General features: G+C 39.1%; 2 protein-coding genes across 2 annotated transcripts; both read left to right on the top strand.

Annotated features, from left to right (window-relative positions):
• The first annotated feature begins 65,926 nt into the window (after nucleotides 1–65,926).
• LOC110574269 (junction plakoglobin-like) lies at nucleotides 65,927–68,502 on the top strand. The gene is given in 2 exon segments (XM_044920032.1): nucleotides 65,927–67,781; nucleotides 67,783–68,502. Coding segments are annotated over 2 exon segments (2,232 nt in total). The 5' UTR covers nucleotides 65,927–66,024; the 3' UTR covers nucleotides 68,258–68,502.
• An 18,670-nt stretch (nucleotides 68,503–87,172) lies between these two features.
• Nucleotides 87,173–140,857, top strand: STARD3NL (STARD3 N-terminal like). Its single transcript, XM_021682920.1, has 9 exons — nucleotides 87,173–87,330; nucleotides 119,256–119,523; nucleotides 123,949–124,026; nucleotides 126,688–126,765; nucleotides 129,086–129,139; nucleotides 129,253–129,370; nucleotides 129,577–129,672; nucleotides 138,875–138,950; nucleotides 140,120–140,857. The coding sequence occupies exons 2-8, from the start codon at nucleotides 119,299–119,301 to the stop codon at nucleotides 138,931–138,933; spliced, it is 708 nt and encodes a 235-aa protein (XP_021538595.1). The 5' UTR covers nucleotides 87,173–87,330; nucleotides 119,256–119,298; the 3' UTR covers nucleotides 138,934–138,950; nucleotides 140,120–140,857.
• Nucleotides 140,858–144,179: the final 3,322 nt, after the last annotated feature.

The following is a 144,179-nucleotide window of genomic DNA, read 5'->3' as shown; positions in this document are numbered from 1 at the left end:
GAAGAGGAATCTATGATAGCAATATTGGACTAATCATCTGTCCAGTTTTCACTCCCCAACTTAATGACAAGCTGTACGGCTACCATCAGTATGGAGGAATGAGAAGGGCATGATTATACCTCAGCACAAGCCCCATCACCTGGAGTTAACAATCAGGGTCTGGAAATAATGTCATTCCCTACAAGTGTCATCTAGCATCATTATTAGGAGTTTATATGTTTAGTAATGACAAGGCATCTTCTATCCACGAGATGATATAAGCATATATGCAGTCACCTCTAGGGTGACAAAGCTTGTGGGGGATTGAGCAGGACAGGCCTAAGCCGGGGCTATCATACTTGGGCAAGTTTTTTATGTCTGAGGAAACTCATGTTCTTCAAATATGATGGTACATTCAAGCTTGTTAAAAGGATTTGGAATAATAAATATGTGATATGTGTGAGGGTGTGAGTATCTCAGCTTCAGTCAGAGACTGACACATATATGTGGTTGTTCCTGATGAGTCTGTGGGGTAAGACCACAAGAAACCCATTGCAACAGGACCATAGTACCTTAAAAAAAGATTCTTAAAGAAAGATCCAAGAATATTAAGCATAATCCAGTAAGGCAGCCTTAGATACTACATTTTCAAAATCACTTAGAATCATTGAGATATGGTTTTACCTAGCTCACACATTGGACTCATATCTAAGAACCTCATTGAGATCAGGAGAGAAAAATTAAAAAAAAAACAACACTGTATTCACTGTGTGCACTGTATCCACCAGTTGAGTACAGTACAGATAAGATGCAGACTATTTGTGAGTGTACCAGAGGCACTCAGGATTCTCCAAATTACCTGTCAGAGAATTTGGATAGTACTAGGATTTGTGTTAGAGAGACAAGAATATTAGTCAGTGAAATGTGGGTTATCACTGCTTAATCTTATCTAATTTTCACCCATTGGCTAAAAACCTAGAGTAAATTTTACTATATGTAAAATACATATAACATAATACCTTGAACATAGTTCATGGTATTAATATATCATTTCCCATTAATTAATATTTGTTTCATAGATTAAGAGTATTTAACTCTGCTATGGAACACAAGAAAAACAAATGGGATGTATAAAGCTTGAAAGCCATGATAAGTATATAGATAATAAATAAGTTAGTAGGTTTCAGACATAGGAGAGACTCATAAAATGTGCTAAATATAGATAATAAGTAATCGAATTGCTTTTATAACCCAAGAAGTACACATAAAATGCATAGCTGCTCATTAGGCTAATTGGTGAACTATAGCTGTGACCAGTATTTGTCCTTGTATCTTTTTGCTAGAGCAACTGTATGTATGGTTAACTTTGTGTACCTCCCATCTGCTTAGCCCCCTTGCTCAACCTTAATTCTGGTCCTCTGGTTTGAGCACTTGTTTTCTTTCTTCTTCTTTTTTTTTTTTTTTCAAGATTTTATTTATTTATTTGACAAAGAGAGAGAGCGCACAAGCAGGGGAGCAGCAGGCACAGGAAGAGGGAGAAGCAGGCTTCCTGCTGAGCAGGGAGCCTGATGTGGGGCTCCATCCCAGGACCCTGGGATCATGACCTGAGCCAAAGGCAGATGCTTAACCGACTGAGCCACCCAGGCGCCCCTGAGTACATGTTTTCAATTTGAGAGAATAAATAGCTAGGAGAAGAATTGTGAAATCATGTATTTATTCTATGTTTAACTTTTTCAAGAAACACCAAACTGCTTTCCAGTGATTGCACCATTTTTAACCCTATCAACAATGTACAAGTGTTCCATTTTCTCTAGCTTCTTGACAACACTTATTTTCTCTTTTCTTAATTACTGTCATCCTAGTGGGTGTGAAGAGGTATTTCATTGTGGTTTTTCACTTGCATTTCCCTAATAACTAATGATGTAGAATACTTTTTTATGTGCTTTTTGGCCATTTGTGTATCTTTTCTGAAGAAATGTCATTTTAAGTCATTTGCATATTTTTATTTTTTATTATTATGTTATGTTAATCACCATACTTTACATCATTAGTTTTTGATGTACTGATCCATGATTCATTGTTTGCGTATAACACCCAGTGCTCCATGCAGAACGTGCCCTCCTTAATACCCATCACCAGGCTAACCCATCCTTCCACCCCCCCTCCCCTCTAGAACCCTCAGTTTGTTTTTCAGAGTCCATAGTCTCTCATGGTTCATCTTGCATATTTTTAAAATTGGGTTGCTAATATTTTTGTTGTTGAGATGTAGGAGTTCTTTATATACTCTGGATACTAGAGCCTTATCAGATATATGATTTGTAAATATTTTCTTCTATTCTGTAAGTTGTCTTTTTACTTTCTTAATGATGTTCTTTGGTGCACAAAAGTTTTTAATTTTCTTAAGGTCCAATTTACCTATTTTTTTCTTCTGTTGTGTATGTTATTAGTGTCATCTGCAAGGATCCACTGCCAAAGCCAAGGTGCTTTTTTTTGTTCTTCTGTACTTTTTTTAAATTAAGTTTTTAATTTTAATTCTAGTATAGTTAACATACAGCATTATATTAGTTTCAGGTGTACAATATAGTGATTCAACAATTCCATACATTATTCAGTGCTCATCATGATAAGTGTAACTCTTAATGCCCTTCATCTATTTCACCCATCTGCCACCCCCCCTTCCCTGTAAAAGGCTAGTTTTAGTTAAGAGGCTGTTTTTTGGTTTATCTCTTTTTTTTCTTTATTCATTTGTTTTGTTTCTTAAATTCCACATGAGTGAGATCATATGGTATCTTTCTCTGACTGACTTGTTTGGCATGATATTCTCTCTAGCTCCATCTATGTTGTAAATGGCAAGATTTCATTCTTTATTATGGTTGAATAGTATTCCATTTACACACACACACACGTGTGTGTGTGTGTGTCTGATGTAGTGTGTATAATATATATAATAAATATATAACATATATATTTTTATCTTTATCCATTCATCTATTGATGGACACTTGGACTGTTTCCATGATTTTGGTATTTAAATAAAGCTGCAATAAACATAGGGGTGCATGTGTCCCTTTGAATTAGTGTTTTTGTATTTTTTGTGTAAATATCCAGTAGAGTGATTACTGGATCATGGGGTAGTTCCATTTTTAACTTTTTGAGGAACCTCCATACTGCTTTCCACAGTGGCTGTACCAGTTTACATTCCCACCAACATTGCACAAGGGTTCCTTTTTCTCCACATCCTCTCCAACATTTGTTGTTTCTTGTGTGTTTTACTTTAGCCATTCTGACAAGGTGTGAGGTGATATCTCATGTGGTTTTGATTTTAATTTCCTTGATGATGAGTGATGTTGAGCACCATTTCATGTGTCTGTTGGCCATCTGGATGTCTTCTTTGGAGAAATGTCTGCTCACATCTTCTGCTCATTTTTAAATTGGATTATTTGTTTTTTGGATGTTGAGTTACAGTTCTTTACATATTTTGGATACTAACCCTTTCACAGAGATGTCATTTGCAAATATCTTCTCCCATTCAGTAGGCTGTCTTTTAGTTTTGCTGATGATTCCTTTGTTGTGCAGAAGCTGTTTATTTTGATGTACTCCCAATAGTTTAGTCTTGCTTTTATTTCCCTTGCCTCAAGAGATATATCTAGAAAAAAGTTGCTGCATCGATGTTGGAGAAATTATTGTCTGTGCTCTCTTCAAGGATTTCTATAGTTTCAGGTCTCACATATAGGTACTTAATCCATTTTGAATTTATCTTTGTGTATGGTGTAAAAAAGTGGTCCAGTTTCATTCTTTTGCATGTAGATGTCCAGTTATCTCAACACCATTTGGTGAAAAGGCTGTCTTTTTTCCCTTTGCATATTCTTGCCTCCTTTGTCAAAGATTATATTTGACCAGGGGGTGGAGCAAGATGGCAGAGGAGTAGGAGACCTGGATTTCTTCTGGTCTCAGGAATTCAGTTAGATAGGGATCAAACCATTCTGAACACCTACAAACTCAACAGGAGATCAAAGAAAAGAATAGCAACAACTCTCTGAACAGAAAAGTGACCACTTTCTGGAAGGTAGGATGTGTGGAGAAATGAACCCGAGGCGATATTCGGGAGGATAGATGGTGGGGGAGGGGGCCTCCCTTGGCCATTTCTGGCAAGTGATAGAGCCATGGAGCACAAAATCGGAACTTTTAGAAGTCTGGTCCGCTGAGGGACGTCACTCCGGTGGCTAAGTGGGGGGTGGAACCTTCGCGGGACAGTGTGGTCTCAGGACCCTCAGGGTCACAGAAAGCCCAGGGGTGCCTGAGTGCGGCAGAGCTCCCAGGTATCAGAGAGGGGAAGCTGGCTGCAGAGACAGAGCTGAGGCGCGGGCTCTCAGCTCGGGGTTGCCATAAACCGTGATCTGCGGCACAGTCAGGCCACTGCTCCTCCAGCAGGGACCGAACAAGCGGCAGATCCGGGGAGACTCCCCTTCCTCCCCCGGGAGGAGCAGCGCAGGAGGGCACCGCAGGGATCTGCTGGGTTTGGAGACTCCACACGGGGTCGGGTGCCAGAGATAGAAACGCTCATCATAGGCCGGGTGAGCACGGAGTGCGGCCGGAGACCGGGAGACGGGAGTGACTGACTGCTTTTCTCTGGGGGCGCACTGAGGAGTGGGGCCCAGAGTTCTTGGCTTCTCCAGGACAGAGATTGGGAGGCCACCATTTTCACTCTCCGCCTCCAAAGCTGTCGGGAAAGCTTGCAGGGAACAAAAGCTCTGGAGACCAAACCCAAGCAGATTACTTAGGCCGGACCAGGCAAGGGCGGGGCAATTCTGCCTCTGGCAAAGACATTTGGGAACCACGGCAACAGGCCCCTCCCCCAGAATATCAGCGAGAACAGCCAGCCAAGACCAAGTTTACCGATCAGTGAGTATGGCAGAACTCCAGCGCTAGGGGAATACTGCACATAGAATCCATGGCTTTTTTACCATGATTCCTTAGTCTTTCAAAGTTAATTTTTTTTAACTGTCTTTTTTTTTTTTACTTTTTCTTTTTCCCTTTTTCAACCAACATCTTATCAATCCCTTTTTTAAAAAACATTCTTATTTTTCATTTTTAGAGTCATATTCTATCCCTTCATAGTAGTTACCCGTATTTTTGGCATACATATATAAGTTGTTCTCTTTTTAAAATTTTGAGATAGTTTCCTCTAACAGATCAAAATATACCCTAAATCTCTAGTATATGATATTTTTCTACTCTCCTGCCTGAGCACATTCTCTCCCTTTATTTTCTTTCTTTTTTTTTGAAATCCTCTTCTTTCTTTTTTCAAAGAACTTCTTATCAATTCCTTTTATAAAATTTTTTATAATTTTCATCTTTACAGTCATATTCCATCCCTTCATCATATCAACCCTTATTTTTGTACATATATAAGTTTTTCTTTCTTTAAAATTTTGGGAGGCACTTTCTTCTAACAGACCAAAATACACCCAAAATCTAGTGTGTGGCACTGATCTATGTACCAGCCTGATCATATTTGATCATATTCTGTTTTTGTTTTGTTTTGTTCTGTTTTTCTTTGTTTTTATCTTTATCTTTTTCTTTTCCTTTTTTTTCTTTTTCTTTTTTCTCTTTTCCATTTTTTCCCCCACTGCTTCAGGTCTTTTCTGATTTGTTTAGAGTATATTTTCTGGGGACGTTGTTACCCTGTTAGCATTTTGTTCTCTCATTAGTCTATTCTCATCTAGACAAATGACAAGACGGAAAAAATCACCTCAACAAAAAGAACAAGAGGTAGTACCATCTGCCAGGGACCTACTCAATACGGACATTAGTACGATGTCTGATCTAGAGTTCAGAATCATCACTTTAAAGATACTAACTGGGCTTGAAAAAAGCATGGAAGTTATTAGAGAAACCCTCTCTGGAGAAATAAAAGAACTAAAATCTAACCAAGTCGAAATGAAAAAGGCTATTAATGAGGTGGAATCAAAAATGGGGGTGCTAACTGCTAGGATAAATGAGGCAGAAGAGAGAATCAATGAGATAGAAGACCAAATGATAGAAAATAAAGAAGCTGAGAAAAAGAGAGATAAACAGCTACTGGATCACGAGGGCAGAATTCGAGAGATAAGCGATACCATAAGACGAAACAACATTAGAATAATTGGGATCCCAGAAGAAGAAGAAAGAGAGAGAGGGGCAGAAGGTATAATGGACCAAATTATAGCAGAAAACTTCCCTAATTTGGGGAAGGAAACAGGCATCAAAATCCAGAAAGCACAGAGAACCCCTCTCAAAATCAATAAAAATAGGTCAACACCCCGACATCTAATAGTAAAACTTACGAGTCTCATAGACAAAGAGAAAATCCTGAAAGCAGCTCGGGAGAAGAGATATGTAACCTACAATGGTAGAAACATTAGATTGGCAACAGACCTATCCACAGAGACCTGGCAGGCCAGAAAGGACTGGCAGGATCTATTCAGAGCACTAAATGAGAAAAATATGCAGCCAAGAATATTATATCCAGCTAGGCTGTCATTGAAAATTGAAGGAGAGATAAAAAGCTTCCAGGACAAACAAAAACTAAAGGAATTTGCAAACACGAAACCAGCCCTACAAGAAATCTTGAAAGGGGTCCTCTAAGCAAAGTGAGAGCCTAAAAGCAACATAGACCAGAAAGGAACACAGACAATATATGGTAACAGTCACCTTACAGGCAATACAATGGCACTAAATTCCTATCTTTCAATAGTTACCCTGAATGTAAATGGGCTAAATGCCCCAATCAAAAGACACAGGCTATCGGATTGGATTAAAAAACAAGACCCATCGATATGCTGTCTGCAAGAGACTCATTTTAGACCCAAAGACAGCCCCAGATTGAAAGTGAGGGGGGAGGGAAACCATTTACCATGCTAATGGACACCAAAATAAAGCTAGGGTGGCAATCCTTATATCAGACAAATTAGATTTTAAACCAAAGACTATAATAAGAGATGAGGAAGGACACTATATCCTACTTAAAGGGTCTATCCAACAAGAAGAGCTAACAATTGTAAATATCTATGCCCTTAACATGGGAGCAGCCAATTATATAAGGCAATTAATAACAAAAGCAAAGAAACACACCAACAACAATACAATAATAGTGGGGGACTTTAACACCCCCCTCACTGAAATGGACAGATCATCTAAGCAAAAGATTAACAAGGAAATAAAGACTTAATGGCACACGGGACCAAATGGACTTCACAGACATATCCAGAACATTCCATCCCAAAGCAACAGAATACACGTTCTTCTCCAGTGCCCAAGGAACATTCTCCAGAATCGATCACATCCTAGGTCACAAATCAGGTCTCAACTGGTACCAAAAGATTGGGATCATTCCCTGCCTATTTTCAGACCACAGTGCTTTGAAACTAGAACTCAATCACAAGAGGAAAGTTGGAAAGAACTCAAATACATGGAGGCTAAAGAGCATCCTACTGAAGAATGAATGGGTCAACCAGGAAATTAAAGAAGAATTAAAAAAATTCATGGAAACCAATGAAGAAAAAAACACAACTGTTCAAAATCTTTGGGATGCAGCAAAGGCAGTCCTAAGAGGAAAGTATATAGCAATACAAGCCTTTCTCAAGAAACAAGAAAGATCTCAAGTACACAACCTAACCCTACACCTAAAGGAGCTGGAGAAAGAACAGCAAATAAAGCCTAAACCGAGCAGGAGAAGAGAAATAATAAAGATCAGAGCAGAAATCAATGAAATAGAAACTAAAAGACCAGTAGAACAGATCAACGAAACTAGGAGCTGGTTCTTTGAAAGAATTCACAAGATTGATAAACCCCTGGCCAGACTTATCAAAAAGAAAAGAGAAATGACCCAAATCAATAAAATCATGAATGAAAGAGATCACAACCAACACCAAAGAAATACAAACAATTATAAGAACATATTATGAGCAACTCTATGCCAGCAAATTAGATAACCTGGAAGAAATGGATACATTTCTAGAGATGTATCAACTACCAAAACTGAACCAGGAAGAATTAGAAAACCTGAACAGACCTATAACCACTAAGGAAATGGAAGCAGTCATCAAAAATCTCCCAAAAAACAAAAGCCCAGGGCCAGATGGCTTCCCAGGGGAATTCTACCAAACGTTTCAAGAAGAATTAATACCCATTCTTCTGAAACTGTTTCAAAAAATAGAAATGGAAGGAAAACTTCCAAACTCGTTTTATGAGGCCACCATTACCTTGATCCCCAAATCAGACAAAGACCCCATCAAAAAGGAGAACTACAGACCAATATCCCTGATGAACATGGATGCAAAAATTCTCACCAAAATACTAGCCAGTAGGATCCAACAGTACATTAAAAGGATTATTCACCACGACCAAGTGGGACTTATCCCTGGGCTGCAAGGTTGGTTCAATATCCACAAATCAATCAACGTGGTACAATATATTAACAAAAGAAAGAACAAGAATCATATGATCCTCTCAATAGATGCAGAAAAAGCATTTGACAAAGTACAGCATCCTTTCTTGGTCAAAACTCTTCAGAGTATAGGGATAGAGGGTACATACTTCAATATCATAAAAGCCATCTATGAAAAACCTACAGCGAATATCATTCTCAATGGGGAAAAACTGAGAGCTTTCCCCTAAGGTCAGGAATGCGGCAGGGATGTCCACTATCACCACTGCTATTCAACATAGTATTGGAAGTCCTAGCCACAGCAATCAGACAACAAAAAGAAATAAAAGGCATCCAAATCGGCAAAGAATTCAAACTCTCAGTCTTTGCAGATGATATGATACTTTATGTGGAAAACCCAAAAGACTCCACCCCAAAACTGCTAAAACTCATACAGGTATTCAGTAAAGTGGCAGGATATAAAATCAATGCACAGAAATCAGTGGCATCCCTATACATCAACAACAAGACAGAAGAAAGGGATATTAAGGAGTCGATCCCATTTCCAATTGCACCCAAAACCATAAGATACCTAGGAATAAATCTAACCAAAGAGGCAAAGGATCTGTACTTAGAAAACTATAAAATACTCATGAAAGAAATTGACGAAGACACAAAGAAATGGAAAAACGTTCCATGCTCATGGATTGGAAGAACAAATATTGTGAAGATGTCAATGCTACCTAGAGCAATCTACACATTCAATGCAATCCCCATCAAAATACCATCCACTTTTTTCAAAGAAATGGAACAAATCATCCTAAAATTTGTATGGAACCAGAAAAGACCCTGAATAGCCAGAGGAATGTTGAAAAAGAAAAGGAAAGCTGGAGGCATCACAATTCCGGACTTCCAGCTCTATTACAAAGCTGTCATCATCAAGAAAGTATGGTACTGGCACAAAAACAGACACATAGATCAATGGAACAGAATAGAGAGCCCAGAAATGGACCCACAACTCTATGGTCAACTAATCTTTGACAAAGCAGGAAAGAAGCAATGGAAAAAGACAGTCTCTTCAACAAATGGTGTTGGGAAAACTGGACAGCCACATGCAGAAGAATGAAACTGGACCATTTCCTTACACCACACACAAAAATAGACTCCAAATGGTTGAAAGATCTAAATGTGAGACAGGAGTCCATCAAAATCCTAAAGGAGAACACAGGCAGCAACCTCTTTGACCTCAGCCGCAGCAACTTCTTCCTAGAAACATCACCAAAGGCAAGGGAAGCAAGGGCAAAAATGAACTATTGGGACTTCATCAAGATAAAAAGCTTTTGCACAGCAAAAGAAACAGTCAACAAAACCAAAAGACAACCGACAGAATGGGAGAAGATATTTGCAAATCACATATCAGATAAAGGGCTAGTATCCAAAATCTATAAAGAACTGATCAAACTCAACACCCAAAGAACAAAGAATCCAATCAAGAAATGGGCAGAAGACATGAACAGACATTTCTCCAAAGAAGACATCCAAATGGCCAACAGACACATGAAAAAGTGCTCAACATCGCTCGGCATCAGGGAAATCCAAATCAAAACCTCAATGAGATACCACCTCACACCAGTCAGAATGGCTAAAATTAACAAGTCAGGAAATGACAGATGCTGGTGAGGATGGGGAGAAAGGGGAACCCTCCTACACTGTTGGTGGGAATGCAAGCTGGTGCAGCCACTCTGGAAAACAGTATGGAGGTTCCTCAAAAAGTTGAAAATAGAGCTACGCTATGACCCAGCAATTGCACTACTCGGTATTTACCCCAAAGATACAAATGTAGGGATCCGAAGGGGTACGTGCACCCCGATGTTTATAGCAGCAATGTCCACAATAGCCAAACTGTGGAAAGAGCCAAGATGTCCATCGACAGATGAATGGCTAAAGAAGAAGTGGTATATATATACAATGGAATATTATGCAGCCATCAAAAGGAATGAGATCTTGCCATTTGCAACGATGTGGATGGAACTGGAGGGTATTATGCTGAGCGAAATAAGTCTATCAGAGAAAGACATGTATCATATGACCTCACTGATATGAGGAATTCTTAATTGCAGGAAACAAACTGAGGGTTGTTGGGTTGGGGGGTGGGGTTGGAGGTTTGGGGTGACTGGGTGATAGACACTGGGGAGGGTATGTGCTCTGGTAAGCGCTGTGAATTGTGCAAGACTGTTGAATCTCAGATCTGTACCTCTTAAAAAAATAATGCAATATATGTTAAGAAAAAAAAAAAGAAGAAGATAGCAGGAGGGGAAGAATGAAGGGCGGAAATCGGAAGGGGAGACGAACCATGAGAGACGATGGACTCTGAAAAACAAACTGAGGGTTCTAGAGGGGAGGGGGGCAGGAGGATGGGTCAGCCTGGTGATGGGTATTAAAGAGGGCACGTTCTGCATGGAGCACTGGGTGTTATGCACAAACAATGAATCATGGAACACTCCATCAAAAACTAATGATGTAATATATGGTGATTAACATAACAATAAAAAAATTTAAAAAAAGATTATATTTGACCATATAAATGTGAGTTTATTTTTGGGCTTTTCATTCTATTCCATTGATCTATGTGCCTATTTTTGTGCTTATACCGTACTGTTTTGATTATTACAGCTTTGTGTTTTAACTTGAAATCTAGAATTGTGATACTTCTAGCTTTGCTCTTTTTCAAGTTGTTTTGGCTAGCCAAATCTGAGGTGTTTTTTTTTTTTTTAAGATTTTTATTTATTTATTTGACAGAGAGAGAGACAGTGAGAGAGGGAACACAACAGGAGGAGTGGGAGAGGGAGAAGCAGGCTTCCCACGGAGTGGGGAGCCTGATGTGGGTCTCAATCCCAGGATCCTGGGATCATGATCTGAGCCAAAGGCAGACACTTAACAACTCAGCTACCCAGGTGCCCCTAAATCCAAGGTTTTGAATAAAGATTTACTCTTAAGTTTTCTCTTAAGAATTTTACAGTTTTAGCACTTATATTTACTACTTATATATTTAGGTTGTTTTATCACTTATATTTGGATTGTTTTCTGTACTCTAAATTCTGTTCCACTGGTCTATATGTCCATATTTATGCCAGTAACGCAGTCTTGATTATTGTAGCTTTGTAGTAGATTTTGAAATTATGAAGTATGACCCTTAATATTCTTCTTTTCCAATACTGTCTTGACTTTTGAGGGCCTCTTGAAATTACACAGGAATTTGAAGATCAGCTTTCCCATTTCTGAAAAAAAAAAAAAGATTATTGAAATTTTGATAGGCATTGTATTGTATTTATAGCTTGTGGTATTGTTGTCATCTTGTGCCCTTGTCACAGTGAGAAATTACCCTTCTATTCCTAGTTTTCTAAGTGTTTTTCTTTCTTTTTATCATGAAAAGGTGTTGAATTATGTCAAATACTTTTCCTGCATTGATTGAGATGATCATATAATCTTTCTCTTTGTTATATTAATGTAATATATATTACACTGGTTGATTTTCCTATATTGAAATACCTTTGCATTCCTGGGATAAATCCCACTTGGTCTTTTTCAATATGCTATTGGATTCAGTTCATTAGTCAGTATATTTGGGGAACTATATTTGATTTTGGCATCTATATTCATAAGAATCATTGGTCTGCAGTTTCTATTTTGTTAATATCTTTGGCTTTGGTATTAGAATAATGTTGGCCTCATAGAACAAGTTAGGAAATATTCCTTTCTCTTCTAGTTTTTGGAACAGTTTGAGAAGAACTGGTGTTAATTCTTTAAATGTTTTGTAGAATTCATCAGTGAAGCCATCTAATACTATGCTTTTCTTTTTTGGAAAGTCTGATTACTCATTCAATCTCTTGTTATTGGTAGGTTCATATTTTCTATTTCTTTCCTCTTGAGTCAGTTTTTGTAATTGTACATTTCTATCCATTATTCCGGTCCATTATTGAAAGTGGGATGTGGAGTCTCCAACTAATATTGTAGAATTATTTCTGCCTTAAATTCTGCTCTTTTGTTTTACATATTTTGAGGCTCTATTGTTTAATGCATATATGTTCATAGTTATGATGTCTTCTTGATGATTTGACCTTTATCTTACTAGATAATATCCTTATTTGTCACTTGCAACAATTTTTGACTTTAAAGTCTATTTAGTCTGATATTAGCATAGCCATCCAGCTTTCTTTTGGGTTCTATTTGTATGGAACATAGTTATCTCAAGCACAAGAGATGATTTTTTTCAATCCTTTTTGCCAATCTTTTTTAATTGATTGGTTTAATCTATTTACACTTAAAGTGATTCCAGATAAAGACTTACTTTTGCCATTTTGCTATTTGTGTTCTATAAGTCTCATATCTTTTTTGTGACTCAAATCCTCCAACAGTGCCTTTTTTCATCCTAATTTTTTTAGTGTAACCTTTGATTCTCTCCTCATTTCCTCTTTTTGCATATTTTTTAGTACATGGTTACCTTGGAGATTACAACTAACATCTAGAAGCAAGTCACTACAACATATATTTAAGATAAATCCCTCCTTTTGGAAATATTGTTCTTTTTTGGCTTTCATGACACATTGCCTTTGGATCCATTTACTTTCATTCTTCTAAGGCAATTATTTCTTAACTGGACATCTCATTCATAGTAATACATTATCAATTAGGAATTAAGTTAGACATTAAAAGAGATCTGTCTCCAATGACTTAAATGCACAAGGGTTTACATCTATATTTTTCTTATGTAATGAGAAGTCTAACAAGGATTGAAAATGTTTGCTGGCATGATTCAGTGATTCAAAGATATCAGAATCAAAGGTTCTGCTCTTTCGGTCTTTCCCTCATGGTCCAAGAGGGTTCCTATAGTTCCAGTCATAATATATTTATTCCACAAAAGGAAAAGGAGAAAAAGGCTAATTAAAAATTATTCTAAATACCTGAATTAGCCCTCTTAAAGAAATTTCATAAGTTACACCCAATAGCTTCCTTTACAGATCATTTGTCATCCATATCTATAAGAGAGATTTGGAAATGTAGTTTTTCTTTTAATTGAGAACATTGCCACCCCTAAAAATCCAGGATTTCTGTTGCTAAAAAACAAGGGGGAGAATGGATATCAGCAAGGCAACTGGTTTATAATTATTTGTTAACATTTATATGACAGGTATTATGTGCCACATGTTGTTCTAAATGCCTTATATATATCAGCCCATTTAGTCAGCACAGCAATCCTGGAGGATAAGTTCTTTTATTATCTCCATTGTACAGATGAGAAAACTGATTCAACAACAGGATGGTAACTTTCTTAATGCCTCAGACTTAAATATTAGAGCCAGAATTACAACCTGGTTATTCTCCAGATCTCATTTTTTAAGCCCCTCTGCTATATTGTTCTGCATTAAAGAGAAAGTGAATTCAAAATGTATACACACATATTTTTTCCTTTTCCTTTCATAATCATCTGTTAATGTTTAGATGCCACCTAAGTTCAATATGATTAAAACTAGCCTTTATAGCTGGTTCCTTAACTGGCTTCCTACATCTGCAGCTTCCATTGCTATTTTCTTTTATTATCAAGGATTGCTGCTCATAATGCCTGCAAGCAACAGAAAACCCATTTTAATGGAAAAATGTGCAGGAAGTTGTGGTTCATTAGTTCTTCATTGGCTCTCTCATTTACAGTTTATCTCTAATGTCTATCCTAGTTTTTGATCACTGCAATGGCTTCCCACTGGGTACCCTCACCTCCATAATACATACAGATTAATTGGTGAGCAGTGGGAAGACATTGAATGCCAGTCTGAAAGTGAAAGTCTTCAACTTTCTTAACATATTTTGCAAATCCATCACATGAAATGTCTCTTTATGTCCAGTCAAAATTCCTTGGGTTGAAATTTAATGTTCTCAACTAGGCTCAATATCTTTACAACTTTATTTTCATGTACTGCTCTATCTCCAATATGTCTCTATCTCTAATATGTTCACAGTCACCTAACCATTCCTAGCAAAAGCAAAAAGGTAGAAAGGAGTAATACATCCTCCTCTGACAACTTCCCCTTCTTACCAAGTTATTTACTGACCCTCCCAGGTCTTACCACTTCAGTTCATGGCAAAATAAATAACTGTGACAGAAATAACTAGAGATATTTGCAAATGTCTTATCAGATAAAGGGCTAGTATCTAAAAATCTATAAAGAACTTAATAAACGCAACACCCAAAGAACAAATAATCCAATCAAGAAATGGGCAGAAAGGGTGCCTGGATGGCTCAGTTGGTTAAGCATCTGCCTTCAGTTCAGGTCATGATCTCTGGGTCCTGGGATCAAGTACCATGTTGGGCTCCCTGCTCAGCAGGGAGTCTGCTTCTCCCTCTCCCTCTGCCCCTCCACCCTGCTCATGTTCTGTCTCTCTCTCTCTCTCTCTCTCAAATAAATAAAATCTTTAAAAGAAAAAAAAAAGAAATGGGCAGAAGACATGAGCAGACATTTCTCCAAAGAAGACATACATATGGCCAACAGACACATGAAAAAATGCTCAATATCACTCGGCATCAGGGAAATACAAATCAAAACCACAATGAGTACCTCCTCTACTGATCAGAATGGCTAAAATTAACAAGTCAGGAAATGACAGCTGTTGCTGAGGATGCAGAGAAAGGGAAACTCTCTTATGCTGTTGGTGGGAATGCAAGCTGGTGCAGCCACTCTGGAAAACAGTATGGAGGTTCCTCAAAAAGCTGAAAAAAGAGCTACCCTACAACCCAGCGATTGCACTACTAGGTATTTACCCCAAAGATACAAATGTAGTGATCTGAAGGGGCACCTGTACCCCAATGTTTATAGCAGCAATGATAGCCAAACTATGGAAAGAGTTCAGATGTCCATCTACAGATGAATGGATAAAGAAGATATACCACATCTTCTATACACACACACACAATGGGATACTATTCAGCCATTAAAAATGAAATCTTGCCATTTGCAATGACGTGGCTAGAACTAGAGGGTGTTATGCTAAGCGAAATAAGTCGATCAGAGAAAGACAATTATCATATGATCTGAGTCATGTGTGGAATTTAAGAAACAAAAAAGAGGATCACAGGGGAAGAGAGGGAAAAATAAAACAAGGTGGAATCAGAGAGGGAGACAAACCGTAAGAGACTCTTAATCATAAGAAACAAACAGGGTTGCTGGAGGGGAGGGGTGGGGTATGGGGTAACTGCGTGATGGACATTAAGGAGGGCATGTGATGTATTGAGCACTGGGTATTATATAAGACTGATGAATCACTGAACTCTATCTCTGAAACTAATAATATACTATATGTTAATTAATTGAATTTAAATTAAAAGAAAGAAAAAACTAGAAAATCAGAAAACAGTCATTTGATGCTTTTGAAAAAGTTTTTAACAATGAAAAGTAAAATGAATTTTTTCACAATAAGGGAGCTTTTACTTTCTCTATATCCTAAAAAATACCAGTTTCATTAAGTACTACATGTATAGATATTGTTTAAATTTAAAACAATCTGTTTCAATTGTCTACTGCTGCATATGATTACTTATTTGCTTATAATTCTGTAACTTGAGCAGCACTTGGCAGTGACAGCTCTTCTTGGTGCCATGTAATTTTGATAAGGGCAGCTCAGCTAAGGCTTAACTCACATGATTTCAACTGCCTGGAAGGGCCTGGGCTGGCCATCCCTCTTTTTCTTTTTTCTCTTTCTTTTCTTTTCTTTCCTTTCCTTTTTTTTTTTTTTTTTTAAGATTTTATTTATTTTTTTGACAGAGAGACATAGCGAGAGCAGGAACACAAGCAGGGGGAGTGGGAGAGGGAGAAGCAGGCTTCCCGCAGAGCAGGGAGCCCGATGTGGGACTCGATCCCAGGACCCTGGGATCATGACCTGAGCTGAAGGCAGACGCTTAACGACTGAGCCACCCAGGCGCCCCTCTTTTCTTTCCTTTTCTTTCTTTTTTATTTTTAGAGAGAGTGTGTGCATGTGCCCTTAGAGGGGGAAGGGCAAAGGGAGAGGGAGAGAGAATCTTAAGCAGGCTCCACGCTCCACATAGAGCCTGATGCAGGTCTCAATCTCACAATCCTGAGATCATGACCTGTGTGAAACCATGAGTTGGGCACTTAACCGACTGAGCCACCCAAGCACCCTATCCCTCTTTTTCTCTGTTTATAATCTCTTTTCCTCCAATGCCTCTCTCTTTTCATGTGGTTTCTCTTTCTTGCAGTGTATTTGACTTTTTTCTTAATATCATAGCTGGCATCCAAGAATGTAAAAACGAATGCTGCAAAGCTTCTTAAGACCTATGCCCATAAAATCATACCAAAGAATTTCTGCCACATTTGGCTGATCAAAGCAAGGCAAAGAGCCAACCTAAATTCAAGGGAAAAAAGAGGCTCCTCTTTTACCGGGATGGGAGTAATCACTGATAGCGTACTTTACAGACAATCTACCACACAAGGTTTTGCTCTTGTTTTACCTCAGTAAGATGTAACAAAAGTGTTTCCCAATAAAAGAATGGTGTGAAAACCATCATCATTGTTTTTTTTTCTATAGCTTCATAGCAGTTTGACTACAAATGTACATCCCACTCTGTGTTTCTTAAAATTCCAAATATGTGAAATTTTAGTGAACAATAAATCAGGTATAAAGGATTCCTTCATGAGTTATGGTTTGAACATGCCCCTAAAATTATGTGTCCAAGCCCTAACCCCAGAATCCATGTAAGTGACCTTTTTCGGAAAAAGAGTCTTTGTAAATGTAATTAGGTAAAGGATGAGGTTATCCTGGATTAACTGGATGAGGTGGGCCCTAAATCTAATGACAAGTGTACTTGTAAGAAGAGAAGACTCGGGAACACAAGGAGGAGAATGCCATGTGAAGACAGAAGCAGAGATTGGAGTTATGTTTCTACAAGCCGAGGAATGCCTGGAGCCTCCAGAAGCTAATGAGACTCGCAAGGATTCACCCTTAAAGCCTTGAGAGGTAGGATGGCCCTGCTGACAATAATATTGATTTCAGACTTTTGGCCTTCATAACTGTGAGAGAATAAATTTACATTGTTTTAAGCCAACCAGTTTGTGGTAATTTGTTATGGCAACCCTAAGAAACTACTACATAGTTCTTTATCAAACTCTTACTGAAAATACTTTACAATATACTATTTTAAAAATTTCCACTTCTAGTTCATGTGATTTCAGATGATCTTCACATTGCAGAAAAGAATGAAAGGCTGAAAAAAGTTTCGTTTACTTCAAACTTAATAAGAGCTCTCTTAACAAAATTTAAACATTAATTCCTGAATTGTGCAGATTTCCCTCATTGGTTCTGTATCTATAGATATAGCGTCTAAATTATCTCATCATTTATATTGGCTGGATGCTTACACTGATCCATCCAGACCCTCAAAACACCTTTCTCTGACCCATACAGCATCTCTGTGGTCTCTAATATTTATGGCAAGAAATTAAAAGTAAAATATTTAATCATTATCATGGCTTATTTCAGTGGCTCTCAAAGAATGGCCTCTTACCAGCAGCAGCAGCAGCATCACTTGGGAACTTGTTGGAAATGCAACTTCTTGAATCCCTACCCCTGCCCTACTGGGCCAAAAACACAGCAATTTGCTTTTGAATAAGCCTTCAAGGCAATTCTAATACCACTAATATTTGAAACTGCTGGGGATTCTGCTACTTGCTAAGTATGCCTATTATTCCAATTATGCTTTCTGGAACTGGGGAAATAACCAGAGGATGAATTCCGGGACCTACTTGGACCCACTATGAGAGAGACTTGAGCTCAAACTCCATTGATCATCTTGATCTCCACAAGCCCCTGCTCTCACTGGTGGACCACAGTGACATTCTGAATCTCCTTGAATTGATATCAGTTCTAGAGGCAGTGTCCAGTAATCTTACAAAAATCTAATTATTTCCTTTTTTTTCAATGCAGTTAACCCAGTACATGATGTCCTATCAGGGTCGTATCCCTGCGCTGGCTGACTGAGCTCTCAGCAGTGGCTGAAGCCAGGTCAGCCTTGGTAAGTGGAAGTCAATGTCGCTTCCAGGGATTGTAGACTTCAAATTTTGAGTTATTACCATCTAGTAACTAATAAAAATTTTAATTTGTTTCTATCTGAACATAGGTTTCTCCCAATTGATACCTTCTTCAGATTTCCTTCCCTTTTTAACCTGCCTCATGCAGCAAGTGTTTTTACTAAGATGGCTGCTGTCCAACATCTGGATCTGAAAGGAAACTACAAAAATCCATCAAAACACATTTGCCTGATTCCTGTGGGTTTCTGGGTGGGGAACGAGTTTAAACTCTCTGTGAACCTAATGAGGATAAAATAAGCAAGGACAGAAGAATGAAACATTAGGTTGGGACTGCAGAAAACCAACGGAAAAACCGTTAGGCTGTGTCTGTCTATGACAGCCATACTGCTGGGTCCAAAGGAACTGGTGTGCTCCACATCCTATCTTGCACTGCAAATACAGGTATTCATAATGTCATAAACATCCTGTAAGCATCATTGAAATCTTTCTCTTTGCCTCTTTGGATGGAAAGAGCAACATAATTAACAGATCCGATCCCATTCACGGGGTGAGTCTACAAAAATAAACTCTCTCTCTCCCTCTCAATCCGTACTCACGATTTAAGGAATGAGGCATGGGGCAGAATTTAACAGCAGAATTTAACAGAAGCTAGACTTAGAAGTGATGCATAGAAGTGTGATGAATTTACCAAAAAAGTTCCAGAATCTACTACCAATTATGAGAATTATGGAATTTTGTTATTCTTTCCACACTAGATTTTCAGTCTAGTTGCTCTGCTTCTAAGAACTTGTATATAGGAATCATATATCTGAAGAAATGGGAGATTGGAAATAGAGAAATTCATTTCTAAGCACTTGGTAAAATATTTATCTAGTCCCTTCCAAAGGTTAAAAGTTAATTGATGTTTTGTAATATGTGATAATAAGCTCCAAGTCCACAGCAAAGAAACTCTTCATATTTTTTATGTCATCTCTTTATGCAGCAATTTTATGAATCACATTTCATTGAAACTATGATGCTATCAATTATAAAATGCATCATTGTTTTATACACCATTAGAAAGAAAAGTGTTGCCAATTATATCATAGGTTTTTAATTTTACATTCATTGAAAGAGCTCTTTTGGACATATTTAGACCTAGATTTCTATCATATATAACTCTCATGCTTACATCGTAAGAAAAATGTTACCAAAATAAGTTGCTTACCATTCCTAAAGCTTCTTCCCCTACAGAGTCCAACTCTTCTGAATTAGAGGTGTTGATGCCCATGTTTTCTTCTGTACCATCTTGGGGGCATCAGGAGATTGCTGCTACATCACATACTAAGAACAGGGTCTACTCTTGGGTCCAGGCTTTTCTACCAGACTACTGACATCTGCTTTTCAAGCATTAGATGCTGACATTAAAAAGTCTACCAGAAGGAATCAGTGGAAGGTTTTCAAACAATTAGGGCTCACATTATTTTTTAAATGAGCAATTAATATTTGTTGGCAAAGGTGTTCAGAGCTGCAGCTGTTTAGTCATGCCATCAGACATAGCAACAAAGTCATTGTACTTATTATTGAGATTTTTCCTTTTGCTTTCCCAGTGCATGTCCACAAAATTAAATAAAAAGTAGCATGCTTGATCAGTAAGGGAGGACCTCTAACCCATCAATTTCATACTTGATAGGTACCCCACTTCACTGTCCCACCCACAAACCCTAGAGGAGTCTCTTTCTGGTCAGAGAAATACCTTTCTTGTTTCATGTTCCTTTGAGGGAGGGATTCTATTCTGTCTGTTTTTTTCTCTCCTTCCACCCGGCTTTTGACTAGTAGTGTATTTGTATAACTGACATGACCAGGTGAATTGCTATGCCCAAGTTCACCCATGCGTAGGCAATGACAATGATTTCCCAGCTGCATCCTGGTCCTCAGTAAATATAAGTGATAAGATGTCATCGGCTAGGTGGCTGACATAGCTCAGGGCTACCAATTTTAGATATTAAATGTCAAAATGTGGGGAAAAGTGTGACTTCTAGAATATGTGAAAAAAAGTAATTGCTTGATTTTAGATTTTCTCAAGGGCAGTGATCACGACTTATGCACCTCTGTATCTCTGGCACCTAATGGTGATGTGTATATTATTCAGAGATCAGTGATTATGTTTGTTGAATGAATAAAGTGTTCACCCATGGCCAGCAAAACGCTGATAATGCATATCAACAAAGCATGAACCCTGCTTTTGCTTTCCTAATGATAGAAAATAACAAGTATTTAAGTCAGATTTTTCCTTAAATAAGAATATTTCTTTCCTATAGCAGTCATGTATTAAAAGTAGAGCTTTTTTTTTTTTTAAAGATTTTATTTATTTGGCAGAGAAAGACACAGCGAGAGAGGGAATACAAGCAGGGGGAGTGGAAGAGAGAGAAGCAGACTCCCCACTGAGCAGGGAGCCTGATGTGGGGCTCGATCCCAGGACCCTGGGATCATGACCTGAGCTGAAGGCAGACGCTTAACGACTGAGCCACCCAGGTGCCCCTTAAAAGTAGAGCTTTATATGTGTCATAAATACTATCCTCAAAATAAGTGGTGAAAGCACCATTATGAGAAGGAGCCCCTTCTTATTACAGTGTCCCTCCGGCACTCTCCTGACAAGGCCTAACACCGTCCAGCTGGCAAGGAGAAATGTTTATAGGGTCCAGCCCAGTATCACAAAGCAGGGCAAGTGGGAGTAGATTTGGAGCTGGCATAGCATAAAATTATATTTTATTAACATATAAAAACAATCTGGCTAAATATAATTTGTCAAAACATCTCATATATCCTGTGAACTTTCAAGCAAGTTGGAAAGAGGCAAATTTCTGCAGATGTCTTGTCACTGTTAATATGGGAAGAAAATCCACGTATAACAATGTACTTTTGCAAAACTATTAGCCACAATGATGGCTCTCCAGGTCTCTTATGTGGACATTCAATAGTTCCTTATACTTTCATTCGTAGCGAATCGGTCATCTTTATATTCAAATAAACCAATATTTGTCACTGAGTGTAGGGAGAAGTAGTTAAAGTTGACCAAAACTTCCTGCCTCAAATCATTTATCTCATTATTCAACCTTCTGTGAGATTTTAACTTATTCAAATTGCTATTTTTGAAGGAAACATTCTCAATTAGTGTAATCATTCAGGATGAAGTAAGAAGGTAAAACTACACCAGTGATTACTGTGGGCAGGGCAATTTTAACATAAAAACATAGTAACAGGGGATTAACTACGAAGATGAACAAAGAGAACTCTAAGAAATAAGCAGTGTAAGGAACAGCCACCACTCTTGGGCTATGGGAAACAACTCAAGAAAGAAACAAACTCAAAAGAGCATCCCACCCCGCCCCCAGGTACTGACTAGATTTGCCAAGAAGCCACCCACTGGGGTTCAGCACACCATTGATAGAGAAGCTGCCCAAGTCCAGGAGGTGTCCTTGATGAGGAGGCCACCCTCAGCAGCTATACCTCTGGATCAAGAAGGAAACCATCAGTATGAGAAGAAGCCCCTTACAGAAGGACCCCAGAAGGGCTAGGAGAAATGTTTACAGGGCGCAGCCCCAGTATCACCAGGCAGGTCAAGAAGGATGGATTTGGAACTGAAAGACAATAAATTGACAACTGGCATAATTAGCTTGCTTTTTTGTTCTTCTACACATGTTACAAAAAATCTAACTTTAGAGCCATTCAATACCCAGTACATAAGGACTGGTGGAGAAGGGGAGAAATTACAGCTTTATAGATCATGGTTACTGCAAATCTATAGTATCTAATTTCACCTGGGCCTTAGTTGTCCAGCAATGCGGTCATGTTCATGACCATCCCATCTCTTCCCCATTCCCTGAAAATAGCCATTTTAAAATTATTTCCTCGTGTCTCTACTCTTCAGCCTTGCCCATTGTTTTTAATAAATGATTTTGTTGCTTATTTTAAAGAGAATTAAAGAAACTTCAGAAAAAAACTCACTCATCTTTGTATGCTTACTATAAACAGGTGCATCTATTGGAAACCTTGCTCCTACCCTCCTGTCATAGAGAAACAAGTGTATTCTTCCTTTATAATGCTTTTTCTACCACCTAATTCTCTAGACCCACCCCCTCCCATACCTCTATGCACTAGGTTTTATCAGTTTTATTCTTGTTTACTTTCCCTTTACTGAAGTATTTCTAAAATTGTGGTCTTTCCAATCCACACCTCACATTCACCTGGCATAGTTAGTTAAAAACAGATTCCAGTGCTCCACCTCAAACTCACTAAATCAGCAACTCTATGAGGCAGAACTCAGAAATCTCTTTTATCTGAGTGTCCTTGGCAATATATTTGCACATGCTAAATTTTGAGAACCAGTGCTATACTATGGTTTTCTTTTTTTGTTTGCATGCATGCTTACTACTTCTCACTCATTAAAAATACCCCCCGGCTCTTCCCTCCCCTGATTTTAATTTTTTCTTTCGCTTCCCTTTCACAACAAAGTTCCTTTAAAAGTACTGTTCATAGTGGCTTGCAGAGTAGACTAAGAATCATTGTCCAGCCTTCACTTCTGAGATGCTAGAAATATCCTCCCAGGTCATCATGACATTTTTGTGATAAATTCAAAAGATTTTCTTTCAACTGTTCTGTAACTAGATTTCTGCAGTGTTTGACACTGATCTTTCCTTTACATTGGCCTTTATTTTTATTTTCTTAATTTCTTCCTACTTCTTTATCTTATGCCTTTATCCTATGCCTAAGCTCTGACTTATCTGCATATCTCTTAAATATTGATAGATCTATGGTTCTGCATCTGACAGTTTCCTTCTCTTCCTACACACTTCCTAAGTAACCTCTTGATTACGTTGATTATCTGTATCTACCACTTACATAATAATGTCAGCCAAGATCTCTTTCCTAAACTTCATATCCCTGTTAAATTCAACAAAATCCTGGATAGCTTTACCTAGATGTTCCATTCTAAACTCAGTGAGTTTCAGTTTTAGGCCTGGCTTTCTTCATTCAAGCCCCAATGTTTCTTCCTCCACCTTTGTGAATAATACTATAATCCCTCCAGATGTTAGAGCAATCATGAATTCTTTCCTCTCCCTCAGCTCAAGTCCAATAGTCACACAAGCTATGAAATAGCTCTCCTTTAACTAATTTTTTTTGCATTGCCACAATTTTATTTTGGACTACATCATGTGTGTTATGCAGAAGCCTACTGCATTTTTTGGCCCCCCACAAGCTTGCTCCTCTTCTAATATATTTTCCAGGGGCGCCTGGGTGGCTCAGTCGTTAAGCGTCTGCCTTCGGCTCAGGTCATGATCCCAGGGTCCTGGGATCGAGCCCTGCATCGGGCTCCCTGCTCCACGGGAAGCCTGCTTCTCCCTCTCCCACTCCCCCTGCTTGTGTTCCCTCTCTCGCCATGTCTCTCTCTGTCAAATAAATAAAATAAAATAAAATAAAAATATATTCTCTCCACATTGTCAACTGTTTTTTCAAAATATCAAATGTGATTATGTCACATCCCTGCTTAAAAACTGTTTCCATATACTGTACCAACAAGAAATACAAGATAAAATTTTGCAAAACATACAATTTGAAATATAATTAAAAATATCAAATACCTAAAAATAAATAGTCTGAATGATATGTAGTATCTCTATAGAGACAAATATTATTTAGAGAAAAACAGATAAGACCTAACGAAATGGAAGTATATGGATAGGAAAGTTCAATACTTTATAAACTTGTCATCTCTCCCAGAATCAATCCATACATTCATACAAACCCAATCAATACCCCAGGGTTGTTCTGTAAAATTTTACAAGCTGTTTCTAAAATTTATGAAAATGCAAAGATTCAAAACTAGTCAAAACAGTCTTAAAAAACATGTTGAGATAATTTTTTCTACTTTTATTCAAAACTTGTAAAACTAGAACAAGACAGTGGAATGTTAGTTGAAGAACAGATAGGTACACAAATATTGTTTGGTAAATAAAACCATTTTCACTCTCATCATTGATATTGATAAGTTCTGCCTATCTCTTCTTTTTTTCTTGATTACTCTTGCCAAAGCATATCAACTTTGTTAGTCTTTTTAAAGAACATACTTTTGGTTTATTTATTTCCTATTTTCTAGTTTACATTTATTTTTTAATTAATTAAAAGTGAGTTTAATTTGTTGTTCATTTTGTATATTCTTGAAATAGATACTTAGATAGCTTGTTGTCAGCCTTCTTTTCTAATTTATATATTTAAAGCTAAATATTTTCCTCTAAACTCAGCTTTATCTATATTTCACAAATTTTGTTATTTTCATTAACATTTAGTTCCAAATACTGTCCAGTCTCCTTCTGATTTCTTCTTTTACTCAAGATTATTTAGAAATATGTTATTAAATTTCTAAATATTTGGGTAACTATATATTCTATAGTGACCTTTTATTATTGATTCCTAGAGTACCTAAAGTGTGGTAAGGGAACATCCTCTGAATGATTTAAATCCTTTGTAATTTGTTGGAAATTGTTTTATGGCCCAGCACATGACCAATTTTGGCAATTGTTCCAAATGCCCTGAAAAGAATGTGCATACTGTCATTGCTGGGTGCAGTTTTCTGCATATGTCAATTAGTCATTATGGTTAATCATGTTTTCAGATATTTATATGCTCACTAATTTTTTTAAGGTTGGTCTATCAGCTACTGAGAGAGGCATGTTTAAGTTCACCACTTGTACCTATGAATTTGTCTTTTCTCCTTTAAATTATGCCAATTTTTGTTCGAAAGTGATTAGGTACCAGATACATACAAATTTTGAAGTGCTTTCTTTCTGGTAGATTTACACGTTTAGCAAAATCAACTGTCTCTTGTTGACTCTATAATATTTTTGGCCCTAAAGTCCACTTTATCTGATATTAGTAGAGCTATATACATAGAATACCTTTTTCTAACCTGCTGCAATCTTTTTATATCCTTTCATTTAAAACTTGTATCTTTTAAGTAGCATATAGTTTTGTGTTGTTTTCTTATTCAATCTGAAAATCTGTTTTTTAATTTGAATATTTAGTACATTCATAATGCAATTATTGATAATATTGCTTTTATATCTACCAACTATTTGTTTTCTATTTATGCAATTTGTTTTATGTTCCACTGATCAAGTATTTTATTATTCTAATTTTCCCTCTATTAACTTGTAAGATATGTAAATACATGAATATATGTATATATTTTATGTAGCTTGCTATATCTAAATATATTTACATATATATAATTATACATTTACAAAAAGATAGGTACAATTACATTATATATTTATATCTATATATCTCTATTTATCTATATATATAGTATATATATGTATATGTACATACAGTTACCCTAGAAATTACAATATGCATCCTTCAAAACCTTAACTTATTATCATCTAATACTTTTTACTCTACTTAACAATGAGAAAAGTTATGACTTTTTAAACTTCTTTTAACACCCTCTGACATTTTGTTATTACACATTTAATTCTCTATATGTAAAAATCCCAAAATATTACTATTTAATTTTTATTATAAATATTATTTTATATTTATACATGCATTTTCCAATACCAGTCATATTTTCCTTCTCGCATTTTTGGTTTTTTGTCAGGGATCATTATTTCTGTCTGAAGAATCCCCTAGTGTTTACTGTAATATTTACTGATGGTAAATCCTGCTTTTGTCCATTTGAAAACTCTTTATTTCATTTGCAATTATTTTTTTTTTCCTTTGGTAGGTACATTTTAAATTTTTTTAAAGTATATTTTCATTTAGTAGGAATTTCTACAACAGTTTCTTTCATCATTAAATATGTCATTACATTGTCTTCTGGCTTCCATCATTTCTGTTAAGGAATCAGCTGTCCATCATATTGTTACTGTTTAAAAAGTAATGTATCTTTTTTCTTTGCCTACTCCTGATAGTTTCATTTTCAGCAGTTTGACTCTGATGTGTCAAAGTGTGGCTCTCACTGTATTTACCTTGCTTGGACTTTATACACTTCTTGAATATATTACTTACTACCTTTGGTCAGATTTATAAAATTCTTGAAAGATTATCTTTTGAAATATAACTTCTTCCCTATCCTTTATTTTTCCCTCCTGGATCTCCAATTTTTCATATGATAGACCTTCACCGAAACATCTTTTAAGAGATGTGTTTCCAGGAGAAGTAAATGCAACCTAAAGGAAGAACTTCAAAGCAAGAATCAGTGGTAAATAAAGGAACTGACAAACATTGGAGTAAATATAAAGAAGAATTTATTATATAGAATATTATTATAATTATTATTTATAACCTATTTGAAGAGTATAAAAATAAGTCAAAATTAAAATAAGGAAATGTTAGATCTGGAGAATGTGGCATTTAAGTGTTCTAAGAATTTGTGCTTTTCGAGTGAGGGATAAAAATATTGATTAACATTCAACCTTTCAAAGTAACATGTGTGTGTTTAAAATGTAAGACTGTTTAAGAAGAGAAATATAACAAAAGCTTTAAAAGTATTATTGGGTTGTTAAATAAGACAATCTACTAAAAGCTTGGAAGGAGGGAAAAATGGTGCACAGAGTAAAAACAGATAAAAAAATCACAAAATAAGATGGCAAAAATAAATGATGAATATGCCAGTTTAATTGAATTTGACAGTTAAATAAAAACTAAGGTTGGATTAAGTAAAATGAAGCAACATTTTATTTAAAAGAGACACATTTAAAATATGAGTATGCAGAAAGATTATATGTAAATGGATGGTGAAATATATACCACGCATTCAGTAATCAAAAAACATTCTACTGCAGGAGTCAGAAAAATTTTTCTGTAAAGAGACAGATAAGAAATATTTTTGGCTGTATGTCACAACTACTGAACTTTGTGATTGTAGTAAGAAAGCAATCATAGACATTATGTAAACAAATAAGCATACATATGTTCTAATAAAACTTTATTTACAAAAACATGTGGCAGGCCATATTTGGCCCAAGGGCTATAGTTTGCTGACCTTTGGTCTATTGAAAGGTCATCATCATGGGCCTCATAGATATATGAAGGAATATTTTAAGATACAAAGAAATAAATGAAAATATCATGGTTTTATAAGAAAAATCAATCTCAGAAGCTGGAATAGGCATTCAGTAAAAATAGGGAAAGGGAACTGGACAAAAATGGTAGATAGCCTGAGTTTTTACTCCCTTACCCATCATTAACCCATCATTTCTTTCCTTTTCCCTCACTCCCACCTCATACAAGTTCTAGACAAAGTAAAAATTTGGACAAAGGCGTAATCTAGTGATTTCAGATAGCAGAGTTTATAAGGATAGAATCCCCAAAAAGCAGAGGATGGAATATAAGTGATCTTAGAGTTAACAGTTCTGGGGCAGCGCTTATGCAGCCACTTTCATATCACAGCTTGTGATAAAAGAGGTTCCCGAAACTAACTGACTCACTAACATTCATGGATAATTATTTAGGAAAAGATTAGAGGACACCAATACCATTTATACTGAGCATTATAATAATAAACTATAAACAGCACGTAAGTTACTTACGGCCTCTTAATCATAATTCTCACCACTAGGTGGCACTCATCCAAAGCTGTATTTACCCAGGAAGATGACTTGGAGGTTGCAAACTGACATGGCCTGACTCTGGCCCACAAATATGTTTTGACTGGCCCAGGATGTTTTCAAAAATTTGTATTACTGGTCTATGTTTAAGATGAGAGAATTCCACATTCTAAAACTATGTCTCTTGCTTCTCCACCTGCCAACAGCCAGCTCTCTACCAGGTGCTTGCAGAATAGACTAAGAATCATGAGGTCTGCTTATTTTTCTCATCTTGTCTGCTTTAATCATTTATAGTCCTATCTGGCCCCTATAGCTGTTTAACTGTGTGATCTTTACATTACAGTTGCACTAGAAAGTCTCAAGCAATGGCTGTTAACTCAACAAAACAAAGCAAAACCTAAGAAAAATATAATTTAATACTGAAATGTATTTCAGAAATATAGATGTAAAGTTAAAAGAGAAGAAATAAGAGAAGAAATAAGGGCACCTGGGTGACTCAGTCAGTTAAGCGTCTGCCTTTGGCTCAGGTCATGATCCCAGGGTCCTGGGATCGAGTCCCACATCAGGCTCCCTACTCTGCAGGGGGCCTGCTTCTCCCTCTCCCTCTGCCTGCCACTTTGACTACTTGTGCTCTCTCTCTCTCTCTGTCAAATAAATGAAATCTTAAAAAAAAAAGAGAAGAAATAAGACAGAAATTAAGATCTGGTTACTACCTTATGGAATAAATATTGAATTAATGAAAGTAAAGGAAGCTTAGAGCAAGGTAAGCAGCAAAACAGCATAAAAAGGTAAAAAAAAAAAAGAATAGCATCCAGCAAATGTCAGTTGACTGGGTCCAGTACTCAGTTAAGCACTTGATGTAGATTCATGCATTAAATTCTCAAAATCATTCTGTGAGGTGTGTTGTTTCCTTTCCACTCTACAGATAAGAAAGGTGTAGCCCAGAGTTACATAACATCTCCAAAGTCAAACACAGTAAGTGGCAGAAGTGCGTTTAAGTCCAGTAAGTCTGAGGCAAAGCCCAAGCTCTTAGCTTCTACTCTAAGGCCCTTGCTGTAGAGAAATTATGTGGTAATTTGTTTGGCATGTAGTTTGGTTTGTTTTGCCATTCACACTGAATCTTGGTGAGCCCTAAAACTGGTTATCCTGATTTTCTCTGTTGAGTGAGGAGATAATTCCTGAAGGCAGACAGTAGATGAGTGCTCCTCTGTCTTCTCCATTTTGAAGGAGGGAGGTGAAGGCTCCCTTTCAGATAGCGCCATGGTCCATTTGGATACAATCATTCTTTTCCTTCTCTTTCAGGGTTCTCCTTCCTGTGAGACCTCCAAAACTCCCAGGGACGCTTACCCATGCTGAAAGAACCAGAAAACCTGCTCCCTCAGTGGCAGAGGCCATTCTTTTTACAGTTGCTGCCACACGGTGTCGCTATTGAAACGCAGGGAACACAGCCACCCAGGTAGGGTCCCTGCTGCCCCAGGTTGTTGCTGAGTCCCAGGCAGGTGCTGTGGCTGGTGACCACTGCAAAGAAAAGCCCAGAATTACCACTCTACCCTCCTACCTTCTTTACCAACCCCGATTGTCAAAGAACTTACTCTCCATCTTTGTCCCAATGACCATCCCTTTTTTTATCCAAGGAAGAACAACATTCCTTTATGGCAACACCTGACCTTGTTACAAAAGCATGGTCCATTTGGATTCAGTGACCTTAATGCCTGTAAATCTTTCTATTGTTCATAGAATTACTCTGCATGGATTAAATCACCTTGGTTTCCGAGATTGGATGTGGACTGACCATGTGAAGCATCCTCAGCAGTTCAGTGCCAAGTGGATGATCCCCAAATCCCTTCTTGGTAAAAAATAACTGATGTGATTATTATTTACCATCTAAGAGCTAGGGGAGCATGCAATGGAACAACAAATAATATTTAAATAATGTTTCCATGGGGCACCTGGGTGGCTCAGTCGTTAAGTGTCTGCCTTCGGCTCAGGTCATGATCCCAGGGTCCTGGGATCGAGCCCCACATCGTGCTCCCTGCTCGGCGGGAAGCCTGCTTCTCCCTCTCCCATTCCCCCTGCTTGTGTTCCCTCTCTTGCTGTGTCTCTCTCTGTCAAATAAATAAATAAAATCTTTAAAAATAAATGAATAAATAAATAAATAAATAAATAAATAAAGTTTCCAGTTCAGTAAAATATTTTTCTCTTATAATCCCACTGTATGCCAATGTTCTTTCTCATGAAAATATTTCTTTAAGTACAGATATGAGATAAAGAGTAAATATGAAGAAAATGCTGAGCATGGGTTTGAGGATCATCAAATGATTAGACCAGAAATGATCTTGGTAAATTGTCCATTTTGTTCTGGACCTATAGTAATATAGACATATATTCAACTCTCAACTAATCTGAACAGAGAGAAATTCACAAATAACCCAAAGTCACAGTTGACATAAACCATGCACCATCTTCTACTGCTTCCCAGCTCCCTTCTACTGACCTAGAAGCTGCCTATCCCCAAGGTTTGGCTCAAATTTTCCTAAAGCCACCATCTCTGCTCTGGTCATCAGGGGAAAGGAGAGGGAACTCTAGTGAACAGCAATGGCAACAAGTAATAAATAACTATTGCCTAAATTTTGAGTCCTGCTTCTTTATTCCCTCTATCCCATTGTAACTGAGAAGTACTTGTATCCTAATTTCTAAGATCCCCCAGGAAGTAGAACTGCATATCCCCTCTTGTCAATCAGTTCTAGAGGTAATTAGCCAAGGAAATAATTTTTTAAAAATTAGTACATTGATTAATTTCCTTAGGAATTAAGAAAAATAATTTCCTGACAGGTCATATTTCTTTAAGATGGAGGGTATTAAATAACTAGTACTTTTTACATCAGTGATACAACTCCTCCTAAAGCAAAAAGGAAAGTTTAGAATTCTAGAAAGGTCTTATAGACCATGAAATTCAAACTTTGACTTTTTCACTTACAGATAAGGAAACTCATTGCAATCACCATTAATTTTCTCATCTGTTGAATGAAGGGCTCCAAATGATTTGACCTCAATTACAGGGTTAGTTACTAGGGTGGAAAAAAAGCTAAAATTCCTATCTAAGGCACTTTCTATTACCACACGCTGCATTAGAACTAATCAGTCATTGTCTTCTAAAACTACTTTCCCCCCTGAAGTCAATGATATTCCACATTAGAATTCCAGAATACAGCTTTTAGAACATTTGGCTGGAGCTGAGAAGGAAAGTTGCTGGCATTGTGGCTATTCTTTTGTGGTTTACAGGCAATCCAAACAACAGTTGTGTGCTGTTATATTTCAGTTCTCAAAGACTGGTGGGATCCCATGTTATGGTATGCTTAAAATAAAAACAGAGACCTCCTTTCTGAGGCTGTGGGATGACAAGCAGTTTTGTGCCACTTCATCAGAACTTGGGTCTTTTGACCAGGGCGTTTATTACCAAGTGCAGTAAAGCACAACACAACCACAAGAGAAACATTAGAGCTCTCTCTCCCTTGTGAATTAGTCTGAGAAGATTTTCCTTCAGAAATCACTGTCTGCACCAGTACTCACCATGCCCTGAACTCTGTCTCACTGAATTAATATCCCATAGGCTTCTGCAAAGAAGAAACCCCACTGCGTTGAGAATCTTGGAAATACACATTGGATAGCCTCTTCCATTGAATGTCCACCCTTCTTTGGAATGCAAACTATTATCAAGTTATCTTTAGGGGTGAGAGTTTGGTTGGCAGATTTAGTCCCAGTGAATTTGAAGTGTGGGACAAGATCTGTAAAGGAAGATCTCCTTTGGCGACTAGGAAAAAATTGAGCAAGTATAATATTTTGGAGTTAGAAAAACTGAAATAAAGGAATTTACTGTATGTGGAGTTAACTCATATATGCACAGAAGGCTTCTGAAAATCTGTCACCAGCTTTCCAATCAGTTCCTGTCTCACCCTATTGGTTTAGCTTCATGATGCCCTACTTCGCATCTCTGTTCTTTTTCTGTGATCCTGAGATGGTTAAGGACTGAGAAGGATTTCAATTTGCCTTTTTTTTTTTAATTTATTTATTTGAGAGAGAGAGAATGAGAGACAGCATGAGAGGGAGGAGGGTCAGAGGGAGAAGCAGACTCCCTGCTGAGCAGGGAGCCCGATGCGGGACTCGATCCTGGGACTCCAGGATCATGACCTGAGCCGAAGGCAGTCGCTTAACCAACTGAGCCACCCAGGCGCCCCTTGCCTTTTTTATTTTTAATCTTTATTTTTCCCTTATTCTTAAAAAAAAAAGAACGTTGCACTTGGCTAGAACTTCTATTACATAGTTGCCTGAGGCTGGGTTGGAGCTGGAAAGTTGCAAAATAAATCAAAGCAAGCTGTGCTCTTGTGTTTCTAAATTATTAAACATTTACATTTGACTGGTCAAACAGTATCTTTTTTCTAAATGTATACACCCTTGATTGAGCGGCAGAGTTTGGTGTCAGTAATTTGGAGGATACCTTATTTTAGGCCCAATTCAGCTAAACTTTGCTGATGGGATAGGAAATTTAAGTACAAGGGTGGACTTTTAAAAAAACTTATACCCATAGAGTTTATAAACACTCTAAACCAGCAAAGCAAAGAAAATGATGTGTTTATGATGCTAATTACTGAACTTTACCAGCTCAGTCCAAGATATATTAAAAAGTTGTTTAGACTGGCAATGTACCTTGTCCCATTGTTAAGCTTTAGCCTTATTTTCCCCAGAAAGGTCAGAGCAACAACCCTGAAGAAAGAGGCCAGAAAATCTGAATAATGTTATAAAGTGATCCAAGAATAAAAGAATGCTTAAGGTAATTTTTACTCTTTCGGGATCCTAGGGTCATATGCTTTTTAGGTTGAAAAAAGTTCATGAAGCTTTCAAAGATGACAGATCTATAACCAAAAGAGAAATGGAGTATAGTGTACTCTAGTTCATATGTGAATTGTAGGTGATAATATTTAAGGGTACAATGGAAAACCAAGGTAAATGCTAATAATCTGCTCTGGAAAAGAAATCATTTAGATTAGCTACTTCCTTGCTGCCATTTTCCAAAAACTTTTTTTGGTGAATATTCTACAATTTGCATACTTTGCAGATTGGGAAATACAGTGGTTATCCACAATAGTTAATGAGAACAACCCAAGATTTCCATTTTTTCCATAGTGTTTCAAAACCTCTAGGCTAAGTCATCCTCTCTTTGACGTATCTTTAAACATTACACCTAGTATCAGATTATTCCATCACATAGCATTTTGTTAAAATATACTGAAACAAGTATATAATATATTTCCTGTGGTACAATATTCCCACCTTGCAGATGTTCCCACTAGAGACCACTCATAATCACATTATGTCTGACTAGTGATTGAGGGAATGTCTAATAGATTAACTTTCCCATTCTCCTGCATAGTCAGCTCTTCCCAGGCTCCCATTAATGGTTGCTTTTAACCAGATTTCTCTTGAATGATAAGATAAAAGGGGCAGGAATCAGAAAATTTGTAAATCGATAACCCACTGTGCTGCTTTTCCCCCAGTATTGATCTGGGGCATTGATGAAGAGATAGTTACATGGGATAGAAGTAATTCTTTGGGTCTTCATCTTCTGTCCTGAAGCCCCAAAACCAGTCTGTCCAATTCTGGCCTGAAGAATGTGTTCAGGCCTTAGAAATCATAGATTCCAATATCCCACACGCTTACCACCACCTCCTGACCTTCTTCTTCTCAGAGGATCTCCTTGTCTTTAACCCCCAAGACCTCCCCCTCATCAGTTCCTCATCTCGCCTCACCCTACTGTGTAGCTTTCCAACATGCCCTGAACCTCATGATTGATCTTCTCTACCTTCTTACCAGCCCCTCAGCTTACCTACAATCTATCCTCCTGCTACCCACTCTTCATACTACCTGACCCTTAGATAAAAGACAAGGAATAATCCAATTTTTCTCCTACTCTATCTAGAGGACTGAGACCTAAATTGAACAACACTGCAAACTGATAAAACCAGACTTCTAGGCTCTGATTTCACAAGCCACTGGTGCCTCCTATCTGCACTTCTAGCTAATGTAAGTTTTCCCTTCTGATCCATGCAATGACTCTTCTCAGCGTAAACCATGACTTTTCTTTTGCCATTAAATTCACAAGCTATCTTCTTGTCCTCACACATCTTCTCAATGTTACCTTCTACTCAGAGTATCCTCAAAGCTTTCAGGGTTTGAGTGCTTTTTAATTTTTTTCTCATTCTGAATTTTCCATCCTAGCTACAAATTTATTTACTACCAATCCATTTTTACCTTCTTTCCTCTGGTCTAAGTTCTCCCTACTCAGGTGACGGTCAATCACCCAGCCCTTGACCTCATGCACTTCCTTTAATTATCCACTGTCTCTCTTATATGTTTGATCTCTTCTGTTCTACCTGCTCCTTTACCAACCCTCCTCCCCCAAAAAAGAACCATAATTAGTGATCCACAGATCCTGAGTTCAAGGGTGAGATGTGCAATGTATTTGCCATCCAGATCTTCTGAAATCTGGCTCCTACTCTCAGCACTCCATTGAAGTTGCTCTTGTTGGGGTCCATAATAACATTGTCAGCAAATTTAATAGTCATTTTTAGTTTCTATCTTACTGGATCCCTCTATTTTATATAATACTGTTAATGTTATTCTTTTTAAAATGTGTTTATGCCCTTGTTCTCCAAGACACACTACTTTCTTATTTCTATCCCCATTTCTATGATTGAATCTCTTTCTTTCACATGTTCTTTAATTTTGGATTCTTTTCTCAGTTCTCTGCCATAATCATAGACAAAAAGTATGTAAAATTAACTCGTCTTCCATCATTTTAAACTATCATCTGTATGCTTTTGACTTCCAAATCTATATTTCCAACTCAACTTCCTCCCCCTTCTTGAGATTTTCAGTAGCTGGCTGGACCCAATCATTAATTTTTGAGAAAACCTAAATCCAGCATTTTCTAAAAGTAATCTCTTCCCACAATACTCTTTCCTGAAGCACTTTTCCATAACCCAATATGCACTGGCTATACAAGAGGTCACCCTAACTCAAGCTTAAAATCTGGTGTATCTTTTAGCTCCCTACCCCCTCACTTTTTATACCACACTCTTAACTTAGTCATGGATTGTATCTTAAATATTCTGGTACTGGATCTTCTTCAGCCACACTTCTATTGCTAGGCATCAGGCTGCTATCATAACCCACTTGGATTCGCAAAAGATGCTTACATACTCTCTCTGTTACTCGTTTTGTCCCTTCATTTTCATTTTCCACAAAGTTTCCAATCACTCTTCTTAGATGAAGACTGATCACGTCATTTTCATGTTTAATACCGTTCAGTGACTGCCTACAGAATGCTTAGGCAACTTACTGTGGTACTTCCTCATGATCTAACTCTTGCCTACCTCTTCAGCTATGAATGTCAGAAACCCCTACCTCAAACTTGCTACTGCAGCGACATGCAAGGGATGGTATTTTGAACACTCTTAAAACTGTTTCTCTCTTTGTTGCTTTCACTCACATGATATCTTTTTCCTTTTTTTTTTTATGGAAGCTTTATAAGGAGTATATCCAGTAGAAATTGTATTGTGAAAGATTTCCATAAACAGCGGGAGTTAGAGGTAAATATCCTCTGATAATCTTTTACCCTTTTGTCCTCCAGGATTCAATTACATACCTCCCCTCTATTATTCTTTTTCTGTAAAATGAAGCTATTCAGCAGAAGTTTATCCAACATTTTGTGAGAATAATTTCCCCTAGTGGATATATATATATATATATATATATATATAGACACATAATTTCAGCATACACTGAATCTAATAATGATTGAGAAGTTATAATCCTCTTCTGAGATGTCTGCTAAAATCCAGATCCTTCAGTATTCGTGGGAGAAAAGAAATTATGACAGACAGCCCAAGACAGATGTCCCTGCTATAGGTGAAGACAGCATGTGTTACTAGTTCCTTCCTTATCCCCTAATGCTGGCCCACTTTCTCACTGCCATGTCATGAATTTTAACAGTATTGGACAGATCCTGAAATAAGGACGTAATGCCAAAAATATGACAATTAGAAGAGAGTTTTGGGTATTGTTTGTAAAATCTTGGTCTAAAATGTATTCCTTTGAATCAGATTTAAGTGCTGTGAGGAACTGTTGTCACTTGAGGCTCATTTGGATAGGTTATTATCTTTGTAAAGGCAGGTAACAGCAAGCAGGACCCGTCTTTGCTTCTATTAAGCTTCTCTTATGTCTCATAGGAACCCTAACTGTGGAAGGAGTCTCTCTAACATCTTTTGCCTGAAATTTCCTACCTCATTCCCCCTATCAGATGCCACTTGTGCCTGCCTTACACCTTCCTAGCCTCACCCCTGATTTCAGCCATGTTATGACAAACAACTCTGTGAACATTTTGTCTCATGACATACTAACATGACTAACACCTCTGGTGTGCATGCTCCCTGCTCAGGCCTTCTCATTGTTGCAGCACAGGACATCAAAGACTGCTCTGAATGAATACATTTGCAGCCCAAAAGCTCAGGAGTATTAGCAACCTGTTGAGGAACCCTCAACCAATGGGGGTCAGGAAGTGATAGATAACAAATATTCTATCTGAGAGGCATCTACACACTCCTTAGGGATCCAGCCCCAGCAACTCATGGAGATGATTTATGACATTTGAGCACACAGCAGTAGTACCTGTGCCTGACAAAAAAGAGTGATCAGGACTTTTATTAAGAATCAGGTTGGTGCCGTGTTGGCAAAACAAGAATGGTGGGAAAAACCACATAAAAGAAAACTAGCTATTAGCCACGCCATCTGCCAGCACATTGCATCCCTTCCTTATAATCAAAAGAGGAAGACTGCAGTAAAACATGTTATGTCCATAGAAATGCAACTAAAGATAAGCACACAACCAGTAATCACAATATATCTGTGGGAAAACTACTATGTAATAGAATTAATAAAGCAAACCAAATTAAACTTTAGAAAATGTATAAATGGAGCCAGCTTCCCCCCCAGAGAGGTTCAGGAAGATTTTATATCCATCAAATATTCAAATAGAGATCTACACAATTAAAAACTGATTAGTTTAAAAGAATACTCTAGAGATTGGATAAACAGAAAAATGAACAAAGCTAAAAGACAAATTAGTGAGCTAAAAATCAAGCTAAGGAATTCTCTCTAAATGAATTCCAAAGGAATCAACTGACAGAAATCATGGAAGAAAGGATAAGAGACATAGCATGTACATCTCTAGAAGTTTCAGAGGCAGTTGCAGAGGAAGACAGCACAGAGAACAAAGGGAGGGGATGGTACATAAAATAAATTTAAAAAAAATAAAAGAAGAAAATGTGTGAGAACTGAAAAGCTTAGTGTAAGATTGAATGAGACTGCTTAAGTGCCAAGCAGAGTAGATTAAAAATAAATCAAATAGAAAGCTCCAACTTCCATACACACAGAAGTAAAATATCAAAGCATCAAGGAAAAACTCTAAAATGTAGAAGAGAAGAAAATATAAAATACCTAGTTATAAAATAGTAAGTATTAATTTTCCTAGATGATAAAAGGATTGTGGCTCCTAGAGATTGTCCTTATTCTTTAGAGAAGTATGCTGAATAATTAAAGGTGAAATCCCATGATAGCTGCAACTTACTTTCAAATGGTTAAGCAAAAGAGCATACACACATGTAGAGAGGGGATACCAAACAAATGTGGCTAAATGCTCATGTAGGTGGAAAGTACATGGGTATTCCCTATACTATTCTTTCAACTTTCCTATTTGTTTGAACAGTTTCTTACTATAAAGTTGGGGGAAAGTTCTCAAGATCTTGTTGACTGTCAATTAACCAAAAATTACCTATAAACAACCAGGTGTCAGATTGAAATCAGACATCTTACTAGTAACACTCAATACAAGAGGATAATGGAATGGTATCTTCTAAGTTCTGAGAAAAAATATCTTTTGACTTTCCCAGCCAGCCAATCTATTATTCAAATATGAAGGCAAACTACATTCCAATAATATTAAAATTAATGAATGCAAGATGAAGTCAAATTAAGTATTAAATATATGGAGTCAGTAAACTATTCAACTAATCTCCCTCCTAAAAATCCCCTAAAAATAGGGCGCCTGGGTGGCTTAGTTGGTTAAGCGACTGCCTTCGGCTCAGGTCATGATCCTGGAGTCCTGGGATCGAGTCCCGCATCGGGCTCCCAGCTCAGCGGGGAGTCTGCTTCTCCCTCTGACCCTCCCCCCTCTCGTGTGCTCTCTCTCTCTCATTCTCTCTCTCAAATAAATAAATAAAATCTTTAAAAAAAATAAAAAAATAAAATAAATAAAAATAAAAATCCCCTAAAAATAATATTAAAGAGAAAAAAACTGGGAAATACAAAGAAAACATGGGGAAGGGGACAGCAACAGAGGAGGAATTTCCAATCAATTTCTAGAAAACAACATATATGGATTTAATGATCCTGAGGAAGCTATGATCACAAAGCCGGATAGTACATGCAGAGTGACAGCTCACTTGCTAGGACTGGGAGGGGCTTAGAACTAGGAGAATCAAAGTACAGAGGAAAGTGATAAGAAGTCAAGGCAAAATTGAATTTCTGTAGACACTACAATAGTTATATACAGTTAACTCCTCCACCCTCCTTCCTGTGCTATACATTGAGCTAAGCTCCTCCCATTTCCCCACCTTAGGCAAGAGATTGGCAATTTTTTCTTTGCAGAACTTAGTAGTCCTTGGGATATACCTTTACCAATGGTTTTTGTAGAACAAGAAAAACAGCCAATGAGCGAGCAGTCATCAAGCTAAACCACACATGGCTTTCGATTGGCTTTTCAGAGTCTCACTATGAAATATTCATGGGAATGAAATTTTATGAGGCATTTAAGAAAGTGTTCCCATATGAAAGAAAGATAGCACAATAGGGGAAAAAAACAACCTTGGAGTTTTTTAAAGACTTTCTTCAAACTGTTATCTTTATTTAATATCCTCAGAGCAATCAGAGAAGATAGTCTATAAAAGAAGAGAATGGTATACAAAATGAACAACTGGAGAACAAAAAGGGCTCTTAGAACTATTTAAAGGACAATCCAAGGATTGAAAGGTAAAAATTAGGAAAATTTCTCGAAAAGCATGACCCAAACTCAGTGATGAGTGGGAAAATGTGATAAAAAAGACAATCAATTCAAGAGGCCTAATATCTTATTAATAACAAGTTCATAAAAAGAGGAAAATGAAAGGGATACAATTTTTTAAAAGATTTTGTTTATTTATTTGCCAGAGAGAGAGAGAGTGCATGAGAGGGAACACAAGCAGGGGGAGCGTCAGGCAGAGGGAGAAGCAGGCTCCCCGCTGAGCAGGGAGCCCCATGTGGGACTTGATCCCAGGATCCTGAGATCATGACCTGAGCCGAAGGCAGACACTTAACCGGCTGAGCCACCCAGGTGTCCCAGAAGGGATAAAATTTTAACACAGTAATGCAATCAAATTTCCTGAAGAAATTTTCCCAAATCAAAATGGCCCACAAAGTATCTAGCATGACAGGTGGCCATTTACTTAATATTTTATATTCAATTAATATGTTAGGAGATATAAAGGAAAATATTAAGTAAATTTCTTAAAACTTATAAGTAAATTTGAATCACTTTAACAAATGTACCTTCTAAAATTGAGAATTATAGTATTTTAGTTTTTGAACATCAAAAATTTTCAGAAAACTAATCTTTCATAGTTAACAAACTAAAACCTCTAGGCCAAATCCAATTTGCAGTCATTTTCATACAGCCTGGAGCTAAGAAGGGTTTTTACATTTTAATTTTTTTTTAATTTTTTACTTTTTTTTAAAGATTTTATTTATTTATTTGACAGAGAGAGACACAGCAAGAGAGGGAACACAAGCAGGGGAATGGGAGAAGGAGAAGCAGGCTTCCCACGGAGCAGGGAGCCTGATGCGGGGCTTGATCCCAGGACCCTGGGATCATGACCTGAGCCGAAGGCAGACGCCTAACGACAGCCACCCAGGTGCCCCGGGCTTTTACATTTTTAAACAGAAACAAAACAAAATAACGAAGAATATATGACAGAAACCATATGTGGCCCACAAAACCTAAAATATTTGCTACCTTGGTTTGCTAACCACCTATACTAAGCATAATAATGAAAGTTATATGCTGTCCCTCCAGTATGCTAGTCCTCTTCCAGAACATGAAAGAGATTCTAAGAAACTGAGAAATAGGGGTATCTTAAATTCATGGGATGTCTAAACAGCTTCTGGCAAGTGGTACCTTACACCACAGGGAGTCCCAGTACAAAGGATTTGGTGCTGGGTTTGTTAGTTACATGAGAAACCACCTGGGTTGTCAAATGTCCAGGAGCAGTGTAGGGGCCAGTGAGGACTAGAGAGAACATATTTGAACTAAAGACATTCACATTAAAAACACAAAAAATGTGCTGTGCCGACCAATCAATAGATCCTATTTGTATAAATTAGTGTGATTTGTACTAAAGTCATTGTTGTATGGATAAACGTCATGTTCTAGAATTTCTGCTGCTTCTGTAACTTTATTTTATAATTTTCATAGATAGCTAAGATCAAAATTTTTACTTATACTGAGGCAACCTCCTCTTCTCACATATTTGTGAATTTCTTGGCTTAATATAGTTCTGGTCAAAGATTTTCATGAGACGTGGTAGAAAAAAAATCTTAATGCAAAAGGAAATGTGGCTTTGGGCTGAAGCTAAAATGACCTAATGCAATAGACCAACTTCCCAGATGACCCCCAATAATCCCTGCCTCCTGGTAGTCATACTCTGTATACTGCCCTCTCCTGGAATGAGGGCTGGACCTCTGACTTGTGTCTAGTGAGTAGAATACCTTTATAGATTAGGTTTCTAAAATGACTTCTGTCTTACTAGCAGACTCTCTTGCTGGCTTTAACAACATGTCTGAGAAGCCCACATGACTAGGAAGTGGGCAACCTTTGGCCAACAGCCAGCAGTGAACTAAGGCCTTTAGTACAATAGCCAGTGGGGAATTGAACCCCACTGGCAAACACCAAAATAGCCTAAAGTGGGCCTGCCTGGATGAATGCGGAGATGGCTGCAGGCAACACTGTGGTTATAGCCTCGTGAAAATCCCTGAGCCAGAGGACCCAGCTAATCTAGACCCAGATTCCTCCTGACCAATAGAGACTGTACATTGTTTTAAGCCTCTAAGTTTTGGTATGATTTGTTACACAGCAATAGATGGCTAATACACATTATGACAGGAAGAAAATGTTTTCCATGTTGTTCCAGGGTCAGTTTGTGGTTCTGCCAGCATCTTAAGACAGTAAATATTCTACAGTACTTATGAGGGGCCATGCCGACACCAAGTAAATTCTGCATCCAGACATTTCTTCCTCTTTGACTTATCCATTTTTCTTACTACTATAACCCACATATCTAAGATTAAAAAAAATAAGAGTCATCTCTAGTCTCAGTAGAAATTCATTTGTTTTTTTGAGAAATGAATTAGTACTTTGCCAGATCCCCTTACCAAATAACAGATCCTGTGATAACTAGAAACATTTATTTTAGAATACTTTGTTACTCTTTAAATAAATAAGTAGATAGTATTATCAAGTAATATTCATTCAAAACATTTTAATATTGAAAAATATTCAGTAATTTTTATTTTTCCAATCACATATTTGAGAGCTTAATAAGAAACATCTGAGAGATAATATTATTTTATTCTTTTCTTCTGTTTTAGAAGATGAAAGCCCACAGTACAAGACTTTTCACATGTTTTTGCTTTTTGGATCACATTTATGTCAGTTTCATATCCTTTAAAATGATAACTTATTTAATGAGATCAAAGTTGATTAAAATTTTTATTTAATGATATGATTCTGCAATTTGCCGCAAAATAATGTGTGTGGTGGAGGGAGAAAAAGAATGGCTCAGGGACTACATTAGAAAACACTAGCCATGAGTTGATGGTTGTTGAAGCTGCTGGTGGATACATTATACTATTCTCTCTACTTTTCTACACATTTGTAATTTTCCATATGTGTGACAAACTTCTATATAAATATTTCATCTTTCCCAAGGATCCTACTGTAGTATTACGTGAAATTTTTTTCTATAAAGCCACATGCTGCTTTCAAGTTTCTTTGCTACATCAACCAGCAACACAAACATGTTCAACATTTTCTATTTCCAACAGGACTGCTCATTTTGAAGGAGACATGCTGTAGAGACAGTTTTAATAATAACAACTTTTAATAATGACTAAATTTTATTGGTGACTACCAATGGAATAGACATTATGCTATGTGCTTTACATGAATTATTTCACTCAAGTCCACACAAGGATAATTTTATCCCTGGGGTGAGAGGTTACTAGGAACTTATCTGCGTAATTTACCTGAATAAGTTACTAGTAAAATGTATACATGAGAAACTCATCTCACAAGTGGAGTATAAGTCAGAATTTCTATGAAAGCCAGTATACATTTTAAAGCACTGTATGCTACCTTGTGGCATTATTTTCTCCGATTGTAATGCTTCTCTACAAAGTTCTTTGATGTCCTACCAAGTTTGGTATCTTTTGTTTAAATACTTGATAAATTGTGTATCAAAATACTTCCTGACACAGATTCTGGTAGACATTTATAATTTATCTTTGAAGGGCAAAGAACATAAATGAGTCAGTAACTATTTTTCACTGAGATCCTGCTTAGGATTGTATTAGAAAATTATAAAGCTGAATAGTTTGATTTAACACTGGTTAAAATTATAGTCAACACAAGAGACCACTGATTTCAAAATAGTTAAAAAGAAAAATCTGAAACAATAAGAAGACAGTTGATATTAGGATCTGTAGAATTCAAAGCAGTGGGCAAGGTATTGAGAGAAGCTGGAAAATATTTAAGGCCCATTATTCTGTATTCTGACATAAAATTTTGACTTTGCTTTTCCAAGAAATTTTCCTATGGTTTGCTTCTGCATAACAAAAGACCAGAAGACAAAGATGTTTGTTTTTGTGGGACACTGTATTGTCATTGTTTGTTTGCTATGTTTAAACGTACTCATTACCCTTGTGGACTTCAACCCACTGCCTGTGATGTCACTGATGTTGCTGTAATCAACACAACCGCCAATACAAAAGCAGTGTAGATTCTCTAGGAGTTAAAATAAGCATTGGTAAGCTTTTTCTTTCTTGCAAACATTATGGCAGATTTGTTTTTAAAATACAATATAAGTTCTCCAACTTTCATCTCCATTTAGTTACTGAGTTAGCTGTTCTAATAAATTATCTGGGTTTGGATATTGGCCCACCTTATACTCTAGGGCCTTGGGAAAGCCTCTTTGCTTTTCCCAGTCTGCTTCTCAATCAGTAAAATGGAAATCCAGGCCTTGATTTGAAGATAGTTATATGGCATATGGCATAAGAATCATAGTAAGTGCTCAAAAAAAGATCATTTCCTCCCTTCATATAATTTTCCTTTTTTATTTCTATAGAAATTTTTCTTTTAAACAAATAATAACAGTGTTTCATAAGGAATTACTTAGAATTCTCATTTAGTTAAAAGATGCTGGTTAGGCAATTCAATATGATTATATTCTTATTACAGAAGATGACACAGAGGGGAAACTTTATGGGTATGAATCTGATAAATCATCATCCTCAAACTTAGAAAAGATTTAACATATCAACTAGACATTCCTTACTTAAAAATTGTGTTTAGTCAATGGGATAGTTATTTCTAAATACACGTTATATTATTTGTAAGTTGAGTGCTCTATTATTTTTTTTCTCAGAAATATTTCCCTATATCTGCTCAATGTTTCCAAATTTTTCTGATCATGAGCTCTCCTAAATTAAAAACCAATGTTCAGATCCCTGCCCCTGGAGAGGCTGATACATTGGGGCTAGGGCAGAAATCTGTACATTCAACTATTGCCCCAGGTGGTTCTTCTGCTCAGGCAAAGATAGGAAAGAGTGCATCAGTTGATCTTCCCATTTTGCTGACTGGGGGAAAGTGTGTATGTGCAAGCCAAGCACTAAAATTACATTTTTCCAAGTCATAGCATACTTAAACTCAATCACTGATTTCTCAGAGTTAACAGTGGGTTAGCAGCCTGCAGGGCTGAAAACTGAATCACAGAGAAGATTGAGAAGGTGATTTTGCCTCAGAGTCTTTTGGAGCCAGGGTTAGATTTCAGAGTTAATATATATGTTTTCCAAGCAATTCCCCTCCGCAGTCCTTTCTTGATGGCACACTGAGGATCTCTCTTCCTTCCTTCCCACCCTCATTTTCTCCTTCCATCTTTCCTTCCATCCCTCTACCCATCTATCCAGCAAACACCAAAGTAGAAATAAAGACTAAAGAAGCTGTCTTAGTCTGTCTAGGCTGCTCTAACAAAATACCATAGACTGGGTGGTTTATAAACAACAGAAATGTATTTTTTACAGCTGTGGAGGCCAGGAAGTCCGAGATCGAGTCTCCAGGAGATGTGACTCTGCTGAGGGCCTGCTTCCTGACAGACAGCTGTCTTCTCATTGTATCCTCACATGACAGAAGGGGCGAGGGAGATCCTGGAGTCTCCTTCGTAAGGGGACTACTCCCATCCAGGAGGGCTCCACCCTCATGGTGTCAGACCCTCCCAAAGCCTTTACCATCACATTGGGCATTAGGTTTCAATATGAATTTGGGGGGGACACAAATGAAATTCAGTCTGTACCAGAAGCTTTTGGCTTCAGTGTCACAGTAAGGCTGAGAGATATGGTTGCCAAGATCAGATCAACATAGAAGGAAGAGAGAGGAAGAGAGATAACAAAAGGGGATGGGGAAGGAGTGTCAGGCTGAGGGAAACAGAATATATACTCTGTCAAGTCATTTTGTTCCTCCCCTCCATTCAATAACACATGTATGCACCAATTATCAGTCTGATTGCCCTTTATAGTAACATTTGTGTGTAAATGCCATATTTGTGTCTTGCTAAAATGCTAGAAAGCCCTAAAAGACATGGCATCCTCCATCACTGTATCTGCGGAGCTACTCAGTAGATGAACTGGCGCATAAAAGACGGTCTCATGTTTTTGCAAACTTTAAAGGGCTACACAAAGTGGTTCACATCATTAAATGTGAAATAAAAATGTTAATGATTATCTCTGCCTACCTGGCTTCCAACTTCCACAATCCCCTCTCTCCCCCAGACCCCAATATTATGGCACTAGAATAAATTCTAACCTTGGCCACAATGCCTTCTCTCTTTTGCTAATAGTCTGCTTTGGCAGTAAGTGATCCTTGATCTCACTTTGGTTCTGACCTTTTGTCCTAATTCTTATGATTGGACTTCTGTCTTATTCTTTGTTCTCTAGAACATTTCTAGGTAACTTGACCACTACTTCTCCAGTACCTCTAGGACTGGCTTAGTCTTTGTTACAGGTTGAGCTGTGGTCCCCTATAAAGATATGTTGAAGTCATAACCCCACAAACCTCAAATATGTCACCTCCAAATGTGACCTTATTTGGAAATAGGGTTGTTGCAGATATAATTAGTTAAGAGGAGGTATTACTGGAGTAGGATGGGCCCCTAATCCAAAATGATTAGTGCCCTGATAAGGAAAGAAAGATGCCTGAAGACAGATACCTAAGGAGAGCCCATGTGATGACAGAGGCTGGGACTGGAGTGACACAGTTGTGAGCTAAGGAACACCAAGTATTGTGGCAGCCACTGGAAGCTATGAAAAGGGAAAGGATATTCCCTAAAGCTGGGAGAGTGAGCAAGGTCCTGCTGACACTTTGATTTCAGATTCCTAACCTCCAGAACTGTGACATCATATATTTCTATTGTTTTAGGCCACTCAGTTTGTGGTACTTGGTTGGGGAGCCCTAAGAAACTAATGCAGTCTTGCTGCTAGTTTCTTTGTAGACATTACAGACAAGTGCTGAGCATCTTGTGTAGCAATCGCTATGCCTACCCCATGCATATACATCAGAACACCCATATAACTAAGGAAATCTGGGTGAGAAATCTATATTTGTAGGAGTACTCCTTAGATATCTGCTGGTCAAAATATCTTTTCTTCAATTTCCACAATGATTCTGTTCTTCAAGTATGTCACAAATTCCATGGGGGGTTGGTCCAATTCTAAGTCCCATAAAATATTAAAATAATGTCTCACCATGTATCAACACATGTTTTCTTTTTCCTTGCTAATCTTTATTAGTAGACTTAAAGTTAGAAGAGCAGGAAGAAAGCACACAAGAAAAAAACAAACAAACAAATAAAAAGGATCGCCTACATGAAAGGAAGCCTAGTTAGCCAAAGATGGATTTATTTGTAATTCAATAATAGCTCTGTCTGTCCTTTAACTTTTTGAAATGTGATATGCAACATTTTCATGAATAAATGTGATTTCAAAAAAAAAAAAGAGAAAGAAACACTGCATCCCTTTCTTTGAGAGACTGGAAATTATTGTATTTTATATGCAGGGAAAATGATAACTGTTGCACAGATGTGAAAATCACAATGCATTTTTTTTTATAGTAAATCGAATGTTCCTAGTGAAGTTGATAAATTGATGGCTCAGCACATCTGGGGACTTGTTTACTCTGGTCTGCAATTGTCCTTGCCACAAAGGCTAAATTTTGCTTTCTCATGGTTTGCAGGATATAAGAACATAAAATAGATTTTGTTACTCGTGGGTCACAGAAATCCCCTCCTTCTTGTATATAACTATAAAACCCTTAGGACTAGGCTAATGTGGAATACACTCAATTATTTGTGTACGTGTGTGTAGATGCGGGGGGGGGACACTTGTATATGTGTATTGTAGTGGTGGTGGGATAATCTTTTTTTAAAAAGTGTTGAAATATATTATAAACACACATACAGATGTCCACTAACACATGTATCCACCCACACATACACCCTGCTGCATGCAGCAACAGTAAAATAATTATTTAAATTTGAATATTATAGTAAATTACTTTTTCACATGAAGAAGACCATGTGGTGACAAAGAAACCAAAGCAGTTCCTGGAGAACCAGTTTGTCCCACCTGTGAGAACTTTCTCACAGTTTTAAGATAAACATGCTAAGTAGAGTACATTACAAGTATTTTATACTGAGGCGGAATTTTAATATGATTTAGAGATGTAAAGCAAGGATTATCAAATAGTTATTTATATGTCCTGATACATGAATCAAAAAAAAAAAAAGAGAGAGAGAGATAAGTTCCTTATTTGAAGATTGACTGAAGGATACCATTCTCACTATAAAAGCTGACCACAGGGGTGCCTAGGTGGCTCAGTTGGTTAAGCATACAACTCTTGATTTCAGCTCAGGTCATGATCTCAGTGTGGTGAGATGGAGCCCTGCGTTGGGCTCCGTGCTGAGCATGGAGCCTCCTTAAGATTCTCTCTCTCCTTCTACCCCCTGCTCACACTCTAAATAAATAAATAAATAAAATAAAAGCTGGCCACATGCTACTCTATACATTCTAGAGTTGAAAAACTGCTTGGAAACTCTTGAAAAGTGGAAACTCGAGAAACACAGAAGCATGTATATTAAACTTCAGGCAGAGAGACTAGTAGAATATCATCCCCCATCAACAAGTTTTCTTGGGTGAATTACAGGTAAATTGTGGATGTAAGCCATGTTTGAGAAAAGACAGATAGGGAGAGGTAATTGAAAAAGGGAGGATAATGATATTGTGATAGGTGGATATTTGAAAGCCTGAGTAATGTCAAAAACCTGGAGGTTAAAGCAAAATGGAATAGAGAACTAGAAAGTACCTAACATATAATGATCAAGATTTATTGGAAAAGATGGTCAAAGCACATGTAAGACCTGTCTCCTTTCCAATGGCATTCTTTTAAAAGTACCCAAAAAGTGTGTGTGTGTGTGTGTGTGTGTAGCAAGGGGGAGACAGTATAACCTGTATTATTAGCACAAGAAGTTGATAAGAAATGCCAGCCCCAGAGAATAGGCATTGGTTAACAGCTATCCTTGATATAGAAATCTCAAGAATATATAATACACACAGTGCCAATTAAACCAGATTGGAACAAACAAATAAATAGAAATGCTCCTGAGTTCCCAGAAGTTACTGTAGTTATGAAGGGCAAAGGCTGGAGGCAGGGTTTGAAAGACTGAGAGAGACTCAGACCAACTGCCTTGGCCATGGTGAAGGGAAATTTACTACCATTTGGTAGTAAAGTCAGATGCAGCAGAGGCTTTCCTGAGTAGCAGGAAATGGGGGCAGCAGTTCTAGAGAAGTGTCCCAAGTGTCCCTAGTTGACCCACCGGCAAGTGCCTTATTTGAAGTCAGACCCCAGGGAACAGGCATTTACTAAGAACAGCAGGCCATGGACAATGCAGCAACGACTTTGAGGTATGGTGTTCCCAGGTGATCAGGGTATATGGCTAGTATATTGAAGAGCTTCTTGGTAAGTTAAGCATGGGACTGAGTATATGTGTAGTAACACCATAAAACAGGCCATCACCAGTGGTAGAGCAAGGACTGTCTTCCTCAAAAGACAAGGCTACTCTACACTAATAAAGAGGTCTGTGCACACTGGGCCTAGAACTGGCAAGGTAACTTGACCAAACAGGAAATGGGTGGTTGGAAAAGGACAAGCACCAACAGATGCATCAATGGTCCAAGTCTCTTTCCTACTTGTCCAGGCAATGCTGGAGAACTAAGAGAATGCCTAAGATAGCATCAAAATGGAAAACGAGAATCCAGGAAGAATCCACTCATGTGAGAAAACCAAACCAAGGTAGAAAACTCATTTAAGAAAAAGAATAAAAAAAAAGCAGCCTATGGAAGAGGTTTTGTGGCTTAAAGAGCACCTAAGAAAGGACATATAAATGACTAAAGAAAACAATTTTTTTATATCAAAAAAATAAAGAAGTATATTTATTTTTCAATTTTCTCCAGCTTGTGGTTTAAATACAAAGTATGTAGTCTGATTTCCATAAACTGCAGCCACAAATCAGTCTCATTGCATTACTGCAATTATGTCATGTATAATGCAGAAATTAGAGGCTTACAAAAACATGCAAATACATTTCAAGAATCAAAAAAACTTTTAAAAAGTTGCTTTTCTCCTTCTGTATAGGATATTTAAAAACTATTTCACCTCTCTCAGTCCTAGTTTCTTTTTTTTTTATTATGTTATGTTAATCACCATACATCACATCATTAGTTTTTGATGTAGTGTTCCATGATTCATTGTTTGCGCATAACACCCAGTGCTCCGTGCAGAACGTGCCCTCTTTAATACCCATCACCAGGCTGACCCATCCTACCACTCCCTCCCCTCTAGAACCCTCAGTTTGTTTCTCAGAGTCCATCGTCTCTCATGGTTCATCGCCCCCTCCGATTTCCCCCACTTCATTCTTCCCCTCCTGCTATCTTCTTCTTCTTCTTTTTAACATATAATGTATTATTTGTTTCAGAGGTACAGATCTGAGATTCAACAGTCTTGGACAATTCACAGTGCTCACCATAGCACATACCCTCCTAAATGTCTATCACCCAGCCGCCCCATCCCTCCCACCCCCCACCACTTCAGCAACCCTCAGTTTGTTTCCTGAGATTAAGAATTCCTCATATCAGTGAGGTCATATGATACATGTCTTTCTCTGATTGACTTATTTCACTCAGCATACCACTCTCCAGTTCCATCCACATCATTACAAATGGCAAGATTTCATTCCTTTTGATGGCTGCATTATATTCCATTGTATATATATACCACTTCTTCTTTAGCCATTCATCCATCTGTTGATGGACATCTTGTCTCTTCCCATAGTTTGGCTATTGTGGACATTGCTGCTATAAACATCAGGGTGCACGTATCCCTTCGGATCCCTACATTTGTATCTTTGGGGTAAATACCCAGTAGTGCAATTCCTGGGTCATAGGGTAGCTCTAGTTTCACCTTTCTGAGGAACCTCCCTACTGTTTTCCAGAGTGGCTGCACCAGCTTGCATTCCTACCAACAGTGTAGGAGGGTTCCCCTTTCTTCGCATGCCCACCAACATCTGTTGTTTCCTGACTTGTTAATTTTAGCCATTCTGACTGGCGTGAGGTGCTATCTCATTGAGGTTTTGATTTGGATTTCCCTGATGCCGAGCAATGTTGAGCACTTTTTCATTTGTCTGTTGGCCATTTGGATGTCTTCTTTGGAGAAATGTCTGTTCATGTCTTCTGCCTATTTTTTGATTGGATCATTTGTTCTTTGGGTGTTGAGTTTGATCAGTTCTTTATAGATTTTGGATACTAGCCCTTTATCTGATATGTCATTTGCAAATATCTTCTCCCATTCTGTCGGTTGTCTTTTGCTTTAGTTGACTATTTCTTTTGTTGTGCAAAAGCTTTTTATCTTGATGAAGTCCCAATAGTTCATTTTTGCCCTTGCTTCCCTTGCCTTTGGTGATGTTTCCAGGAACAAGTTGCTGCGGCTGAGGCTGAAGAGGTTGCTGCCTGTGTTCTCCTTTAGGATTTTGATGGACTCCTGTCTCACATTTAGGTCTTTCAACCATTTTGAATCTATTTTTGTGTGTGGCATAAGGAAATGGTCCAGTTTCATTCTTCTGCATGTGGCTGTCCAATTCTCCCAACACCATTTGTTGAAGAGACTGTCTTTTTTCCATTGGACATTCTTTCCTGCTTTGGCTAAGATTAGTTGACCATAGAGGTGAGGGTCCATATCTGGGCTCTCTATTCTGTTCCATTGATCTATGTGTCTGTTTTTGTGCCAGTACCATACTGTCTTGATGATGACAGCTTTGTAATAGAGCTGGAAGTCCGGAATTGTGATGCCACCAGCTTTGCTTTTCTTTTTCAACATTCCTCTGGCTATTCGGGGTCTTTTCTGGTTCCATACAAATTTTATTTTTTTGTTCCATTTCTTTGAAAAAAGTGGATGGTATTTTGATGGGGATTGCTTTGAATGTGTAGATTGCTCTAGGTAGCATTGACATCTTCACAATATTTGTTCTTCCAATCTATAAGCATGGAACATTTTTCCATTTCTTTGTGTCTTCATCAATTTCTTTCATGAGTATTTTATAGTTTTCTGAGTACAGATTCTTTGCCTCTTTGGTTAGATTTATTCCTAGGTATCTTATGGTTTTGGGTGCAACTGTAAATGGGATCAACTCCTTAATTTCTCTTTCTTCTGTCTTGTTGTTGGTGTATAGAAATGCAAGTGATTTCTGTGCATTGATTTTATATTCTGCCACTTTACTGAATTCCTGTATGAGTTCTAGCAGTTTTGGGGTGGAGTCTTTTGGGTTTTCCACATAAAGCATCATATCATCTGCAAAGAGTGAGAGTTTGACTTCTTCTTTGCCAATTTGGATGCCTTTTATTTGTTTTTGTTGTCTGATTGCTGTGGCTAGGACTTCTAGTACTATGTTGAATAGCAGTGTACATCCCTGCCGTGTTCCTGAACTTAGGGGGAAAGCTCTCAGTTTTTCCCCATTGAGAATGATATTCACTGTGGGTTTTTCATAGATGGCTTTTATGATATTGAGGTATGTACCCTCTATCCCTATAGTCTGAAGAGTTTTGACCAAGAAAGGATGCTGTACTTTGTCAAATGCTTTTTCTGCATCTATTGAGAGAATCATATGGTTCTTGTTCTTTCTTTTATTAATGTATTGCATCACATTGATTGATTTGTGGATGTTGAACCAACCTTGCAGCCCAGGGATAAATCCCACTTGGTCGTGGTGAATAATCCTTTTAATGTACTGTATCCTATTGGCTAGTATTTTGGTGAGAATTTTTGCATCCATGTTCATCAAGGATATTGGTCTGTAATTCTCCTTTTTGATGGGGTCTTTGTCTGGTTTTGGGATCAAGGTAATGCTGGCCTCATAAAACCAGTTTGGAAGTTTTCCTTCCATTTCTATTTTTTGGAACAGTTTCAGAAGAATAGGTATTAATCAGGGTGTCATTCAAAGCCCTTGTTTCCCTGTTGATCTTCTGCCTAGATGGTCTGTCCATTACAGTGAGTGGGGTGTTAAAGTACCCTACTGTTACTGTATTATTATCAATGTGTTTCTTTCATTTTGTTTTTAATTAGTTTATGTAATTGGCTACTCCCAAGTTTGGAGCATAATATTTACAACTTTTAAATCTTCTTGTTGGATAGACACTTTAAGTGGCCCTCTTCATCTCTTATTCAGTCTTTGGTTTAAAATCTAATTTGTCTGATATAAGGATATAAGGATTGCTACCCCAGCTTCTTTTGATGTCCATTGGCATGATAAATGGTTCTCCACCCACTCACTTTCAATCTGGAGGTGTCTTTGGGTCTAAAATGAGTCTCTTGTAGACAGCACATCAATGGGTCTTGCTTTTTCATCCAATCTGATACCCTGTGTCTTTTGATGGGGCATTTAGCCCATTTACATTCACAGTAAATACTGATAGATATGAATTTAGTGTCATTGTGTTTCCTATAAAGTTACTGTTTCTGTGTATTGTCTCCGTTCCTTTATGGTCTTTGTTACTTGTGGGCTCATTCTTTTTAATTTTATTTTATTATGTTATGCTAGTCATCGTACATTACATCATTAGCTTTTGATGTAGTGTTCCATGATTCATTGTTTGTGCATAACACCCAGTGCTCCATTCAATACATGCCCTCCTTAATACCCATCACCGAGCTAACCCATTCCCCACCACCCTCCTCTCTAAAACCCTCAGTTTGTTTCTCAGAGTCCATAGTCTCTCATGGTTCGTCTCCCCCTCTGAATCCCCCCCCTTCATTTTTCCCTTCCTACTATCTTCTTCATTTTTTTTTTTAAACATATAATGTATTGTTTGTTGAAGAGGTACAGGTCTGTGATTCATCAGTCTTACACAATTCACAGTGCTCAGCATAGCACATACCCTCCCCAATGTCTATCACTCAACCACCCCATCCCCACACCCCCACCACTCCAGCAACCCTCAGTTTGTTTCCTGAGATTAAGAATTCCTCATATCACTGAGGTCATATGATACATGTCTTTCTCTGATTGACTTATTTCACTCAGCATAATATCCTCTAGTTCCAAAAATGTTGTTGCAAATGGCAAGATTTCATCCCTTTTGATGGCCGCATAATATTCCACTGTATATATATACCACTTCTTCTTTATCTATTCATCTGTTGATGGACATCTTGACTCTTTCCATAGTTTGACTATTGTGGACATTGCTGCTATAAACATTGGGGTGCACATACCCCTTCAGATACCTACATTTGTATCTTTGGGGTAAATACCCAGTAGTGCAATTGCTGGGTCATAGGGTAGCTCTATTTTCAACTTTTTGAGGAACCTCCATACTGTTTTCCAGAGTGGCTGCACCAGCTTGCATTCCTACCAACAGTGTAGGAGGGTTCCGCTTTCTCCACATCCTCGCCAACAACTGGTTGGCCTTTTGGTCTTTTGGTTTTGTTGACTGCTTCTTTGCTGTGCAAAAGCTTTTTATCTTAATGAAGTCCCAATAGTTCATTTTTGTACTTGCTTCCCTTGCCTTTGGTGATGTTTCTAGGAACAAGTTGCTGCTGCTGAGGTTGAAGAGGTTGCTGCCTGTGTTCGCCTTTAGGATTTTGATGGATTCTTGTCTCGCATTTAGGTCTTTCATTCATTTTGAGTCTATTTTTGTGTGTGGTGTAAGTAAATGGTCCAGTTTCATTCTTCTGCATGTGGCTGTCCAATTTTCCCAACACCATTTGTTGAAGAGACTGTCTTTTTTCCATTGGACATTCTTTGCTGCTTTGTCGAAGATTAGTTGAACATAGAGTTGAGGCTCCATTGATCTATGTGTCTATTTTTGTGCCAGTACCACACTGCCTGATGATTACAGCTTTGTAATAGAGCTTGAAGTCCAGAATTGTGATGCCACCAGCTTTGCTTTTCTTTTTCAACATTCCTCTGGCTATTCGGGGTCTTTTTTGGTTCCATACAAATTTTAGGATTATTTGTTCCATTTCTGTGAAAAAAGTTGATGGTATTTTGATAGGGATTATATTAAATGTGTAGATTGCTCTAGGTAGCATTGACATCTTCACGATATTTGTTCTTCCAATCCATGAGCATGGAACATTTTTCCATTTCTTTGTGTCTTCGTCAATTTCTTTCATGAGTATTTTATAGTTTTCTGAGTACAGATTCTTTGCCTCTTTGGTTAGATTTATTCCTAGGTATCTTATGGTTTTGGGTGCAACTGTAAATGGGATCGACTCCTTAATTTCTCTTTCTTCTGTCTTGTTGTTGGGGTATAGAAATGCAAGTGATTTCTGTGCATTGATTTTATATTCTGCCACTTTACTGAATTCCTGTATGAGTTCTAGCAGTTTTGGGGTGGAGTCTTTTCGGTTTTCCACATAAAGTATCATATCATCTACAAAGAGTGAGAGTTTGACTTCTCTGCTGATTTGGATGCCTTTTATTTATTTTTGTTGTCTGATTGCTGCGTCTAGGACTTCTAGTACTATGTTGAATAGCAGTGGTGATAGTGGACATCCCTGCCGTGTTCCTGACCTTAGGGGAAAAGCTCTCAGTTTTTCACTTGTGGGCTCTTTCTTCCCAAACGGATCCCCTTTAATATTTTTGGCAGGGCTGGTTTAGTGATCACAAATTCTTTTAATTTTTGTTTGTCCTGGAAGCTTTTTTTTCTCTCCTTCCATTCTGAATGACAGCCTTGCTGGATAAAGTACTCTTGGCTGCATATTTTTCTCATTTATCAACCTGAATATATCATGCCAGTCCTTTCTGGCCTGCCAGGTCTCTGTGGATAGGTCTGCTGCCAGTCTAATGTTTCTACCCTTGTAGGTTATGGACCTCTTATCCCCAGCTGTTTTCAGGATTTTCTTTTTGTCTCTCAGATTTGCAAGTCTCGCTATTATATGTTGATGTGTTAACCTTTTTTTATTGATTTTGATGGGGTTTCTCTGTGCCTCATGGACTTGAATGTCTGTTTCCTTCCCCAGATTAGGGAAGACCTCATCTCTAATTTGCTGTAATATAATAACTGTAATAAGTATAAATGTAATAACTATAAATCTATATTAAATCTCATTAATAGCCATTTTATTTCAACTTGATTAGATTTTAGTTCTTTTATTTTTACAGAAAGGGATTCTCTAGCGTCTTGTATGCTTTTTAAGAAGAATACCTATTCTTTTGAGGTTGTTTTAAAAAATAGAAATGGAAGGAAAACTTCCAAACAATTTCTATGAGGCCAGCATTACCTTGATCCCAAAACCAGATAAAAACCGACCCCTACTAAAGGGAGAATTACAGACCAATATCTCTGATGGACATGGATGCCAAAATTCTCACCAAGATACTAGCCAATAGGATCCAACAGTACATCAAAGGATTATTCACCAGGGTTATTAACCACGACCAAGTGGGATTTATTCCTGGGCTGCAAAGGTGGTTCAACATCTGCAAATCAATCAATGGGCTACACTACATTAATAAAAGAAAGGTCAAGAACCATATGATCCTCTCAATAGATGCAGAAAAAGCATTTGACAAAGTACAGCATTCTTTCTTGACTAAAACTCTTCACAGTGTAGGGATAGAAGGAACATAGTTCAATATCATAAAAGCCATACATGAAAAGCCCAAAGCTAATATTATTCTCAATGGGGAAAACCTGAGAGCTTTTCCCCTAAGGTCAGGAACATGGCAGGGCTGTCCACTATTACCACTGTTGCTCAACATAGAACTAGAAGTCTTAGCCTCAGTAATCAGACAACAAAAAGAAATAAATGGCATCTGAAGTGGCAAAGAAGAAGTCAACTTCTCACTCTTCACAGATGACATGTTACTCTATGTGGAAAACCGAATAAGACTGAGGGTTGCTGGTGAGGAGGGAGGTGGGGAGATGGGGTAACTGGATGATGGAAATGAAGGAGGGCACATGATATAATGAGCATTGGGTATTATATAAGACTGATGAATCACTAAACTCTACCTCTGAAACTATTAATTTAGTATATGTCAATTAATTGAATTTAAATTAAAAAGAAAAAAAAGAAATGGGGATCTATAAATTACCTGAGAAGGAACCATTAAAAATAGCCATTTTAAATCCTCTTGATGAGCTAAAAGAAAACACCGATGGAAAACTAAATGAAATCAGGAAAATAATGCATGAATGAAACAAGAATATCAACGAAGAGATAGAACCTATTTAAAAAAGGGATCAAAGAGAAATTCTGAAGCTGAAGTATACAAAAACAGAATGAAAAATTGACTAGCAGGATTCAATAACAGTCTTGATCAAGCAGAAGAAAGAATCAATGAACATGAAGACACGTCATTTGAAATCATGAGTCAGAATTTTAAGAGAAAAAAGAATAAGAGAAGTGGTAGGAGCCAACGGACTTATGGGACATGATCAAAAGAAGTAATATATGCATTATGGGAGTCACTGAAGAGACAGGGAAAAGGACAAAAGGTCTATTTGAAGAAGTAAAGGCCAAAAATGTCCTAAATTTGAGAAAGGAAACGGATATACAAGGTCAAGAAATAAAAAGAACTCCAATTGGGATAAATACATAAAGGGTCATGCTGGGATGCATGATAATCAAATTGACAAAAGTCCCAAAGAGAGAAACTTGAAAGCAGCAAGAGAAAAGTGACTGATCACATATAAGGGAGCTTCCAAGAGATTATCAGTGGATTGCTCAACAGAAATCTTGCAAGCCAGAGGGCGTAGGATGATATATTCAATGTGGTGAAAGAAGAAAATTGCCAAACAAAAACACTGTATCTGGCAAAGCTGTCTTTCAAAAATGAAAGAGATATTAAGACTTTCCTAGACAAAGAAGGGCTGAAGAGGTTCACTGCTATAAGAACTGCCCTACAGGAAATGCTAAAAGGAGTTCTTCAAGTTGAAGCAAAAAGACATACAAAATTATAAAGCTCTTTGATAAAGATAAATATATAGACAAACATAGAATCCTCAAGTACTGTAATGTCATCACATAAATCACTTTTATTTCTGGTATAGAATTAAATGACAGAGGCATTAAAAATAACTATAAATCTATATTAATGGATACACAGTGTAAAAAGATGTAATTTGTGACATCAAAAACATAAACGGGTGAAAAAAGATGTAAATGCATAGAGTTTTTGTATGCAATTTAAGGTAAATTGTTATCAGTGTAAGACAGATTGTTATGGGTGGGGGGAATGGGTGAAATAGGTAAAGGGGATTAATAGTAGGATTAAGAGTACTTTTTCATGAGTCTTGAGTAATGCATAGAATTGTTGAATCACTATATTGTACACCTGAAACAAATATAATACCGTATGTTAACTATACCAAAAATAAAATTAAAGAGAAATAGAAAAGTAAAATAAAATGGATTTTTATAACTTTAAGATGCTTTATGTAATCTCCATGTTAACCAAAAATAAAATCTTTTTAAGTATAGAAGATACATAAAAGGAAATGAGAAAAGAATCAAAGCATGTAACTACAAAAAAAAATCAATGAAACACAAAGGAAGGTAGTAAGAGAGGAAGAGGGATAAAATAGGTACAAGACATATGGGAAACCATTAACAAAGGCCATAGTAAGTCCTACCATATTATTAACCACTTTAAATGTAAATAGATTAAACCTCCCAATTAAAAGACATAGAATTATTGAATGGGCTGAAAAACACAAGATTCATCTATATGCTGTCTACAAGAAACTCACTTTAAAATCTAAGGGCATACACAGGCTGAAAGCAAAATGATAGGAAAATACTTCAACTTGAAGAAAAGAATAGCAGCAACTCTCTGAACAGAAAAGCGACCACTTTCTGGAAGGTAGGACGTGCAGAGAAGTGAATCCGAGGCGGTATTCGGGAGGATAGACAGTCGGGGGAGGGAGCCTCCATCAGCCGCTACCGGCAAGTAATCAAGAGCAGAGCACAAAATCGGAACTTTTAGAAGTCTGATCCGCAAAGGGACGTCACTCCAGTGGCTAAGTGGGGGGTGGAACCCTAGTGGGACAGTGTGGTCTCAGGACCCTCGGGGTCACAGAAAGACCGGGGGTGCCTGAGCGCAGCAGAGCTGCCAGGTATCGGAGCGGGGAAGCCGGCTGCAGAGACGTAGCCGATGAGTGGGCTCTCAGCTCGGGGTTGCCATAAACTGTGATCCGCAGCACAGTCGGGCCACTGCTCCTCCAGCAGGGACCCAACAAGCGGCAGATCCGGGGAGACTCCCCTTCCTCCCCCGGGAGGAGCGGTGTGGGAGTGCACCGCAGGGATCTGCTGGGTTTGGAGACTCCACACGGGGTCGCGTGCCAGAGACAGAAATGCTTGGTCACGGGGCGGGTGAGAATGGAGTGCAGCCGGAGACCGGGGAGATGGGAGTGATTGATTGCTTTTTCTGGGGGCGCACTGAGGAGTGGGGCCCTGAGTTCTGGGCTCCTCTGGGGTGGAGACTGGGAGGCCGCCATCTTCACTCTCATCCTCCAAAGCTGTATGGAAAGCTTGCAGGGAACAAAAGCTGTGGATAGCAAACCCCAGCAGATTACTTAGCCAGGACCCGGCAAGGGCGGGGCAATTCCACCTCCGGCAAAGACATTTGGGAACCACGGGAACAGACCCCAACCCCAGACGATCAGCAAGAACAGCCAGCCAAGACCAAGTTTACTGATCAAAGAGAACGGCAGAACGCCAGCCCTAGGGGAATACTGCACATAGAATTGATGGCTTTTTTCCCATGATTCTTTGGTCTTTCAAAGTTAATTTTTTAAATTTTCTCTTTATTCTTTTTTTTTTGAATTTTTCTTTTCCCCTTTTTCAACCAACATCTTATCAATCCCTTTTATAAAAAATCTTTTTATTGTTCATTTTTAGAGTCATATTCTATCCCTTCATAGTAGTTAACCTTATTTTGGGGGTAAATATATATATATGTATATATATTTTGGGATACAGGTTCTTCTAAGAGACCAAAATATACCCTAAATGTCTAGTGTATGGCTTTGTTCTAGTCTCCTGCCTGATCACATTTTCTTCCTTTTTTTTTTTAATCCTCTTCTTTCTTTTATCAAACAACTTATCTTATCAATTCCTTTTATAAAATCTTTTATGATTTTCATCTTTACAGTCATAGTCCATCCCTTCATCGTATTAACCCTTATTTCTGTACATATATAAGTTTTTCTTTCTTTAAAATTTTGGGAGGCACTTTCTTCTAACAGACCAAAATATGCCCAAAATCTAGTGTGTGGCACTGATCTATGCACCAGCCTGATCATATTTGATCATATTCTGTTTTTTGTTTTTGTTTTTTTTTATCTTTTTTTTCTTTTTCTTTTTTCTTTCTTTCCCTTTCTTTTCCCCTGGTTTCAGGTCTCTTCTGATTTGTTTAGTGTATATTTTTCTGGGGTTGTTGTTACCCTGTTAGCATTTTATTCTCTCATTCATCTCTTCTCCTCTGGACAAAATGACAAGACAGAAAAAAATCACCTCAACAAAAAGAACAAGAGGCAGTACTGACTGCCAGGGACCTAATCAATACGGACATTAGTAAGATGTCAGAACTACGGTTCAGAATGATGATTATTTTTTAAAATTTTTTTATTGTTATGTTAATCCCTATACATTACATCATTACTTTTAGATGTAGTGTTCCATGATTCATTGTTTGTGCATAACACCCAGTGCTCCATGCAGAATGTGCCCTCCTCAATACCCATCACCAGGCTAACCCACCTCCCACCCCCCTCCCCTCTAGAACCCTCAGTTTGTTTTTCAGAGTCCATCATCTCTCATGGTTCGTCTACCCCTCCGATATCCCCCCCTTCATTCTTCCCCTCCTGCTACCTTCTTCTTCTTCTTCTTTTTTTTTTCTTAACATATATTGCATTATTTGTTTCAGAGGTACAGATCTGAGATTCAACAGTCTTGCACAATTCACAGCGCTTACCAGAGCACATACCCTCCCCAGTGTCTATCACCCAGTCACCCCATCTCTCCCACCCCACCCCCCACTCCAGCAACCCTCAGTTTGTTTCCTGCGATTAAGAATTCCTCATATCAGTGAGGTCATATGATACATGTCTTTCTCTGTTTGACTTATTTCACTCAACATAATACCCTCCAGTTCCATCCACGTCGTTGCAAATGGCAAGATCTCATTCCTTTTGATGGCTGCATAATATTCCATTGTATATATATACCACATCTTCTTTAACCACAGAATGATGATTTTAAAGATACTAGCTGGGCTTGAAAAAAGCATGGAGGATATTAGAGAAACCCTTTCTGGAAAAATAAAACAACTAAAATCGAATCAAGTCGAAATTAAAAGGCTATTAATGAGGTGCAATCAAAAATGGAGGCACTAATTGCTAGGATAAATGAGGCAGAAGAGAGAATCAGTGATATAGAAGACCAAATGATGAGAAATAAAGAAGCTGAGAAAAAGAGAGATAAACAACTACTGGATCACGAGGGCAAAATTCGAGAGATAAGTGATACCATAAGATGAAACAACATTAGAATAATTGGGATCCAGGAAGAGGAAGAAAGAGAGAGAGGGGCAGAAGGTATATTGGGGCAAATTAGAGCAGAGGACTTTCCTAATTCGAGGAAGGAAACAGGCATCAAAATCCAGGAAGCACCGAGAATCCCTCTCAAAATCAATAAAAATAGGTCAACACCCCAATATCTAATAGTAAAACTCACAAGTCTCAGAGACAAAGAGAAAATCCTGAAAGCAGCTCAGGAGAAGAGATATGTAACCTACAATGGTAGAAACATTAGATTGGCAACAGACCTATCCACAGAGACCTTGCAGGCCAGAAAGGACTGGCAGGATCTATTCAGAGCACAAAATGAGAAAAATATGCAGCCAAGAATACTATATCCAGCTAGGCTGTCATTGAAAATAGAAGGAGAGAGAAAAATCTACCAGGACAAACAAAAACTAAAGGAAGTTGCAAACACGAAACCAGCCCTACAAGAAATCTTGAAAGGGGTCCTCTAAGCAAAGAGAGAGCCTAAAAGCAACAGAGACCAGAAAGGAACACAGACAATATACAGTAACAGTCACCTTACAGGCAATACAATGGTCCTAAATTCCTATCTTTCAATAGTTACCCTGAATGTAAATGGGCTAAATGCCCCAATCAAAAGACACAGGCTATCAGATTGGATTAAAAAACAAGACCCATCGATATGATGTCTGCAAGAGACTCATTTTAGACCCACAGACACCCCCAGATTGAAAGTAAGGGGGTGGAGAACCATTTACCGTGCTAAGGGACACCAAAAGAAAGCTAGGGTGGCTATCCCTATATCAGACAATTTAGATTTTAAACCAAAGATTGTAATAAGAGAGGAGGAAGGACACTATATACTACTTAAAGAGTCTATTCAACAAGGAGATCCAACAATTGTAAGTATCTATGCCCCTAACATGGGAGCAGCCAATTATATAAACCAATTAATAACAAAAGCAAAGAAACACACCAACAACAATACATATAGTGGGGGACTTTAACACCCACCTCGCTGAAATGGACAGATCATCTAAGCAAAAGATCAACAAAGAAATAAAGACTTTAAATGACACACTGGACCAAATGGACTTCACAGATACATTCAGAACATTCCATCCAAAAGCAACAGAATACACATTCTTCACTAGTGCCCGTGGAACATTCTCCAGAATTGATCATATCCTAGGTCACAAATCAGGTCTCAACCAGTACCAAAAGATTGGGATCATTCCCTGCATATTTTCAGAGCACAATGCTTTGAAACTAAAACTCAATCACAAGAGGAAAGTCGGAAAGAACTCAAATACATAGAGGCTAAATAGCATCCTACCAAGGAATGAATGGGTCAACCAGGAAATTAAAGATGAATTAAGAAATTCACGGAAACAAATGCAAATGAAAACACAACTGTCCAAAATCTTTGGGATGCAGCAAAGGCAGTCCAAAGAGGAAAGTATATAGCAATATAAGCCTTTCTCGAGAAATAAGAAAGGTCTCAAATATACAACCTAACCCTACACCTAAAGAAGCTGGGGAAAGAACAGCAAATAAAGCCTAAACTGTGCAGGAGAAGAGAAATAATAAAGATCAGAGCAGAAATCAATGAAATAGAAACCAAAAGAACAGTAGAAAAGATCAACGAAACAAGGAGCTGGTTCTTTGAAAGAATTCACAAGATTGATAAACCCCTGGCCAGACTTATCAAAAAGAAAAGAGAAAGGGCCCAAATAAATAAAATCATGAATGAAAGAGGAGTGATCATAACCAACACCAAAGAAATATAAACAACTATAAGAACATATTATGAGCAACTATATGTCAGCATATTAGATAACCTGGAAGAAATGGATGCATTCCTAGAGATGTTATCAACTACTAAAACTGAACCAGGAAGAAATAGAAAACCTGAACAGACCTATAACCACTAAGGAAATTGAAGCAGTCATCAAAAATCTCCCAACAAACAAAGCCCAGCGCCAGATGGCTTCCCAGGAGAATTCTACCAAACATTTCAAGAAGAATTAATACTATTCTTCTGAAACTGTTCCAAAAAAATAGAAATGGAAGGAAAACATCCAAACTGGTTTTATGAGGCCACCATTACCTTGATCCCCAAACCAGACAAAGACCCCATCAGAAAGGAGAACTACAGACCAATATCCTTGATGAACATGGATGCAAAAATTCTCACCAAAATACTAGCCAGTAGGATCCAACAGTATATTAAAAGGATTATTCACCACGACCAAGTGGGATTTATCCCTGGGCTGCAAGGTTGGTTCAACATCCACAAATCAATCAATGTGATACAATACATTAATAAAAGAAAGAACAGGAACCATATGATCCTCTCAATAGATGCAGAAAAAGCATTTGACAAAGTACAGCATTCTTTCTTGGTTAAAACTCTTCAGAGTATAGGGATAGAGGGCACATACCTCAATATCATAAAAGCCATCTATGAAAAACCCACAGCAAATATCAATCTCAATGGGGAAAAACTGAGAACTTTCCCCCTAAGGTCAGGAACGCGGCAGGGATGTCCACTATCACCATTGCTATTCAACATAGTACTAGAAGTCCTAGCCACAGCAATCAGACAACAAAAACAAATAAAAGGCATCCAAATCAGCAAAGAAGAAGTCAAACTCTCACTCTTTGCAGATGATATGATACTTTATGCGGAAAACCCAAAAGATTCCATCCCAAAACCGCTAGAACTCATACAGGAATTCAGTAAAGTGGCAGGATATAAAATCAATGCACAGAAATCAGTGGCATTCCTATACAAAACAAGACAGAAGAAAGAGAAATTAAGGAGTCGATCCCATTTACAATTGCACCCAAAACCGTAAGATACCTAGGAATAAATCTAACCAAAGAGGCAAAGAATCTGTACTCAGAAAACTATAAAATACTCATGAAAGAAATTGAGAAAGACACAAAGAAATGGAAACGCATTCCATGCTCATGGATTGGAAGAACAAATATTGTGAAAATGTCAATGCTACCTAGAGCAATCTACACATTTAATGCAATCCCTATGAAAATACGATCCACTTTTTTCAAAGAAATGGATGAAATAATCCTAAAATTTGTATGGAATCAGAAAAGACCCCGATTAGCCAAAGGAATGTTGAAAAGGAAAAGCAAAGCTGGTGGCATCACAATTCTGGACTTCAAGCTGTATTACAAAGCTGTAATCATCAGACAGTATGGTACTGGCACAACAACAGATACATAGATCAATGGAACAGAATAGAGAGCCCAGATATGGACCCTCAACTCTATGGTCAACTAATCTTCGACAAAGCAGCAAAGAATGTCCAATGGAAAAAAGACAGTCTCTTCAACAAATGGTGTTGGGAAAATTGGACAGCCACATGCAGAAGAATGAAACTGGATCATTTCCTTATACCACACACATAAATAGACTCAAAATGGTGGAAAGACCTAAATGTGAGACAGGAGTCCATCAACGTCCTAAAGGAGAACACAGGCAGCAACCCCTTCAACCTCAGCTGCAGCAACTTCTTCCTAGAAACAAAGCTAAAGGCAAGGGAAGCAAGGGCAAAAATGAACTATTGGGACTTCATCAGGATAAAAAGCTTTTTTTTTTTTTTTAAAGATTTTATTTATTTATTTGAGAGAGAGAATGAGAGACAGAGAGCATGAGAGGGAGGAAGGTCAGAGGGAGAAGCAGACTCCCTGCCAAGCAGGGAGCCCGATGCGGGACTCGATCCCGGGACTCCAGGATCATGACCTGAGCCGAAGGCAGTCGCTTAACCAACTGAGCCACCCAGGCGCCCAGGATAAAAAGCTTTTGCACAGCATAAGAAACAGTCAACTAAAGCAAAAGACAACCAACAGAACGGGAGAAGATATATGTAAATGACATATCAGATAAAGGGCTAGTATCCAAAATCTATAAAGAACTTATTAAACTCAACACCCAAAGAACAAATGATCCAATCAAGAAATGGGCAGAAGACATGAACAGACATTTCTCCAAAGAAGACATCCAAATGGCCAACAGACACATGAAAAAGTGCTCAACATCGCTCGGCATCAGGGAAATCCAAATCAAAACCTCAATGAGATAGCACCCCACACCAGTCAGAATGGCTAAAATTAACAAGTCACGAAACGGCAGATGTTGGTGGGCATGCGAAGAAAGGGGAACCCTCCTACACTGTTGGTGGGAATGCAAGCTGGTGCAGCCACTCTGGAAAACAGTAGGGAGGTTCCTCAAAAAGTTGAAACTAGAGCTACGCTATGACCCAGCAATTGCACTACTGGGTATTTACCCCAAAGATATAAATGTAGGGATCCGAAGGGGTACGTGCACCCCGATGTTTATAGCAGCATTGTCCACAATAGCCAAACTATGGAAAGAGACAAGATGTCCATCAACAGATGAATGGATAAAGAAGATGTGGTATATATATATACAATGGAATATTATGCAGCCATCAACAGGAATGAGATCTTGCCATTTGCAACGACGTGGATGGAACTGGAGGGTATTATGCTGAGCGAAATAAGTCAATGAGAGAAAGACATGTATCATATGACCTCACTGTTAGGAGGAATTCTTAATCTCAGGAAACAAACTGAGGGTTGCTGGAGTGGTAGGAGGTGGGCGGGATGGGGTAGCTGAGTGATAGACATTGGGGAGGGTATGTGCTATAGTGAGTGCTGTGAATTGTGTGAGACTGTTGAATCGCCGACCTGTACCTCTGAAACAAATAATACATTATTTGTTAAAAGTAAAGAAGATAGCAGGAAGGGAAAAATGAAGGGTGGGAAATCGGAGGGGGAGACGAACCATGAGAGACTATGGACTCTGAGAAATGAACTAATGGTTGTAGAGGGAAGGGGTGTGGGTGCATGGGTTAGCCTGGTGATGGGTATTAAAGAGGGCACGTACTGAATTGAGCACTGGGTGTTATATGCAAACAATGAATCATGGAACACGACATCAAACACTAACGATATAATGCATGGTGATTAACATAACATAATAAAATAAAATAAAATAAAATAGAAAAACTGGAAACTTCACAAATACATAGAACTTAACACATTCAAACAACCAATGGGTCAAAAATGTATACAATATCTTGAGCCAAAAAAAAAAAAAAGGAATGAAAAATAGCATACCAAAACTTATGGGATGCAGTGAAAATAGTTTTAAAAGGGAAGTTTATGACAGTAAAGAATTACATTAAAAAATAAGAAATATCTCGGAGTTGCTGCCTTGGCCAGAGTTCAGAGCAGCCGCCGCCCGAGCGCGCCGAACTCAGTTCGCTGCCCGCGCCGGCTCCCAGCCCGGCCTGACCCCTACACCCAGCCCGGCCAGGCTCCACAAGCAGCCGCCATGGAAGTGATGAACCTGATCGAACAACCCATCAAGGTGACTGAGTGGCAGCAGACGTACACCTATGACTCTGGCATCCACTCGGGTGCCAACACCTGTGTGCCCTCGGTCAGTAGCAAGGGCATCATGGAAGAGGATGAGGCCTGTGGGTGCCAGTACATGCTCAAGAAGACCACCACCTACACCCAGGTGGCCCAGAGCCAAGGCGACCTGGAGTACCAGATGTCCACGACAGCCAGAGCCAAGCGGGTGCGGGAGGCCATGTGTCCTGGTGTGACAGGGGAAGACAGCTCGCTGCTGCTGGCCACCCAGTTGGAGGGCCAGAGCACCAACCTGCAGCGGCTGGCCGAGCCGTCCCAGCTGCTCAAGTCAGCCATCGTGCATCTCATCAACTACCAGGATGATGCCGAGCTGGCCACCCGAGCCCTGCCTGAACTCACCAAACTGCTCAACGATGAGGACCCGGTGGTAGTGACCAAGGCAGCCATGACTGTGAACCAGCTGTCCAAGAAAGAGGCGTCGCGGCGGGCACTGATGGGCTCGCCCCAGCTGGTGGCAGCCGTGGTGCGCACCATGCAGAACACCAGTGACCTGGACACGGCCCGCTGCACCACCAGCATCCTGTACAACCTCTCCCACCACTGCAAGGGGCTGCTTGCCATCTTCAAGTCAGGCGGCATCCCTGCCCTGGTCCGCATGCTCAGCTCCCCCGTGGAGTCGGTCCTGTTCTATGCCATCACCACACTGCACAACCTGCTACTCTACCAGGAGGGTGCCAAGATGGCGGTGCGCCTGGCAGATGGGCTGCAGAAGATGGTGCCCCTGCTCAACAAGAACAACCCCAAGTTCCTGGCCATCACCACCGACTGCCTGCAGCTCCTGGCTTACGGCAACCAGGAGAGCAAGCTCATCATCCTGGCCAACGGAGGACCCCAGGCCCTCGTGCAGATCATGCGTAACTACAGTTATGAGAAGCTGCTCTGGACCACCAGCCGTGTGCTCAAGGTGCTGTCTGTGTGTCCCAGCAATAAGCCTGCCATTGTGGAGGCTGGTGGGATGCAGGCCTTGGGCAAACACCTGACAAGCAACAGCCCCCACCTCGTACAGAACTGCCTCTGGACCCTGCGCAACCTCTCGGACGTGGCCACCAAACAGGAGGGCCTGGAGAGCGTGCTGAAGATTCTGGTGAACCAGCTGAGTGTGGGCAACGTCAACGTCCTTACCTGTGCTACGGGCACTCTGTCCAACCTGACGTGCAACAACAGCAAGAACAAGATGCTGGTGACCCAGAACAGTGGCGTGGAGGCGCTCATCCACGCCATCCTGCGTGCCGTCGACAAGGATGACATCACGGAGCCTGCCGTCTGTGCCCTGCGCCACCTCACCAGCCGCCACCCTGAGGCTGAGATGGCCCAGAACTCCGTACGCCTCAACTATGGCATCCCGGCCATCGTCAAGCTGCTCAACCAGCCCAACCAGTGGCCGCTGGTCAAGGCAACCATCGGCCTGATCAGGAATCTGGCCCTCTGCCCAGCAAACCACGCCCCGCTGCAGGAGGCGGCGGTTATCCCCCGCCTCGTCCAGTTGCTGGTCAAGTCTCACCAGGATGCCCAGCGCCATGTGGCTGCAGGCACACAGCAGCCCTACACGGACAGTGTGAGGATGGAGGAGATTGTGGAGGGCTGCACCGGAGCCCTGCACATCCTCGCCCAGGATCCCATGAACCGCATGGAGATCTTCCGACTCAACACCATCCCCGTTTGTACAGCTCCTGTACTCGTCAGTGGAGAACACCCAGTGCGTGGCTGCCGGGGTCCTGTGTGAGCTGGCCCAGGACAAGGAGGCTGCTGATGCCATTGATGCTGAGGGCGCCTCGGCCCCACTCATGGAGCTCCTGCACTCCCACAACGAGGGCACCGCCACCTACGCTGCTGCTGTCTTGTTCCGCATCTCCGAGGACAAGAACCCAGATTACCATAAGCGCGTGTCTGTGGAGCTCACCAACTCCCTCTTCAAGCATGACCCCGCTGCCTGGGAGGCTGCCCAGAGCATGATCCCCATCAATGAACCCTATGCAGATGACATGGATGCCACCTACCGCCCCATGTACTCGAGCGATGTGCCCCTGGACCCCCTGGACACGCACATGGACATGGACGGGGACTATCCCATCGACACCTACAGCGACGGCCTGAGGCCCCCCTACCCCACGGCGGACCACATGCTGGCCTAGCCGGCTCCACTCCAGTGCGGTTCCTCATCTGAGAGGCTCTCCGTGCAGGCGATGGGGCGAGACAGAAAAGTGCCCGAGCCCAGGGGAGCAGGGCTGCGATTTCTTGCCGAACCCCACGCCTCCAGAGGTCCTCTGTAGGGTCTTTCTTGGGATGATGATCTGCTCCTGCTTTTCTGTCTTGGGCTGTGGGTCCAGGGCCAAACACCCCCTCCCCACCTCTGTGGCCCCGGCACTAAAGCTTTAGACTCAACCACCTGCTCTGCTCCCCCACCAGCAATCACCCCCCACCCCCACCCCAGGTGACCTGACTGCAGTGGCCCGGGCCCCACAGAGCTTTGATTCCTTCTCTGGGCCTGATTGTCTCACTGAACACCAACCAACCAGCTGTTCTGAGCCCCTGGGGTGTCCAGGACCCAGGTTCAAGGCCCAAAGCCCAGAATCCAAAGCTTGTTTTGAAAAGTTCAGGGACGGACAACAGAGATGGGACAGAGATGCAGAGAGTGAATCCTCCACTCCAGGACCCTCCTGCTCCTCTCTCCAGGACATTCAACCGGCTTTGGCCCCTTCCTGGGACCTCTGGGGATGACGCCCTCACACCCCATCCCACCCACAACCGCCCTAGCTGACTCCTGAGAAGTGCTCTTAGCTGACCCTTCTGGTGTGCGGTGAGGGGCTTTCTCTTCCCCTTCCTGTTTCGAACCCACCACCACCTCCTACACGTGGGTGTGGGGGGCTGGGGGAGGTCCCAGCAGAGAGTTTTATTATTCTGGCTTTATGTTTTTGGTTATTGGTTTTTTTGTATAGACAAAGCAAAGAAAATAAAACTAACACACAGAAAAAAAATAAATAAATAAGAAATATCTCAAGTCACTCAAATCAACAACCTGATCTTCTACCTTAAGGAACTAAAAAGTAACAAACTTAATGCAAGTTAGCAGAAGGAAGAAAATAAGAAAGATTAGAGAAGAAATAAATAAAATAGAGAAGAGGAAAATTGAAAAAAATCAACAAAACATAGTTTTTTTTTTAAGAAATCAACAAAATTGGCAAACTCAGCTAGACTGAGAAAAAAAGAGGACCCACGTAAACAAAATAAAAAATAAAAGAGGGGTGCCTGGATGGCTCAGTTGATTAAGTGTTCAACTCTTGGTTTTAGCTCAGGTTATGATCTCAGAGTCATGAGATGGAGCCCGTGTAGGGGTCCCTGTTGGGCATCGAATCTGCTTAAGATTCTCTTCTTCCTCTTCCCTTGCCCCACCCCCCACACTCTCTCTCTCCAAAAAAGTTTAAAATCAAAGTAAAAAATAAATAAATAAAAGAGGAGATATTACACCTGATGCCACAGAAATAAAAAGGATTTTAAGAGACCACTATGAACAGTTAAACACCAACAAATTGGATAATCTAAAGGAAATGGATAAATTACTAGAAAGATAGACCCTAACAAGACTGAATCATAAAGAAAAAAAATCCAAAGAGACTTATAATTACTAAGGAGACCGAAGCAGTAATCAAAAATCGCCCAAAAAATAAAACCTCAGAATCAGATGGCTTCTCTGGAGAATTCTACCAATATTTAAAGAAGAAAATATGAATACTCTTCAAACTCTTCCAAAAAATTGAGGAAGGAACACTTCCAAACTCAGTTTAGGATGCCAGCATTACCCTGAAAACAAAGCCAGAGAAAGACACTAGAAGAAAAGAAAACTAAAAGCAAATATCTTTGATTAATATTGATATAAAAATTTTCAACAAAATACTGGCAAACTGAATTCAACAGGACATTAGAAGCATTCCACAGTAACCAAGTGGGATTTATTCCTGAAATGTCAGGATGGTTCAACACATGGAAACCAATCAATTCAATATACGACATTAACAGAATGAAGGAAAAAAAACCCCCACATGATCATATCAATTGATGAAGAAAAATCATACAAAAAATTCAACATACTTTCATGATAAAAACACTCATAAAACCAGGAATTGAAGGAAATTACCTCATATAATTAAGACCATATACGAAAAGCCCAAAACTAACAGTATACTTAATGGAGAAAAACTGAAAGCTTTTCCTCTCAGATAAGGAATGAGAGAAGGATGCCCATTCTCATCTCTTCTATTCACCATAGTACTAGAAATTCCAGCCAGAGGAATTGGTCAGGGAAAAAAAAAGACATCTAAAGAGGAAAGAAAGAAATAAGATTATCTCTGTTTGCCAAGTGACATGATCTTATATGTAGAAAACTAAAGAATAAACACAGACACACACACACAGACACACGCATACAAATGCTGTTAAAATAAACAAATTCAGCAAAGTAGCAGGATATAAAAATAACATCCCCAAATCAGTTGTGTTTCTATACATTAACAATAAATAATCTAGAAAGGAAATTAAGAAAACAATCCCAACTACAATAACATTAGAAAGAACAGAATACTTAGAAATAAACTTAACCAAGATGGAAAAAGACTTGTACACTTAAAACTACAAAGCATTGTTAAAAGAAATTAAAGAAGACACAAATAAACCGGAAGACATCACATGTTTATGAATTGGAGGACTTCATATTGTTAAAATCTCCATATTACCCAAAGCAATCTACAGATTTAATGCAATCTCTATGAAAATCCCAATGACAACTTTGTAAAAATAGAAGAAAATCCCAAAATTCATATGGGATCTCAAGGCACCCCACATAAATCTTGAAAAACAACAAAGTTGGAGGCCTCACACTTCTTGATTTCAAAACATTACAAAGCTACAGTAATTAAAACAGAGTAGTACTATGTAAAGACAGACATATAGACCAATAGAACAGAATAGAGGCTAGAAATAAACCCTCATGCATTTGGTCATATGACCTTGGACTACGTTGCCAAGACTGCACAATGGGATTAGAACAGTCTTCAACAAATGATGCTGGGAAAACTAGGTATTCACATGTGTTCTATATGGATAGTTGTTTCTGTGATTTGTCCCGCATAACCAATCACCTGGACCTGCATGTACACAGGCAGGCTAAGAAATGTTGTTTGTCAGACTCATGTTGTGTGAATAACCTTGGGAGCCTGGTTATTTAAAATATATTATCTGGCTTCCAGGTCAGAACTGGCTTTTCTATTCTGGACACCAAGAACTACAAATTTTGTCTCACATCCCCTCCTGCTCCAGGCTGGGCTGGCCCGCCAGAATGGAATCTGGGAGGGGAGGCAGACACATACAGCCCAGGCTACTTGAAAATATTAAAAACATGGTAACATAGAAATGCAGCTCACTCTAAACTGCACGTAGGCAAACAAATGTTTAACTTCAAACCCTGCCATTTGCCCTGTAAATATGGCCCTCATGGGGATGGTCAGTTGGAAGTCTCATTTGAGGTGAGGACACTCTGCCCAGGCCTCTCAATCGGGACTCCGGCCTGGCTGTTTCCACAGGGCTTCCCCAGCTGATGAGGTTGGATGTTGTAAGTACCTGATCTGATGTAACTTTTCCTTATTCTCATTTATTCCCTATTATTACCTTCATCTATGTGTAGATTCCTTTCTTCTTCTGTTTCTATTAGGTTTTTATAATAATAATAATAACAATAAAGTTTCTTTTCTTTTCAAAACCAAACATGACTGTTGCGAATCTTTTGTTCAGAACAATATGCAAAAGAATGAAGTTGGAAATTTACCTTATAGTATACATGAAAATGAACTAAAAATGTATTAAAGACCTACAGGTAAGACATAAATATGTAAAACTGTAAAAAATATGGGAATAACTTCGTGGCAATGGATTTGGCAATAGTTTCTTAGCTATGACACCAAATGCAAAGGCAACAAAAGCAAAAATAGATAAATGGGATTACACCAAACTTACAAACTTCTGTCCATCAAAGAAAGTAATTAACAGAGTGAAAAGACAACCTACAAAATAGAAAATATTTGCAAATCATATATATAAGAGTTTAATATCTATAATATACGAGGAACTCCTATGACTCAATAGCAACAACAAAACCCTGACTTTAAAATGTGCAAAGCACCTGAACAGACATTCCTCCAAAGAAAAATATACAAATGGCCAAAAAGCATATGAAAAGATGTCGACCATCACTAATTATTAGAGAAATGCAGCAAGGTATCAATAAAAACCCAGAAAATAACAAGTGTTCGTGAGGATGCAGAGAAATTGGAACCCTATGCACTGTTAATGGGAATGTGAAGTTTCTCAAAAAATTAAAAATAGAATCACCATATGACCCAGCAACCCCACTTCTGGGTATTTATCCAAAAGAATCAAGACAACGACAGAAGACATTCTGCATATTCATGTTCATTGTAGCATTATTCACAAAAGCCAAAAGTGGAAGCAACCCAAATGTCCACTGAAGAATGAATGGATTAAAAAAAGGGGGTATATACATACAGTGAAATATTATTCAACTGCAAAAAAGAAGGAAATCCCAATATACTCTACAACATAAATGGGCCTTAAGGACAATAGGCTAAGTGAAATAAGTCAGTCACAAGAAGAAAAATAGTGTATGATTCCACTTACATGAAATATCCCAAGTAGTCAAACTCATACAAACAGAAAGTAGAATGGTGGTTGCCAAGGGATGGAGGAAAGGGGACATGGGAAGCTGTTGTTCAATGGGTACAGTTTCAGATTTGCAAAACAGAAGAGTTCTAGAGAGCAACTACACAACAATGTGAACACAGTTAACAGTATGGAATGGTACACTTAAAAATGGTTAAGATGGTAAATTTTATTTTTTTTTAACCACAATTAAAATAATATAAAACACCCAGGCCGAAAGACCATGGAGCCTTCTTATAAAATTCAATAAATGTTAACACTTTCCTACCGACCTACCTCCCACACCCATCTCTCTTTCCTCCCTATTTCCCATCCCTCTAGCTCCAACTAGAGTGGGTCAAATATCACTGCCAGTAAGAGGGAAAGAAGTACTAAAAGGAGCGGAGAGGAGGGACACCCTTTCTCTAGCAGCAGGTGGTCCAATTGTAGTGAGCCCAGTCAGGGGAAGGAGGGATAGCTTGTGTTTGGGAGACTGAAGTCCTGATCAACATATAGTGTTTAGCATTCTAATTTCTAAGATAGGACTATAATTTGTAATTTAGAGTTAACTAGGAAGGAGCAGAAGAGTCAATAGATATGCCCAGTTTTAATCTATTGGCAGAGAAAGAAATTTCCCACTGAACCTGTTTAAAGATACAATAGGGAAACAAAAATAAAGATGTGTTCAGTGTATATCCAATGTGTTTTACCTGTCCAGTACACCGGTTTCAACTGCTAATGCATATCATGTTAATACAGAGAAAAAGTTGGGAAGGCTGTATACTAAATGATTAATAGTAGGCATCTTTGGAGAACATTTGAAAGATTTTTATTCTTCACTCACTCTACATCTGTAATATTTGAATTATTTGCAAGGAGTATATATTCATATATAACTTATGTAAGTGATATGGGGTTTTTAAAGTCAGAATTTGGAATTAACATATTATGCAGGTTTATTTCATACAGGTAATGAGTCTGCCTAAATACTGTCCACTTTGTTATAACCAGACATTAGAGAATTTCATGGGAAAGACAAACTTTCTTTGAAATTATTGGTATCCAGCTTTAAAAATGAGGCCAGGTGTGAAAAATGTGTTTTCTAACTTTAAAAAGTTAGCAAAAAGAGGAAGAAAGAAATAAAAAAGTAAAGAACAGAAGGAAAGAAGGGAGCATGAGGTAATTCTAACCTTCTTTTCCCTATAAATTCTTAAACAGAAAAAAACAAAACAAAACCAAAACCCTTACTAACTCTATCAGTTTCTGTTGATAGTGAATTTCACCAAGAGTGAACATTAGCATTATAGTTCTGTCTGTATTATTTATCTTTTTTTAGAAGCCTCTTTATGTATAACACAATTTTATGGAGAAATTTTACATCAACATGGTGCTTTTAAGAATTACTAACAATGCCTTTATTTCTTTTTTTAACACAGAAAGGACATCAGCTTACTGACACTTATAAAAAGACTAAGAGGACCTCCAATAGGTCAAAAAAGCAATCTGGAAAACTTTCTTTGAAAAAAATTAATGAAAAATGGTAAACATTGCTTTCCTGGATATTCTGCCATTATTTTGGCCCTTCCTCACATGTTATCACTAGAATCTTATAGGAGCTGCTTCCTGCCAACATAAGCATTGTGTGAAAACTTTACAAACATCACTGGGAAGAATAAACCAATGACCTCTCTATGACTTCTTAGCAACTTTGCAAGACAGAGGCCTAATTTGACATGTGGATTTGGTGGTTTGCCCAGCCTTGGCTAACATCAGGTCCACATGGAAGAGGGGTGTGCAGTGGCTCCAACCCCCAGGGAACCAGCTCAGTCTCATGTGCCATGACTCACAGTGGCACAAGAGAGCCTCCTTCCTGGCTGTCTTGACTCACTGTGGAGCAGAAGAGGATGCTCACTGGGGTTGTGGTCCTGTTACGTGAGAGACCGCGGTGAGCTAAACAACTTCACCAAGATGCAACCAAATCCCTCAAATTAGGAGAGAACGGGATGAGAAAGACCAAATTCACTGATGGTTTGAGTTGGCAAAATTCTGTGAAGTCCTAACATTAGCTCTGGGCTCATAAATCATGTTTTCCTTTGTCTTCTCGACTTCTAGTAATTAAATTGCTACAACCGAGTCATCTTTTCAATAAATTCTACAGGAACTTCCATTCTGTTTAAGAGTGAATCAACATTTAAAGTCTATCCTGAATCAGACCCAATGTCCCAACTTGCCTCCAAGCCCATGTCTCTTTGGACAGTACATCTACTGCCCTTCCCAACAGCCATCCACTATTGCGTTCTTCTCTAGGACTGGGGTGTTGTTTTTTTAAATTGAAACCTCCAATCCCAGGTTTTTAACTTTTTTACTTATATGGTAGTATCATTTTTTTTATTCTTATGTTAATCCCCATACATTACATCATTAGTTTTAGATGCAGTGTTCCATGATTCATTGTTTGTGCATTGGTAGTATCATTTTATGGGAACTAAACTGTACTGTATACTTGATTTGTCAAATTCCTAAATTACTAGAAAGATTGTCCCTTTAGATAAACTCCTTAAACTGTTTTAGTTGCAAACTAATAAATAATAAAGGGAATATAAGGAAAACATTAGAACAAAATGTGTTAATCCTTCTTTTCATCATATGACCAAACATAGCCTCTCTCAGAATCTAAAGTGATTTATTAGCTTAGATAATAAAGGAAGCTATAGTTTCATGTACCATTCAGTCAAGGCTACCCTCAAGGCTGCTTACACATTGCTACCTCCGTTTCTTTTCCTAAAATGCTTGTCCTTCTCCATCTTCCACTTACTTTCTTACTGCATTATATTACATCCTTAAGACCCAAGTTACAATTAATCTCATATATCTATTAATATTTATTTATTTGAGAGACAGAGAGAGAGAGCATGAGTGGGGGGTGGGGCAGAGGGAGAGAATCTTCAAGTAGACTTCCCGCCGAGCAGAGAGCCTGATGCTGAACTGGATCTCATGACCCTGAGATCATAACTTGAGTCAAAACCAAGAATCAGACAATCAACTGACTGAGCCACCCAGGGCCCCCCAAGTTACAATTAATCTCTTTAAGTAAATATTGGCATAGGTGCTTCACTCTGCTAGGATTTCTATTCTGTATTCCCTTTTTATTATTATTTTTGAAGTATAATTAACATACAATGTTGTATTAGTTTCAGGTGTACAACATACTGGTTTGACAATTCTATACATTACTCAGGGCTCAGAGAGTCACCATATATGTTATTACAGTATTATTGACTATATTCCCTATACTTTTATACTTATTTATTTTATAACTGGAAGTTTGTACCTCTTAATCTCCTTTATCTATTTCACCCATCCCCTCACTCACCTCCTTTCTGGCAACCACCAGTTTGTTCTCTGTATTTAAGAGTCTGTTTGTTTCTTTCTTTGTTCATTTGTTGTTTTTTAGATTCCACATACAAGTAAAATCATATGGTATTTGTCTTTTTCTGTCTAACTTATTTCACTTAGCATAATACCTTCTAGGTCCATCCATGTTGTCACAAATGGCAAGCTCTCATTAATTTTATGATATACAAGACATACAAATGGTCAACAGACACCCGGCATGGGGCTCACATCACTAATCATCAGGAAAATGCAAATCAAAACCACAATGAGATATTACTTCACATCTGTCAGAATGGTTAGAATCAAAAAGCCAAGAGATAACAAGTGTTGAGGATGTGGATGCACTGTTGGTGGGAATGTATACTGGTGCACCTTCTGTGGAAAACAGTATGGAGATTCCTGAGAAAATTAAAACTAGAAATACCCTGTGATCTGGTAATTCCACTACTGGATACTTACCCAAAAAAACGAACACTAATTTGAAAGATATATTCTGTATTCTCTTAATCTTGCTCGCTCTGACTTAAATCTTTACCACTTCCTCATTTTCCAAACATGGTTTTCTCTAGTCGCTCATGACTCTTTTCCTGGCCCTTCTCTGATCTCTGAATTCATTGTGTCTAAGTTTCCTTTTGGTCTCTTCTGCTTTCACCTACTCCTTAACTGATGATATTCCCCAGGATTCTGCCCTTGGTTGTCCTCCCTTTTCAATCTGTACTCCTCTTGAGTGATACCATCCTGAAGTGTCTCTCCTGAACTATCTAGGTTTATTTTATTTTTTAAAAATATTTATTTATTTGAGAAAGAAAGAGGGAGGGGGGAGAAGGGGGCAGAGGGAGGGAGAAAACCTTAAGCAGACTCCCTGCTGAGTGCAGAGCACCACACAGGGCTCCATCCCAGGACCCCAAGATCATGATCTGAGCCAAAATCAAGAGTCAGACACTCAACTGACTGAGACACCAGGTGCCCCTGAACTCTCTAGGTTTATAATCTAGATGCCTACTAGACACAAAATTCCAAATGAACCACACCTAGTTCAAACATAAAATGTTCAAAAGGGAGTTTATAACACAGACCCTATCCAATCCAGCTTTCCTCCTGAATTCTTGATGAAGTTAATGGTGAAATCCCCTCTTCCCTATTCTTATTTTTCCAAACAAACAGTCAAATCTTGTCCATTCTATTTCTTTAATAGCTTACATACATATTCATTGCTTCCTTTCCAATCCATATGAATGCATTTTACTGATTTCCATTATAAACATAACTACTGCAAGCCTGCATATCCCATAGAGACTAACTAGTGGCAGCACAGAGGACAGATTAAATGGGAGCACTGTATTGCATGAACATTGTAAAATGCTTATTCATTGTGTCATCATTCAGCAAATATTTCTAAGCACCTGATCTGGGACAGAAAAAAGGTGTAGCTAGCCAAATGGAAAGTTGGAGGAGGAGTGGCAGATGAGTTGGGTACAGAGTGGTAGAATTTTCTGTATTAAGTCCTATTTTTACATTTACATAGCTTTGGTAGAATGCGGTAAATATGTTTCATGTAATTTCGATAATTCTTCCATATTTAAAATAGCTATAGGTCTCTCCACTACCTCAAATCCACGGATGTTTGGGAAAGAGAAGAAAACTCAATTTAAACATTTTTCTTTGGAGCGGGGATAGGTCAGTGAATTGCTATTTTTTTAAACTGAAGTGAAATTCACATAACATGAAATTAACATTTTAAAGAAAACAATTCAGTGGTGTTTATTTAGTGCACCCCAAACATTGTGCAACCACCCTCTATAAAGTTCTAAAACATTTTTGTTACTCCAAAGTAAAAACTCTTATCCCTCAAGCACTTGCTCCCATTCTAGTCCCCCTTCCCTGATAAGCATAAATGTACATTCTCTCTATGGATTTACCTATTCTGGATATTTCATACAAATGGCATCATACAATACATGATCTTTTGTGTCTGATTTTTTTCACTTAGCATAATGTTTTCAAGGTTCATTCACATTGTAGCATGTTTCAGTACTTCATTCCTTTTTATGGCTAAATAATATTCCATTGTATGTATTTACCAAATTTTGCTTACCCATTCATTTATTGATGGATGTTTTAGCTGTTTCCACCTCTTGGCTATAGTGAATAGTGCTGCTGTGAATATGTGTATACATGTATTTCTTTGACTGTTTTTGTGTGTGTGTGTGTGTGTGTGTGTGTGTATACACCTTTAAGTAGAAATGTTGGGTCATACTATGTATAACTTTTGGAAGAACGTCAAACTGTTTTTCACAAAAATTGCATCATTTTACATTCCCAGCAACAATGGACAAGGGTTCCAATTTTTCCACATCCTTGAATACTTTTATTTTCCCTTTTTATTGGGGGGACTGTTTTTGTTTTGTTGGCCATTCTAGTGGGTGTGAAGTGGTACTTCACTGTGGTTTTGATTTTCATTTCCCTAATAATTAATGATGGATATTGAGTATCTTTTCATGTCTCATTGGCCAATCGTGTATCTTCTTTGAATAAATGTCTATTCAAGACCTTTGCCTATCTTTTTATTTGATTGTCTTTTGTTGCTGAGTCATGGGAGTTCTTTATATAATCTGGATACTAGACTCTTATCAGATACATTATTTGCAAATATTTTCTACAATTCTGCAGGTTATTTTTTCACTTTTTTTTTTAAAGATTTTATTTATTTATTTGACAGAGAGACAGACAGAAGAGCACAAGCAGAGGGAATGGCAGAGAGAGAGGGAGAAGCAGCCTCTGCACCGAGCAGGGAGCATGATGCGGGACTCAATCCCAGGACCCTGGGATCATGACCTGACCGAGGGCAGACGCTTAACCATCTGAGCCACCCAGGGGCCCTCACTTTCTTGATATTGTTCTCTGATGCACAAAACTTTTTAATTTTGATGAAGTTCATTTTATTTATTTTTGTTGTTTTCCAAACTTCTGTTGTCAAATCTAAGAATCCACTGTTAAGTCCAAGGACATAAAGATTTACCCCTATGTTTTCTTCTTAGAGTTTTATGGTTTTACCTCTTATATTTAGGTTATTGGCTCTTTTTGAGATAATTATATATATAATATGTATAAGTACATATATATATACACACACAAAAATATATGTATCAGTGAGTTAGGGGTCCAATTCTCTTCTTTTGCATATATACGCCCAGTTGTCCCAGAATGATTTGTTGAAGACACTATTCTTTACCCTATTGAATGGTGTTGGCGTCTTTGTTGAAAATCACTGTGCTACAGATGTTTGGGCTTATTTCTGGACTCTCAATTCTATTCCATTGATCTATATGTCTCTATTCCAGTATCATACTTTATTATTATAGCCTTGTTGTAAGTTTTAAAACCAAAAAGTATGAATTCCCCAAATTCATTCTTTTTTTTCAAGACATCTATTTGGACCCCCTTGCAATTCTATATGAATTGGAAGATCAGCTTTTCCCTTCTGAAAAAATGCACATTTTGGTAGAGATTGTACTGAATCTGTAGATGACTTTGAGAAGTACTGCCATCTTAATAATACTGTTTTCAATCTATGAACATGAGATGTCATTCCATTTATTTAGTTCTTAAATTTCTTTCAGCAATGTCTTATAGTTTCCAGTATAGAAGCCTTTCACTTCATTGGTTAAATTCATGCCTAGCTTTTTTTATGCTCATGTAAATGGAATTGTTTTCTTAATTCCATTTTCTTATTGTTTATGGTAGTGTATAGAAACACCTGATCAGAAACACACCTGATTTTTTGAGTTGATGTTGTACCTGCAACTTTGCTGAAATCATTTATTAGCTCTAGTAGGGTTTTTTAAAAATTCCTTGGATTTTCTATATATAGGGTTATACTACCTGTGAATACCTATAGTTTTACTTCTTCCTTTCCAATTTGGATACCTTTTATTTCTGCTCTGTTCCTTTCTACCCAGGGACCAGGGTCCCATACTGGGAATACAGGCTCCCATCTTCAAGATCACTACAGAATCAGGAGGGGCCTGGTCAAGGGCAAGTAAAAACACCCAAAACTATTTTACAACTACAAAGTTGCCTTTTCCTTAATTCAGCATGTGCTTGTGTTGTAAACTTTTGTCTGTTTTCCAGACTTCTGAGAGAGTTGATTCCAATACTTTTTGCCTAATTTTTTAATGTTTCTGTGGACGAGTAGGTTATTGGAGCTGCCTACTCCACCATTTTCACCTTTGTCGTTCCAAATATTTTTCTTGTGGGGCACATCACTATTCTAGGCTATGGGACACCAAAATATTATTATTCACACCTGTCAACATACTCAATCCATTTTGAGCTATAACTGACTATTTGGTATCAGACCAACTTCCTACCAAGAATAACCACAATGCTGGATTAAGTTTGAAAAGAAAACAGTTGCATCAAAGAGTAACCAGGAGAGACAGCATAGGTATCTCATTTTAGATAGTGTAGTAGAGATTTTTGTCACGAGCAAACATACTCTAAAACTTAACAAAGAATGCAATAATTTCAAATGTAATCCCAGAAAAGCAAAAAGTAATAAAAGACTAAGTAAAGGAAAAATATATGGATAAATCTAAATTCCTCTATATGAAATAAAATAATATTTTGTTGGGTTCTTAAATTTAATAGAATTTAAAATACATGACAAAAATTGCCCCCAAATCAGGAGTTGGGTAAATGAAATTAATGTTCTAAAGTCCTTGCATTTTCCAGAAATTAGAAAAAGTATTAATTTGTAGTACATTCTAGTAAAATGAATATTTTGTAATGATCAAATAAGCCATAGAGTAAGAAAAATACACACAATACATATATCTGACATAGGAATCATATCTAAAATACAGAAAAACCTCCTTGAAATGACACAGACGGTCTATTTTTTATTATTAAAATAATGTATTATTTGTTTCAGGGGTACGTCTGTGATTCATCAGTCTTACACAATACACAGCGCTCACCACAACACATACTAATTTTAAATTGAGCAAAAGACTTGAACAAGTAGCATACAGACATATGAAAAAGTGCCAAACTTTTTATCATCCAGGAAATGCAAATTAAATCTACAATGTGATACCCCTATGTATGCATGTGTAACATCACAAAAAGACTTCCATGCTGTTTTCCATAGTGGCTGTACCATTTTACATCCCCACAGTGTACACGAATTCTAATTTCTCCACATCCCATCAACACTTGTTATCTTTTTTTAATATCCATCTTAACTGATATGGGTTGTATATCTCATAGTGATTTTGATTTGCATTTCTCTGATTAGTGATGTGAAGCACATTTTCATATATCTGTTGGCCATTTGTATGTCTTCTATCGAGAAATGTCTATTCAAGTCCTTTGCCTCTTTTTTAATTGGGCTCTTTTTTTTTAATTAAAGAGTTGTAGGAGTTTTGCAGGGAGGTGGACTATATAAGGAGTTCCTTATATATATTTTGCAGGGAGGGGGGTTAACACCTTATAAGATATGTGGTTTGCAAATATTTTCTTCCATTTTTAGGCTGCCTTTCCATTGTGCTTTTTCCCTTTGTTGTGAAAAAGCTTTTGTTTGATGTAGTCCCACTTGTCTACTTTTGCTTTTGTTTTGTTTTTGATGTCCAGTCCATATAGCTATGAAATCATTGCCAAGACTAACATCATGAAGTTTTTCCCCTGTTTTCCTCTAGAAGTTTTACAGTTTCAGGTCTTATTATTTAAAGCTGTAATCCATTTTGAGTTGGTTTTTGTGTTTGTTGTGAGATGGGAGTTTATTTTCATACCTCTACATGTGGATATCTAGTTTTTCCAACCCCATTTGTTGAAGACATTATGCTTTTCCCATTGTGTATTCTTGACACCACTGTTTAAGATTAGTTGCCTATATATGTGTGGGTTTATTCCCAGGCTCTCTAGTATGTTCTATCAGTTTATGCGTCTTTTTATGCCAGTATCATATTAACTATGGCTGCTTTGTAATATATTTTGAAATCATGAAGTGTGATGCCTCCAGCTTTGTTCTTCTTTCTCAAGGTTGCTTTGGCTATTCTGGGTCTTTTTTTGTTCTACATAAATTTTAGGATTATTTTTTCTATTTCTGTATAAAATGCCATTGGAATTTTGATGAGAATAGCACTTAATATGTAGATTGCTTTGGTAGTATGTCATTTTAATAATATTAAGCCTTTCAGTCCATGAACATAAAGTGTCTTTTCACTTTTTTATGTTTTTTTTTTTAAGATTTTATTTATTTATTTGAGAGAGAGTGTGTGTATATGAGAGAGCACAAGTGCAAAGGGAGAAGCAGGCTGCCCATTGAGCAGGGAGCCCGATGCGGGGTTCCATCCCAGGACCCTGGGATCATGACCTGAGCCAAAGGCAGATGCTTAACCAACTGAGCCACCCAGGCACCCCTGTGTTTTCTTCAATTGGTTTCATTAGTGTATTATCATTTTCAGTGTACAAATCTTTCATCTCCTAAATATTTTGTTGTTCTTGATGCTAATGTAACTGAGAACATTTACCTAATTTCCTTTTTGGATAATTCATTGCTAGTGTATGGAAACACAAATGATTTTTTTAAAAAGATTTTATTTATTTACTTGAGAGAGAGAGAGGGTGCACAAACAGGGCGAGTGGCAGAGGAAGAGGGAGAAGCAGGCTCCCTGCTGAGCAGGGAGCCCAATGCAGGGCTCAATCCCAGGACCCCAGGATCATGACCTAAGATGAAGGCAGATGCTTATCCTACTGCACCATCCAGGTGCCCCAGCAACTGACTTTTGTATGGTGGTTTTTATATCCTACAACTCTCCTAGATGCATTTATTCATTCTAACAGATATGTGTGTGTGCACGCACATGTGTGTGTAATCATTAGGGTTTTATATATATGATCATATAATCTGCAAACATAGACAATTTACTTCTTTTCCAACTTGGATGCATTTTATTTCTTTTTCATGCCTAATTGCTCTGGCTAGGACTTCCAGTAGTATGTTGAATAGAAGTGATAAGAAAGGGTACCTTTGTCTTGTTCCTGATCTTAGAGGAAAAGTTTTTAGTTTTTCACTATTAAACAGAGGTTAACTGTAGGCTTGTCATATATGGCCTTCATTATGTTGAGGTGTATTCTTTCTATACTCGAGAGTTTCTACATGAAGGGATATTGAATTTTGTCAAATACATTTTCTGCATCTATTGAGATGATCATATGATTTTTATCCTTCATTCTGTTAATACGTTTATTGATTTGCATTCTGGCATCCCAGGAATAAATTTTATTTGATCACAGTATATGATCCTTTTAATATGCCATTGAATTCTGTTTGCTAGAATTTTTGTCCCAAATTTTTGCATCTAGAATTTTTTTTAGATTTTTACATCTATGTTCATCAGAGATATGGACCTGCAGTTTTGTTTTCTTGCAGTGTCTTTTTCTGGTTTTGGTATCAGTGTAATGCAGGTCTCGTACCATGAGTTTGGAAGTGTTGCGTCTCTTTAATTTTTTGGAAGAATTTGAGAAGGAATGGTATTAATCCTTTACATGTTTGACAGAATTCACCAGTGATGTCATCTGGTCCTAGGCTTTTCTTTGTTGGGAGGTTTTTGATTACTGATTCAATTTCCTTACTTGTCTATTGGTCTGTTCATATTTTCTGTTTCTTCTACCATATGATCCAATAATTCCATTCCTGAGTATATATCCAAATTGAAATCAGGATCTCAAAGAGATATCTGCACTGCCATGTTTATTGCAGCATGATTCACAAAAGTCATGATTTAGAAACAATCCAAATTACCATCAACAGATGAATGAGTAAAGATAATGTGGCAGATTCATACAATACAATGTTATTCAGCCTTAAAAAAGGAAGGAAATTCTACCATTTGTGACATCATGCATAGACTAGAAAACATTATACATTTTTCAAGCATTTAAAAAGAATGCATTATCTATACCTCTACATTTTTATCAAAATTCATTTTTCATTTTAAATGTCCTTTTATCTAAGTAACAATTGCTTTGAAGCAAAAGCTGAAGTTTTAATCCATGCATTTCTGGCCTTACAAATTTAACTGGGTAACAATTGCATTATCTAGTTCTAATTGATTAAAAGTCATGTGATAGGCCAGTTGCACAACCAGAGACATGTTCTTACTCTGACATTGTTTCACTTAGTTCAGCATCACTTTTTCTTTACAGCATCTGTCTTGCCCAGACAATTCCTAGGGATTTCTGGAATACAAAATCCAGGGCCAAAACTTATCCTGGCCATCCAGGCAAACATGGGTCCCAAGAGCCTGAACCTGGAGGGGACAGAGAAATTTTCAGGTTTAGGTGCCAGGTCTGGGGAAGTCTGCAGTGAGGGCTAAGACGGGCTGCAGACAGAAAGGAGTAGAAGGTGACCCATAGTCACCGCAGCACCTCTTACCTGCTGTGGTCCCCTCACGATGATTATCCTCAGGGCAGACACTGAAGACCAGTTTGGGGCTTTCATGAGGTTTGGTGTGAGGAACAGGAGACATCGTATCACCATGGAAAACATTATGCCTGGAAATAAGTCAGTCACAGAAGAACAAATCCTGCATGATTCCTCTTATACAAAAAATCTATGTTAGCCCATAGTTAACAGGGTGCTGTGCACTTAAAAACTTGTTAAGAAGGTAGATCTCATGCTATGTGCTCTTACCAACAAGAACAACAACAAAATCAAGGGGACACAAGAAATATTTTAGTGGTGATAGATATGTTTATTATCTTCTTTGTGGTGACGGTATATGCATATGTCTAAATTCCGTAAGATTTACACGTTAAATATATGCAACTTTTTGTATATTCAATTTGTCTCAACAAAATTGAAAAGAAAGAAAAAAAGAGGATGAGCACAAAACAAAACTGAGAATATCAAGTGTTGTCAAAGATGTAGAGCAACTGGAATTTTCATTCATTGCTAGTGGGTTGTAAATTGGTAAACCAAAACACTGTGTGGCAGGGTCTACTAATAGTGAATATATGCATATCCGGTGGCACAGTAATACTACTTCTAGGAAAATCAAATGTGTAACTATGTGCATCAACAGAGATCTACAAGAATATTCATAGTACTATCACTTGTGGCCACCCCAAACTTCAAACAACTTAACGTCAAGCAATATTAGAATAAATAGAGAAACTTTGGAAGTATATACAACAATGAAAACAAACTACTAAATTTTTAATATGAATCAATATTACAAACATATTATTGAGCAAAAAGAGCCACACAAGAGTACATATTACCTGTGTCCATTTACAAAGGTTCAGGCAGGCAAAACTAATTTTGGTGGTAAAATTCAGAATAGTAGCTATTTGTGTGTAGGAATGCAATGACTAAGACAAGTATGAGGAGAGGTTCTATATTCCTGGTAAATTTTCAAAATCTTGGTCTAGGAGATGCTTACACAAGCTCATTCATTTTCCCACCAAGACATACACTCATGATTACTGCACTTCTTTGCACACATGTTATCCCTCAAAAATTTTTTCACACTGATCAATTCAGAAATTTTTTTAAATTATATTTTTTCTATTTTAGCAAGGGTGCAGGGAGTTGCTCATATATTAGAGGTAGGAATATACCTATAACTATAGAGGTAAGTTGTAACAGCTACTTAAAGGAGCAAATGAAAGAATCTACTATGAAGATTTAAAATCTACTATGAAGAATCTACTATGAAGATTCTCTATCCAGCACATTCACTTGCTAGCATTTCTACCCTGGAGAACACTTGGATATAGGTACAAAAAGAAGCATGCACTTAATTTTGAATGTGGCAATGCTTCTAATAGAAAAACAAAAAGGAAATGAAGTACATATCCAAGGGTAAGGAAATCATAAACCGTATCTATTGGTTCCGAGGACTACCATGCAGGATTTTAAAAGAATAAGGTAGATCTATATAGAATTACGGAAAAATCTCAAGGATATAATGTTGATTTGAAAAAAAGGTATACACATATGTAAATGCATAGGAACTAGGAGTCATCATATAGGGACTGGATTTGTAATTAGTGCCTGAAAAGGATTTTAGCCTATTTGCAACGTTTACATTTATTATTATGTGTAACTTAATAGCACTTAGAAGTCTCTTTGAAAGACTATCCAACCAGAAAGTAACAGTGGTTCCCTTCAGTAGGCGAACTGAAAGCCTGAGAAACTGGAAGCGGAATAATTTTCACTATATGACCTTCAACACCTTTAAATATTTGAACGATATAACTATAGCATCTATTGGTAAAAAGTTCAATTAAAACTTAAAGGTAATTTGAATTAAAACAATAATTAAAAGGCGCCCCACCTCGTGGGAAAACATACAAATATAATTAAATGTGACTACTATTAAGATCGGACTGTTAATTATGCGACAGGATCACAGAGAAAGGGGTCTCCTAAATAAGTCTGGGGGACGTGAGGAGGAATCAAAGTGGAGGTGACGCTTGAACAGAGAAACGAAAGGTCCTACTTTTTCATTCCTGGAGAGCTCAGTGCGAGGTGCCTGGGGCCCTGAAATCCAGGCCATGACTGTTTTCCACGAACCGGAACCTAAATCCCCACCAAGAGACTGCAGGAAAGCAAAAGAAGCAGAATCTCCGACACGGGACAGGCGGCTGCTTAACAAAACAGTGTGGGACAACGCTCACTCAAGTACAACCAGCTCGGGGCTCTCAGAACGAATTGCAGATTTCCACCCTCCCCTCCGGCCAAACCAGCCCGCCCTCTCCCGCCTTCCGTGTCGCTTACTGGGCAGCAAATGATCGACAGACCCATCCACCAATCGCCGGCTCTGTTACGGGGGCACGCAGGCCCCAGCCTAGTCTTTGGTCCCTCGGGCGAGATGAGCCTCTGTGCGTCGACGTCAGCGTGTTGACGTCACGGGCCGGGTACTGGAGGAGAACAGCGGGTGGCTGACTGCGGGCGGTGGGCTGCGCGTCGGCTGCGGGGCTTGGTTCCCCGGTCCCGCCCCGCCAAGCCCCGCCCCTCCGCCCGCGGGCGCAACCACGGAACCGCCGGTCCCCGGGCCAGCCTGGGGCGGCCGGCCCGAAACCACCCGATAAGGTAGGCTGGGTTTCTCGTCACCCTATTTGACAGATTGGAAAACTGAGTCACCCGGGACCAGATGACTTGCCCGGGGCTTACGGGAGACCCGTGAACGCAGGCCAGAGCCCGAGCGTCGGGGTGTTTGCCGAGCGCTGCGCGGTCTTCGGGGAGGAGGAGGGGCTAGGCAGGCTGTGTTTATAAAGGATGCAAAAGTGAAGTTGTAGAATGCTGAGCCCCACCTCGTTCCAGTGCTTGGGCTGGGATGCTGGGACTGGATGCAGGTAGTGAGGTCTGCATTTCTTCACCCTGCGGACCCCGAGGAGTCGTCGGTGGGGTCCCACCCCGTGCTGGCGCCATGCGCCCTCCAGAGTTACCACGAATGGTGACTAGGGTGATGTGTGGTTTATACAGACAAGGTCGATCATTGGCCTCTTTTATTCATTAAGAAAATCTGTGTTCAAAACAAAACAAAATTTAAAAAATCAAAGCACAAGTTATGAGTGTTGTGGCCCTAGTTTCATTTCACTGCCTTGCCCACTCATGGTATCCAGCCATATTTTGAAATCTCAGTAGCATGCTTATTTTCGCTTAGGATTTTCTAGAAAGAGATTTTTTTTTCTCTTTTGTTTAAATATGGGTTAAAATTGTGGAACTTTTCTGACCCTTCCGTTAATGTGCCAGTTATTCACCATGTCATTTGTCTTCTATTTCACAGATGGAATCACTGAATTCATCACTTGACTCAGTAATAGTTTGGATAAGTTTAGCAAGGTAACAAAGTAACAGGTCTAATCTCTCAAATATACTGGAATTAGTTCAGATTGTTTACCTCAGAATCTTTGTTGAAAAGGGTTCTGAAAGATAATTCCCATCTATATACCATCTACCCATCCACCCTCTTTCTAAAAGCAGGATCTTCAAAAATAAAACTTTTACTACCCTTGCTTTATTTATAGACTCATGCCTATAAAGTGAAAATGCAGTGTACGATATATGCATACATATATAATATTTTCATAAATTCATTCTCTTTAAATCTTGCTATCTTAAACATTGAACTTTTAAGTCTGCATGATTGCATAAAACTGTTGAAGAAGTGAAATTGAAGTCACTTTGGGGGACTTTTCCTTACTTATGTTCACATGATGGCAATTTTAATCATTTGAATTTATTCTTTGAACAGGTTTATCAGATGAATACTTCATATACGCCACATATTGGTTTAAGGTGTTGGAGATTGAGTGCTGAAAAATTTACTTAGGGTTCCTGCCCTCAAAGACCTTCTGTTTTGGTGGAGATACAATAAACATGTAAACAAAAATGACTGTTTTAGATAATGATAAATGATAGAAAGAATAGTTCAGGATAAGGGGATAGAGTGTGACTGGGATGTGGGGGAGAAGAGGGAATTTAGATATGGTGATCAGAGAAGTCTTTGAGGAAGTCACAGTTTAATGAGACCTGAATGTTTAGAATGAGTCAGCCATGGGAAGATCTGGTGGAAGTTTCAGGCAGACACTGCAGTGCAAAGGAGCTAAAGGAAAAATGGGCTTAGCATGTTCCAGGGGTAGAAGAGAAGCCATCTGGAATGGCGTGAACCTCGGAGAGAGTGAGGTGGGGGGACATGATACTTGAGAGGTGGGCATGAGCTGCATTATCTGAACCCGGTGTAGACAGGCAAAAGCCTAGGATTTGTGTATTGCCAAATCCTTCTTTATTTAACGATGCTCATAGACTCTAGCCAGCTCTCTGTTTTATTTTAGTTATGAAATCATTACAGCAATTCATTATCTATATTTTTTCACAAGTAGTCTTCTCTCTTAATGAAAATATGTCTTCCCGGGGCGCCTGGGTGGCTCGGATGGTTAAGTGTCTGCCTTCGGCTCAGGTCATGATCTCAGGGTCCTGGGATCGAGCCCCGCTTCGGGCTCCCTGCTTGGCATGGAGCTTGCTTCTCCCTCTCCCTTTACTGTTCCCCCTGCTTGTGCTCTCTCGCTCTCTCTGTCAAATAAATAAATAAAATCTTTAAAAAAAAAAAAAAGAAAATATGTCTTCCCTCGAGCACTGTGTCCCATGCTGTTTTTTTCCTGTTCATTATTATGTGCAGGACTCTCAGCCTCTGCTTATCTTCAGCTCCCTGCTTTTATCCTTCCTTCCTCTGAGTCCTCCAGTATTGTCTTTATGTGTTCGCCCTTTGGAAAGGACTGGCAGTCAATCCCTGCTCTTCTCCGAGCTGAGTTCTAGGAAACTGCATTGTCAAGTGGATTACCATTTTCCGTCAGAACTTTTAACTGACCAGAGACTTAACGTCTGCCCTTATTTAGTGCCTACACTGTGCCAAGTGCATTACATACATTCTTTCCTTCCAACATATTGCAAAGGTAAATATTACTCCTTCTTGATCAGAAAGGAAGCTTGTACTTCAGCCATCCAGCTAGTACTGAGTGAGCATAGATTTGAACAATCCAATTAGCCTGAACCCAAAGCCTAATCCATGTTACTCTACCTCCCTGCTTCCCTGAATACATAGCAGCTACAAATCTCTATTATTTGAAATTATATTTTTTGAAATGGCATTTTAGAGATCATGATTCAGTCCTCTCATTTTATAAAGACATTATTTATTTGAGACAGAGAGAAAGAGAGAGCCAGAGTAGGGGGAGGGACAGAAGGAGAGGGAGAAGCAGACTTCCCACTGAGCAGGGAGCCTGATGTGGGGCCTGATCCCAGGACCCCGAGAATCACCACCCAGCCTAAGGCAGATGCATAACCGAATGAGCCACCCACGTGCCCCCAGTGCTCTCATTTTAAAGTTCAGGCTGTGGAAGCCCAGATTTTCAAGGCATAACTGGTACCAAATTCTCACCTTACTGATTCTCAGCCTAATATTTTTTTCTGTTATATCTCATAAAAGTTCCATCACAACGGGTTTCTACATATATGAAAATACAGTATTTCTTTTTTTTTGAGAGAGAATGAGTGAGGGCAAAGTGGGGGGTGGGTGGTCTGGGAGGGAGGGGCAGAGAGAGAGGGAGAGAATTTTAAGCAGGCTCCAGGATCAGTGCAGAGCCTGAGGTGGGGCTCAATCTTATGACCCTGAGACATGACCTGCAAGAGTCAGACACTTAACTGACTGAGCCACCCAGGCGCCCCTGAGAATACAATATTTCAACATAATGGATTTATTGTCCATAAACTCATACAAGGTAGTAATATTTCTTGGGCTAATATAATCCATTGCTTTATTTTCCTTCCCCTTTCTCAGCAGGGAGCAGGTGTAAACTTTCTGGATAAATCTTTGATTTTTGTTAGTAGACAGTGGTTTCAAAATGACTGTATCTTTTAAAGATTTTATTTATTTGATGGAGAGAGAGCGAGTGAGCATGCACGCAAGCAAGGGGAGCAGCAGGGAGAGGGAGAAGCAGGGAGATGGATGCTGGGCTCGATCCCAGGACTGGCCTGAGCTGAGGGCAGATGCTTAACCAGCGGAGCCACCCAGGCGCCCCTAATTGCACACATCTTTGAAAGGGAGTTCAAAACTTGTTACTGAATTCTTAGCTTTAGCCTTGTGCTTAAAAGTATGGGAATATTGCCTAGAGTTGCTAGCTCATACTTTCTCTTAGCAGGTGGTGTTTCTTCCTAGAATTGAGGAAGCCGTTGGGTCAGCTCAGCTTTTTTGGTACTATATAATCATTTAAAAAAATTAAGTAAAAATCAATTCATGAATTTTATGGTTGAAAAATGGGTTACTGTGTTCCTACAATTTAAAAATGCTCATTATTTATTTCCAAGCTTTGCTTATTATGACTGGGATATGGTAGGTGAATAATAGGAAACTTACAAATAGTTTAATTTACTTTCTGGTGACTTCTTGACTCCTATAATGTAATAGGGATTGTCTTTCATTAGTTGAATTAGAGTTATGTTAATGGAATTACTTTCTTTCTTACATGTTGGAAAGTCTTTAAATTTAGGCAAAAGAGAGCTTTTGATCTTTAAGCCATTCACTGGGTATTTTGACTGAGTTTCTCTTCAGGATTGTTCGTGCAACTGATGTCCATGTTCTGAAGATCTAGGCTGTCATGATTTGGTCTCAGACTCTAGCGCCATCCTTCCACCATGAACCCAGTGCCCCAAACTGAACTGGCTATTTCAACTAAAGTGCCTTTGCTTGTGTTCTGCCTGGAATGCCTCATAGATGGACAGATCCAGCCAAAGTTCTGCCCGTCCTTCCGTGTCCATTTGTGCTGCTTATTTAATGAGATATTTCCTGTATCTCTAATGGAAGCCTTCTCTTTCATAGCACTTTTGGGAGTCTCTGTGATGCAGTTTACCAATCCTGGTATCTGTGGTAATACGCTCTTTTATACATGGGTGTTCAAATACGTGTGTGCTTGAGCTTGAAAGACACTTAACAATTCATGTTATACATGCAAAGTTTTTTGTAGATTGTAGAGCCCTTTAGTTTTATTTATATTTTTATCATTTCATCTTTGAGAGAAGCACTGTTACGCTTTTCTTGGCTTTGATTCAACAGAACCTCTTTCCTGTTTCAGTTAAGGGTCTGACTTCTGCAGTTACCAAGGGATCCCTTAAGAGGAACTCAAATCTTTTGGTTGTAAATGGCGAAGGCACATTGTCACAAGTAAAAATCATTGTTGCCTGGGTTTATTAGAAAAAATAAGAGCAACTCCACTTTTGAATATTAAAGATTAGAAAAGGCCCAGAGATCCCAGCTAGGGGTGCGTGTGGTGCTGGGCTAAGAAGCCTGGCCCGTATTCCTGGCTTAAGGCAGCTGGGGCTTGCACCGGCTGTCGTGGGTTCTGATGTCCTGCAGAGCTCTAGCCTTTCTGAGCTATTTCACTTGCTTTGCTTGTTCTCGATCTGGATCTGGAAGGTACCTGTTGTGGTAACTCCACATCAAAGCAGGACCTTTCACCCAGGATCCCCACCTGAGCTGTTCAAGCCTGCAGGATATTCCTGGGCAGGCATTGGGATAGTACTGGGTTTGCTCGTCTAGTTTCAAACCCTTCTCCTCTACTTCTCTTGTCACAGTTTTCCAAAAGAATATCTTGGAACCAGTGGGCATCCTCAGTGTATAAAACTTGGAGTTGAGAGGAATTTGGCCTAGTACCTTCTAAGTTGCGGTAATCACTCAGTCTCATGACCCATGTTTTCCAGGACAGTAGGCTTTTCAAATATTGTGCATTATTGCTCACCCAGGTGTATTCTTGTTTGCTTTCTGTTTTAGGAAAATATATTCTCATGTTTTTGTTTTTGTTTTCTTTAAATTAACCACTTGCTTGTTGAGCTAGTGATGTGGAACCAGAGTTTCAAGTATATTTTCCTATTTGTGTCGTAGTTAAATTCATTAAGCAAGGCACTCCTGAGCTATTAGAAATTTCTCCAGCCGAGATAGGAACACCAGCCAGTACTTGCTGTGGGCATTATTGCCAAGAGCTAACACTTAAGGAGGGCTTCCTCCGTGCTAGCTGCTGTTCTGATTGCTTTGTGTCTGGATTGCTCATCCTGTTGACATTTTGGGCTGGATATTTTGTCGTTGTTGTTGTTGTGGGGGCTGTCCTGCAGTATTCCTGGACTCACTAGATGTCAGGGACACCTCCCCGAGTTGTGACAACCAAAAATGTCTCACCGGCCCCAGGACCTGGAGAACCGCTGCTTTGTAGAAATTAATATATTCCTCACAACAGCCCTCTGAAGTACATTGCATTATTTTTGTCCTCATTTTACAGAAGGAGAAGCTGGGTAAGGTTACACAACTAGTAAGCAGAGGACTGACACCAGGCAGTGCTCTTTGTGAACCCCATCCTCACACAGCCAGCTGAGACTGGGCCCCAACTATTGGCGATCCAAAGACCACATAAACTAGAAGCCCAAACAAATGCCGAGAAGGACCAGGCAGGGCTGTAAGTAAGTAAGATGGCCAGGTGGCAAACTGGGGGGCTGGGGAGTATTGCTAGGATTGCCTATATTGGAAGAGAAACTAGAAATTTGGATTTGTGTGGGGAAACTCATATTTTAATATTGGCAATTAATTCAGTGTTTATAAGACATCATGCAAGCCAACAGACAGATAAACACTATATAAGGACAAGGTTTGGTCCTGGGGCATCAATTTGCAGTCTTTTTTTGTGTAAACTCTGTAGCAGTGTGACATTATAGAGAAGCGTGCGTGCATTTGATGGGGGAAATGTAGTTTCTGTGTGGAGGGTGAGTTTCCCTTTGAAGGCTCTGGAAATGAGGGTGGGTGGGAAAGGGCTTCCAGACTAGAAGGGGCTGTCTTGCTGTTTTTTAAACCAAAGAGTAAAAGCTGGCCATCTGACACCCTTTGAACTTTTAGTGCTCTGCTGTTCAGTGCAGACCATTTGAAAGTTCTGGACTCTTATGCCCTTCAGCAGCATTCGTACCTGTTTCTCTCATGCCCTCTGCTTGTCCAGGTGGTAAAATACATATTTTTATAGGACATCGAGAAAACATAAATTTTGGAATACCAGAATGGCTATATCCTGGAGAAGCAAACCACAATTAGACCTCACTTTGTTGGCAGCCAGAAACCCGTTGAGTCCGGTTTAATGCTTTGAAGGGCCAGCATCTCTGCCTGCATTTCAGTAGCCAATGGACGGCTGTGGCCTTCGGTGCATTTTCCTTGTCCTCAGACTCTGGCCTCCTTAGTCGAGCCTGTGTGCCCTTATCCTCTGCTCATGGTGTGAAAAGCGAGCCCACGCTCCGGTGCTGACCATGCATGGCCCTTGTCACCTGTACTCCTTCCTGGTCCAGCTGTTCCTTCTGACGCTTGCTCACGTGGGGCCCCTCCCAGACCGTCCGTGGCTCACTGGTCCTGGACATGCTCGTGCGCCTCTGTTTTTAATTTACTCCGGTCTTCCTTGGGGCGCCTGGGTGGCTCAGTTGGTTAAGCAACTGCCTTCGGCTCAGGTCATGATCCTGGAGTCCCAGGATCGAGTCCCACATCGGGCTCTCTGCTCAGCGGGGAGTCTGCTTCTCCCTCTGACCCTCATCCCTCTCATGTGCTCGCTCTCTCTCATTCTCTCTCTCAAATAAAAATAAATAAATAAATAAATAATTTACTCCAGTCTTCCTCTTATTCTAAATATGTATTTCCTTTCCATTTCTTGCAAAGTCATGCATATTCTCTTGGGCCAGCTTTTTCTTTCTTTCTTTCTTTCTTTTTTTTAAAGGTTTTATTTATTTGACAGAGAGAGAGACAGCGAGAGAGGGAACACAGGCAGGGGGAGTGGGAGAGAGAGAAGCAGGCTTCCCGCGGAGCAGGGAGCCCGATGCGGGGCTCAATCCCAGGACCCTGGGATCATGACCTGAGCCGAAGGCAGACGCTTAACGACTGAGCCACCCAGGCGCCCCTTGGGCCAGCTGTTTCATGAAGACTTTTCTGGTCACCACAACCTAAAGTTCAATCTTCTCTGTATTATAATTACCTTGGGCTTTGATTTCTAATTATTTGTATAACCATTTTACCTCCTTTATAAAACTATTCTACTTGAGGATCAGGGTCGTGTCTTTCCTATCTTAGTTTTCCTTACAGCTTCTAGCATGGTGTTTTACTTGTGGTAGATAATTACATATCTGTCTGTTTGGGTCCCCTTCATATAGTGGGGTTTCTTTCTCTGTTTCCATATATTTGTATCAGTTTATGTAGTATGTTGTTGGAGCGACTTCAGTAAATAGCATTCAAAATACATTGGAAAAAGAGATGACCAAATTAATTAATTTGGGTGCATTTTGATTCAGTGTTTTGTCAGTTATAGTAATTAAAGAAAGTTCAGATATTCTTGGTTCACTTAATGTAATATATTGAAACTCCAGACGTGTGTAGACTTGCCTAATTTGGGTTAACAAGCACCCAGACTCCAGACTTTTATACGGTGATATTTGTGATTCATTAATTGAACAAACAAATCAAATGCCTAACACATGGCCAGTCATTTCCCTAGGTGAGAAGGATATAGACATGTCTTGTAGGAACTCTTGGTCTAGCACTGAGAAAAGGAAATGTTAACAATGTGTGAGAGATTAGAGGTGCCATTAAAGATATATGACATGTGTGTCATCCAATGAGGTAATGGAAAGTTTCTTTGAGGAAGTGGTACTTAAGCTTCCTTAAACAATGCATTGGCTTATTATTGCTGTTGTTTAAGTGGTCCGATGAAAAGGCTCTCCAGGAAGACGGAACATTAGGGCGAAGGCATGGATGGTGAAACTTCCTCCTATACAGGGAACTAAATATAGGGCCCTATGGCTACAGCCCTGGGTGTGAGAGAAATGGAGTTTGGAGTAGAGGGATGAAATGGTTTGTTCAAGTTTGTTCAATGGTTTCTCTCTCCCACTCCCCCTGCCTGTGTTCCCTCTCTCGCTGTCTCTCTCTCTGTCAAATAAATAAAACCTTTAAAAAAAGAAAAAAAGAAAGAAAGAAAAAGCTGGCCCAAGAGAATATGCATGACTTTGCAAGAAATGGAAAGGAAATACATATTGAGAATAAGAGGAAGACTGGAGTAAATTATTTATTTATTTATTTATTTATTTATTTATTTATTTATATTTGAGAGAGAGAATGAGAGAGAGCGAGCACATGAGAGGGGTGAGGGTCAGAGGGAGAAGCAGACTCCCCGCTGAGCAGAGAGCCCGATGCGGGACTCGATCCTGGGACTCCAGGATCATGACCTGAGCCGAAGGCAGTTGCTTAACCAACTGAGCCACCCAGGAGCCCCAAAAATTAAAAAAAATTTTTTTTTAAGATTTTATTTATTTATTTGAGAGAGAGAGAATGAGAGAGAGCACATGAGAGGGGGGAGGGTCAGAGGAAGAAGCAGACTCCCTGCCGAGCAGGGAGCCCGATGTGGGACTTGATCCAGGGACTCCAGGATCATGACCTGAGCCGAAGGCAGTCGCTTAACCAACTGAGCCACCCAGGCGCCCCAAGTTTTCATTTTTAAAGAAACTAGCATGATACCAGCATGGAGGATGTTTTGGAGATGAGTCTGAATTATGGGAGTAATGTGAATGAGTGGTAATTGGGAAAACTGGAAAAGTCCAGTAAGAGATATTAGGGGAATGCCATGGTTACCAGTTCAGAAGGTGGAGCTCACAGCAGAATCAAATTTCATGCATTGTCTTCATAATAAAAGCTGTACCCAAGAAATTATGGGTTATTATTTGTTAGTTTTTCCTACCTTAAACATTTTTGAAGTACTTACAGGTAGTATATATGTTATACATCAATATCTGTATTTTTAGGTCATTCTTACAATTTTCCTTTTGACTTTGTAATTGCTTATCTCTTGTTACATTATTTGAGAGCAAATAATGGAGCTGGTTTCAAACCTTTATCGAGAACCTTGAGAGCTTAAAGAGATGCTACTACTTTTATGATGTTCTCTGCCTCTGTAACGTTCTCTGAATCCATTCTCATTTTGAGGCTATAATTCCGTTTTCTGAGTATATTAGCCTATAGTTGCATTGAGTCTTAGAATTAGTGGTCTTTGTTTTTGTGATTCTGTTTTCTTTTTCTTTTTTTTTTTTTTTTGAAGGTTTTACTTATTTATTTGAGAAAGAGAGAGAGAATGAGCAGGGGGGGAGAGGCAGAGGGAGAGGGAGAAGCAGACTCCCTGCTGAGCAGGGAGCCTGATATGGGACTTGATCCCAGGACTCTGGGATCATGACCTGAACCGAAGGCAGCCGCTTAACCGACTGAGCCACCCAGGCACCCATGATTCTGTTTTCTGAAGCATAAGCTAGATTGATAAAATCATCTGATGCTGATCTCCAGAAGGTCAGTTTCCTGTGTGACCACCTAAGAAGTCTGATGAAAAAAGAAAAGGCTACTCTTTTGTTTTTTTTTTTAAATCCAGGCATCAAGATTTTGCTGTTGATTTTCCTTATCTGTCACGTGTACCAAGCTGACCTTCATCCACCGTAGAGATCGGTAATCATGTTAGGAACTGTGTGCCATCTTTGTATATTAAGGTGTAGGAGATGACATGTATAACTTCTGCCTCTTGGTAGATACTCCTGGGCAAAGACGTGAATGACATTTCCTTTTATTGGTTTGCTCTGGTTTGTGAATTAGGAAGTTGGCCTTGGATAACACTAGGGGCAGTTGATATTCTGTCTTCCCTGGCATTACTCTTGATGCACCACTTCTCCCAGCATTGGAACCACTAAGGAGCAGTGAGTAGAGGATGGCTTTGTCAGCTAGAGTGACGCTTGGCAGAAATGCTAATTTCTTCTCCTTCACAGAAGGAGTCTTGTGCTGTTGAATGAAGAGGAACCCCACTTGCTTCTGAATAGCCACCTTAGCTTTGCTGTCTGCTTGTCAGCTGGCTACTTGGAATTTAGCTTCAGGTCTCCCTGTGTAGAGGAGATAAGTTTGGGGAGGCCTATGGAGAATGTGTGATGAAGACATTCTTAATTCTAGTCATTGAGATGAAGAGAGATGGTTACTAAGAGAAGGGTCCACTTGTAACCACTTGCCTATGATTCCTGGGAGATCAGTGAGCTCACTGCCTTGGGATATTACTGATTTTCAGATCTAGGTCAATAAGATCATAGTTCTGTCCTGAGAACTGAAAGCCTCTATTTGAAAATTGCTTGCAGTAAGCACTGAAGAAATGGCATTACCTGGTACGGACGTGTCCTCTTATGCATCGGAAAATGTTTCAGGTTTCTTAACTGAGGGATTTTGTTGGTTTACAGCTTCCTTTGGAGCTTCCAGAGTGTAATCTGAAACTGGCCCATGTGTGTGCAGGGCAGGGATAGAGTGAAGAAAGAGACAGACCACTTCACATTGGTCGTGGCAGTTGTAAGGAACGAAGGAACTTACTTACAAGGCTTGTCTTGAGCAGCTGCAAGATGAGTAGTTTTCCTCACCCGGCCTCCAGAATCTTAACATTTTATGTCGAGGCGTCAAGCAAGTTCAGTCAATCACATACCCAGTCCAGATGGTGTCAGCACCACAGTTCTATTTCAAGGCTGTATCTTTGGAGCAGCTTCTGGGAGTGGGGAAGACAAGCAGAATACACATTCCAAGGACAGGAAAGGGGGTGGGGAGCTTCCAGGTGGCCAGGTCAAGCTCACAGGTTGGTGGTCATGTCTTCTTGATGATCTCCTCCGACAGACCTCATCTGTCTAGGAAGTAATATGATGGTTGACTCCATCATTGCTAAAGCTGGCAGCACATCCCTAAGAGGAAGTTTTAAATATTCATGAGAATGTGTGCACTAAGGAGCAACATGGTTGCTCTGAATTACCATCAACTGATGGTTGAGAGTACTAATGAATTCAAAATTGGGAAAAATAGTGCTAACCATAATAACTGATTTCCTGTGATTTTTTAGGAGAGCTAAAAGTAGATTTTGTTCTGTGGGAAGAAGAAAAAGTTCTGGAAGATGGTGGGTAGTCAGCAACCAAAAAAATCAGCAGTCTTTTATACCTGTGGAAATGACTCTGTTTGACTCATGAATGGAAATGGGGTTATGTATAGCTTCTCTGACCTAGAAGATTAAAATAAAGTTGTTTCCAGGTGAGCTGTGAAGGAAATACATGAGTATAGAAATTAGAGCTGAAGCTGAGAAAGGGAGAAAAGCTGTAAAATCTGTTTGAGCACCAGAAGAGATCTACTAGGAGGAGAATCAGAGTTTGGAGAGAGACAGTAGAAGTTGAAGGAAGGTAGCTATAAAGACTACGTTGTTCTAGTTATTCTGGGCCACCTGATAGCAGTTTCTGAAAAAGATGAATATTCTTGTTCGCCAGAGTCCATATTGAGAGAGATTTTTTTATTTGAGCAGTGATGGGATATGGCTGTAACATTCCAGCCATTTGACTCAGCCAGTGCTGGTGGCATAACTGGCTACCAAGTTGTAAACACCTGCGGAGGTAGTGAGCTAACAACATGAACTACCCAACATGACTGGGCCACTCCATGGCATGCTGCCATTTTGCCAACCTGTGATCTGTGGAAGAACAAATCTACATTGTCAAATGTCCTTCCTCTCTCTGGCTGGCTCATCTTCCCTCGGACCAGACAACACCCAGGGGCATGGTTATTGTCAGGAGTGCGCACTTGACTTCCTTCCTTCCTTTCTCTTCAGTCATTCCCTTCAATTATTTATCTGTCTCCTCAACTAGATGGAAGTTCTGCCGAGAGCGGGGGGACACTTGCATTGCTTTTTGAATCCTTTTAAATGTCCTTGGGGTTTTACATTTTGTAGGTGTTCAGTGCTTATTATTTAACAAAATGGGAACTTTTAGTGGACTGAAAGAGGGCACCCCCTTGTCTCATCCTTTATGGAAAGAAGGGAGAACATTCAAATTTCTGTTCTATTGCATGGTTTTAACTTCCATTCCTATGCTGCCTACCAACTCTCAAATTTCTCTCTCTAGCTCAGACCTCTTCCCTGAACTCACTTATTTGCAGCTACTTACTTTAATAATAATAATTACTATCCACTTGGATATTAATAAGCATCTTACACTTTATGTGTCCAAACTAAACTGTTCTTCCTCAAAGTTGCCCGTCCACGATCTTCTCCATTTCAGTAAATAGCAACTCCATCCTTCTATTTCCCCAGGCTGTAAACCTGGAAGTTCTCCTTTTGTCCTTCCTTTATCCCATACCCAGGCCATCAAAAATGCTTTTGGCTCTGTATTTAGAACCAGTCCGTTCTCACCACCTCCATGCTACCACGCTAGTCTACTAAGTCAACCTCTTTCCTGAATTGTTACCATATCTGCTGATTGGCCTTCCTGCTTCTATGGTTCTCTCAGCTAGAGAGCCTCTACTGAAAACCTTCCAGTGTCTTCCTGTCTCATTAAAGTTTTTACAGTGATGTGTAAGGCCCTCCACCCCTTCTTCTCTCTTATCCTCTCCTTCTGCTCTCCAGCTCTGTTACTTAGCTCCAGCCAAGCTGAAAGCTAATGACCTGTCTGCACTCTTGCATGGCCAACTCCACCCCACCTCAGGGCTTTGCCCTTACTCTACCCTCTCCCTGCAATGCTCTTTGCTCCACCTTCTCAGTGAGGTCATCCTGACCATGCAGTTTAAACGTACAGTGCTCTTTTGTTTATCCTCTGCTCCCTTATTTTAGAAAGTCTGCTTTCAACTCAGGTCATGATCTCAGGGTCCTGGGATTGAGCCCCGCGTTGGGTTCCCTGCTCACTGGGGAGCCTGCTTCTCCCTCTCCCTCTGTGATCTCTCTCACTCTTACTCTCTCTCAAAGAAATAAATAAAATCTTTTTAAAAAAATAAAAAAGTAAGCTCTGTGAGGGTAGGAAATATTTTTGATTTTGTTCATTGCCACATCCCCAGTGCTCAGAGGAAGACCTGACACAGCTTTTCAGTGCTCGACACATATTTGTGGAGTAAATAAAGTAGACATGGTATATTCCTGGCAAACTTTGAATTTTCAAAAATTATCAAATGCAATTTTAAAATTTTGTAGTACACATCCAGATTCAGTTTCTCAGTATATATGTTTTAGTTTGCCTTGTAAGTTATGAAAACATCAATATGCATTTATCTAACCATTGGTATACCTTAATATTTCTATGTTAAGTGTCAAATAAAAGTTCACTAATATTTTTACTATTGCTGTAGAAATAGATTGTTTAGAAATTAAGTTTCTATAAAAACAGGTTTGGGCTTGGGAGATAAATTAGTGTTGTTAAAAGACTGACTTAAAAATACCATAACATATTTGTTTTCTGCTTTAATTTTTCCAAGTCATTGATACTAATTTCTAAATAAATCTTAGTCTTAAACTATATCGTTAAAAGGTGAAATCCTGTTTATGCACACATGGTTACTTTGATCTGCTGATATAAGCAGAAATTATTGAGTGAGACAAGACTGCAAGAAATGACAGAGTGTTTTAATAGAAGGCCTTGAATATGTGTGTTGAGGGGGAAGGAAGAGGGCAGAAAGTAGCAGCCAAGAGTGAGCAGATTTATCAGGATGGACTAAAAGCTTTCATTATATCTCAAGTGAGTAAACAACACTAGAAAAGACCTAGAAAATAAATATTTGGAATAAAACCATGGAAACTATATAGAGAGCTATTACTACGGAGTTGGACATTCTAAATTCTTAAAGAGAAGTAAGAGAAAGAACAGAAGGAAGTGGTGTTGAAATGTAGCAATCAGTGTAGTATAATAAATCAGCTGCATGAATAAAACAGCATCTGGTATACCCGAGCCTCAGTGGATGAGGCCTTGTAAAAAATCTCTTTCCCCAAGTGTCTGGGAAGAGTTTGGGTACTAATATATGGAACCAAATGAAGGACAGATTTGGCTTGTAAAAGCTTATAGAAAAGTGATTATCTTGTGCACATTTTCACTAAAGACCTGAGCAGACTTTAGAGCCCAAACTGTTGCTCAGTACACCCTCCACTGTTTCATTTAGGCCTCAGGACAACAACAAAAAAGGCCATTATTAGGGGTTTGACAGTGGCTGAACATTCAGACAGAATGACTGCTATCTGCAGTCACAAGTACTTAGGCAGTCTTCAACCAATTTTCATTTGTGTGGGGATAATTTGATAGTTACGTAAAGGGCAAAATGATTTGGATGCCTAGAGATTATAGAGATTTTCCTTTTAGTCTGTCACTGTCTCAAACCCTCACGTAGAAGAATTACGCAAATGTGTACAAAATCCACGTGCATTCTGTTTTACAGAATGGTTTAAGTGGTTTTCTAGGATGATTCTGGTTCCTCCGTGCTTATAAAGGTAGCTCACACTGTAGCAAAGTTAATTTAATGATTTTTTTGTAATGAAAATTTGCCTTTGCTCTCTATAATATCTGTATGCTACATATGTGCATGTATTCTATATACATTATATTTAAATATATATCATGTATGTTTATAGATACTGGATGGATGGATAGATAAATAGAGGCAACTCTATTACAAAACATCTTTCTGTCCTTCTGTTTTTCTGAACTATTCATAAGTTAAGCCATGTACTTCATGACACTTACTACTCAGTACTTCAGCATGCGTCTCCTAAGAATAGGGTCATTCTCCTACATAACCAGAAGACTGAACTATAATCAATTACCCAATTGTCTTCTGTGCCTTTTTCTTTTTTCTTTTCTTTTGTCTTTCCGTTCCTTTTCTTCTTTTCTTTTAAATTCAAGATTCAATCTAGGCTTGTGCATTGCATTTGATAGTTGTGTCTCTTGATGGTTTTTTAAGTTTGAAGAGTATCCACAGCACTTTTCCTTCTTTCTGTTCTTGTTTTGTTTTTAACCACATTGACTTTTTTGAACAGCCCACAATGCCTGTCTTGGAGAACATCCCAAAAGCTGTGTTTGTCTTATTGTTTCTTTATGACTAAAATCAGGTTAAACATTTTTGCAAGGGTATGTCATGATAGATAATTGGTGTTACGTACTTCTTAATGCATCACATTGGAAGGTACATAATAATGTCAGCTTATTCCAGTATTGGTAATGCTCTTTGATTGGGTACAGATGGTGGCTGCCAGATCTCTTCACTATAAAGGTATATTATCCCCAGTGGAATTATTAGATAATCCGAGGGATAATACTTTGAGACTGTGAAGATCCTATTTCTCAACAGCCTCTTAATTTTTAGCATCCGTTGGAAGATTCTTTTCATGGCTCAGTTACTCCAGCTGAGTTACAGTTACTAACCCTCCAGTGGGTTACAAATTGTTGATTTTTCTAATTTTATTATCTCTTCCTTTTTTATCTGACATTTTTTTCTGTAAAGGAGAACTTCTACCTCATCTCTCTCTCTCACTTTTTTTACAATACTATTGTGGACTTCTGGAACTTTTGTGTTTTTTTATTTTTTTTAAAGATTTTATTTATTTATTTATCAGAGAGCGAGCGAGAGCGAGCACAAGCAGTGGGAGCGGCAGGCAGAGGGAGAAGCAGGCTTCCCGCTGAGCAGGGAGCCGGATGTGGGACTTGATTCCAGGACCCTGAGATCATGACCTGAGCTGAAGGCAGACACTTAACCAACTGAGCCACCCAGGCGTCCCGGATACTGGAACTTTTAAATATTGACAGCATCATTGCTATTGCTTATTTTCATGCTCAGGCTGTCCCACATTGGCCAGTGGGAACCCTTAAGACAGCCTAAACAATTTTTTTTTTTTTTTATGATTTTGGTTTTTTTGTGTCTTCTGTAAGAAATCTTCGCCTACAAAAATATTCTACTTGGGTGCCTGGGTGGCTCAGATGGTTAAGCGTCTGCCTTCGGCTCAGGTCATGATCCCGGGGTCCTGGGATCGAGTCCCGCATCGGGCTCCCTGCTAGGTGGGGAGCCTGCTTCTCCCTCTGCCTCTGCCTCTCTCTCTCTCTCTCTCTGACGCTCATGAATAAATAAATAAAACATTTAAAAAAGAAAAAATTCTCCTGCACATTCTTGGGACGCCTGGGTGGCTCAGTCAAGCATCTGCCTTTGGTTCAGGTCATGATACCGGGTTCCTGGGATCGAGTCCTGCATCAGGCTCCTTGCTCAGCAGGGAGCCTTCTTCTCCCTCTGTCTGCTGCTCTCCCTGCTTATGCTCTCTCTCTCTGACAAATAAATAAAATCTTAAAAAAAAAAAAATTCTCCTACACATTCTTATTTTTTGCACTGTGTGAGTCAGGGTTCAAAGTTCTTTTTTTTTTTTTTCCCCTTCAGTTTTGATATCTGGTTGTCCTGGCATCATTTGTTGAAAACAAACTTGCTTTTTACCATTGGATTGCTCTGACATCTTTGTCCAAAGTCAGATGATCATATAAGTGCAGGTCTATTTCTAGGCTCTCTGTTATGTTCCGTTGATCTATTTGCTGATCTTTATGCTAGTCCCATACTGTTTTCATTACTGAAGCTTTATAGAAAATCTTTAAGTGAGGCAGTGTGAGTCTTCCAATTTTGTTCTTCTTTCTCAAGATTGCTTTGGATATTCTCATTTCTTTGCATTTCTATATATATTTTAGAATTAGCTTGTCAATTTCTGCCAAAACAACTTGATGGGATTGAGTTGTATCTATAGATTGATTTGGGGAGAATTGAAATATTAACACTATGAATTCTTCTAATCCATAAACATAATATATCTCTCCATTGATTTTCATCTTTATTTTCTAAGCAGTGTTTTTTAGTTTTCAGTGTTGAGATCTTGCATATATTTTGTTAAACTTATTTTAATGTTTTTGATGCAATTTTAAATAGTCTTTTTTTTTTAAGGTTTATTTATTTAATTTTGAGAGAGAGAAAGAGAAAGAGTGCATGCAATGGGAGGGGCAGAAGGAGCCAAGCAGACTCCCCACTCAGTGGGGAGCCTGATGCAGGGCTCAATCCTAGGACCCTAAGATGACAGGAATCTAAATCAAGAATCAGACGCTTAACCGACTGAGCCACCCAGGTGCCCCATGTCAGTCTGTCTTTAATTTCTTCCCATTGTCACTGTCCAGAATGAAGGGACTGGTAAATAGGTGAATCCCAACATTTTAAGCAAACTGTTGCTTTAAAAAAAACGAAGAGCAAAAATAATCTTGTTGCAGCGTAATAAATGTCATTATAGAAGTCTGTTTATGCTATTCTCTGCTCAGGGCAGAGAGGTGGGGAAGAGTGGGAAGAAGCCAAAGTTTCCCTGAGAAAGTAACCTTTGAGTTAAGGCTTACAGGATGAGTAAGCCATGGAGATAAGGAGAGTAGCACTCTGGGTAGAGAGGAAAATACAAGTAGAGCTTCCCAGAGAATGTGATTCCTTTAGGGAAGTGCTTATGATTTCTAGCATGAAGTGGTTCTGGAGAGAGAAGCAGAAGTAGACCATGTGTTAGGTTAGGCAAGATTAAAGGTTTGAGGTCTCTCTACCTGAAGGTCCCAGGGAACTATTTAATAAATGATTTCATACCTCAGATTTGCTTCTCTAAAAAATTTACAGGTGTTGGATGAGAATTCTATTTTTATTAGATTATCAATAAATTTCTTTATCTTGTGTGCCTTTTCTTTCTTTGCCCATTTTTCTGATTGAATTTTAAGGTTTTCATTATGTCTTTTTTTTTTTTTATTTTTTATTTTTTTTTATTTATTTTTTTATTTTTTTATTTTTTTTAATTTTTTTTTATTCTTATGTTAATCCCCATACATTACATCATTAGTTTTAGATGAAGTGTTCCATGATTCATTGTTTGTGCATAACACCCAGTGCTCCATGCAGAACGTGCCCTCCTCAGTACCCACCACCAGGCTAACCCATCCTCCCACCCCCCTCCCCTCTAGAACCCTGTTTGTTTTTCAGAGTCCATCGTCTCTCATGGTTTGTCTACCCCTCCGATTTCCCCCGCTTCATTCTTCCCCTCCCGCTACCTTCTTCTTCTTCTTCTTTTTTTTTTCTTAACATATATTGCATTATTTGTTTCAGAGGTACAGATCTGAGATTCAACAGTCTTGCAAAATTCACAGCACTTACCAGAGCACATACCCTCCCCAGTGTCTATCACCCAGTCACCCCATCCCTCCCACCCCACCCCCCACTCCAGCAACCCTCAGTTTGTTTCCTGAGATTAAGAATTCCTCATATCAGTGAGATCATATGATACATGTCTTTCTCTGTTTGACTTATTTCACTCAACATAATACCCTCCAGTTCCATCCACGTCGTTGCAAATGGCAAGATCTCATTCCTTTTGATGGCTGCATAATATTCCATTGTATATATATACCAAATCTTCTTTATCCATTCATCTGTTGATGGACATCTTGGCTCTTTCCACAGTTTGGCTATTGTGGACATTGCTGCTATAAACATCGGGGTGCACGTACCCCTTCGGATCCCTACTTTTGTATCTTTGGGGTAAATACCCAGTAGTGCAATTGCTGGATCATATGGTAGCTCTATTTTCAACTTTTTGAGGAACCTCCATACAGTTTTCCAGAGTGGCTGCACCAGCTTGCATTCCCACCAACAGTGTAGGAGGGTTCCCCTTTCTCCGCATCCCCGCCAACATCTGTCATTTCCTGACTTGTTAATTTTAGCCATTCTGACAGGTGTGAGGTGGTATCTCATTGAGGTTTTGATTTGGATTTCCCTGATGCCGAGCGATATTGAGCACTTTTTCATGTGTCTGTTGGCCATTTGGATGTCTTCTTTGGAAAAATGTCTTTTCATGTCTTCTGCCCATTTCTTGATTGGATTCTTTGTTCTTTGGGTGTTGAGTTTGATGAGTTCTTTATAGATTTTGGATACTAGCCCTTTATCTGATATGTCATTTGCAAATATCTTCTCCCATTCTGTCGGTTGTCTTTTGGTTTTGTTGACTGTTTCCTTTGCTTTGCAAAAGCTTTTTATCTTGATGAAGTCCCAATAGTTCATTTTTGCCCTTGCCTCCCTTGCCTTTGGCGATGTTTCTAGGAAGAAGTTGCTTCGGCTGAGGTCAAAGAGGTTGCTGCCTGTGTTCTCCTTTAGGATTTTGATGGACTCCTGTCTCACATTGACGTCTTTCAACCATTTGGAGTCTATTTTTGTGTGTGGTGTAAGGAAATGGTCCAGTTTCATTCTTCTGCATGTGGCTATCCAATTTTCCCAACACCATTTGTTGAAGAGACTGTCTTTGTTCCATTGGATTCATTATGTCTTTAATCACTTTTAAGTTTCACTTCTAACGTAAGGTAGATAGGGAAGCTTTTGATTTTTATGTATTCAGATGTTTCTCTTTGTAGATGTTCTTATAAATTCCTCATCCTGCAAACATTTCTTTACCTGCAGTTTCTTAAATGGAACCTTCAGTATATTTTGATGTGTAGATTTCTTTCTCCATGAGCCAGATTGACTAATAGTTTCATTCTTTTGCAACTGAATTTTGATGGCATCTTTATCATCTGTAGATATTTTTTACAGGAAAGCTTAAAAGCATAGGCTAGATGGTTTATAGCTAATGAGTTTTTATTGATCTTTAGTGGTTTTATTTTTTTTTAATTCAACTAATACTTGGTATTTGGTTAATTTCCTCTCACAGTTCAGATTTCTGACTTATGATAAATCATCATCATGGCCTCTGTGCCCACCTGCATGGCCCCTGAAGATGGGCACACACTCCTCTCCTTTCTGCCTCTTGTTCCTCGTCTCTGGGTGCTGATTATCACTTGCCATTTTTTTTTTTTCAGTTTACAGTTGTTTTTCTTACATCACTAGGATATTTCCCTATATTTCTTTCAAAACCTGGAGAATAAGAGACATGAAAGGGCCACATTTTAAGGGAAGTGGAAGACAGATGTCAATATGGAGATGAGTCCCACAAAGTTTGAAATTATGCCAGTCCCCCCAAATTGAAAACCAGTCAAAATTTACATAATTTCAAAGCTTTTTGGCCCACATGAGTCATAAGTTGTGTTCATGCATGCTTTTGAAATGCAAAGAAACATTTTAATGGGTAAACAGAAATATCTGCCTCCTTATTAAGGTTTAGCTTTTATTTATATGAGTTTTGACTTATTTATGCGATGTTTCAGGAATACACTCTAATATGGGAGTCTACTCATGGGAGCTGTTGTGAGGTTTAAATGACTCTAAGTTAAATACTCAGCACTGTACCTAACTCAGTCTGCGCTAAGGAAATTACTCATTTTGCTATTAGGTTAATATGTGGTATATACAGTGTTGTATAATATATAATAACATGTTCATAGGTGGGATTAGTTTATACTTGTGTTCTTTGTTCTTGTGTGTCCTTGGACAGATAATGTCAGGATTATGCTAGCTTTATTTAATGGTATGATAGCTTTTTTTTTTTTTTAATGTTCTGGAACAGTTTGCAATATTTTATCTTTTTTTTTTTTTCAAATTTTGAAAAAACTTTTTCAATTTTGAAATACTGAGCAAACTCAGTATTTGCTTCTTTGCAGGTAAAGAAATGTTTGCAGGATGAGGAATTTATAAGAACATCTACAAAGAGAAACATCTGAATACATAAAAATCAAAAGCTTCCCTATCTACCTTACGTTAGAAGTGAAACTTAAAAGTGATTAAAGACATAATGAAAACCTTAAAATTCAATCAGAAAAATGGGCAAAGAAAGAAAAGGCACACAAGATAAAGAAATTTATTGATAATCTAATAAAAATAGAATTCTCATCCAACACCTGTAAATTTTTTAGAGAAGCAAAAGTGCCTATTTTGACTCCATTTCCTTTGCTAGGTAATTCTTTGTCAACTGAAATTTTTTACTTTTCTTTTTGGGGTGGTTCGTTCAGGTCAGGCCATCCACGTCTTCTTGATAAATCAAGAATACTAAAGTACTTCCAGAGTATTAACTTTATGATTCTCAAAAGTAATTAGTGTTAGGTATCACTTACAGCTTGAAAAATAACCTCTCCTATAGTGGTACTTGTACTCCTTTCTTAATCTCCCCCTCCCCAATCTAGGTTTACCTATTTGCCTATTTCTTGGGTTTATTTATATATTTTAAATTCGTGGAAATATTCATCCATGTACAAAAGTAGAGAGTTTAGTATAATGAATCACATTGGACCCATTCCCCAGCTTGGAACATTTATCATTCTCCTTTAGGACTTATTTATTAATCGTACTCATTGTTTTTCTTTTTTGATATTTTTCCCTACAAGATACTTGTAGTTTTTGTAACCTTAAAATTTAAGTGCCTATTTTTAAAATTTTATTCTTTATTTAAAAAGTAATTAAAGTACTTTAAGGAAGTGAATTTGATGATAAGTACAACTTCGACAGCTTTCCACTGCTTTTACTGTCATTTTTTTAAAATTATACAATCTAACTTATTATTATTTTTTTCAAAGTAAGATGTTTTATTTCCATTGGCTCTACCTCTCATCCCTGAGAGGAGAAAATGGATATTTACATTGAATATGAGTTTGACATGTTCTTACCTAAATGCTTCATTAGTAAGACATTTTCAGAATTCTTTTTTTTTTTTTAAGATTTATTTATTTATTTGAGACAGAGGGAGAGAGCAGGCACGCACAAGCAAGGGGGTGGGAGGGGCAGAGGGAGAGAGAGAATCTCAAGCAGACTCTGGGCTGAGTGTGGAGACCAGCCCAGGACTTGTTCCCAGGACCCTGAGATCATGACCTGACCCAAAATTAAGAGTCAGATGTTTAACCGACTGAGCCACCCAGGTACCCCTTCAGAATTCTTTTATAAACTTCTCTCTAAACATTTTCCTAAGGTCTTACTGTCATTTTTTAAATATTATTTAAAAATTTTGAAATATATTTATCTCAGTATTTTAGAAAATACTGCTATGAGTGTCTATTTTGCATTGTTTTTTCTATGTACAGTCCCTAATTGCAAGATTTATTGAATTAGATTTTATTTAGTAGTATAGTTTTATGGTAAATTTTGTAAGTGTAACATATCGTATCCTCAAAATAGCATATCATCTGTGATTGAGGGGCTAAAAATATAATTATCCATCTCTAAAAAATTATGTATTCAAATAATCTGCATCCATATGTATGTCTTTAAAATGCCAAATAGGTTTTTTTAAAAAGTAAACTGTCAACGCTTCCATTTTGATTATAATCTATCATTTTCTTAGCTTTTACATTTTCTTCATTTTTAAGATGGATCTTTTCCTCTGTTCTTTCTGGTAAGGCATATGTTATTGGTACTGAGTGGTAAATCTTAAACCTGATTTCAAATGTATTATACTTCTCAACTTTTAGAAATCCAAATATTAGCTATACTTGCTTAGTTGAGAGGATATGTGTCAGAATCTATGTACTTATTAAGAACCTTTAGCTGAACTTCCCCTACTTTTTCGGGGTTTTGAATTAGTTATCATACTCAAATACTTGTAAGTCAGATTTTAAAAAAAGCAAATGTACTGTATTACCATTATAGAGTCAAGTTCAGTTATTCTAGCTCTGTTTTGAGCCTGATAACTGTGGTCCTCTTAATAATTTACTTACAGAAAATTATTTTTTCTTTTTTTTCTTTTATTTTATTATGTTATGTTAGTCACCATACATCATTAGTTTTTGATGTTACTTACAGAAAATTATTGATAATTGTATGTAAGTCTGCAAATCAGTCAGTGTGATACACCACATTAATAAAAGGAAGGAAAAGAACCATATGATCCTCTCAATAGATGCAGAAAAAGCAATTGACAAAATACTCATCCTTTCTTGATAAAAACCCTCCACCATGTAGGGATAAAGGGAACATACCTCAACATCATGAAAGCCATATGCCAAAGACCCACAGCAAATATCATCCTCAATGGGGGAAAATCTGAGAACTTTTCCCCTGGGGTCAGGAACATGACAGGGATGTCCACTCTCACCACTGTTGTTCATCATGTGAGTTTATAAAGAGATATTGGAAGAATACTGAAGTGAAGTGAAGTACAACTTTCTGTAATTCTCTTTTGTTTTTGGAATGTCACCACTTGCCTACGATACACAAAATATGCTAATATTTAAAGATGACTATCAGTAAGGTGGTATCTGAATGGCATCTCTAGGAGTCCTCAAAGAGCAATGCTTTTGCGGGTCATCAGGAGACATCCACATCCACTTCCCCAAAAGTTTCTCAGTGGCGTCACACTGACTTTGTTAGTGTTACAGTCCAGCCCTCTTTCTTGTTGACCAAGAAACCTCATTTGTCACCATCTGTTTCCAGAGCCCCGTGGAGAGTGGCTCTGCCTCCCGTGGGTCAACTCACATCTCAAAATCTGCAGTGAACACGGCAACCGCTATGTAGACTGAATGTTTATCTCGAGCTGATCATCTCTTGTTTCTCTACCTACACTATGACATTTTAATAAGAAACAGAATTTTAAAAAGGTGGTGGGAGGCATGCAGGGAATTATTAAATTGTTCAGTGACAAAAGGAACTGATGATACCCTTGCGCCATTATATAATCATAGGCCCGTGGACTGGAGATGCTTAGAATCCAACAGGCAAGGTCCTCCCACTTGAAGATGCCGGGCTAGACACAGCTTCCATTTGCTGTGACACTCCTGTTCCTGCACTTTCTGGGCTGGCCCATCCCCTTTCTGGTGGGCACATTTCCTCTTCTGCTCTTGAGAGCTGAACACATGTCCTGTCAATATTCTCCTATCTTGGCCTGAGAACCATTTTGCTTCTTTAGGGACACCGTACTCTACTCTAATTCATTATGTGTTGAATTTATAGTTGAACTCTTAGAGAGCAGTATTACTTTATTTCACAGTTCTCCCCTCTGCTTCCCCATTGTAGCCCTGATGATATGGGCAGATCTGTAAAAAGCCTTGCAGACTTTCATACATGCGCATGCATTGTTTTCTTCTTTTTCTTTTTTAAATATTTCACTCAGTGGTCAAATTAATAGGGATCTGCTGGCAAAATTTGACTCCTTGACTGAGGAGAGGTTTTTTTTATTTTTTTATTTGTACTGAACAATAGGATGTTATTTAAATGTTTTATACAATTTTTCACTTATTTACAATAACTGATTTTTGGCCTCAGGTTTCTCTATCTGGTAATCTCCTGTTGTTTCTCTCTATCCAGTGATTTTCTGTTGTTTCAACTGCTAATTTGAATGTGATAGTTAGGTATTTTGATATTCAATCCAATTTCCATCTGTTTTGTTTCTTAAATTCCACATATGCGTGAGATCATAATGGTATTTGTCTTTCTCTGACTGACTTATTTCGCTCAGCATAATACTCTCTAGCTCCATCCACGTGTTGCAAATGGCCAGATTGCATTCTTTTTGATGGCTATACAGAACAAACTGAGGGCTGCTGGAGGGGAGGTGGCTGGGGAATGGGCTAGATGGATGATGGGCATTAAGGAGGGCATTTGTTGTGATGAACACTGAGTGTTGTATGTAAGTGATGAATCACTGAAACCAATATGACACTGTATGTTAACTAACTAGAATTTAAGTAAAATCCTGAAACAAAATAAAAGATAATAAAATAAAATCCAATAGCCTAGATTTTAGAAATATTTTTTAGACATTGTATTTAGTTTGGAGTATATATGGCATTAAGTAAGCCAAGACTGTTTTGAAATGTGAACATAGTGGTAGTGGGCAATTTGCCAAAAAAAGTTGGTTTGATCATGGTTTTATTGAACTTCCTGTAGTGCTTTGTAATGCTGGTTCTCTAGCTCAGGAAGGTGAAGTGTTGCACAAAGGCATCAACTCTTTAACTTTGTCCCCTGCTAGTCTTTCTACAGCCACTTTCATCAGAGTTCTACGGGGCCTTTACTTTCCAGGGTAGAATCAACAACATGAAGAAGTACAGGACAATGAATCGTACTTTTTTCTTTGTTTAGAACATCTTATCCTGGGGCACCTGGGTGGCTCAGTCATTAAGCTTCTGCCTTTGGCTCTGGTCATGATCCCAGGATCCTGGGATCAAGCCCCGCATCAGGCTCCCTGCTCTGCGGGAAGCCTGCTTCTCCCTCTCCCGCTCCCCCTGCTTGTGTTCCCTCTCTGGCTGTCTCTCTCACTGTCAAATAAATAAAAAATCTTAAAAAAAAGAAAATATATCTACAAACAACTTTGGAGGTTTTAAAAAATATAAGCAGCTTCATTTAAGCAGACATTAAGTAGAAATTTTTATTTTATGAAAGGCTAATAATTGATTGAATTTGACATGTGGGATATTCGGCTCTTCTTAGGTGTGGCAAAACTTTGCTCATCTCATACTGATATCCTTAAAATATGAAGGTTGTTTTACTATGTTTTTTGATACTTCAAATTAGCTGTAGCTTCCTTCCCACATCCTCTTTTTCTGTGTATATTTATTTTTTAAAGGCTCTGTGTTTCTTAGTTACCATGCCTCTTTCTCTTACTGGCAAGGTGTGTTTGTAAATGTCAGGTTATTTCCTCCATATTCCCATTCCCCAGTTCTGGCTGTTTCGTCTTGGAACCCTTAGGCTCTAGACAGGACTTCTACCCATCATTAACTAGGTCTTTTCCTATGTGGGCCTTGCTAGAGGGTAGCCAGCTCGGGTTGCCCCCTGCTCCCAAAGAAACCCAGTCCTAGGATAGAGTGGGCACAGCTGAGGCAGCCCGTGTCTTTAGGACTCTCCGATTCAATGCCTGCATCCCCAGGTCCATTTAAACACCTGCTGATGTCCCTCCTGTTTCCTTCTAGTAACCTGGGAGGAGGCTGAGTGACGGAGAGGGAAGAAGTAGAAGACCTGAGTTTTAATCCTAAAATATATCTTAAAACATCTCTTAGATGGGCACGTCCCTATAATCCACATAGGCCTCAGAGTCTTTCCTCTTTTTTTAATCTTCTAGCATGCATTTATTTTATAGGCAAGAATAACTTTGATAACAAAGATGGAGAAACCTTTGAAGCAATATAATGAGACAGTCTTCAGGTGTTAATGCAACTCTTTGCCTTTAAAACAAGGGAGTGGAAATAGATCAGAGTGGCAAACTCAACATGCCTCCAGGAAAAACTGAGGCCAAGTGGAAAGTGCATCATACCACCTCTAAAGAGGTCAGCATCTTCTGGGCTTTATTGTTATGGTAAGGAAATGCAGGCCTAGTGATTCTATTTTTAACTTTTCAAGAGAAGCTGGAAGTCTGGATTTTTTTTTTTTTTTTTTAAGATTTTGTTTATTTATTTGACAGAGAGAGACAGAGCGAGAGAGCAAACACAAGCAGGGGGAGTAGGAGAGGGAGAAGCAGGCTTCCCGTGGAGCAGGGAGCCCGATGCGAGGCTCGACCCCAGGACCCTGGGATCACGACCTGAGCCGAAGGCAGACGCTTAACAACTGAGCCACCCAGGTGCCCCTGGAAGTCTGGATTTTTACATGCAAATGTTAGCAATTAATTCAAAATGTTGAGCAATACTGTGCAAGACCAAGCAAAGCATGTCTATAAGCCAACTCTGCTCCCTAGGCCTTTGGTTAAGGTGATGACTAAAGTCTTTCTGAATTAAATGGTTTTAGTGTCTGTTATCCTGACACTCTGTTCGAGGAGAACATACAGTGTCCTGGCTGTCGCCAGAAGTAGTACCAAGAAGGAGGCTGGGTGGTTGGGTTGAAAGAAGTGGTTTGATGCCACCAGTGGGTGTCCAGAGCCTCTCTCTACTCCTCGTAGGAAGGTACAAGAAACTGTGGGACTCTGTATGACACTAGCAATGGTAGCCAGTGCTCAGAGCAGCTGCTCTTTACATCTGGATAGTATCAATTCTGTGCTGAAGCAGATGGAGTTGAAGTTCTGGCTCAGCTTTGCACCCAGCCTGGGGATGAGTGCCATAGAAGAATCCCAAAGATGTAAGCCAGTCCTCTTGGAAGCAGAAAGGATCTTAGTTCTTTTTGTTTTGTTTTTTTTCCACATGGGAAGGATATCATCATTTAAGAAGCTGTCAACATAGATGGGACAGAATTCTTCTCCAATTCTGGTAGTGTGGAATTAAGGAAAGAGAATTAAGTCAAAGAGCAGCATATTGATGCTGTAAGCACTGCTGAAGTGGCCCCAGGGAAGCCAACATACGGTGTATCCCTAACCTGTGGTGTCACCAGAACAACCAGTGGAATTATTCATCATTAGCCTATTAATCTAAACAACTCTAAATCTCACTTGGGTCTCCTTTGTGAAGCTAATGAAAGCAGTAATCTCTGTTTCTAGAAAAATGCCTATAGTAAAGTATGGTTTCTGGTGGGGCAGTTCACCTCTGCCGTCTTAGTGTGAAAGCATCCATAGACCAGAAGAATGGTTTTGGTGGTGTTCTGATAAAACCTGATACTCAAAAACAGGCAGCAGGCCATATTTGGCCTCCAGGCTATAGTTTGTCAACCCCAGGTTTAGAAGATTGATAGCTATGCTAGATTGGTAAATTAATCAGCAAATATGCACTTACGTTCTCCTCCTCTTTGAGTGGAGTGTACATGCGAGCTCTGCTGCCTTGGGCATGCCTTGAGATATACTTTGGCTGACAGAATAGGACAGACATCATGTATACAGAGATTTTAAATGTATTAACATGATCTAGCTTGTCTCCTGTGCTCTTGCCACTTGCCGTGAAAAGAACATGACCCAGATAGTCCTGGTCCAAGGAGGAAGACAAAGGTCAGACCTAGATCCAACACACAGTTTGAAGCCAAGTTCTGCTGCCCCCAGGAGCAGAGTTGCCTAGCTGAGCCCCAACTAGAGCAGCTGAACTTCAGGCAACCTGTAAGACCCGTGAGCTTGAGGATAAATGTAGATTGTGTTAAGCCACTGAATTTGGGGCAGTTGTTAATACAGCATAATTGTAGAAATACCTGGCTAATATTAAAGTACAGAGGAAGATAGTTATTCATCTAGAGAGGAAGACATGAATCTCATTTTCAAAAACTGAAACAACAAAAGGAGATTCTCATTTCCTCACACAAATCCCAGAAAAAGATAAGGAGATGTTTTTCTTTTTTTCTTAATAATTCTCCGCCCCACTCCTCATCCCCCATACTTTCCGCATGGTTGGAATAAATCTTGAATTGTAGATTTAGGCTCCTGTGCATACAGCTAATCAATGCTTAACACAATCTTTAGAGAGGCTTAGTCTTCCTTAAGCCAACCCCAGAGAGGTTCTCAGTACCAAGAACTGAATATTTAATACTTCCAAAATTACATCTGGAAGAATATCCAGGCTCTTCCTTAGAAAAAAGTAGTTGTAGTCTCTTCAATTCAGACAATTTTGAAAGCCAACTCTGCTGGTCTCTGTGATAGATGGTAGAATTAAATTAGTTGACCAGTTGTTTTGTTCCTGCTGTGTGCCGTATATTGTGGTGGTCCCTGGGACGCAGGAGTGTGCAAATCAAATTCAAGGCCTTCACAGAGCACACTGACTTGCCAGAGAGACAGGCGAATAAATGGATAATTAGGGCACATTGTAGTAAGCAATAGCAGAAGTGGCATATCCACAGTCCTGGGGGAACTTGGAGGAGATATACTTGACCCTGCCTGGAGATTAGAATGTGGGGAGCATTTCAGTGAAGTCTTCCTGAAGGAATTCACACTTGAATCTTTTGGCAGGACAAGGTTAGCATGAAGTCCTATGATTGTAGAGTAGAAAGGGGCTTTATGTAGTTTCCTTCTCTTTTATGCATTAAAAGGAAGCTCTCTCTCCCTTTTAAAAGTTCCCTCTGTCCTAGGGAGGGATCAGTCTGCTAGGAGTCTGCTCACAACAATCTGTGCTTTGGGTAACTATTGTTGAAAGTATGCAAGTATCTATAAATTCTAGCTAGTTAGCAGTTCTGTGCATGCATCTGAAAAAACAGTGTAATGATTTTCATTTCTCAAGGCAGTTGTATACCATTGTATGATGTCATGTTTTAGTTTGAAATAGCCCCAGATTTCTAGGGTTGGTGTTTTGCTTTGTTACCATTTTTTATTCATGAGGAGTGGGCTCAGGAAAGGAGGAATGGATGAGACTGAGAAAGTGATCTAATTACCTCGGAAGCGATTTTCTTCCTAAAAACAGCCCTGAGTTTCAGTAAGAATTTGTTGGATGGTCTATACAGTTTAGTAGACTTCAGCATTTAAATTAATTTTTAAATATACTTGCTAATAGAATGTTAGATTGGCTTAAAAACTACCTGGATTGCTTTTTCTTACTGTAGAATGCATGGTTATATAAATATGTCTATATTTATCCAGGTTCAAATTTAGAGAGCAATTCCAGTATCTTTTTGAACTTTGAAATATGTGTTTCATCACAGAAAACACAGTTACATTCCTTTTTACTTATTGTCCAGAATTAACTCTTAGAAGCCTGGAAGATAAATTTCGTGTTTTGCAAGCTTTGTTTTAAGAGCAGCTGTACTGGGGAATATGCCATTGGTATTCCTTCCCCTAGGATGGTAATGATCTCATTGAGAAAGAAATTGTGTAGAAATGCTTCAAGTTTTGGAAATTTATATTTTATTTTACAAAGCACTGAAGTGGACTCCTATTGAACTTTTCAAAATGTCCAAGATGAGGTTATCTACTGTCACCCAGATGTGTTGAGAAGGGAGGGAAGAGCCTCATAAAGTCCTGAGGCATCCGTCCAGGAATAAAACAATTTTACTTTTGAATTTAATCCTTCCTGTTGTAAATACTGTATGTGCAAAATAGGAAGTCTGAAAATATGGAAAAGGTAAATGTGGGAGGGCATATAATATCAGGCAGAGATAATCAGTATAACATTTGCCATGTTTCATAGGTACATTGCTCTAAAACTTTGGTTTTATTTTTACAAAGTTGTGAACATACTCTGTATGTGTGTGTTCCGTTTAATATTCAGATTTTAGTTACTATTATAACAAGCAATTTTCTAAGTTATACTTTCTAAGTATTTTAATGACTACTGTGGCTGTACTATGATTTATCTAATCCCTTTTTGTTAGATACTTAGATTGTTTTCTAGTTGGAACCATTATAGACATATAATGATAAAGTCTACTTCACAGAGACACATACACAATTCCTGTATGTGTACATGTACATAAGTGTACAGCATTTTGAATCTTCACAAATCAAGACGCCACTGAAACTACTACCTGTGTCAGTAAATTATCACTAAGTCATGAGTACAGTCATGCTAGCACTACTCAGGCAAGAAATGGAATTTGACCAAACTTGTGAGCTCTAGTCACTCTTCCCTCCCTCTTGCTCAGAGGTAATCACTAAGCCGACCTGTAATGACATAGATCAGTTTTTGTCCTGAAGTTCTGCAGTTTTTTTTCTTTAGATTTGCAAAGTAGGGTTACTAGCCCAAGAAGTATGAATATTTTAAAGCATCTTAGTTCATGTAACCAAATTGCTTTCCAAAATGTTATGTCATTTTATCACCACATTGTATGAAAATGTGGGAAGGACTTTTGTTCCTGAATGTGGGAAGGGAGAGAAGTTCTGTTAAGGAGACAGTTCTGGACAGTGACAGGACCAAGCAGGACCACAGTGCTTTAGGGAAGCCTCAGCAGTCTGTTTCCAAATTCTGTTTTACCCACCTTGAAAATGCTCTTTATCTAGCCATTGCCAGTCGCTGTGGCAAAAGCAAGGAGAACCAGTGCATGGTTCCTAGATCTGGATGAAAGTGGCGCCCAAGCTTCTGCTTGCATTCCATTGGCCAAAAAAGGCACATGAAGTCGGTAGAGCCAGGGGTATAGAATCTCCCATGGGGAGAAATGCTATAGGAGGGAAACAGGAATATTTGGCAAACAGTAATACCACCCACCATACTGTTTCCTGACTACCACCATACTGTTTCTCATGGTCATCCATGAGATCAGACCACTTAGATTACTAATCTTTCACTTGTACTGTAGAAGCACATCTTGGTCTTGGGGAGAGGAGCTCCTGGATCTCTAGATAGAGCTGTAACTTGTGTAGTTAGCACAGAGGTGTTTGCATAATGCTGAATTTTTGAGGGGGGGGTGTACTTTTTTCCCAAGAAGAGACCTGGAAACATGCTTATTCATTATGAAGTGATGGGGAAATGCTAAAATCAGTTTATCAGATACTTTTGGTGGAAAGCAATTCCTCTTTAGGAAACACGTTTTTCCTGTCTCGTTTACACATTCTGGTTACAGGCCCTCTGGGGAGCTTTCAGGAAATGGTTTCCAGGTTCAAGAGTAACAACGCAGAGTTGGAGAGGTTTTCCCCCCTGCCCAGCAAAGGAACCGGCCATCTCCAGGTTATCAGTGAGACCTTTCTTGATGTGGTTAGCATCCTGTCTTCTCTCTTTAATTCTGTAAATTTGCATTCTTCTTTATTTCATTCATTTCTGTAACAGCTCTTTTGTAATATTGATTGATAACATCAAGGATTGCTTCTCTTCGCTTTCTGTTTATGTCTTCATCAGAAGAAATGTCTTCAGTTAAGACACTGTTGTCAGAGAAACAGTTGCCCCGTGGTGGGGGTAGCATGATGTTCTTAGGTGAGCTCTGATTTAACACAAAGCTCTCTTCTCTCTAGGGATGGTGAAGTTGGAGAAAGGCTCCTTTACCCCTCCTCCAGGATGAACCCCCTGCAAGAAGACATGGAGAGCGCTCTCACAGGGAGTCAGAGCCCTCACGCTTCTTTGCGCGACGTTCATTCCATCAACCCCACACACCTCATGGCCAGGATCGAGTCTTACGAAGGAAGGGAGAAGAAAGGCATATCTGATGTCAGGAGGACTTTCTGTTTGTTTGTCACCTTTGACCTCTTATTTGTAACATTACTCTGGATAATAGAGTTAAATGTAAGTGATTTTGCCCATGACTTTATATAAGAATTGTTTCCACAGACGAGAAACAATTTTCTTATTTTTCTCATCATTTCCGTCTCATTTAGTGAATTCCGTCTTTTTTCCAGAGGGGATAATATTTCTCTTTTCCAACCTGATTTTGACTTTTCTTGTTCTGTACTGTCATGTTTTAAAGCAAAGCTAGTTCATTTAAAACTCACTTTGAAATTTGAATTCGTGGTGTTTTGCTCTATACCAGGAGTTAGCAAACTACAGCCTGGGGGCCAAATTCAGCTGGTCTGTTTTTATAAAGCTTTATTGGAACACAGCCCTGCCCATCTGTTTACCTATTGTTTATGGCTGGCTTTTGTGCTGAGTAATTGAGTTGAGTATTGGCCCACAAAGGCAAAAGTATTTATTTCCTGGCCCTTTTCTTGTTCCAGAAAATGTAGCATGCCTCTGGAATATGTTTTAGACGTTACATCTACTTTTCTAACCTCCATGTTTAAGATTTTTCATACATTTATTCTTTACTTTTTCACAAAGAGATTTTTCATATTTTATTGAAAAAAATGTTCTAGAACCATTTGGAGGTTCATCCCCATCTTATCAGGTCTTTGCGGTTATATTCCAAATAATTGTCTAGGCCAGTACTGTCCAATGGAAATATAATGCAAGCCTCATAGATGATTAAGTTCCCTAGTTGCTACATTAATAAAGGTAAAAATAAACAGGTATTAAAATAATACATTTTAATAATATATTTTATTTAACCCAATATGTCTGTTTCCCCCCAAAGCCTTGGTTGGCTCTATTTACATTCCTTACAAGCAAATAGGTAACTCTTCCAGAATGCTTTCCTCACAGGCAACAATTGTTTAAAACCAAACAAGCGCAGTGATAGGAGACAGTAATTTAGAGTATCTCTTTTTATTATTTGTTCCGCATATATACATTAAAGACAGTATTTAAATTAGTATATATTTCAAAGGAGTAACATGTTTTCAAAACTAAAAACTGTTTTCAAAACCAATCTTTTTTTTTTTTTTAATATTTATTTATTTGAGAGAGAGGGCATGAGACGGGGGAGGGTCCGAGGGAGAAGCTCAGTCCTGGGACTCCAGGATCATGACCTGAGCTGAAGGCAGTCGCTCAACCAACTGAGCCACCCAGGCGCCCAAACTAATACATCTTTTAACAGGAAAGCATAGCAGCTTAGTGACAGTGGAAAATCAAAGCATTTATTGATGTACCACTAATATCACTCCCTGCTTTTAAGTGAGGGAAGTCATGGGGGTGGAGCTGCGGTGGGGTTCATGGGTCACACTCTTACTTCCCTCCTTTCTTATTGCTTCAACGACATTGAAATGGAAGTGAAGTAGACTGCACGCTATATTTGTGCATCAGAGAGGATCGGTGTTCATCAGAGGGATCAGTTTTCATCTGTGTGCAACATGTTATAAATGAAAAATCAGCAGACCTAGCAATTAAGAAATGTATTTTTGTTTAATTTTTTATTAAAGTATAATGAACATATACAGCGTTACCTTAGTTTCAGGTGTACAACATAATGAGTCAGCGTTCCTGTACATTACTCAGTGCTCACAATCAGTGTAGTCTGTCACCAAGCAACCTTACTACTATCTCACTGACTGTATTTCCTATGCTGTACTTTTCATCTCTGTGACATATATTTTGTAACTGGAAGTTTGTAATTCTTAATCCCCTCTATCTGTTTCACCTATCACCCCACCCAACCTCCCCTCTGGCAACCATTAGTTTGTTCTCTGTATTTAAGAGTCTGTTTTTTGTTTGTTTCTTTTTTCTTTGTTCATTTGTCTTGTTTCTTAAATTCCACATGTGAGTGAGATCACTTAGTATTTGTCTTTCTCTGACTGACTTATTTCACTTGGCATTATCCCCTCTAGGTCCATCCACATTGTTGCAAATGGCAGGATCGCATTCTTTTTTATGGCTAATACTCCATTGTGTGTGTGTGTGTGTGTGTTTGTACACCACATCTTCTTTATCCATTCATCTGCTGATGGACACTTGAGTTGCTTCCATATCTTGGCTATTGTACAATGCTGCAGTAAACACAGGGGTGCATATGTCTTTTCAAATTAAGAAATGTGTTTTAAGACTCACTTTTCCACGGACTGTCGGTTGCCCCAGTTGTAAAATAAAAAGGTTATACGAGAATATATGATCTTTAGGATAGCACATCTTGACTTTTTTTAGCAAGGTTTTATTTTTAAATCTTTTTTAATGTTCAATGTCTAGTTCTGTTTGTTTTAGATTGTCAGTCCTGACGTGGGTTTTTCACTGCACGCCATCCCTTTACTTTTGTGGTCTATCTCTGTAAATCATTAGGGACAGATTGGCTCTGAAGCTATGAAAGGAATCCCGTGTAGGGTGGTGGGAGTAGAAAGGAAAAAGCTGATCTGAGAGACATACTCAAAAATAAGTATGCTGATAGACTTATTGATAGGCTGATTTTATCATCTCTGGTATCCAGAAATGAATCTTAAGGTTTCTAATGATGGAACGTAGAAGAACAGGACCAGCTCTGTCAGAACAGTAAGAGGAGGTTCCATGTGAAACTAAAGATGAGTCTGTGGGGGACATCTTGAGACAAAGATTTTTAAATGGGAATTTAGAGTACAAGTTGAAGCTACAGATGTAGATTTTAAATTTCTCTATTTAAATTTAGGCAACACAAAACCAGGGTCTCATTTTATTTTATTTTTTTAAAGATTTTATTTATTTATTAGATAAAGAGAGAGAGCACACGAGCCGGGGGAGAACCAGAGTGAGAGGGAGAGAGTATCCCAAGCACACTCCATGCTGAGTGTGGAGCCCGATGTGGGGCTTGACTTCACAACCCTGAGATCATGATCTGAGCCGAAAACAAGAATCGGCTACTTAACTGACTGAGCCACTGAGCCCCCCCCCCGCCCTGCAAATCAGGGTCTTTTAAAGTGTGCAGATACCATGGAAAGCCTTTTTCTACTGGCTATTTATTGAAGAACTGTATCAGCATGTTGATTGCTGTTCTCTCAGCCAGGAGGGTAGTCTCTGTGCAGTAGAGAACCCCTCTTTGCTATAGGTCATTTGGAATAATCATTCTTTTAATATTTTGGATAGTGCTAAGTTTCCTTAGTCTGGAGAGCCACAGTGGTAAGACTACATTAGTTGGTTGGCTTTTAATAATTATTTCTCTTTGCTCCCGAGTTTTCTGTTCTATTTGCTTGTAAAGATCTATATTCAAGCAGGTCAATAGGCAATCTGCACAAATTACACAGAAATCTAAACCTCCTTAAGGGATTTTTAAAGTACCCAGTGGTGTTTTATGGCATACTTTCATTTGAATAACAAATACAAATACTTGTAAAGGCTTCCAAGCCAAGAGGATCCTTTCCTTGTGGAAACTTTAATTCCAGTTTGACCAATTCGCAGGCCTTGCAAAGGTGTTCCTTATTAATTTTCTCCCGCTTTATCCAGGTCTTGGGTCCATCGCCCTTCACTTTGTCCTTTTTCAGATCATCTCCATCAGTTTGCCAGGACAAACAATGTCTGTACTCCAAATTGGAAAGGTGAATTTACTGTTGCACGTCATGCTCCCTAATCCACGGTCCCTGACTGGTCTAGTGTCTGCTTGGCTGCTGCGTGAGCTGTCGGACACACATTCCATTACTTGATTTTTCTTTTTAAATATTTTCTGTAAGTGTAATACATAGAGTTCTGAACTTGCTCACTTAAAAGTCATCTTGATAGGAGAATTGGGAGAGGACAGAAAGTTTGTCGTCTTAGGTCTGATTTTCATCACTTACTGTAACTTCTGCACATAAGATTATAGGTCTGGTCTGCCCCTCATTTCATTATCTATCAAATTAAAAATCTTCATGAAAGTTGATGAGAGTGCAGGATTTTCAAATGCCAGGAGCAAATAAAAAAGAAAAACCAGAGAGAATATCTACACTTGTATCTCGTGTTGTTGATCCTTGCTAGGATCAGAGGAGCTTTTGGCCTTCCAGGAGCTGAAACATGGAGGGTGGTCAGAGAGTGAGGGCAGAGCTGGATGAATGTGAATTGTCTTCCTTAAAATTATACATTGGTTTGATTGAAGACTTTATCTTAGAAGAGAAAAAGAATCGTTTTTTTAAACATTTTAGTTTGCCAAAATAGGAACTACAAACAAGGCATTGTTTTTCATTATGCATTTGTATTTGTCAAATGAATGAATTCAGAGTTGAAGTGGGAAATGCTCTTCAGCATTTTTCTATTAGAGTTAGGAGTGTTTTGTTCCTCCTATTTCAACATTCCAGGCTTCTGAGAAGGTAGGCAGAAAAGTGCTTACAAAACCTGACTTGTATGTTTTCTTGTATTGTTCTCACGTGTGAATCTCTCCTCATTTTTACTTCTCACTCTTCTTCCCAGGTGAATGGAGGCATTGAGAACACATTAGAGAAGGAGGTGGTGCAGTATGACTACTACTCCTCTTATTTTGATATATTCGTAAGTATTTCCTGTTTTACATTTCATTTCAGATATGATGAATCTGTAACCAGCAGGTAAATTTCCTCCGAATAGATCACATGTTCCATGCCATTCTCTTTCCCTCTCTCGAACACTGGCCTGCCTTTTCCCTCAGTTTCTGGCCCAGTCCGTATGCTCTCACTCTCTTTGTAAGGAACTGTCCAGTCACAGGAAGGAAGGACATGATTAGTGAGAGATAAGGAAGGGCAGCAGAAGGAGCCATTCTGCTTTTCTTGGAGGAGAGCCTTTATTCTTTTCATAGAAGCCAGCAACATACCCTAATCACTAACAGGAAAATTCCCCTTTTTATATAATAACACTGTGAAAATGCCATTCCTTTTCTGCCTTGAGGTAGATTTCCAAGAGTACTTTTAAATACTGTGTTTTAATTTTTCTATAATTGGAGTTTTTGAGGAAAGTGATCTTTTGGTAATCCTGGGCAACATCAGCCAGTTGCAGAATTGCACAGATGCAATTCTCTGTTGATGAGGCCTTCAGTTCATTCAAAGGAATGCTTAAATCTTTCTAGGACGCACTGTGACTCTCACTGGCCTTGATACATCTCCCTGGTATCTCTTTATAGTTGATGGTGTAAGTAAATCAGATCGTAACATTGTGTTAAATGCAGTGTAGGCAATATTCACAGTGAATTCCTCTAAATTCAGTTTACCTACTTTCTTCACTACGTTTAGAAGCTTTATGCAGAGTGGTTTAAGAGCAGGACCCTTAAAGTCAGAAAAACCTGGTTTGATTCACAACACTGTCACTGTTTCTTTTAATATAGTGGGTCTAAACTTCAGTTTTTTCGTATGTAAAATGAGATCATCCTAGTTCTGAAAAGTAAATGAAGTAATGCATGGAAACCATTTAGCCCAATGAGCAATATATTCTAGACGCTCAGAGAACCATCTGCAGTCATTACCATCACCATTATTTTTGGTTGAGAATTTTAATGATTGAGTAATTATATTTTTAGTGGTTTTCGAACTACACTAGAAAGGCTTTTTGTTGCTGTTTTATTTCCGAAGGGGCCTGCAGAAGTGTGTATGGGGAAGGAGGTGGGACTCCCAATAAAGAGAGGTTAGGGTTCCCTGTCATAAGCCCCATTCAGCACAAGTAGTTCTGTTTTTATCTGTACAGTATGTTTCCAATAAGATTGTGTTGAACAAGTGTTTGGTTACTACAGAATATTTGGAAAACCACTAATATAATTTAATCCCCTCATTTTTCCAAACAAGGAAATTGAGTTTCTTTGGTTCAGTGTCCTGACCCACCCCAGGTCATTGAAGTTGGGGGCAGAGCACGTTAGATCCCAAATCTTGACATTTTTTTCTTCTCAAAACTATTGACATATAATAGCAAGATTGATTTCTCTTTTTTCTCTTCTTTGTCTTGCTGAATTTATCTTAAAATAGCCTCAGCCGGGAAACCAGGCTAATCTACCAGCCAGATCTCGGAGGGTTGTCTGTCCTTTATGCTTGGGGAGTCAGTGGTACTGGCCAAATAGGCAGGGCCCATTAGTTCAGACTGGAAAGACTGGCGTGTCTGGCCTGGGAAATGGACACGGCCTCCAGGAAACCTCGGGACCTGGAAGACTTCGAGATAGAGGGCTGACGAAGACTTACCCTTTTGCCAAACCCAGAATTCAGGGATAGAGCTGGAATGAATAGAGAGGCTAAACAGTTCACATACTGTTGGAAAACACATTTTTAATGAAAACAGCAAATTAAAAACAAAATCTAACTTGTGACCTTCATTTACATAAAAGAATCGTAAGTGTGGTCCTCTGGTCAATGGCCGCAAAAAAGCTGTCAGCCTCCGGCCTTTCAGCAGTTTCGATTAGTGAGGAACTTTTGGCAGAAAGAACCCTGCCCTCAGGCACTGCTCAAGAGTCACCTGACTTCTCCCTACCCACAAAAGGCATGTCTTCCAAGGAAACAGTAAAATCTTATTCTATGTGTATTTCTTACTAGGTGAGAATTACAAGGACAGCTGTGACATAGTGGTTCAGTAGAGTCCAGCCACCGGGGTTCAAGTCCCGGCTTCCTCACTAAGGAGTTGTGTGACTTTGTGCAATTTTTCTATCCAGCTTATGTGCGTAATGGGATTAATGATAGCAGTTGATAACGCATGGGATTGTTGAGGAAGGGATTACATGGGATAATAATACACATAAAGGGTTTCACAAAAGTCCCAGAGCCACCCTCAATAACCGGGTGGTAGCTACTCGGGTAGAACTGTCCCAATACCCCCGCAACCCAGAGCTTTATGATGGACTTTACTAAGAACCTGGTATCTTCCAGAGGTGAGCGTTTGTACCAGGAGTGGAAAAGTCAACTTTCAGAACATTTTCTCCAGTCTTAAAAGGGTATCAGAAATATATGTGCACTCAAATAGAAAGGAAAAATAAAACATGTAATTATATATTCTTGTGTTGGTAATGGGACGTGAATTTGAACCCTTATTTGGGCAGCATTGCACAGATTCTAAAGCAGGGATCTGAATATAGGTCTACAGCCCAGTGCCAGTCTTCAGTTAAGTCAGAATAATAAAGACGCTTTGGTGAGTTCTTCATAAAACTCAATTATTTTATATTTGTATCTTTTTTAAAACATACCTTGTCTTTTTTTTTTAATATAGCTTTTGGCAGTTTTTCGGTTTAAAGTGTTAATACTTGCATATGCTGTGTGCAGACTGCGCCATTGGTGGGCCATAGCGGTGAGTAGGTTTGTGTGAGTGGTTCGTCTCCTCCAGTGCTACTCACGACAGGGACGGGCTGGGGGAGAATGCGCTTTTCATCTGGGTTGAACTCTGCTAGCTTCTCCTGAGTCCCCTTCCTCCACCTTCAGTAGGTTCAACACGCCGGGGCAGCTTTCCAGTGGTGATGAGTAACTAGCTGCGTCTCAGTGGATACTGAGCGAGATGAGGAACATAGAGCACCAACAGTGATGCTTGGCCAAGCACCAACGCACCCTCCACCTCACTTTGCAAATGAGTGTTGAGATCAGCACCTGTGTCGCAAAGATACTTGGAAAATTTCCCCTTTGGTTGAAACTGCTTGGTAATTTTTCATGACTCGCTCTCTGCTTATTTTGATAATTGCCTTTCTTGCTATTTTATCCCCTCCCTCCAATATTAAAGGGAAAAGTTCCCATGCTCCTTTTTATTGTTGCCTTCAGGCTTCTTGAAGGCAGTGGTGTTTTTAAAGATTTATTTACTTTAGAGAGAGAGAGAGCGCATGCAAGGGGAGGGGGAGAGACAGAGAACCTGAAGCAGACTCCCTGCTGAGCTCCGAGCTGGGTGCGGGGCTCGATCTCTCAACCCTGAGATCATGACCTGAGCCAAAACCAAGAGTCAGATGCTTAACCAACTGAGCCATCCAGGCACCCCGAGGATGGTGGTGTTTTTGCTCATCTCTGTTTCTTTGCATCTGGCTCGGAGCTTTCGCACATGCTTTTCACCGTCAGTAAATATTTACTGGTTGAAAGAAGAATTATAAGCCTTTCTGCCTCAATTTTTTGCCATTTCTGCAGATATCTGAACACTTGCCTTTCGGAGAGCTCTAATAAGCCAGGTGTATGGGGGGAATGTTGAGCCCCCCCAGCTGGAGAGAACTGCTCAGGAATACCTGCAGTCCTGCTTCTGGAGTGAGGCCTCGGGGTGTGTGTGGGGGCCGGCATGGCTAGCCCAGCTGAGGACAGACTCTCTCCTAAGACACAGTCCACTGGGAGCCACATCAGCCTGGGGCTTCTCTTCTGAGCATCCCCAGAATCATAGGACTGACATCAGACCATCAGCTGAGCCACATGCTAATGTGTCTCAGATGTAGGCTGACAGTATTAGCCAGACTTGACTCCTTTTCCTGAATACATTTTTGCTGGTAACAAATTGCTGTGATTGTCCGTTCCCAGTTTTCTACAGCCGTCCCATTTGAGACGTTCTACTCCAGAGTCTCCTTAATGTACACTAGTGTTTGTCAGACCATCTGTCTCAGTATTTGTTCAGAGGAGTGAGTGACTTTCAGTGAGTTTTTAGAAAGTATCTTCAATATCTATTTTTTAAATTTTTTAAAAGATTTTACTTATTTGTCAGGGAGAGAGAGAGCACAAGCAGGAGCTGCAGGCAGAGGGAGAGGGAGAAGCAGACTCCCCGCTGAGCAGGGAGCCCCATGAGGGACTCGATCCCAAGACCCTGGGATCATAACCTGAGCCGAAGGCAGACGCTTAACCGACTGAGCTACCCAGGCGCCACAAGTATCTTCAATATCTTAACCAAATTATGAAGTGATGGATCATGATTAGCACATCCATTTGATTATTTTTGATTTTTCTTTTTAAAAACATTTGCAGAGGGGCAGGAGCCAGCTGGAAGAAGGACTAACCTAGTACCTAAAAAGGTACTAAGTGTCAGCCTATAAAGTTAGTGTCAGAATGTAAAATGCCTCCTCTTCCAGGAAGCTCACTGGCTGCAGGGTGTGTGTGTGTGTGTGTGTGTGTGTGGTGATTTGCTAACCAATGCTGGCTCTGCAACTGTGTTAATACTTACAGACTTCACACCCGATGTCCCCTGACCCCATTCTGTCAGTCAGGCTCCTGTTGGCATCACTCTGGGCAGGTGTCATGTCGCTAGGAACCCTAGTTGGGGGATGAGGGACAAGGTCCTGCGGGATGATCTCTGGGCTCCCAACCACTAGGGGGAGCCCCGCCTCTGCATTTCAGGGGTCCCTTCTGTGGGGAGGGTGCCTTTGCATGTTGCACCTTGTGGGGGACAAAACTTAGGTTCCCAGCACACTAGCCTGCTAGACCCTTGGAGGAGGGAGAGCACCAGTAGCCAGGGAGGGATCGGGCGCCACGGAGAAGCCCACGTTGGCCCAGTGCGCGTTCAGGGGCCGGAGACAGAGTGATGTGGGCAGGAGCCGGGCCTGGCTGAGCTTTTCCAGGCATTAGGAGCTTCTGGCTCAATCAGGTGTGTTTGGGAGCAGGTGTCTTCCCCACGTAAAATGTCTAATTCGAATGGTGCTGGATTATGTGTCTTTCAGCTGACGACAGCAGTGACCAGTGCCTTTTTACTCGCAAAAGTGATCCTCTCAAAGGTACAGCCTCCCACGTTTTCTTACAGTTACCATCTATAATGGTGAAGCCTCGTTTTCCAGTGTGAGCTCCTGGTAACCACATTTCCCTCTCCTGGTCACGTCTGTCCTTCCAGCTTTTCTCCCAAGGGGCTTTCGGCTACGTGCTCCCCATCATTTCATTCCTCCTTGCCTGGATTGAGACGTGGTTCCTGGATTTCAAAGTCTTACCTCAAGAGGCAGAAGAGGAAAATAGTAAGTGTCCCCCAGGCTAGGCTAATGAGAGCGGCTAGGGACCGAGCTAGAAGGAAGACCTGGAAGTGCTGATTGGAACGGAGCTTAGCTTTGTGCTAAGACTTCTTTTCAGTGTAATGTTAACAGCATCTTATTGTGGCTAACCTTGCCAAGAAGCTACCAGAATTGTGACATCAGCCCCAGCATCTGCATTTCTTCTCTTCCAGGACTCCTGATAGTTCACGATGCTTCAGAGAGGGCGGCACTTATACCTGGTGGTCTTTCAGATGGTCAGTTTTATTCTCCACCTGAATCTGAAGCAGGTAAAAAAATGTGATTATCATTTGTGTTTTCATCCATCACTCAATAGCTCGGCCCTCCCCCCCGCTCCTTCGCTCCCTCTGCTCTCAAAACACTGAGCAGACATTGAACACAGCAGACACCGAGGATACGACAGTAACTGAGACGTGGTCTTGCTGTGGGACCCGTGGTGAGACCCAGAGTGTAAGGTAAATGTACCCGAGGGCCACAGACCCTGTGACATGCGATCTGCATCTCAGAAGACAGGCGGAGCAGGGGAAGGGTCTTGATGCTCTCTTCTTCCCTGCCACCCCCTCACCTGACCGTCCTCCAGGACCCCCCTGTGTGAGGAGGGATCTCTGTCCACCTGGTTGCCCACGACAGAGACCAGAGCCTCCCTGTGGACCCGCCCTTTCTCAGGGCTCCCATCCCATTGCTCTCCCTGCCATTTCCATCCTCTGTATTCCTGCCTCCTGGGTCTCATGCATTGTACCACCTCCTGTCTCCTCCACCTTCCACTCAGCCTTTCCTGCTGCGGTTCCTGCACCAGCCCCCTGTGTCCCTGCCTCAGTCAGCCTCTCCCAGCCCCACCAGAAAGCCATGTGACCTAGAACACTTGCATTGCTCCAGGAGTTCCTGAATCCACTCTAGGAGGTGAAAGTCTCATTATTCCTGTTTCAGAGACGAGCAGATGGAAGCACAGAAAAGGGAATAATTTGTGCAAGGTCATAGTAAGAGGTGGAGCTAGAGTTTGAACCCCGGCTCAGTGTTAGAGTCCACATTCACAGCTAATCCATATGTGGGCTTTCAGTATTAATGGAAATGCAGCATTGATCACATCTTCTGCCCAAAAGCCTTCACTGGCGGAAGGGATTAAGGAATTCATGGTCCTTAGCCTGGCAGCAAGCACCAGTTTGACCTCACCAGTTGTCCAACCTCCCAGTACCGTCTCCCTGTGTTCCCTTCTTAGCTTTGCTGAAAACATTGCATGCCCAAACCCTCAAGCCATTGCCCAGCTTCTTTCCTATCCTTTCCACTGTTGCTCTGCAGTCCTACTCTCCACTCACAGGAGAGAAGGCTTCTCCCACCCCACCCCCACCCCCTGGCTCCCTGGAGGTGTTCTCTGCATTTCCTCAGGGACTCTCCCCCAACCCTGTCATCTGTGCTGGCTGCACTGCCCTCAGCACTGACCTGGCCTGTTTCTACCACTGGGATTGCAGACTGAGTTGGAGACTGCATTATTTTATTCCCAGCATTGAGCTCAGTAAGTAATGAAACACACACACACACACACACACACGATAGTAGAGCAGATTCCAGGCAGAAAGACTCATGTGAGTGATCAGAGGCACAGCAAGGGGACAGCGAGTCAGGGGAACTCCAAGTAACCTGATATTCTGGACTATTGGTATCGGATCTAAAAGTAGGTTAAACCATGAAAGCATAGAATCTGATGAAATATAGATATGAATTAGCAGAAAATATCTCTCTCAGCCAGCAGAAACTCAAATAAGTGTTAAACTCTTGATTACCTCATTATGAGGGTTATTTCCTGGAGGTGTTTTTTGTATGTCAGGATTTGGTTTTTTTTGCAAAAAAGGAAGTTCACATTTTAGTTCATGCTTTTGATAGATTTTATCTTTCTAATCTAATATAATTTCTCAGAGGCATGTATTTACTTAGAAGTTCAGAGCAGCAGGATAATAATACAGGAAGAATACCACTTAGACATTCTTCATCAAGCTTCAGTTCTGAATCCATTGGCTTCCTGCCTCTGACTTTTACCGCCACCTAGTGGTGTTTGGGAGCATTACCATTTCATTGGATCATGAGCTGAACTAGAACTAGAGCATTGGCAGGGTGTTGCTGGTACTGCTTTGTTCAAGGCAAAATGCAGGTAAGTTGCAGGCAGAGAAGGAGTGTTCAAAGTGACTTACTTTATTGTATTATATTTTCACTGAACATTCAAGTTAGGAAAGAATTAAAATTAAAAACTATTAATGGAATCAATGTGCCTAGAACATAAGATTCGACTCTAAAGCACAGCTAGCTCATTCGGGCAGTGGCTACAAATGAAACAGAACAGGAGTCTGTGCTCCTGCTGCCCGGGCACGGATCCAGCGCTGATGGGCCCCTGGTGGAGGAGAGGGCGTCTGGGGTCTGCTTGCCTTCTCCTGACTTTCTTTCTCCAGCACCTAGTGCAGAGCCGGCACAGAGTAGATGTAGAGCTGTGGAAGGAATGGGTGAGAAGAGAGAAAGAAAGACATCAGAGGCACCAAAAATTAAAATCTTAGCACTTTTTCTTGTAAAGGATAGGCTTGAAATTTAGTATCTTAGAGACTTGGAATATTAGCACCTTTTGTTAGATGTACTTTGAAAGGATATAAAGGTGGTGTGTTTGCAGGTTTGCATGTTGGTCTAACCGTGTCCTGCTTCCCCATGTATTCAGTGGAAGGAAGGAGGAAGCACAGTCCTCTGTCAGAAGATTGGGCTGAAGGTGTTATGTGTGGTCAGACAGCTGAAGTGAACCAGTCGTGATGCTGAGGAAAAGTTAGTTACCTTGTAAATCATCGAAAGACTTAATTTGAAGAATAGTTCAATTGCATCATATAATCTGTGCTAAGCAAATCTAGAGAAAGACACTGTAATTCTAATTTTACACTTTCTAATAGCAACCAGCCATACATGCTGGTTTGCCCTGGACAGTCTTGGCTAACTCCTGGGGTTCCATGTAATTATTATTAGAACTCCTTTGATCTATAGGAAATGTTCTTGTTTAGATGATCAATTCTATGGTCACCTGATGTGTAATCAACAGATTTGAAACACAGTTTTTCTACTTTTTATTAAAAATTCTGAAGTGTATTAAAACATCACCAGTGAGGATACTATCTAACCTTGATTAAAAAAAAAAAAGAATAGCTTTAATGAGTTAAAATTTGCATACCATAAAATTGACCCATTGTAAATAGGCAATTGCATGATTTTTATACTTTTAAGCCAACATCACAGTATAATTTTAGAGCACGCTTATCATCCAAATATATTTTGTATCTAATGCTCGCTCCTATTTCCAGTCCTAGATAAACCACTGATCTACTTTCTGTCTTGAAAATATGCCCTTTTTGGACAATTAATACAAATATCACAGAATATGTAATTTTTGCAATGTGGCTTCTTTTACTTAGTATAATGTTCTTGACAGCCATTCATGTTGTGGCATGTGTAAGTCGTTTGTTCCTTATGTGACTCAATACTATTCCGTTTTATGGGCATACAGTGTTTTCTTTATTTATCAGTGGCTAGACATTGGAATTGTTGGCAGTTTTTGCTATTATGACTAATCCTGCTATGAACTTTTATGTGCATGTCTTTGTGGGGACATTTGTTTTATTTTTCTTAGATTCCTAGGAGAGGACTCGCTGGGTATTATGGCAAGTTTCTGTTTAACTTTTCAAGTGATTGCCAAAGTGTTCTCCAAAGTTGCTGTACCATTTCACATTCCTTCCAGCAGTGTGTAAGGATTTGTTTCTCCATGTACTTACCCACACTTGGCAGAGGCTTTTTGATTATAGTTATTCTGGCAGGTATGAAGTGCTGTCTCCTTGTGGTTTTCACTTATGCCTAAGGACTGGTGACCTTGAGAACCTTTTCATGAGCTTATTAATTATTCATTTATCTTCTTTGGAGAGATGTCTGTTTTACCACCTTTTTTAAAGTTATGTTGTTTGTCTTCTTATTGAATTTTAAAAGTTCCTTAGACATTCTAGATAAAAGTCCTTTATCAGATAAAAGTCCTTTAAATGATGCACAAGTATTTCTTTCCCAGGCTGTAAACTTTTCATTTCCTTCGTGGAGCTTTTTAAAGCACATGTTTTGAATTATGATGAAGTCCAGTTTATCAGAATGTATTCTTTTATGGATAATGTGTTTGTGGTCAGACCTAAGAACTCCTTGCCTTAATCTTGTCTCTTTCCTATGTTTTCTTCTAGAATATTTTATAGTGTTAGCTCTTCTACTAAGTTTATGGTCCATCGTGAATTAATTTTCATGTATGGAGAAGGTAGGGAATTAAGTTTATTCTTCTGCCTTTGGATATCCAGTTGCTGCAGTACAATTTGTTGAACAGACTATCCCTTCCTGAACTGAATTAACTCAGCACATTTGTCAAAAACCATTTGACCATAAATGTAAGGGTTTATTTCTGGACTCTCAGTTCTCTTCCATTGACTTGTATGCTCTCTTAGCGTGAGTACCACACTGGCCTTATTACTGTAACTTAATCTTTCTGTAGCTTTGAAATCAGGTGCTGTAAGGCCTTGCTTCAAAGGCCCACCCTGCTGTCCCCAGAACCTCATGTGTCAGTGATAAAGCTTTCCACACCCTCTGTGTGTGCGGCATCATCAGTCTCATCATCCAAATCAGATTTTGGGTGGGTCCCTCCCCCCACTGCTTCTGCAGGGTGACCACATCAGTTCTCCAACTTTGTTCTTTTTCAACGTTGTTTTGTCTATTCTAGGTCTTTTGGGTTTTCATGTCCATTTTGGGATGAGCTTGTTAATTTTTGTGAGTAAAGCCTACTACATTGGGTTTATAGATGAATTTGGGAAGAATTGCCATCACGACAATATTGAATCTTCTAATCCATGAACATGGACCCTCTCTGCATTTATTCAGATATTCTTTAATTTTTCTCTGCATTGTTTTGTAATTTCCAGCATACAAGTTTTGCTCTTCTTTTGTTGAATTAATTCCTAAGCGTTTTATCCTTTTTAGTTCTATAGTAAATGGAATTGTTTCCTTAATTTCATTTTCATATTTTCCATGCTAGTATATAAAAATTCCACTGATATTTTGTGTATGGAATATGTACCTTGTGACAATGCTAAGCTTGTTCATGAGTTCTAGTTTTGGTTTTGTGTGTATGTAGATTCCATGGCATTATCTGCATATAGGATCATGTCATCTTCAGTTAAAGACTTTTTTACTTTTAATTTTCACTCTGTTAAATGTATTTATTTATTTTTCTAGTTGCACTGTCTAGAACCATAATACCATGTTAAATAGAAATGTCAAGAGCACACATCCTTGTCTTGTTCCTGGTCTTTTGGGGGATGCAGTCAGTCTTTCAACATTAAGTATGATGTTAGCTGTGGCTTTTCACAGATGCCCTTTATCAGGTTGAAGAAGTTTGCTTTTATTCTTAGTGTGAGAGTTTTTATCATGAATAGGCATTAAATTTTTGACATGCTTTTTATGCATCTATTGAGATGATAGTATGGTTTTTATCCTATATTCAATTGATATGATGATAAGTAATATTAATATATCACATCAACTGTTTATATAGGATAAATCCCACTTGGTCATGTTGTATAATCCAGTATTATTTTTCTGGATTTGACTTGCTAATATTTTCCTGAAAATGTTTGTACGTATATGTACATATGAAATATATGCTCATGATATTTTACTTACTGGTCTGTAGTTCTCTTATTAATGTCCTTGGCTTTAATATCAGTAATGCTGACCTCATAGAATACATTAGAAAGTCTTTCCAAACACACTATTTTCTGAATGAATTCTTCTTATGAATGATTAATATTAGTTTTCCTTTAAATATTGATAAATTCATCAATGAAACCATCAGGAACAAGAATTATCTTTGTGGAAAGACTTCTAATTACTAACTCAGTTTCTTTACCTATTGTATATGGATGTATTCAGATTTTTTATTTCTTGAGTCTATTGATAATTTGTGTCTTTCTAGGAATTCATCATTTCTTCTGAATTACTTATTTGTTGACATAAATTATTCATAATATTCCCTTATGATCATTTGTAACTTCTGCAGAATTGGTAGTGATGTTCTTTTTTTCTAGTTTTGGTAGTTTGTGTCTTCTCTCGTTTCCTCTTTGTAACTCTAGGTTGAGGTTTATCAAACTTGTTGATATTTTCAAAAAACTGGCTTGTTTACATTGGTATTTCTTTCTTGTTTTTCTGTATTCTGCTTCAGTTATTTCTATTCCAGTTTTTATTTCCTTTATTCTGTTTGGGTGGGTTTAGCGTGCTCTTCTTTTCCATGTTTGATTTTACATTTTTCCTTTCTGATGTAGGCATTTTTAAAGCTATAAATTTTCTTCTAGGCATTGCTTTGGCAACCTCTTATGAGATTTCATGTGTTATGTTTTTATTTTCATGCACTCTTGGCTTTCAGCAGGTTGCCTATTAGGTGAAACTATTTGTATATATCCCAATCGGTATTTCTTTACTTTATTAGATGTGTAGATTAATATTTCTCAGCAAAATTGGCCCAAACTCTTAACCATAAGGGAGTTTGGGCCATTGTTTCTTCAAACATTTTTCCTGTTCTTTTTTTTTTCTTTCTGCTCTATCTGGGAGTCCCATTCCATTAATGCTATCTCATTGGTCTCTGAGCTCTGTTCAATTTTTCTTCAGTTTTTTTCTCTGTTACTCAGCTTGGATAACATACAGCACTATTTTCAGGTTCACAGATTATTTCTTCTGCCAATTTGAATATTCTCTTAAACTCCTCTAGAGAATATTCCACTTAAATTATTATATTTTTCTATTCCACATTTTACTTTTAAGTATCTTTTCTTTTTTATAATTTATCGCATCCTTTAGAATATCTGTTTGTTCATTTATTGTTGTCAGACTTTACTTCTTTTAACATGGCTTTCTGTGCTTTCTTGAACATATTTATAATAGCTGCTTTGAAGTCTTTGCTAAATAAAAAACCTGGACACACTCAGAGACAGTTTCTATTGATTGTCAGGGTTTCCCCTGTGCCTGAGAATAGTCACACTTTTTGATTCCTTGCCTTCTTTTTTTAATTGAAAAATATTTTGTTGAAAAAACATGGTAGCAACTCTAGAGTCTGATTTTTTTTTCCATAAAAGGTTGCTTTTATTGTTATTTTTTTGCTTAAAAAATTGCTTAGGCTAAATCTGTGAAATTATGTCCCTTGTAGTATGTGGCTTGTGATGGTTCTACTCAAGGTTTTTTTTGTTTTGTTTTGTTTTTTTAATTTTAAGCCTAGCTCCCCAGGGACCACCTCTGTGTCTACATAGTTTAGTGGTAGCCAGTGATTGGATGGAGGTTGTGCTTAAGCACCTTGATAAGACTTCCATCCTCTGTTATGTGAAATAAATCAGAGAAAGACAAATACCATATGGAATTTAAGAAAGAAAAAAAAGACAAAGAAAAAAGCAGACTCTTAAATACAGAGAACAAAATTGTTACCAGAGGGGGAGGTAGGTGGGCAGATGGGCGAAATAGGTAAAGGGGATTAAGAGTACATTTATTGGGATGAGCACTGAGTAATGTTTGGAATTGGTGAATCACTATATTGTACCCCTGAAACTAATACAACAGTATACATTAGTTATACTGGAAATTTAAAAAAAGACCTCCATCCTCTGACAGATAGTTATGTGTATATATTGAGTAGCATATTCAGATTTTAGGGAATTTCAAGTTTTCCTCTGCTTGTACTCTTTGCTGAGTCTTTTCACATCTCTGCATATGTCCAAAGCCTCAGGATTGACCAGGAGGCTCTTTTGGGTGTCTGCATGCACACAGCTTCAGCCCAGCACATGCTTGCTGCAGCCACGACCCCAGCCGCAGACCAGCAGAGCCCCTGCCTTCCTGCTTGCACACCACACAGCTTGTCAGCTCGCCTTCACGTCACTCCCCACCCCCAATTAACTCAGCTCCTCACACTGTGTAACTCTGCTGCCAGTCCTCATGGCCTGTCCTATCTTGGAAGAACCTTCATGCCTATTGAGCTGAGTACTGGGAGGTGGGAAAGGAATGGAACCAGCTCTCGGCAAGAGCACTACTACTGTTGTTTCCTATCTGCAGCTTTTCAAGCATAAACACTTCTAGATTGTTGTATGTCTTTGGACAATTCCCAACTGCTAAAATGGTTAGTTTTATTTATCTAGTCCAGTTTTATAGTTGCTTTTCAAGGAGATTTGTTAACTTCACTTGACCATAACCAGAAGGCCTTGCTAGCATTTATTTTTAAATTATGTAAAACATACATATTACTACGTTTTAATTAAAAGTTTGGCTTTAGTTAGGAGTCCCAAATAATTCCAAGACATGTCAGCTTGTTGTGGCTCAAATGCCATTAGTCTGACAGGTGGAAATAAGTCCAGAAACAGGAAGACTTGGTATGACGATCTTCCTCAGACTCATTTCCAAGTGAGAACGCATTAATCTGCCCCAGTGTGACTATGATTTACGGCAATTTAAGAGGATGGGAAGTGAAGCCTTCTGACCACTATTTATGTTACCACAAGCTTAACCTGAGCCGTGTGACATTTATGAGGTTAAGATGTGGGGCATGATCTTTTCTTAAGTTTCTCTGCTATTCATTCTCCTGCTATAATGCAGGCAGACATTCTCAGAAGAAAAAATGTGCTGTTTGAGGTGTATTATCTGACCAGGGGGAAGCAGCTCTGGCTTTCAGCCGGCTCCTCCTGAGGCAGGCTGCTTCCTTTGTGTGTGAGAAGGCTCTGTCCCTCACCTGCTGCCTTGTCTTCCCATGGATCCTGTTTTATGTCCCTTCCCTGATTGAGAGAGTAACACTTGCCTTTTATAAAAATGTGCACAGAACAGCAATCACAGAACCTGTCCTTCAAACTCTGTGCCACGTCAGTGTTGACAGCAGTTCGTCTCCTGCTCGTTTTGTGTTTGTAATTCCACATAATTGTGGTCGTACTCCTAGTATTATTTATACCCTTTTTTTAAAATTATAATTTAAAAATTATAAAGTCTGTTGTACATATTTTGGAATATTCAGAAATGATTCAAGTCATCTGGTTATTTTCTTGTAGGCTTTCTGATTGGCACATATGTACTTAAGTTTTTATTTTTGTAATTATCCTATGGGATATCGTTCTTTTCATTACATATTTGCTTTTACTTTATAAAATGTGCATTTTCCATGCTGTAATGAGCTATGTATATATAAGTGGATACAAGATATTTGTGGAAATAATTTTTAAACTTTTCTTCTAGCCTCAGACATCTAGTTTTTTTTTCCTGATTTTTAGCAATATCTACTTAATGGAAAACAGGTATCATCAGACGTATTTCCTAAACAATTAATTCCAGAATGAAATGGTAGGCTCAAATGTACGAAAAATATAAGGTTCACCTTTTTTTTTCTCTTTCCTTTTCCCTACCTTGTAGGATCTGAAGAAGAAGCTGAAGAAAAACAGGACAGTGAAAAACCACTTTTGGAACTATGAGTACTACTTTGGTTAAAGTAAGTGTTTGAAAGTGAAAGTGTAACAAGAAACTAGTTAAATATGGATCATTTCTTTGAGTCGATTCAAGGTCAAATTTAATAATATAAATACAAATATATAGCCAGATTTATCCTAGTCACATGAATTTATAGTTATATTTTATTCATGTAAAATTTAACATTCTTTTGCATAGATGTGTATTTGTAAAGTATGAAAAATAACTCAGAGCTCAAATTTCTTTTTTTTCCCCTTGAGGTAAAACTGGCATATAACATTAGGTAAGTTTCAGGTGTACAACATTAGAATTCGGTATTTGTATACCCTACAAATCACTACTGCAATGTGATCACCATCATAAGTCTAGTTACCATCCACATTTCTACAGAATAAGGATGAGTTCATTATTGTTTACTTAGCCAGAATGTCTCCATGTCAGATGTTGTTCAGTTACACACCCTATCTGTGTGAGGGTAGCGGTCCCAAGGGATGTGGGTACCAAGTGTCTCTGTCTACACCTGAGCACGTGGGACTAGAATGGTAAGTGACCATCCCAGGTGGCACAGCTAGCAAGGGGCAGAGCTGGGACTCAGGCCCCCCCAGTCTGGTACCAGGGTCCGCCCTGGCCCTGCACCCAGATATCCCCCAAATGCTGTGGAGCTTCTGTGAAGAACCGTGTGGTCCAATCAGAGCAGGAGGTCATGGGCCTCCAGGTGGGGCCTGTTGTTCAGTCACTTCAGATCATCAAAGGAAAACACTTCAGCCTCAGAAATGCCAGCAAATAAACACAAAGTGAATTGTAGTAGCAGCAACTCTGCCTAATTATGTGAGGACAGAAGGAAAGTGGTGGCCGGCTCGGAGCTGCCGAGCAGCTGGGACAGGTGGGGACTGGCCGCAGAGTAGCCTGGACCGGTGAGTGGGCCCTGTTTCTTCACCCCCAAGGCCCCAACACACTCCAGACCTGCTTTCTGCATCGGTGGTTGAGACGCAGCAAAGATAGAGGCCTGTGAATAGTAAAGCTCTAAAATGCCTTAAAATAAATTCTTGTGTGGCCTCACCCAGGTCCTTTTGTGTCTGTAACAGCCCATCTTCAGCACACAAACTTTCTCGTAAAAATATAAGGCAAAGCGTAGCACTTTACTTTTTAACACTGTAGCTCAAATTTTTTTATGTTCTCTCTTTTTCCAAGTGTGAAAATCCATCACTGAAAGTCACTGGAGGGAAGAAAAAGGACCAGAGCTGGGTCTTCCTATTGAAAGTTGAAGGTGACATCCACTGCTGACTTTAATGAATGGCTAATAAAGAATTTATTTATTGTAATACCTCATAGACATTGTACCAGATCACGTACATTTAGGACCTGCCTGTGGCTGGTAAGATAATGTGATGATGCATCCTGTGTTAGTGAGACTGAGTCTGATCTGTTCATGAATAGTTGGAGCAAAGTCTTGTGCTGTATTCCCGATCAAAAGACTTATGAATATATTGGAATAACACTTTTTTAGTAAGCAGAGTATCTTTTTATTTGATTTGCAGTTTGGAATTTTTTGTTTCATGTCTCAGATTTCTTTTGTATTTCTTTTGTAACACCCAACATTTCCCTTGTGTTTTTTAACTCACGCTTATGCGCTCTTTGTACAATTTTAAAAAGTAATAAATACCAACATATCAAAATGGTTCATTTTATCTTTCTTGTTTTGCATTATGTATTTGGCTTGAAGTATTGGAATTACCAAAGGGGCCCAGGAGGGAATGTGAGTACATGTACAGCATAACCATTTTTGTATTATTTTCATTATGAAATAGCATCTTTCTCTGAGACGTATGGTTCTGAAATAGTGAGACTCTTTATTTTGAATCTACAGTCTGAACTCATTGCCATCATTTCTCTTTGTGTGGCTAATTTGAATTAAAATAAACTAAATTATATTGTGAACTCTTTCTTTCCAACATGAATATTTCCCTCAAGGCTTCATGCGAAGACAGTGTGTCTCTTAGTTTTCTTTCCTTATTCATTGTGTCCTTCAAGAAAAACTCAGTTATGAGTACTGACTGGTGCTGGTTTGGCAGGAAAGTAGCCATTTGTGCAGGTCAGATCAGCTCTGCTGGACCCTCAGCACACTTACCTGATGTGTATGTCTTCTGTGGAGCCTTGCTCGGTTTGACTCTACTGAAGGGACTGAGATGACTCAGTCTATGACATTTGGTTACACAGGTGAACTCAGGGCCTCCTATATCTGTGTTCTTGTGAGGGAAGAAGCACCTGCTGTTGTGATGTCTCTAGTCTATCTGTGCTGGTAGCTTCATGGGCGTGAATCTCGTGTCACCCTGTCCACACTGACAAAATGAGACTGAAATAGGAGCCTCAGTAAATCACCTGCCATGGAAAAGCACAGATCCTTGTGGAATGTGGGGGATCACCTAGTGCTACAAGAAGTCTGTGTGCTGTTTCCTTCAGAGCAGTGTCATCAGAGTGGACTGAGGGAGCAGCGTCTCAACAGTCCTGGTCATACGATCCCAACTCATGTAGCAGGTGCTGGAATGAACTTGGTATAAAATAGGGGGACACCCCACCCACAGCCTCACAGTATGTTTGACAGCAGGAGCAGGCGCAGATGGATATGTTCTCTCCATTAGCTGTGGCCTTTTGGAAGTGAGCAAAGTCAGCTGTGGTTTAACTGTCCTTATTTCATCTTCCAACACCCGAGCCACCGCTTGCACAGCCCCAACCAGCAGGGGCCGGTTTGACTTCAAGCATTTTCCACAAATCAACCACATTTGACAGAGCACGTTGACAAAACGAGCCTGAGAAAGTAAAGCACCATCACCACACCAGCGCCCTCCTGCCCCCCACACTGTCTCCTGCACCACCACCCTCCCCCTCTCTGCACCTCCCAGTCCAGGGCAGCCCAGGTCCAGTTGGGGAAGGAAGGTGCTAGGGAGTTGGAAGCCACAGGAGACACTGCCTAGGAGCCCCAGCAGTGACATCAGCCCCACACAGCTTTCCATCATTTGTTAGTTTCCCCCCTCTGTGCCTCTGTGCTTTCCACGTGCAGTAACAGGTCCAGATCTCTCAGTAGAGGCTCAGACATTTGTCCTAAGAGGTCTGATCACCTTCTTGAGAATCAAGGAGTAGACCGAAATTAAATTTCCACTTTCTTGTATCTGGTGGGTCTTAGGTCGTTTCCACATGGGAACCTCTACTTGGTTTCCAACAGAACCTGTTTCACAGAAACTGAAGCTGATTGTAAGTAAACAAAAAATCCTTCCCAATTTTAAATGAGACATTGTTTTATTCTATTATATAAAAACTTCTACTTCAAAACGATTCATTAGAAAAAAAGAAAAATAAACAATCACTTTCTTCTTCACCTACTGACCATGCATTGAACATTTTGTTTTACACCCATGTTTGAAAAGATACACATATTACTCAATAGAAACCATGTTCAAAGGACTGAACAAATATTGCACACAAATATATAAACAGACTCAATATATGAAAAGATGGTTATCCTCATCAGAGAAAAACAAACTCACCTTGGTGGAATACTGTTTTTCACGTGTCAGATTAGCAAAATCCTGATGTTTGACAGCAGTGTCCTGACACTCACCTACATGTGGTAGAAACGCACAGTGGTACTCTATTGGGTAAGTTGGCGGTACCTGTCAAAATGACCAGTCCACATGTCCATAGTGACATAAAGCAATATTATAATTTCAGCGTATTTTATAATAGTAAAAGATTGGAAATGATCCACTGGTCTATCACAAGAAACTGATCTTATAGAGTCACCAGTGAAATACTTTGCAGCCACCCTGTATACTGACATAAAAAAACTTAAGGATGTATAAATGAGAAGTGCAGAATAATGTATTTTGTATACTACATTTGTGTTAGAAGGAAGAAAATCCGATTTGTGCATTTATTTTTTATGTGTACATTCATATTGCATACATTAAAACTGGAAGGATGCACAAGAAACAAAAGTGTGACCTGTAAGTGGGTGGGGAGGTAGAGACAGTGGTTGAAGGAAGATTTTGCAATTCTGTTTTTAGAGTGTTTTCATTTTGGAACCATGTGAAGGTGTACTCTAAGAATTTTAGGGTCCTGACATGCATAGTTCTTCAACAACATTTTCTATTAATTTATTTTTTTGACAATCTACATTTTTTGTAGATGCATACTGCTTCATCATACAACATCATTTAGTTTGTTTTAGTTTCTCACTGGGCAGTTGAGTTAATTTGGGACCTTTGTAAATGGTAGTATGGTATTGCACATAAATTTTAGTGCATTCCTTTTGTGTGTGGGTGTGTGTGTGCGTGCACACACGTGCATGTGCGTGGGAGTGTCAGTTATTATTTCTAAAGTAGAGCTGCCAACAGTAGATGCTAATGCTGCTGAGGACTCACATGTGCCCCCAAACTCCAGGAAACAGGACACACTGTATCTCCTTATTACGGATGAGAAAATTATGGCACAGAGTTCAAATAGCTATAGACCCAAGATTTCAGTCCAGGCACTTGGCGTTCAGAGTCCAAGCACTTAACCCCTCCCCCACCCTACCTTTCCAGTGTTAGTGGGGCTCTTACGGTGTTCTTGTGAGATCAGGAAACATGGTGCCCGTGACACACTGAGCACACCCACCAGTCATGCGACATGTTATACTGTCACCACAGAACGTCTTAAACCAAATGATCTGAATCTGCTGATCTTTGAAGGAGAAATAACCTGGGCACCTTCACTGGCTGTGGCCCCTGGGGCTGGTGCCCCAAAGAAGACGTCATAAGGAATATCTCAGGGTAAGAATTAGAAATGTGGAATTGACCATTATTACAATCACTGCTGAATTGGAAGTCTCAGTTGTCATGCTGTCCCCTCCTTGGACTCTCAGATTGCACCAAATGAAAGTACACAGAGGCCAAAGTAGACATTTAATTGTTTTTATTATGCCTATTTTGTAAAACAGTACAAAATTCAGGTAGCAAAGATTGCAGCTTCCAGATGTGTAGAATAAAAGGCTTCCAGGCAGTTGTCTGGAGAAGGAGCCCCAGGGGACATGACTAGAAGTTACATGTGGGCTGTATTCAGAGGCATGGGGACTGGGTGCCTGAGGAGCTGGTGGACATTAAGGAGAGAATGGTGCTGAAGCCCCTATGGATGGCCCCCTAGCCCCACCCCTAGGTCATGGCAGAATTTGTTCTTTTGGCAGAGTGAAAGTTTCTGTTTACCCAGTGGTTTGTTA

This window comes from Neomonachus schauinslandi, chromosome 12 (genome assembly GCF_002201575.2).
Source record: "Neomonachus schauinslandi chromosome 12, ASM220157v2, whole genome shotgun sequence".
Taxonomy (NCBI): Eukaryota; Metazoa; Chordata; class Mammalia; order Carnivora; family Phocidae; genus Neomonachus; species Neomonachus schauinslandi.
This window is presented reverse-complemented; position numbering and strand designations above follow the sequence as displayed.

Excerpts from the sequence above, each read along its gene's own strand:
- STARD3NL (XM_021682920.1), top strand. The coding sequence starts at position 119,299 with ATGAACCCCCTGCAAGAAGACATGGAGAGCGCTCTCACAGGGAGTCAG. Across the intron at positions 129,140-129,252 it reads CAAAAGTGATCCTCTCAAAG|CTTTTCTCCCAAGGGGCTTT; the intron begins GTACAGCCTCCC and ends CTGTCCTTCCAG. Across the intron at positions 129,371-129,576 it reads AGAGGCAGAAGAGGAAAATA|GACTCCTGATAGTTCACGAT; the intron begins GTAAGTGTCCCC and ends CTTCTCTTCCAG.